The sequence below is a fragment of the Myotis nattereri genome (genome assembly GCF_964212035.1).
Source record: "Myotis nattereri genome assembly, chromosome: 8".
In the NCBI taxonomy this organism is placed as follows: domain Eukaryota; kingdom Metazoa; phylum Chordata; class Mammalia; order Chiroptera; family Vespertilionidae; genus Myotis; species Myotis nattereri.
The window spans coordinates 33,177,320-33,318,558 of record NC_138083.1 but is presented as its reverse complement, the minus strand read 5'-3'; the positions used below and the strand labels follow the sequence as shown (position 1 = coordinate 33,318,558).

The window sequence follows — 141,239 nt, the reverse complement described above, 5'->3', positions numbered from 1 at the left end:
CCAGGAATTATGCCTGGGCAGGGGACCCCCATCTCCCTCTGATCACTTGTTCCACCCCCCGCCCAAGCCTGACGCCTCTGACCAAGGCAGACTTCAGGCCTGGGCAAGGGGACCATCATATCCCCCCAATCCCCGGCTCCGCCCCCCACCCAGGCCTGATGCCTCAGCCAGAGGAGTTGGCCCTCATCACCCTCCGATCACCAATCACCGGATCGGCCCCTTGACCAGGCCTGAGGCCTCCGGCAGAGGTGTCAGGCCTGGGCAGGGGACCCCCAGCTCCCCGCGGTTGCAGGCTCCCCCCCTGCCCAGGCCTAACGCCTCTGGCCTAGGCATCCGGCCCAGGCAGCAGGGACCCACAGTGGCAGCGGGGGTGCCGCGATCGTGGGCTTCGCTTTAGGCCCAGGAAAGGGACCCCTAGCTCCTGGGACTGCCAGCTTCAACCGTGCCCAGCTCCCATCGCTGGCTCCACCCCAACTTCCTGCTATCACTGGCCAGGGCGGCAAAGGCGCCTGATTCTCTGATCATGGCTGGGGGGCAGGCTTTGCCCTGTCCCCCAGCTCTTAGCTCCCCCCTGGGTTTCCGATCACTGTCAGTGGCAGGGGGCTTCTTCCTGCTTTCCCTTTCGCCTTCCTGCATTGTGCCTACATATGCAAATTAGCCGCCATCTTGTTGGCAGTTAACTGCCAATCTTAGTTGGCAGTTAATTTGCATATAGCCCTGATTAGCCAATGAAAAAGGTATCGCTGTACGCCAATTACCATTTTTCTCTTTTATTAGTGTAGATGCTGAAAGGTATCCTTTAAGAAGAGGAAGAAGAAGAAAAAGGTAAAGATAAAAATTATGAACAACAAATACATATCTATCAAGTGAATCTAAAAATCAAGTGAATAAAAAATCTGATGAACAGAATAAACTGGTGAATATAATAGAATCAGGGGAATAGAAAGAGAGTGGACTGACAATTCTAGGGGGAAAAGGGTGTAGGGGTGCAGGAAGAGACTGGACAAAAATCGTACACCTATGGATGAGGACAGTTGGGGAGAGGGGAATAAGGGCAGAGGGTGGGGTGGGAACCAGGTGGAGGGGAGCTATGAGGGGAAAAAAGAGGAACAACTGTAATAATCTGAACAATAAAGATTTTAAAAAAATAACTAAAAAAAAAAAAAAACAGTTCCATTGATACATAAAATTTAGGTAAATAGTTTCTTCAAGGCACAATCCCAAAATTATTTGTAGTGCTATCAATGGTGAACCATCAAAGGATGAAACAGAACTCTTGGAAAAGATGTAATACCACACTTCACTTTTATCCCCTTCATCCACAGAGAAAGACAGAATTGAGAGGATACTAAAAAGGTGCTGTAATATTTATACTTACAAAGTTTTCCCATCCAGAATGTCTCTCCTAAAATTTCTTCCAGTAAATGACCTCCACTTTTATTAGAAATCAATAAATCAAGCACAAGGAGGGAAAAATAAGAACATAGAGAACTTCTAAACAATCAACAAACTTGAAGTAATCAATCCAGAGAAAGAACATTCTGCATGATTAGAAAAAATAAGCATTCTTTGAAAAACCTATGGAAGAGTCACAAAAATTAGCAAAGTTTCAGGTAGGAATCAAAATGTTTAAAAGTAAAATTAAACCCTCGCCTGTTTGGCTCAGTGGACAGAGCATCATCGGCCTGCGGACTGAAGGGTCCCAGGTTCGATTCTGGTCAAGGGCACATACCAGGGTTGGGAGCACATGGGAGGCAATCAATCGATGTCTCTCTCTCTCATTGATGTTTCTCTCTCTGTCTGCCCCTCTCCCTTCCACTCGCTCTAAAAATCAATGGAAAAATATCTGCGGGTGAGAATTAACAATAAATTAATTAATTAAGTACTTTTAAAAATTAAAAGCATAAATTCAATACTACACAGTCTTTACTCAGAGCAAAATAAGAGAAATTATTTTAAAAAGAAAAGCAAATGTCTTCTCCGTTGAAAGTATGAAAAGGAACTGCTGGACTCAAGGACACCAAGTCAAATGAAAGCCACACAAACACACCTTCTGCAACAGCACGGGTGAACCTGGAGATTACTATGCTTAGTGAAATAGGCCAGTCAGAGAAAGACAAATACCCTATGCCGTCACATGTATATGGAATCGAATGAACAAAATAAACCAACAAACTAGAAACAGAGGCATGAAACAGACTGACAGCTGTCAGAGAAGGGGGTGAAGGGATTAAGCAAAAAAAATTATATATCTCACAAACAGACACAGACAACAGTGTAGTGATAGCCAGAGGGAAAGGGGGTGGGGTAAGTGGAGTGGGCAAAGGGGGACAATTGGGGCTGGAAAGAGACTGTGCTTTGGGCGATGAGCACAAGATGCAGTGTGAAGGTGATGTTTTGTTGAGTTGTACGCTTGAAACCTGTATGGGTTTGTGAACCAATGTCACCCCAATCAATTCAATTTTTTTAAAAAGAAGAAAAAAAGGACACATCTATTGAACTATAAGATGGCTGGTTCTTTCCCCTTCTCAGCTTTAAATAGGCTGCCAGCCAGGCTTAGATTTCCTGGGCAGGAGATGAAAGAATTCCTTTCTGTGGTAGTCAGGGATGCCAAGGGTATTTGGGGAGGTGATAGAACTCTTCTGCATCCTGATTTCCGTGGTAGTTAAAACTCATCTAAGATTTTCATGTGTTTTAAATTTGTCATGTCTATTATTTACAAAACCTTATAGTGCCAATACTTTTTTTTAAATATGTTTTTATTGATTTCAGAGAGGAAGAGAGAGGGAGAAACATCAATGATGAGAGAGAATCATTGATCGGCTGCCTCCTGCATGCCCCCCCACTGGGGATTGAGCCCCAAACCCGGGTATGTGCCCTGACTGGGAATCGAACTGTGACCTCCTGGTTCAAAGGTAAATAAATGCTCAACCACTGAGCCATGCCGGCCGGGCAGTGCCAATACTTTTTAAAAGGTAAAAATTAAAATGAAATAAAACTGCAACATGAAGACTCAGAATTTTTTCTTTTAAATCCCTGTATATTGAAAATATTCAGCCGAAACCGGTTTGGCTCAGTGGATAGAGCGTCGGCCTGCGGACTCAAGGGTCCCGGGTTCGATTCTGGTCAAGGGCATGTACCTGGGTTGCAGGCACATCCCCAGTGGGAGGTGTGCAGGAGGCAGCTGATTGATGTTTCTCTTTCATTGATGTTTCTGACTATCTCTCTCCCTTCCTCTCTGTAAAAAATCAATAAAATACATATTTAAAAAAAAAGAAAATATTCAAACTTGAACAGAATTTATCTGTATTTGAAGTAATTCCATGTTAATAAACCTTTTTGACAAGAGTCAAAAAAAAAACTCATGCAACTGTCCACCCAAAATATAGTCCATTTTACTGTATTTTAGAAGTTAAAAAGTAAGATACAAACACAAAAATCTCATTATCACAGGAAAAATTTCTTCACTATATCAATAGAGAACTTTTAATTTATACAAACTTGGCTCTCATAAAATAAAATGTTAATATAAAATACTAAAATCTAAACTTTCAAGAACTATGACAAACTCCATCATATAACTTAAGTAAACAACTCTCCACGAGAAGAACAACTCTCTCCTTCCCTCTTCCTCTCCCATTCTCGTTTTTCCTGAAGCTGAACTGAAAGTGACTGTGAGGAGCAGGTACAGCTGGAAAAGATGAACGCACTGCTGTAAACACGCCCAGTCTCAATTACTATTTTAATAGGTATGTGCTTAGCTTGCTCCTGTTTCTTAACTAGTTGTTTTTCTTACAAAGAAGAAAAAGAAAAACAATTCTGGATCTTGTTCTTTCAAAGCTAATTTTCAAATGATTGTATTCTTGGCCAAGAAGGAAAGCAGGGAGGAGGGGGAGACGGGGGGAGAAATATGCTAACAGGCTGTACTATCAGCCCACTCCAACAGGAATTTTAACCAATAAAACCAAATGCTATTATGAAATTAAATTGTCCTTAATATTCTATCTTTAAGCATAATCGTATTCAGCGGGGAAAGTGAACTTGTGAGTTATCAAAACTGCAAACTGGCCGACAGTGATGAAATTGATAAAATAGCGTATGCACCATGGCATTATGCCCAGAAAAATGGCACAGTGGCTTCTGTCAAGACATTCTTTTCCAAGGCTGAAACCCTGGGGCTTTTTAAAATAAAATGTTTCTTTTCCTTTTTTGAAAATAAATCTGATGGCCCTAATTATTAAGCTAAGACGAATAAAACCACCACTCTTCTAGTATAACTTGTATGAGGATTGATTTTTAAATTTTAACAGTGATCTTATTTCCAACTTTAAAGGCGAATGATAAAATGCATAAAATAATCATACTGTAAATTTTAATATTTCTCAGTGCCTCAGTCTGCTCAGGCTAACAAAACGCCACGGACTGGGGGTGTAAACAACAGAAATATATTTGCTCACAGACCTGGGGGCTGGAGGTCCTGGGTCAAGGAGTCGGCAGGGTGGGTTTAAGGTGAGAGCTCGCTCCCTGGCTGGTGGGTCCTCAAATGGTGGAGCGCGCGGCTCATCGCCCCGAGGACGTGACCCCAGCTTGACCCGGACGCTGGACCCTGCAATCAGAGGCTCCTCACTCCCTGCCGGGTCCTCGGAATATATGTTCCTTGGGATTTACGTTCCGCCCACCGGTACCATAGCGGGAGCCATTTTCAAGGACACAGCCTTGGAAGAGTAATATGTTGCGCAGATCATCTGAAAACTGTGTGACTGAACCCGTTAAGGACTCTATTTTTTAAAAAAAATTTTATTGATTTCAGAGAGTAAGGGAGCGGGAGGGAGAGATAGAAACATCAATGATGAGAGAGAATCATTGATCGGCTACCTCCTGCACGCCCCACAGTGGGGATCAAGCCCCCAGCTCGGACATGTGCCCTGCCAGAATTGAACTGCAACCTCCTGGTTCATAGGTTGATGCTCAACCCCCAAGACACACCAGCTGGGCAAGGTCCCTATTTATTAAACGTCTATTTAATTTTTATTTATTTTATTAAACAGAATCTTAATCGGTTAAGATCCTGGTGGCTGGGTGAAGGGGCCTCATCTTGTGACCCCCCCAAGACAAGCATCGTTTGCAAGTTCCCTCGGTTATTAACCTGCCACCCACCGCCTGGCCGGTGAGGCTCGGTGATTGAGCATCGACCTATGAATCAGGAGGTTGCCGTTCAATTCTGGGTCAGGGCACATGCCGGGGCTGTGGGCTGGATCCTCAGTGTGGGACATGCAGGAGGCAGCCGGTCCATGACTCTCTCTCATCATTGATGTTTTTATTTCTCTCTCCCGCTCCCTTCCTGAAATCAATAAAAATATATTAAAAACGAAATAAACTGCCACCCACCAACCTAAAGAGGTCTGCGTCTTTCTTCCATCTCTCCTTGTCCTCCATGTTCAGGAGGCCAGTTTCAGATTTCACCCTGGGAACTCTTAAGTTTGTGAACCAACACATGTGAGTTTGGGGGAGACAGAAACATTCAGTTGCTAACACTCAGTTTGGGAATTTCAATACTTGAAATTACCAATTAGCAGAAATAAGAATATCTATTGGTACGCAGTTGTAATGGTTTTGAGAGAATGAATATAGACCTGCTTCAATTCTTTTATAATAATGCACTGATTACATAATGTAGCAAATTTTGAAAATACAGACATCACATACTTTATTTTTTTAATGAGCTTTTTAAACCAAAGCAAATCTGTCTATAAACATTTTAACTTCCTTTGCCTTTCTAGAAAGCATTAATCTTCCATTACTTTGAAGACATAGAAGTGTAATGTAAACATGTGTTTTGTGGTAGGAATAGTTCTAACGTTGCCCCATCCTCACCATTCCTGTCCCTGGTTAGTCAATCAAACACTAATCCAAGTACTGCTGTGAAGGGATTATGCAGATATATCATTAAAGTCTCAGGTCAATTGGCCTTAATATACAGGGATTATCCATATGGGTCTGCCCCCATCAGGGGAGCTCGTTAGAAGCAGGGTTTTCTCTGGTTGGTTAGAAGGAATCAGAGAGAGTTGAAGCATGACAAAGACCTGATGACCCCTTGCTGGCTTGAAGATGGAGGGGACCCAGCACCGAGAACGTGGGTGGCTTCTAAAAGCTAAGAGCAGTGCAGCAAGGAAACGGGGGCTTCAGTCCTACCCGAGGAACTGAATTCTGTCAACAACCTGAATGATCTTGGAAGCTGACTGTCCCAGAGCCCAACCCAGCTGACACCCTGATCTCAGACTTGTGACACCCTAAGCCAGGGGTGGGCAAACTTTTTGACTCGAGGGCCACAATGGGTTCTTAAACTGGACCGGAGGGCCGGAACTAAAGCATGGATGGAGTGTTTGTGTGAACTAATATAAATTCAAAGTAAACATCATTACATAAAAGGGTATGGTCTTTGTTTTATTCATTTCAAACGGGCCGGATCCGGCCCGCGGGCCGTAGTTTGCCCACGGCTGCCTAAGCATAGAACTCAGAGGAGCCCATCAGGACTTCTGACCCAAGAGCTGTGAGCTAATAAATATATGTGGTGTGTAAGTTGCTAGCTCTGTGGTCATTTGTTATGCAGCACTGGGAACCTAATACAGATTTCCAACTAAAATGTGTTTTGATTTTACAAATTAATGATTTACAAACTGGTTATACCCAGATTATATTATAAAAATTTGTGAACTAAAATTCTACTAAAATTTTCTGTGTGGATTTAACAGAATAACATTTTTCTAGTAATTCTTAACATTGGTATTCTTTGCATTGGCAAGTTATATTTTCTGATAATTTAAAAATGCCTTTTGAGACTTTAATATAATGGTAAGTACCCATGTATATCTAAAAATCTTAATAATATACTTAAGTTAGATTTAATGGTGTTTTTAATTAAGATTGTCTTTGTTTTAAATAATGTTACAATTTAAACATACTTTGATATGACAATATAGGTAATATTAAGATTATCTTAATATTATTAAGTGTAGTGTAGTAACTAAGGTTTAAGATTGTCATACCAGTTATAAGTGAGAGGAAGACTGAGAAAAATCAGAACAGGGAAAAAAGTAATTGATAAGCTTTAATATTTGGATAATTTTTAAAATTGTAACCAATAGTTTGGGTACTCTTTTTTTCCAAGGTAAAAATGGCAAACCTTTTTACATGGGACAACTAGAGCCACCTGCAGCTTCTGACCATATGAAATGTCGTCATCTCCATATCTGTTTCCCCAGTTACTAGCATGGTCTTGGCCACCGGGCAGCTGAACGTGAGACGACAGCTTCTGGGGCAGAAAAAACGCACTGCCCTTCTTTCCTACTGAGGATACAATGGCCTTTCTCCACAGGGCAAGTAATAGAACCGGGGTAGCTGGTCCCCAAAACTAATTCTTTCCCTCCTCAATACACCGCTACACTACATCTCATGGACTTACTTGCAGTTAAGGGGGTCATGTGACTGAGTTCTTTCTGGCCGACAGAATGTGGGTGGAAATGATTTGCCTCTTCTTGGTGACTTAGAAAATCCTCCGCAGAATATCCCGTTCTCCTTCACTGAACATCCTTCAGCGGGACAGTAATGCCCAGTGTGATCTTGGAAGACACATGTAGAAGACGCCAGGGCCTCCATCAGGAAGGGTCTCTGACTAATGTCACGGAGGAGCGAACCACACCTCACACTATGGATTGGAATGTATGTGAGAAGTAAACGATTAGGTAGAACAGCTGAGTTGGAACGTTTGTTTGTTATATGACCTACTACCAATAAATAGACAAGAAATAGAGACAATTATTTACAATCCTAACCTCTCCTTCATCGAAGAAGAGAATCAAAAACAGGCACTAAAATTTTCTAGACACAGAGAAAAAAAATTAGCCTGATAACCATCAGGGGCCACATCCACCCTTGTAGGTTACTACCGAGGTAGGTTGTGTGAGTCTAAATTTAAAAGTAAAAGAGCATTTGCCACAAAATTTTTAAAAATTGATTCATTATGAACTTATGTGTAAAAACTACAAAGACTTAAGTCAGGACCCCTACTCTGCTTTTTTCCCACAGCACTTATCAGTTCCCTTTTCTTAAAATCACTGTATTGAGGTATAATTGACATACAAAAAGCTGTAGGTATTTAATATATACAACTTGATGGGTTTGGCGATAAGTACACACCCGTGAAACCATCACCACAATCAAAGCCATAATTTTCTCCAACATAGCCCTAGCCGGTTTGGCTCAATGGAGAGAGCATCAGCCTGTGGACTGAAGGGTCCCAGGTTCAATTCTGGTCAAGGGCACATCCCTTGGTTGCAGGCTCCTCCCTGACCCGGGCCCTGGTGGGGGCTAGTGCAGGAGGCAACCAATCGATGTGTTTCTCTCACATCAATGTTTCTCTCTCTCTTCCACTTTCCCTAAAAATCCATGAAAAATATCCTCAGGTGAGGATTAACAACAACAACAAAAAGTTTCTCCAACATATTACCCTCTAATATAGCATATAATTCACTTACTTGTGACATTTACTGTTTATCCTCTACCTCCCCTTAATAATCCAACTTCCCCAGGACAGGGATCTTTGTTTTGTTCACAGATATACATTAAGAGCCTAGAACAGGGCCTTGCAAATAGTTAGGGATAGATGCTCACTAGGACATACCTGCTGTGTGAGATAATATGAGTAATAATTCAATATATGAGCAATAAATAAACATTATAGGTCACATTCTGAAGATGATACCAACCAAAATTATCCAGCAAAATAGCCTATATCCACTCAATTATGCCAGATAAAAAGTTAGGATCCACATCTATCCGACAGTGCTGATTGCAATACGCCAAAACAGCCGCACTGTGTCCCTGGATATTCCGTGAACATACCCCGCATGCGCTCCTGCTCGGGGCCTTTGCACGGTAACAATTCCTTCTTACTAAAGTGACCTTTCTTGCACGTCCACATGGTTCCCTTCCTCGCTTTGTTCGGGTCTTCCATCAAATGTCCCTAGGTGAGGCCTTCCCTGACTGCTTATATTTAAAATCGAATACCCTCATCCCAGGAATCCCCTCTTCTCTTTTCCACAGGTTCAATGCTATCTAACATGTTACAAATGTTACATGTCTATTTGGGGTTTTTTTTGTCCCCCCCTCCCCGACACACTATGTAAGCTTCCTTTGTGAATGGTCTCGTGTCTTTAATTCACTGCTGAAATCCCAGGGCCTGGAATAACGGGCATGTAGCGGTGCTCAATGAATATTTGTTGAATTAATACATAAATGATCAAATAAAAGAATGCTTAAACAATGTCGCTAAAACTTACAGGTAGAATAAGCTAGGACAGCTGGTCTCAAATATTTTTGGTCTCTGGACCCTTTAATCCTCTTAAAAATTATCGGGGACCTTAGAGAGCTTGTTTATGTAGGTTATATCCATCAATAATTACTACATTTGAAATTAAAACTAAGAAATTATAAATATTTATTTGATTTTAAATTTTTTTATTGATTTGAGAAAGAAAGGGAGAGAAGGAAACATTGATAGGTGCCTTCTGTACATGCCCCAAACAGGGGCCAAACCTGCAATCTGAGTATGTGCCCTGACTGAGACTCAAACCAGTGACCTTTCGGTGCGCTGGCCGATGCTCAACCAACTGAGCCACAGCAGCCAGGGCTACTCATTGATTTTCAAATAGCAGTAATAAACTCATTACATGCAAACATAAATATATTATGAAAAATAAGTATATTTTGAAAAAAACTGAATAAGGAAAGTGGCTATTTTAATTTCTGCAAATCTCATAGATTTAATGGAAGACATCAGTGTTCTATTTGTTTCTGTATTCATCTTGCTGCCATATGCTGTTATGGTTGAAATGTGTGTAGAGGGAGGAGTATTTTAATAGCCTTTTCAGATATTTGTAGATAGTCTTCTTTGATATTACACCAAAACTCAAACATGTGGTAGCTCCTTAAAGGTTAATTGTAACAAGGAATTTGAAACCATGTCAAAGGACTGTCTTGTACTCAGTTATATTAAAATGCATTGGCATATATTGTTCTTTAAATAAATCTATTACCCATCCATGACTTAGTCACTTCCTGCACTGATTCCTTAAAAAGTGTTGATTCAGAGTTATACCAATCTTCCAGAATTTGACGTTTCATTATACAAAAAGGGTCCCAGGTTCAATTCCAGTCAAGGGCACATGCCCAGGTTGCGGGCTCAATCCCCAGTAGGGGGCGTGAAGGAGGCAGCCAATCAATGATTTTCATCATTGATGTTTCTATCTCTCTCTCTCCCTCTCCCTTCCTTTCTGTGAAATCAATAAAAAGATATTTTTAAAAAACAAAGCTGAGAGCCAGCCTTAGAGAATGAGTCTGGAGTCGCACTGATGCACCGCAGTGGAGTACACCCTCCGCTCTCAGGAATGACTCAGGACCATGAGCACCATGTGCTCAGATTTATTTTTAATTTAGAATTGCTTTTACAGTAACCATTTTAAAAGAAAAAAACGTTTAGTCACTGTTATAGCAGTGTGCTCATTGGCTTGTTCAAAATGGCTCTGCCCATAACTACACAAATCTGCGTAAGTTTAATAGAGTTACCTAAACATGTTAACTGGTAACTGAATATGCCTGTACTAACAAAAATTCACCCCAGTCCCAAGGTGTCACCTATAACCAAACCACCTCTGAAGGTGAGAGCTTGTATCTTTTGACCTTCTTGCATTATCCCCCCTTATTTATCTCCCCTATGCAAATTTTCACTTGCCTAATGTAGGAGCTTTGCTTAAATTTCATGGGTATTAGGGTCAACTCATAGCTAATAACAATGATGAACTTTCACAGGAAATGGAAGCAACTGAATCCTGCTCAGGTGGGGGGTGGGGGCAGGAAGGGGAAGGAGATGGGACACTAGCTGCTGCTGTATTCTCAGGAGACAATTTGCAGGTTCAATCCAACCAGGAAAAAGCTGCACAAATGATGTGATGGGTAACGGGGACACAGCTCTGTGAAGAGGCTCTATTCAATAAATGGTTGGGAACTGGAAACCTACGTGAAAAAAATAAAACTAGACCACACCCTTCCACCATATACAAGAATAAACTCAAAATGAATTAAATTATTAAATGAAAGACTCGAAACCGTAAAACTGCTAGAAGAAAACACAGGCAGTAAAATCTCAGACAGTCAGACATTTCTCATAGCAATATTTTTTTTTCTTTTTTCTTTTTAATCCTCATGTGAGGATATTTTTCCATTGATTTTTCAGAGAGAGTGGAAGAGAGAGGGAAACACAGTGAGAAATATCGATGTGAGGGAAACACATCGATTGGTTGCCTCCGACACAGACCCTGACCAGAACCCGGGCTGGGGAGAAGCCTGCAACCAAGGTATGTGCCCCTGACTGGAATTGAACCCAGGGCCTTTCAGTCCACAGCCTGATGCTCTCTCCACTGAGCCAAACTGGCGAGGGCACAATATTTTTTCTGATATACCTCCTCAGGCAAGGGAATCAAACAAAAAAATAAACAAATGGGACGACATCAAACTAAAAGGTTTTTGCACAGCAAAAGAAACCATCAACAAAATGAAAAGACAGCCCAGCCAGCTGTGACTGAGCGTTGACCTATGAACCAGGAGGTTCCCAGTCAGGGCATATGCCCAGGTTGGGGTTCAATCCCCAGTAGAGGACATGCAGGAGGCAGCCAATCAATGATTCTCTCTCATCATTGATGTTTTTCTCTCTCTCCTTCTCCCTTCCTCTCTGAAATCAATAAAAATCTATTTTTTTAAGACATGGTCAAGCAAGACCTCCCTGAGAAAGGAAGCTCGCACTAAGAGGGCATGATGACTCGGCTGCACTAAGACTGGAGAACAGTCTTCAGAGCAGGGGACCAGCCACGGCAAAGGCTGAGCAGGAAAGGAGCTGGTTTGGCAGAGTAAGGAGGGCTCCTTGGACTAAGACAGTGGTCGGCAAACTCATTAGTCAACAGAGCCAAATATCAACAGTACAACGATTGAAATTTCTTTTGAGAGCCAAATTTTTTAAACTTAAACTATATAGGTAGGTACATTGTTATTAACTTAATTAGGGTACTCCTAAGGCTTAGGAAGAGCCACACTCAAGGGGCCAAAGAGCCGCATGTGGCTCACGAGCCACAGTTTGCCAACCACGGGACTAAGAAATAGGAACAGGAGGAGAATAGTGAGATGAGGTGGGAGGCTGGCCAGCTCAGGTGGACAGGGAGCAAGGAATAGCAATAGGAGCAAAACAACGGCCTCCCATTCACACACTAACGGCCAAAATTATCGTCTCCAATTGTGAACTCTACAATAAAATAGACCACTGGAGATTTAAAGGGGGGGGGAGTTGGGGGGCGGGCAGCCATTCCCCAGGAGGCAGGCCTTAAAGTTGTTGACAGGTTAATTTTATTAGCCCTTTACTGCCACCTTCTGGTTATACGCGGTATGCCTACACCAAAGTCGACACACTTAACATGGGCATACACCCGACACTGTGTGACTCCGCTGCCCAGGACCAGACCAAAGCCCTCCTAGTTCCTACTGGTGTCCTAAACTAGATATAGGTCAAGGAACCTCACAACGTACACAGAAATTGGCCTTAGAAGAAGAAACTTACATTTACTCGATTAGCTGGCCCTGATGCCAGAATGGTTTTTCAAACCTCCCCTACTAAAATTTAAAAATAATGCCTGGGTCATGCCTGCCCACACCTTTATTATGCTACATTTTCCCCCTATTGGGCATTCTACACCTTTGCAAAATGCTCTGAAGACACCTGTTCTTGCCAGTAAAGGCAACAGCACGCCGATTTCCCCCTCCTCCTCCACATCCCCATACACCCGTTCGCACTCCTGCCGCCCTCCAATGCTCCAATAAAGGGTGGTGGACAGACTAAGGACAGATAACCGGATGGGATCCTTTCATTATCTAGTGCCCCCCGCCCCCCCCCCGCATGACCCCAACTATGCTGATTTGGAATCCTGATAATCCAAATTTGCCTAAGGCAGAAACTTTGCCAAAATTCCACGGATACAAGAGCCAACTCATAGCTAATAATGATGAACTTTCACAGGAGGTGGAGGTAACTATACCCAGCCTAGCAGACAATATGGTGTGGACCAGGGGTGGGCAAACTTTTTGACTCGAGGGCCACAATGGGTTCTTAAACTGGACCGGAGGGCCGGAACAAAAGCATGGATGGAGTGTTTGTGTGAACTAATATAAATTCAAAGTAAACATCATTACATAAAAGGGTACGGTCTTTTTTTTTTTTAGTTTTATTCATTTCAAACGGGCCGGATCCGGCCCGCGGGCCGTAGTTTGCTCACGGCTGGTGTGGACAGTGAATCATGGGCAGAGTAACTTAAAATGGACACACATGGGAAATATCCTCAAATGTATGTGGGCTGGTCCCTCCCTACCAAGTGCTGTCATCCAGACCTACACTCCTGCTAACCCATGGGCAGCTCCCGCCCCCCTGCCCCCTTCCCGCACACCTACAATGGTGGGATTCAGCCACAATGGCCCTGACCACGAACTGTCACGGTATGGCCTTTTTGTCATGCTTAGCTTTATTGGGGCTTATTTGTCAATGAAGGCCCAGCAAATTCCCAAGTGTATTAAACTCACCCTGACACTGGTCCTAACAGGACTGGACATAAATTGGGACGGAACCTGGGCTTCCACTGAACCAGGAAGGGGGCAGCCTGGAGCCACAGAGCCAGGGAGATTCAGGCTGGGGGTCAGTCTGGCATTTCTCGAGAAGTTTTGAGCCCCAGGTGCAGCCAGCACAGCTGCCCTCATATTAAGACAAAGTCCATTCCCCCAGGCACTGGCAAAGAGCAAATGCAAATCCAGCTTTATTGGTAAAAGGAAGTGGTGGACTTGGCTGGAAATTCCCACCTGGCCCAAGTGGTAGCCCCAAACCAAAAGGACGGAGGGAGGAAAGGAGAGGCAGACGAGGAGGGTACCAATGGGAATATGGTCTTGGAAGGAGACGACTCAGGCTCCGGGTGTGGGGAGGAGAGCAGGGAGGGAAGGGTGGCCATGGCCCTGCCATCTAGAAGGGTAGCAGCTCTTCCACGGGGATGTTGAGGGTGACATCCATGTCTGGGGTGCACCTGGTAAGGAAGAGCAACGAGAGGTGTAAGAGGCCAAGTCGGGGTGCCAGGGTTGTAGGTGGGGAAGCCTGTCCTCAGGGGAGCCCTGCTCTCGAGAACACTGGTACTTATTTGGGGAGCCCCATCTGTAGCCTCGCAGCCCAGACACACAAACACTCAAAAATGAAAAAGGAATGGACAGGACTGGTGTTCCCCTACAGAGGTCTAAGGTCAAGAGGGAGCAGGAGCTCAGCTCTAAGATGCTGGGGCCCCTCAGGTGAGCTCTCTTTGAAGTCAGATGACTCCTTTGGAAACCTGGCTCTGTTCACCTGTGTCTCCTACTTGCCCTCTCAGACCCTCGGTCCTCCTGTCGGCGCCTATGTAACAAGCACTCACCATGTGACAGACACCAGGTGAGCCTCCGTTTCCTCGATCAAAGGGGGGTAATGCCCTAACCGGTTTGGGTCAGTGGTTAGAGCGTCGGCCTGCAGACTCAAGGGTCCCAGGTTCGATTCCGGTCAAGGGCATGTACCTTGGTTGCGGGCACATCCCCAGTAGGAGGTGTGCAGGAGGCAGCTGATCGATGTTTCTCTCTCATTGATGTTTCTAACTCTCTATCCCTCTCCCTTCCTCTCTGTAAAAAAATCAACAAAATATATCAAAATAAAATTAACTAGTCCATTCATTCATCTTTCACCAATATTTTTTTTTTTAAAGAAAAAAGGGGGAGGGGTAATAATTCCGACCTCAGTCACTGGTAGGAACAAATGAGACCAGGCTGGCATGCAATAAATGCTCGTAACGGACAGGCATTATTCTTCCCATACAGTAGCAAGAGGCAGGGAAGACGCCCAGGAAGTAGCAGAATGATCACATACTTGGGTCTCCGAAGCAGAACGTCTGCAAACGCGATCTCTCGGGGTTCCTGGGTCTGGACTCGGAGCCGTTCCACCTCGGCCCTTAAATTGGGTATTTCCTCCTCAAACTCGTTGACAAACTGAGAGAGGGACAGCAGGGGAAACTGAGAATCCACACAACCCCAACCAAAGGTAGGGAAGGGCAAAATGGGCGAGGAGTAGGGACTTCCGGGACCCCGGAGAGGGGCTTCTCTGGCAGGACAGGGCTGGCTCACAGATCAGTGACAATGCTTGATGGTCCTGAGAAAGTGAGGGGACCCTGGAGAACGCAGACAGGCTGCAGAGCAGAGGGCAGTGCTTGGTGATGAGGATTAATGAGGGCTGATGGGGATGGTGAAGGTAACTGATGAAGGGAATGAAAATTAACACAAAAGGGTGGTGATGGTGACGTTACGAGAGGTGGTCAATGACAAGAATTAAGGGGTGAAGATCGGGGGTGGCTGGTGACAGTAAAATGTGGTTGAGTAGGCAATGCTTGGTGATGTTGCTAATGGGTCATGCCCAGCGATGCTGGTTTCTGAGGCAAGGCCTAAGCTGCCACAAATCCCCCTCTCAGATGAGGAGCAAGTGACAATGATGGCACTGCAAGGAGGGAGGCCAACACCGGAGTCCAAGACTCCTGAGCACCAGGTCAGGACAAGCTTGTCTCCCACAGGTGCCGGGGACTTCCCACCCCTCTGCTCCCTCAGGGGGCGGGGGGGGGGGGGGCGTGGAACCATCACAGCCCGGGCCACTCACTTTTCTGTACTTGTCCGTGTACTTCACCATGCTCTGGCTTTCCCGGGTCTTCTGCAGAAGAACGCCCTGAATGGGATGCTGGATTTTCTGTGAATGAAGGAGAGTCTGGCCCCACATGCCTCTTCCTGGGAAGCAGTGCATGCAGGGGGCCTGGAGGCCGAGGATGGGAAGGCAAGCAGGGTTGGGTGCCGGCGCTGGCTACTCACCACCACCAGAGAGTCCAGCAGCGCTTTTCTCTTCATCTGAATCTGATCAGACAAAGACCCCAGGACCATTTTGCATATCTTATTGAAGTCATCCAACTCATCCTGGGGGGCAGCAGGAACATGTTGGCCACCGGCCCTGCCTCCCCCCGGGGCCAACAGGGCAAAGCCAGGGGCTCACCTACCTGCTGGTTGTCCTTCACCTGCTCCAGCTGGTGCAGCAGGTTGGCAATCTGGACCAACTTGACGGGATACTCATGGTCCATGTAAGTGCTCAGGAAGTTCACTTCCTCCTGGGTCTTCTTGATCTTGTCATTCAGCTGCTCCACCTGCTGCTTCAGGTCTGGAGAAGTCAGGGGGAGCAGGAGGCAGGATTCTCCCTCAAGGACCCCTCCCAGGGTCCCAGGAGGCAAAGCTCTCCTTAGCCAGTGGATTGGGTTCTGGGCTGATGCAAGCTCACACGAGGCTGGGAGGTGGTGACTCTCAGCTAAGGCCCCAGAGAGTCTTCCACCCACTGAAGAAGCAACACGGGGTGGGAAGGGGAAACTAAACTGGTGCACGATCCCGAGACTAGTCCCAGCTCTGTCGACAACTTGCTATGCGACCCTCCCCAAGACCTCCCTCCCTGGACTTCAGCCTCCTCGTTCTCACACCTGCAACACAAGCCCCGGGAGATGGGGCAACACTGGCTCCCGAGACGCAGCCACAGTCGGATTAAGACAGTCTACCCTGCCGTCCTCCTTGGCGGGGACCCCCACTAGCTGATGCTTTCTGACTCGCCACACCGTCCCTCTGCTCAGAAGGCTCCTAGTCTGCTCAGGGGAACGAAGCCACAGGCTCAGCAGGAGAGAGCGCGGGAGGCCTGGGACCTGGCCCGGGCCCCGACTCCCACAGCGAACTTGGCAGGAAACAGAGGCAGGCTTGGGCTGGAAATGGCCGCTAGCTGTATAACCTTCGGCAGGCTGCTTCAGTTCTCTTAGCCTCCGTTTCCTCATCTGTAAAATGGGAGACTATTCCCTCCCTCACAGATAGCTGCAGTGACTGAGTGCGCTCATAAAAATGAAGACACGTGGGACCTGGACCTGCTGAACACTCCATAGCAAGCTATCAGCTCCGGATGTTAACAATTCCATCTGCCTAAGCAGGGAGAAGATGGGCCTGCTGGTTCCAGAACAGTAGGTACAAGGTGAGGGCCCTGCAGCTGACCCCCCAGTGGGCCAGGGGAGGATCGAGGAGTTTGCCTCGTGGATTCTTACAGCTCATCTTGGATTCCTCCTTCTCCTTCCACTCCTGCAGCTCACGGGTCATCTGCTGCAGCTTCTTCTTGTTGGAGTACCCCAAGCTGTTGATGATGGTCTGTGGGAGTGGTGGGGTGAGCTCGCCTCCCCCCATCCCCAAGAGCATGGCCTCTCAGGGAATTCAGCACTGCCGCCGAGGAGTCCTCAAACCCAGTCCCACTCCCAGGCCCAGGAACCTTTCCATGGCTAGAATGCAGTCACCTACTACCCTCACCGCTCCCAACGTTGCCCTTTCCTACCACCCAATCAGCCAATGGCCCTACCACACACCCAGGCACACGGGCCCAAACCCAGGCAGCGGCCTCTACTCCCCTCTCTCACTCAACATGTCACCAAGTGGTCTGGCTGTTATACCCCAAACAGCACTCGCAGCCATGCCCTTCTCTCCATCCCTGCTGCCACTATCTTACTCAGGTTTTCTCCATCTCCTGTCTGAATATGACAACAGCTACCCCTAAATGGTCCTCCCCTTTGAGTGATGCTCCACACAGCAGTCAGAAGGACCTTTCTTTAAAAAGCAGTGACCTTGTCCCTCTCCTATTTAGAACTTTCCAACGGCTCCCCTTTGCCCTGTAAACAAGATCCAAACCCCTTACCTTGTCTGGCAAAGCCTCCTCCCCCTGGCCTGGGCCAACCTCCTCTCTCCCTGATCCCTTCCTCAGGTCTTACTGTCTGGCCACACTAAGCAACATGTGGCTCCTTGAGTTGGTTATGCTTCTCTCTCACCCCAGGCCTTTTACGCCCATTTTCTGTGCCTGGGACACTTTTCTGCTCTCTACAGTTAACACCTATGTCTGCATGTTTCAACCCAAGCACCACTTCCTCCAGGAAGCTTTCCCGATCCTCCCATGTCTGGGTTAGAGAGATCCTCTAAGCTCCGAGTCCCTCAGCCCCATCAGTACCCACAGAGAGCCTTCTAACTGCCTGGGGCCCCACTAGAATGAGAGCTTGAGATCACTGGGGCCCCACTAGAATGAGAGCTTGAGATTCCCCGAGTACTCAGGGGAATGTATTAATTAATGTAAAAAATTTATTAACTAATCCATGACACAGTAGAGGCACAATGACTTTAGGCCCGGAGAATATTCTACTAAGTTTCCTCGGGCCGAGTACCTGCGGATTCCTTGGTCTCTGTTATAGATTGAATTGTGTGTTCCCACCCCACCCCAAATTCGTGTAGTGAAGCCCTAACCCCTAATGTGACTGTATTTGGAGATACGGCCTTTAGGAAAGGCATTAAGGATAAATGAACAAAAGGGTGGGGGCTTAGTCCAATAGGACTAGTGTCCTTATAAGAAGAAGAAAGGACGCCAGAGAGCTCTCTCGCTCCATGTGAGCACAGAGAAAAGGCCATGTGAGAACCAGCAGGACAGCCATCCACACCCCCAGCAGAGACTTCACCAGACGTCAGCCCCACTGGCATCCTGATCCTACACTTCCAGCCTCTAGAACAGCGGTTCCCAGCCTGTGGGTCGCGACCCCTTTGGCGGTCGAACGACCCTTTCACAGGGGTCGCCTAAGACCATCCTGCATATCAGACATTTACATTACGATTCACAACAGTAGCAACATTACAGTTATGAAGTGGCAACGAAAATAATTTTGCGGTTGGGTCACAACATGAGGACCTGTATTTAAAGGGCCAGAAGGTTGAGAACCACTGGGCTAGAACTATGAGAAAACACATTTTGGCTGTTTAAGCCACCTGGTCTGTGGTATTTTGTTACAGCGGCCTGAGCAGACCAACCGAGTTCACAAGACTCAATTTTCTCTTCATCTCACAGGCTCAGGTGAGCTCATTCCCTCTTCACCCTGGGCAGAGGGCAGTCAGAGAGCAGGATCACTTCTCCATTAAACCATTTTTTCCGACTCTTCTTCATCCTGAATTCCTGGGTCTCCTGTGAACTTTCAGCCTCTCAGCACAGCTCACCCAGCCTCTCCTAAGGAGGCTGAGGACACTCCCTGGGCTCTCTGCAAAGTCACTCACTCCTAACGCATGGACCGGCAGTGCCACCACTGGGTGAGAGTGGTGTCACAGCTGGTGGAAGGAACACGGACCCTGCTAGCTGGGTGACCTTAAACTGACCTTGACCAAGTCACCTAGCCTGTTTCTGTTTCTTCGTATGTAAAATAAAGATAATAATCATTCCCAGCCACAGGGTTGTGGTAAGGCTGCTTGAGAATAGACAAAGCGCTTAGTATTGCACTGTGTAAGTATGTGCTGCTGGTGACGACAGCAGCTACCTTCTCTTGCACATCGACTGGGTGTGTACCAAGCACACCCCAATCACGCCTTGGAATGGGTGCTATTGAGCCATTGTACGCCACTCGGAGGCTAACTCAAAGTCTCTCAGCTAATAAGTACTGACGTTGGGATGAGCCCCCCAGTCCAGGTCTGATTCCGAAGCCCTGGTAGGTGGGGCCAAGTGTGTGAGAGATGTATCTTCCAGATGGAAGCAGCAGCTGTGCAATCGGCCAGGAGACCAGGAGAGGGCGCCAAAGCGCTCAGGAGGGCGGCATGGTGGGCGGGACCGAGGCGCAGAGGGCGGAGGCGGGGCTGCAGGGCCAAGGTGGAGCCTCACCCCAAAGATGTCCTGCTGCTGCAGCATCCCGCGTGTTTTCAGGGCTGAGCTGTCTTCCATGTCCTTGATGGTCGTGATCAGGTCTTGATTGAGCTTGGTGAGAAAGCCCTCCTGCTTGCAGAGCTCCTGGAGTGCGGCTCGCCGGCTCCTGAGCAACGCCTGTGCGCGGAGGGAGGAGGAGGTGAGGCGGTGCTGCGCAGGGCGCGGCGGCCTGCGCATCCCGGAGCCCAGGGACCAATTCCCTCCGGCCGCACGCTCGCCCCCTAGTGGCCTCGACTGGTAAATGCAACCCATGCTGGGAGGCGGCTCCCCATTGTCAGCGGGTCACAGCATCGCCAACTATTTCATCCATTCTGAAATGCCCATTTTCCCATAATTTTACTTCTCTAAAGTGGCGATGCATCTTACAGTTGATGCCTGTCTCAATCTAATTGATATTTTATTAGTGAATAAATAAAATAAAGGTGCGACTTATTATCAATAGCTGCCTAAAATCAATGAAATATAGTAGTAGTAATTATTATAATAGAAAATGCCCCAGGTAGGTAAAGAGGTGGCAGAGGTAATGGGCCATGTCTGGAGAAGCAGGGAGGCAGAGTGGATGATGATCGCTAACATTTTTCACCAGGCAGCTGAATTGAGTAATCTCTCATTTCATACAATGCCCCTGGGGAAACAGTGAGGGTCTAAGGCAGTGGTTCTCAACCTTCCTAATGCCGCGACCATTTAATACAGTTCCTCATGTTGTGGTGACCCCCAACCATAAAATTATTTTCCTTGCTACTTCATAACTGTAATTTTGCTACTGTTATGAATCGTAATGTAAATATCTGATATGCAGGATGTATTTTCAGGGGTCGCGAACCCTTACTAAGGGCTTAAGTCACCCCCAGCAAGTACAATAATCTACAATAATAACAGCAGTAACAATTGTTGAGGACCTGCTATGAGTTGCACAGTGTGCCTCATTTGGTACATGGCACGCGGTATCAGTTCATCCTCTAACAGCCCTGTGTTTACAACTCTATTTTATTGATAGGTGTAAGCTCAGACAGGTTAAGTGACTTGCCCAAAGTCACACAGCCAGGATGTGGGGTCACCAGAACTGGAAAGGCAGACTTCTGACTATGCTGTCTTTTCACTACACTAAGACAAGGAACTGAATGGGCTTAAAGCTGCAAGGCATGGCTGAACCTCAAAGTGATTAAGACGTGTATGTTAGGCCAGGACACACCTTGCTTCAAATCCCAGCTCTGGCCCTAGCCAGTGTTTCTCAGTGGTTAGAGTAACAGCCCACACACCGAGGGTCTTGGGTTCAATTCCTGCTCAAGGGCACATACTTGGATTGCAGATTCTATTCCAGGCCCCCCAGTCAGGGCTCCTGCAGGAGGCAACCAAGCAATGTGACTCTCACATCAATGTTTTTCTCTCTCCCTTCCCTTCCACTCTCTCTAAAAATCAATGGAAAATATCCTCAAGTGAGGATTAACAACAACAAAAATCCCACTCTGGCACTTACCACCTACGGGAAACTGGGAAAATTAGACTCCCAGAGCCCCCCTATACTGATTTCAAACATAGATAACTGCTACCCACTCAGAGAGCTGCTGTAAAAAAAAAAAGAAAAAATCAGCGAGATCATATTCACAATCAAGCCGCTTAGGAGCAAGTCTCACACACTCAGAGAGCACGCAGTGAACAGGAGCTGATGCTGTTCTCACTGGCTCTCCCCCTCCCCCTCTGGCATACCTATGTGCCCTCTTCTTCATTCCTTCTCTTTTTCCTTATTTTTCTGTCCTTTGCTAGAACCCCCCTCCCTTACCTATCCTCAGCTTTCATATTCCTCAGATAATAATAAAGTAATAGGGCAGCCCTAACCGGTTTGGCTCAGTGGATAGAGCATCAGCCTGTGGACTGAAAGGTCCCATGTTTGATTCCGGTCAAGGGCATGTACCTTAGTTGCAGGCACATCCCCAGTGGGGAGTGTGCAGGAGGCAGCTGATCGATGATGTTTCTCTCTCATCGATGTTTCTAACTCTCTATCCCTCTCCCCCTCCCTTACTCTCTGGGGAAAAAAATCAATGAAATATATATTTTTTTTTAAAAAAGAGTAATAGGCCCTGACCGGTTTGGCTCAGTGGATGGAGCATTGGCCTGCGGACTGAAGGGTCCCAGGTTCAATTCCGGTCAAGGTTAAGGGCATATCCTTAGTGGGGGGTGTGCAGGAGGCAGCTGATCGATGTTTCTCTCTCATCGATGTGTCTAACTCTCTATCCCTCTCCCTTCCTTTCAGTAAAAAAAATCAACAAAAATATTTTTTTAAATAAAATAAAAAAAAAGAGTAATAGGGCAAACCTATGTAGGTATTATGTGCCCAACACTGTGTTAAGCACGTTATACACACCATCTCGGTTGGCACTATTATGCGCCCCACTTTACAGAAGCAGAAACAGAGTGAGAGGGGCAGTAAGCTATCCAAGGGCACACACAGCAGAGCTGCTGTCCTTGAAGTCTGGCTCCTGACCACTGCACAATCTTTTTGTTGTTCTTACTCCTCATCCGAGGGGAGCTCTCCCATTGATTTCCAGAGTGGAAGGAAGGGATGGAGAGACAGAGAGAGAAAGAAGAGGGCACATTGATGTGAGAGAGACACATCGATTGGTTGCCTCCCGCACATGCCACGAGCAGGGCCGGGATGATCCTGCAACCTCACTATGTGCCTTTAACCGGGAACCAAACCCAGGCAGCGATGCTCTAACCACTGAGAACACCAGCCAGGACCCACCCCACTATCTTGCCTCCACATCTCCACACCAAAATACCCGAAGATGGCCCACAGGGACCAGAGCATCTTGTGAAAGATGCCGGTCTCCAAGTCTCAGGTCCACTAAGCCAGCATCACTGGGGTTGGCATCAGGAATCTTACTTTTAACACACCCCACTTCAGGCCGACGCTCTATCTACTGAGCCAAACCGGCTAGGGCTCCCAGTGATTTAGATACACTACAGACCTCTGCCCTAGAAATGGATTTTCTCTGACCACCAGGTCTAGAGAAACCCTTCTTCGCTTCCTTCCTGACCCTTACTCCAATCTGTAATTACTAATTATAGTTTATAATTATGTCTCCCCTTTTCCAATGTATTTTTGTCCTAGGACTTATCACCAATCAGCATAACAGATATTTTTCTTATTACCTTGTTTCCTGTGTCCCCCACTAAAATGTCACAGCCAGCCCTAGTGTTTGGCTCAGAGGATAGAGCGTCAGCCTGCGGTCTGAAGGGTTCCCGGGTTCGATTCCAGTCAAGGGCACATATCCGGGTTGAGGGCTCAATCCCCAGTGTGGAGTGTGCAGGAGGCAGCCGGTCAATGATTCTTTCTCATCACTGATGTTTCTCTCTCTCTCCCTTCCTCTCTGAAATCAATAAAAGTATATTTAAAAAAATAAAAATAATAAAAATAAATAACATAAAATGTGACAGCCAGCACATGGGACATTACCAAGAGCTCCAGAAGTATGGGTTGAATACACTGATGGGGACCTATTCCCTGGGCTTTTAACATTCATTTGTCACCCTGGCCAGTTGTTCAGTGGTTAGTGCCTTGGCCCACAGACTGAAGGGTTTGGGGTTCGATTCAGGTCAAGGGCACATGCCTCTGTTGCAGGCTCAATCCTCCACCCGGTCTGGGCAAGTACAAGAGGTAACTAATGGATGTGTCTCTCTCACGTTGATGTTTCCTCTCTCTGTGTCTCTACCTTTCCCTTCCACGCTCTCTAAAAATCAATGGAAAAGATATTCTCCGGTGAGGATTAACCACAACTAGAAAATAAGTAAAATCCACTTACTGTTTCTCCCCACTAAAGGTCAGGCCCCATAACAGCACTAATTCTTAGTGCCATGCTCATGGCTGGGTCCCCAGCACCAGCCATGGTGCCTAGCACACAGTAGGCACTCTCTCAAGCATTGTGGATTGAATATGTAATTGTCCTGAGGCTAAGAGGCAGAGTAGGATCCTACCCATCTCCAAGAACAAACCAATGGGTAGTCTGTGCTCCCTTCCTGTCTCCCCTTGTCTCCCCAAGCCCATTCTCCACAGCAGCAGCGCCCCAAGGACTCCTGTGAAAATCTGTCAGATCACTTCCCTGCTCTACTCATAAGCCTCCTGGGTCTTCCTGTCTTACTCAGAGTAAAAACACCAAGTGTAATCATGGACTACAGGGCCGTATACAAGCTTTCCCCCTTGTCCTCGCATCCCGACATCTTTCCCCCTCATCAACTGCTCCAGCCACACTGACCTCACACCAACCTCAGAGCCTGTGCACTGAGGTTCCTCTACTTGAAACCTTCCTCCCTCAGATATTACCACCTTAGCAGCCTTCCCTGACCACCCCATCTAAAACAGTCACAGTCACTCCCTCCTCTGTGCCTCTCTAGCCCTCTAACCTTATCTTTATGCCTCTTCATAGCAGTTAGCATCACCACACATCTATATAACAAAAGCCTAATATGCAAAGTGTCCCCTCGAGAGTTTGACCGACCAGGAGTTTGATCGCTCACTATGACTTGCGCTGACCACCAGAGGGCGGTGCATAACGAAGGGAGGCCATGGCCGGCAGCCAGCAACTGGGGAAGGGAGGCAACGGCTGGCAGCTACTAGGGACCCTACCCGTGCACAAATTTCATGCACTGGGCCTCTAGTATTATATATTTGTGTTGTTTACTGTCTGTCTCCCCCAGTAGAATGTGAGCTACCTAATGTCAGAGGCCACATCACGGGTGAATCCCCACACTTAGAACAGGGCTTGGCACATGGGTGTTCCATAAATATTTGTTGACTAAGTAAACAAATGAATGACTACAAGAGACAGTATCAGAAATTGGTAGCACAGGTTTTAGAGCCAAATTGTCCAAGTTCACGTTTTTTATCAAACAAAAATACATGAACACTTCTAAAGTCAGGAAAAAATAACATCGGAAATATGAGTTTCTCCTTTAAGAATGCTGGGCGGCCTCTAAATCATTTTGCAAAACTGAAGGTTAAAGGGGTAAAAAGGTCTCAAAGCAAATACATTTTCCCCTATTTCTTTGTACAGCAGTCATTGCTCGTTGAGCTATTAAACACTTTCCTGGAGAAGTTAAGAATTCTTCTACAGTATTCGATAGTACTTAACAGTATTTAGTATTTTACTTCTTGCTGTAGACATGAAAGACCCCTCCTTCTTTTAGTCATTTCAAATATTTTGGAACATTGTCCCAAACCATGTAAAACAATGGACGATGAGAAAATTAATTATCCAAAATTGTGTCAGCTGATGTAGAAAAATTAATTGTAAGCTTCTAAGCCTTGTTTCAAAATGCAGTGTATTCCATGAAAGGAATTTACTGGGAATGTTTAAATGAATAAAGCCACATTCCTAATGCCCGGAAATGAAAAGGGGCTCTGATGGTTTCCACAAGTGGCCGGCGCAGGTTTGCTACCGCCATCCCCATGCCCCTGCCCGGGGGCCCCAGCACCTTGGGAGGGTGCTCCAAATACCCTCATCAGCCGGAGCTTCATCTTCCCAGAGTCCACCTTCCCTCTGCACAGGTCTTGTGGATTCCCCAGCTGGCATGTCATCAACGTGGGAGACCTGGAATGCCCTAGGGCATGGCACAGGGCAGAGAGAGTTGGGGGTATAAGCAGGCCTGGGTCAGGTCCCAAGGAATGCACCATCCATAAGAGATGGTCCAAGCCCCAGCCCGAGCCACGGACAGCTTTACAATGTGTGACAGTGAGACAAAGGATGAAACTCATATCCCTCAGTAAAGCCCAGGCAACTTCCACATACCCAGTGACCGTGGGTACGAACCGAGGGGGGAGAGAGGAACAGGAACCAGCCATGTGCCCCCAATCTCTCCCACCAACCCGGCCAAAGGCAAGCTCAAACAGGGTAAGGGTCAAGAGCACGAACTAATGAGCCAGGCCGCCTGGGTTTGAACCCAGGCTCTGCCTTGGATCAGCTGTGTGACCTTGGGCATGAATCAGGATCTCTCTGTCCCTCAGTTGCCCCGTCTGCAAAACAGAAATCATCACCATGCCTACCTGATAGGGTTGTCATGGAAGTTAAATAAGAAGTTACTGCATTTTGAAGTGTTTGGAAGAGCACCTAACACGCACTGAGGACTGAACACACATCATTAGCTGTCACTGTGATAATGACCTGAGCACTGGGATCGGGACCACGCCATCAGCACAGAAGCTACACAGAACTCCAACTGGCTGTCTCTGAAATACCTATAAAAGCTGTGTGGTCCTGCCAGAAAAGGAAGATAGGAGAATAATTCTGACCAAAATAGGGCATGTGGAGGGCATGTCCTGAGAGTCGCTGGGTCCTCTCGGCAAGTCCTGCACGCAGGGCATGAGACAGGTCACCGGAACGCTGCAGCCCCTACCAGAGCCCCTGCCTCCGTGCAACACAGTTCACTTCAGAAAAATACTCCTCCTTTAATGAATCAATACTTCAGCCCTGGGAAAGTTTAATATTAAGTATTAAAGTAATGAAGTTAAAATAATTTTGTGTGAACATTAGGAATTATCTGTACAGTACCCCTGCCCCCCCGCCGCCATCCACGGTTTAACTTTCTGTAGTTTCAGTTACCCACAGTCAACAGGGGTCCAAAAATATATAATGGAAAATTCCAGAAATAAACAACTCATAAGTGTTACAGTGCCGACTGTTCTGAGAAGCGTGATGAAATCTCACGACGCCATCCAGACCATCCCTCCCAGGGCGTGAAGCGTCCTTCTGTCCAGCATCTCCACATGGTACATGCCCCCTGCCCGTTAGTCGCTTAGCAGCCATCTGGGCTACCAGGTCCACTGTGGGTGTCACTGTGAGTGTTCAAGTCATCCTCACCTTACTTAACAATGGCCCCAAAGCACTAGAAGTGATGCTGCCGATTGAGATGTGCCCAAGAGAAGCCATGCAGTGCTTCCTTTAGGTGAAAAGATGAAAATTCTCATCAAGGAAAGAAAGAAAAATCGTACGCTGAGGCTGCTAAGGTCTATAACAACGAATCTTCTACCCATGAAATTGTGAAGAAGAAAAAATAAATCTGTGCTAGTTTTGCTGTCGCACCTCAGACTGCACAAGGTACAGCCACTGTGCATGGTAACCGCTTAGTCAAGATGGAAAAGGCATTAAATTGGGGGTGGAAGGCATGACATCATCGTGGCTCAATGATCCTCCTCCTGACGTACCATCAGGTCAGTAGTAGCCAAAGGCTACCTCAAAAGGCCTACTTCACTCACCTCACTGCACCTCATCACGTAGCATTGTAGCATCTCAGATTATCACAGAAAGAAGGGTCAGTAATCTGAGAGAGACCACAGTCACATAACTTTTAACACAGTATATTGTTTGATTGTTCTCCTGTTTTCTTTTTTCACAGTGTAGTCATTCTCTGCGTTTTTCAGGAAAATCACCCAATCCAGTTTCCAGGTCCCTCAGGGGCTAATCCTTGGCGAAGTAAGGACCAGCTGAATGTATACACTTAGGATTAGGCATATGTACCTGATCTTAAGGCAAATCATGACCCAAAGGTCATAATTACAGGGAATGGTATTTTGGTCGCAATAAAACAAAGATCCTTCTAATCACAGGGCTGTCTATTCCCAGAATGGGCTGTGCACATGAGGGCAGGCACTGGTGGGTGGCAGGCTCCCATCCCTGCAGCAGTTCCCATGCAGGTCAGGTGTCCACCTGTCAGGGATGGGGTGGACAGGGGTCACCTTGGCCTCTGACTCTGCTTCCAACTCCTCCAGATTTTAGGGGTTCTTTTTTTTTGCATTTTCCTACAAACTTTTTGCTATGCATTTACATAGTAAATATAAGTAAATAAATATGGGGTTAAAAAACAATTAGGCTCACCCAGCCAGCATGGCTCAGTGGTTGGGCATCAACCTATGAACCAAGAGGTCATGGTTCAATTGCCGGTCAGGGCACCTGCCCGGGTTGTGGGCTCGATCCCCAGTGTGGGGCGTGCAAGAGGCAGCAGATCATGATTCTCTCTCATCATTGATGTTTCCATCTCTCTCTCCCTCTCCCTTCCTCTCTGAATAAAAATAAAATAAAAATCAATACAAATATATATTAAAAAACAATAATTAGGCTCTTTCCATTCAAGACCATATTGTGTTTTGTCCCTTATTATTACCTATCATGGGAATGGCCACGTGCGTAGCTGTGTTACAACACAGTCTAGCTTGCTACATACTCTGGCACTGGTAGTTGCTTGTCATGATAATACCCAGTCAGGCAGCTGCCTCTCACCACAGTAGCTGCTGGTCACTGACTTTTCTACTTTATTAGTAGTAATTATTGTTTTGTTTTAAATATATTTTTATTGATTTCAGAGAGGAAAGGAGAGGAAAAGATAGAAACATCAATGATAATGCCCTAGCTCATGTGGCTCAGTGAATAGAGCGTCAGCCCGCAGACTGAAGGGTCCCAGGTTCGATTCTGACCAAGGGCACATGCCTGGGTTGCAGGCTCAAACCCCGCCCCCCCAAGTAGGGGACATGCAGGAGGCAGCCAATCAATAATTCTCTCTCATCATTGATGTTTCTATCTCTCTCTCTCTCTCCCTTCCTCTCTGAAATCAATAAAAAATATATGTATATATAAAAAAACATAAGATTACCCATATTTAGAAGTTTATTTTATTAGATGTACAAAAATTGTTTAAATACCCAATGGTTCTTGTTAATCAGATAAGTGAACTATTTAGAAATGAAAATAAATATACTAAATTTTTTAATGGGGCTTAAAGGACATAGGGGAATTTAATTAACCAAGTTCCAAAATCCCTCTTATAAGTATTTAGAAAAATAATAAGATTTGTAAATTGAACTTAAGTGCTTAGAAAGATCTGTAGCTTTAATAATGGGTATTTCTTTTCATTCATGGTAGCAGCCCTGATTTATCTTTTCTTTTTAATTAAACTTTTTTTTAAATCCTCACCCAAGGATATTTTTCCATTGATTTTTAGAGAGAGTGGAAGAGAGAGGGAAAGAGAGAGAGAAATATCCAAGTGAGAGAAACACATTGATTGGTTGCCTCCTGCACACACCCTGACCAGGGCCCGGGCAGGGGAGAAACCTGCAACCGAGGTATGTGCCCTTGACCAGTATCGAACCTGGGACCCTTTGGTCCGCAGTCTGACGTTCTATCCACTGAGCATAACCAAGTAGGGCTTAATTAAACTTTTTATTTTGAGATAAGTTCAGGTTACATGCAGTTTTAAGAATACAGAGAAATCCTATGTACCCTTAACTCAGTTTCTCACAATGGTAGCATCTTGCAAAACTAAGTACAATGTCACAACCAGGATATTAACATTAAGAAGGGCAAGATTAAACAGAGGAAAAAAAAAAGAAGAAGAAGGGCAAGATAGCCCAGCCAGCGTGGCTCAGTGGTTGAGTGTCGACCTATGAACCAAGGGGTCACAGTTCAATTCCCAGTCAGGGCACATGCCCAGGTTGTGGACTCCATCCCCAGTGTGGGGTGCGTAGGAGGCCGCCAATCAATGATTCCCTCTCATCATTGATGTTTCTATCTCCCTCTTCCTTCCTCTCTGAAACCAATGAAAACTTTTTTTTTAAAGGGCAAGACAGTTCCCTAACCACAGGATCACTCATGCTGCCTTGTACAGCTACGCCCACTTCCCTTGCCTTACCATCCTCTCCCCACCTCTGTCCCTAACTGCTGGCAATCACTAATCATTTTTGCATTTCCATAATTTTGTCATTCCCAGAACATCATATAAATGCAATCATGGTATGTATCTGGGATTAGCTGCTTTTTTTTTTTCTCAGCAAAATTCTCTGGAGATTCAGCCAAATCATTGAATGTTATCAATAGTTCTTTCCTTTTCATTGCTGACTGATGTTCTATGGTATGGATGGATCACAGACTGTTTAACCATGCACCCATTGAAGGATATCTGGGTTGTTTCTAGTTTGGGAGTATTATAAATAAGGCTGCTATGAAACATTCATGCACCGTAAGTTTTCATTTCTGGAATAAATGTGCAAGAGTGGAATTGCATGTTTAGTTTCATTAGAAACTGCTATATTCTTTTCCAGATGGCTGTTCCATTTTACCGTCCCACTAGCAACGAATGCATGATAGAGTATCTCCCCTTTGCCAGCTTTTAGTGTTATCACCATTTTTCATTTTAGCCATTCTGATAGGTATGCAGTGACATCCCTTTGTAGTTTAATTTGCATATTCCTAATGGATAATGATATTGAGCAGCTTTTCATGTGTTTTATCATCTGTAAATCCTCTTCAGTAAAATGTCTCTTTATATCTTTTGCCCATTTTCTAACCGAATTGTTTTTCTGTTGACTTTGAGAATTCTTGATATAGTCTACATAGCAGTTCTTTGTCAGCTATGTGGTTTGCAAATATTTTCTCCAAGTCTAAAGCTTGTCTTTTCATCCTCTTAACAAAGTCTCTCACAGAACAAAAGGGTGTGTTTTTTATGAAGCCCGATTTATTAATTATTTCATTTTTCTTTTATAGATCAAGCTGTTTGTGTACAGTTTAAGGACTCTTTCCTTGGCTCAAAGATTTTTCTCCACTATGATTTTTTCTAAAAGATTTACACTTTTGCATTTAATTTTTATTTCTCCACATTTCGAGTTAATTTTTGTGTAAGTTGTGAGACTTAAATTGAGGTTCCTTTTTTGTCTATGGATGTCCAATTGCTCCAGCACCATTTGTGGAAAAGGCTTTCTTTCCTCCACTGAATAGCTTTTGCACCTTTGCCAAAAATCAGTTGGGTCCTGGCCAATGTGGCCCAATGGTTGGAGTGTCTCTCCACGCACTGAAAGGTCAAGGGTTCCTGGTCAAGGGCAGTACATGGGTTGCAGGTTCAATCCCTGATGCTGGTCAGGGCTCATGTGGGAACAACAATTGATGTGTCTCTCTCACATCAATGTTTTTCTCTCTCCCTTTCTCTCTCTCCCTCTCTATCTCTCCCACTTGCTCCCTCCCTTCCACTCTCTCTAAAAATCAATGGAAAAAATATCCTCGGGTGAGGATTAACAAAGCAAAAAAATCAGTTGGGCCTTAGTCGGTTTGGCTCACTGGATAGAGCATCGGCCTGGGGACTGAAGAGTCCCGGGTTCGAGTCCAGTCAAGGGCATGTACCTTGGTTACAGGCACATCCCCAGTGGAGGTGTGCAGGAAGCAGATGATCGATGCTTCTCTCTCATCGATGTTTCTCTCTATCCCTCTCCCTTCCTCTCTGTAAAAAATCAATAAAATATATATTTTTAAAAAAAAAATCAGTTGGGCATATTTGTGTGCCTCTATTTCTGGTTTCTCTATTCTGTTCCATTGACCAATGTGTCTCTCTGCCAATAATATGCTGTCTTTATTATTATAGCTATATAATTGGCCTTCAAATCATGTAAACTGATTCTTCCCATGCTATTCTTCTTTTTTCAAAATTGTCTTATCTATTCTAGGGCCTTGCTTTCCTATATAAATTTTAAAATAAACCTGTCTTTGTCTAACAAAACATTGCTAGAATTTTGATAGGAACTGTATTAAACATATACATCAATCTGGGGGAAATTTATATCTTTGCTATGTTGAGTCTTCCAATCCATGAACATGGTATGTCTCTATATTCACTTAGGTCTTTGATTTCTTTCACCAGCATTATGTAATTTTCAGCATACAGATCCTGTATGTTTTATTAATTTTATATCTAAATATCATTTTCTTTTCTTTTTTTACTTCAGACAGGGAGAGTTAGAAACATCAATGATGAGAGAGGATCATTGTTCAGCTGCCTTCTGCATGCCCCACACTAAGAATTGAGCTCGTGACCCCGGACATATGGCCTGACTGGGAATCAACATGTCACCTCCTGGCTCACAGGTCAATGCTCAACCACTGAGCTATGCCTATGCCAGCCAGGCCAATCATTTCTTTAAAGTGACTGTAAATGTATTGTTTTAAATTTGGTTTCCACATATTCATTGTTACGCCAGATGACTGTGTCCACTCACCACCCTAACAGCCCACCTTCTTCTTTCCAGTTCTCAGAGTCTTTCTGTTTGTGTGTTATACCCAACATGTTTTAGTTGTAAAAGGGAGGAACAGAAAGGAACAGGGCTACTCCATCTTGGTAAAGATGATCGATTTCTCTTGAATACACAAAACTGTCCTCAAGGACAGGACTTTGCTCAGAACGTATTACCAACCTAAGCTTCAGTTTCCTCATCTGTAAAATGGTGATAACATCATCTCCTGTCATTGTAAGGAGGGAACTAGATGATGATCTCCTTCTATCTCAAGTGTAAAATGTTGTGTAGTTACATGTTTGATACTGGAACCATGAGTTCTTTGTGACTAGAAACCCAATCTGTCTCCTTCACTATGAGTCAACAACACTCAGAGCGATGCCAGGCACATGGGGGCTCTGAAAAGCTGCTGCTGAATGAATATATGTATGAATGAATGAATGAATGAATGGGGCCTCTACTACAGAGCCTGGCACAAAATAAATCCTCAGAAAATGGTAGCTATTTTTAGCATTATTTATACAGTTGCATAGGACAGGAATCTTTGTGCCTATTTCCACAGGAAAGGAAACTGAGGTTGTGACAGGTTACTTAGATGGAACTGCCAGCAAGAAGGGAAACTGAAACACCAACTCAGGTCTGTATTTCTCCAGTGCTCACACTCTCTCCAGCTATCTGTAGGTTTAAGACTGTGGGTCCTGCCCTGGCCGGTTTGGCTCAGTGGATAGAGCGTCGGATTGCAGATCGAAGGGTCCCAGTTTTCGATTCTGATCAAGGGCTCGTACCTTCGTTGGAGGTTCCTCCCCAACCCCGGCCCTGGTCGGGGCACATGCAGGAGGCAACCAATCAATGTGTCTCTCTCACATCAATGTTTCTCTCTGTCTTTCCCTCTCCTTTCCACTCTCCCTAAAAATCAATGGAAAAATATCCTCGGATGAGGATGAACAAAAAAAAAAAAGAAAGAAAGAAAAAAAGACTGTGGGTCCTAAAGCCAAATTGTCAGATGTCACAGCCTGGCTATGCCCCTCCTCACTGAGTGGCCTTGGGAGTGGCACCTGTCTGTGCCTCACCTGTAGAGGAGGTGGCAATAACAGCACCCTCCTCACACGCTTGTTTGGAAGATTAAATGAAGTGATACCTGTAACGTGCTGAGAGCAGCATCTGGCACGTAATAAGTGCTTGGCATATGTTAACTACTCTTGCTCTTGTTGTGGTTGTGTCTGTTATGTATCTCACTGGCTTCTCAGTGAAAGAAAAGGGCAAGAGTTTCATTATAGATGCTGTCTGAATAGAGTCTAGGGCTCTAGACAAAAATCCTATCACCACCAGGCCTTAGCTCATCACTTTACATCAATGATTCTCAAAAGGGGTGTTTTAGGTACCTTGGCAGAGTTTTCACAAATACTGGGGGGCCCAACTGGCATCTGTGGGTGGGAGCCAGGGATGCTAGGCATCCCCCAGAACAGGACAGCCCCACAGAACACAGAATTCCCCTAGGTTCTACCTGACTTTCCAAAGTCCTCTCAGCTATCGATGTAGGTGAAAACGCTACTTATAATGGTCTGATCCCAGAACCTGTCTGTGGACCACATATAAACACAAAGAATATTTTGCATTCAAGCCGGTTTGGCTCAGTGGATAGAGTAGTAGCCTGCAGACTGAAGGGTCCCTGGTTCAATACCAGTATAGGGCACATACCTCAGTTGCAGGCTCGATCCCCAACCCTGATCTGGGCACATGCCAGAGGCAACCAATCAATGTGTCTCTTTCACATTGATATTTCTCTGTCTCGCCCCTTCCTTTCCACTTTCTCTAAAAATGAATGAAAAATATCCTTGGGTGAGGACTGACAGAGAGAGAGAGAGAGAGAGAGAGAGAGAGAGAGAGAGAGAATTTTGCAGAGGTTTACTCTAATGCTGAATTTTCCAAGGAAGCAGCTATAATCAAGAGAAAGATCATGCTTTGTTTTGTTTGGAATTTACCAAAAGATGGGTACCACTTTGTAAATCATGGCAGCAATGAAAAATCCCCCTGGTATTACCACATGTCAGTCTGCCTTTGCAACTGTTATATTCACCAGGACTCTACAGCAAGCATGTCAAACTCGCGGCCCACAGGCTACATGCAGCCCACAATGAATATTTTTGCAGTCCAGACAATATAACGGTATGTAAGAAACGTTTTAGTAAAAGTTTCGTTACTTAATTTTTACAATACCCTGTTATACGTAATTATTAATAATGAACTACAACATTCGCTAATGACTGATTACTATAATCGTGTTGCAGTCATTTCTCTTACACACCTTACATGCAGGCGCACCATTTCTCTCTACTAATACTAGCAGCGAATATTTGAACAGCTGATTGCCACGTCACTAGTCTTGGACTAACGTGTTTGGTGTGCACAACAGGAAATATTTTGCTTTCAGAGAACAATAGGTTTATTTGCATTACGCTTATTAATTTGTGCAGTTATTCAGTGTCTGCTAGGTTAATATTCAAGAAAAAATACTGCCCTAACCGGTCTGGCTCAGTGGATAGAGCGTCAGCCTGCGGACTCAAGGGTCCCAGGTTCGATTCCGGGCAAGGGCATGTACCTTGGTTGCAGGCACAACCCTAGTAGGGAGTGTGCAGGAGGCAGCTGATTGATGTTTCTAACTCTCTATCCCTCTCCCTTCCTCTCTGTAAAAAAATCAATAAAATATATTTTTAAAAAAAAGAAAAAATACTAATTTTTATTAAAATGTTCTATTATTTTATGTTAACAATGACTCATTTATTTCAGCCCTTTGTATTCAGCATGTCTCTATTGAAATAATCCTACGTTTCTATGAAAATTGAAGCTTCTGTTTTTTTGCAGCCCACATAAACTTAAACCTTGTTTATTTGGCCCGTGTTAGCCTTTGAGTTTGACATGCTTGCTCTACATCTATGAGGAAGCTTCTGATGACTTTATCATATCTTCTAGTGGAGTCCAACCTGAGCATTTACATATTGAAATACGTTATTAAACTATAAAAAATTTTACTTTTTCTTTACAGTTAGGGTATTATATTATTTCTTTGTTATATCTGTAGGTAGGTTATATTATCTATGAAGTTTATTTCAGGATAGGAATATTACAAAATATTTGTTATTAAAACGAGGGTTGGGTCTGGCAAGGTTGAGCAACAATGCTTTAAAGAGATCTCATTTAATTCTCACAACAATCCTATCAGGTGAGCACAGAGGAATAAATGATTTTCCCAAGAGAGTAAAAGGCAGAGCCAAGATCTGAAGCCGTATCTGCCTGGCAAGGCCTTGAACTCCCCAGGAAAGGCATGACAATGACGTAGCAGAGATGATCCTGAATTCACCAAACCCTATTTGCTTTTCCTCCTGGACACACAGCTGGGCTACATTTCCCATCTTCCTTTGTAGTTAGGAGTGGTCAGATGACTGAGTTGTGGCTATTGCCTGGAAATGATATTGTGTCACTTCAAATCTGGGCCCTGGGGGAAAAAAATAACTGCCCACAAATCATCCATATTCTTGCTTAGAATGTCAAGGCCTTACAAAATGTCATAGCCACAAGGCAAAGGAGCCCAGGTCCCTAAATAATCATGCAGAAAAGATTACCTCCTCCTGCCCAGATGCACAAATGTCCTTTGACATATATGAGATATACGCTTCTGAATTAATACTTGATATCTGGGGATTGTTGGTTAAAGCAGTGAGCCTCCCCTAAAATAAATGGAGTCACCAAGGGCCAAGGGCATTCGCTCTGCCTGATCCCCAACCCCCATCCCAGCCCAAAGCGCCTCTGCTCACCGGGCTGGTCACTCATCCAAGGCTTCATTTTGGTTTTCTTACGGCCACTGGTTTGCAGGACTGGAAGCGCAGCGGAGGGCTTGATTTTATGTTTGGACTGCTGCCCTGAAACATAATCCTACCAGACAAAAAAAAATCAGTCACACAGCCTTGTGGGTTCAAATTCCAGCTTCAGCCCTAACCGGTTTGGCTCAGTGGATACAGAGTCAGCCTGCAGACTTAAGGGTTAACAGGTTCCATTCTTGTCAAGGGTACATGCCCGGGTTGTGGGCTCCATCCCCAGTAGGGAGCATGCAGGAGGCAACCGATCAGTAATTCTCTCTCATCACTGATGTTTCTCTCTCTCTCTCCCTCTCCCTTCCTCTCTGAAATCAATAAAAATATATATCTTTTAAAAAATTCCAGCTTCCCCCCCTTAGAGATATCAGTGACCTTGAGCAAGTGACTTTACCTCTCTGAGCCTCAATTTTCTCATCTGTAAACTGGGTCTCATTATAAACCTCCCTCCATAGGTTGGTGTGAGAATTCTGAGAGAGATTTGTAAAGCATGTGGTATGTGCTCCATAATGTCAGCTATCACTCTTATCAGCCAGCCTGAATTTGCTAAGCACATCCAGGCTGTGAGGTGCCGAGAACTGTGAGAAACAGAAGGCATGAAAAGACCCAACGGGAACCAGAATGGAATCACAGATAAATAAGGGAGCACATAACGCACTTACACCCTTACGTTCTGATAAGGTGGTAAGAAAACTTAGGTTCGCCGAAACTGGTTTGGCTCAGTGGATGGAGCGTCGGCCTGCGGACTGAGGGGTCCCGGGTTCGATTCCGGTCAGGGGCATGTGCCTGGGTTGCGGGCACATCCCCGGTGGGGGATGTGCAGGAGGCGGCTGGTCGATGTTTCTCTCTCATCGATGTTTCTGACTCTCTGTCTCTCTCCCTTCCTCTCTGTGAAAAATCAATAAAATATATTTTAAAGAAAAAAAGAAAAAAAGAAAACTTAGGTTCAAAGGCATGCCTCGGTCCCAGAGCAAATGTGTGACACATCGGGCCAGGAACTCAGATCCCAGGACTCTACCACCTACGCCTGTGGCTTCCGCGGGAAGGGAGAGCAGGAGGACTGCCGGCTCGGGATCGGCGAACTCGCCCCTCCTCCCCCCGCCCCTCCCGCACTCACCGGAGTCTGGGACTTGGGGACTGCAGAGCGACTCCTAGAGTCGGTAGGTCTGAAAAGAGTTAGGGCGGGAAAGACCTTCCATCACTGCCAGCCCATGCGGGTGCAAGCAGCAAACATGAAACAGGCGTGGGGTCTCGAATCCAAAACCGCAGTTTCCTAGGGACGCAGCCAAGCCAGAACCCAGAGAGCGCCAGGGAGAGGCGGGGCTCGGGAGCTGTGGGCGAAGGGGGGGGGGGGCAAAAGACCGCGGAGGACCCCCCTCGCCGCCCCCCCCCCCCCCGCGTGGGCGGGAGGCCGATGCAGGCGCACTTCACCACCTCGCGGTACTCTTTCACCTACTTTGGAAAGACATGCGCCATTGGGGGAAATGGGAAATGGAAGAAGAGTCGGGGGAGTCCGCGGGGCACCGATCTCTTGGGGTTCCTACTTATTCGTCTTCTCCAACTTCCTAGACTCAGCGTGGATCGCGTGGCAACTCAGGCCACTCAGACTTCCCTTAGAGACCAGACGCTTCAGCTGGGTCTCCGTCTCCAAGGAAACGGACGCAGACTACGGAGTGCCCAGAGGGACCAATCTCGCAGGGCAAAATGTAGCTCTGGACACATTCTTTTCAACTTGGTTTCAAATATCCCTCAGCTGGCTTCGCCCAACAGCCTGGAGAATTATGTCATATTTTTACTCTCATCAAACCTCCATGACTTCCTTCCCCATCCTTACTTTTTTTTTTTTAAGGGAAGGGAAGGAAGAAAGGGAGGAAGGAACAAATCCTCACTCTTTTTTTTTTTTTAATATATTTTATTGACTTTTTACAGAGAGGAAGAGAGAGAGAGAGTTAGAAACATCAATGAGAGAGAAACATCGATCAGCTGCCTCCTGCACATCTCCTACTGGGGATGTGCCCGCAACCAACGTACATGCCCTTGACCAGAATCGAACCTGGGACCTTTCAGTCCGCAGGCCGACGCTCTACCCACTGAGCCAAACCGGTTTCGGCCAAATCCTCACTCTTGAATTTGCTTCCTATTTCACTAAGAAAATCTTGGGATCAGTAAACTCAAAAGCTCACATCACCTTATTTACCCACCTACCTGCCTCTCTCCTGTGACGATGTATAAACTGCCTCCTGAGACCAACTCCTACAATTATGCACTGAATCCTATTCTCTTACTTTCTCTATTTCCCCAGCAATTCACCCCGTTTTCTCCCATCACTCTTTTCTCTGTATTATTCTCATTGTCACACCAACATATATTAATTTCTTCTATTGAAAAAAAAAGTGAATATGCCCCGCCAGCATGGCCTAGTGGTTGAGTGTCAACGTATGGCAGGAGGTCATGGTTCAATTCCCAGCCAGGGCACATGCCCCGGTTTCGGGCTCAGTCCCCAGTGTGGGACATGCAGGAGGCAGCTGATCAATGATACTCTTACATCATTGATGTTTCCATCTCCCTCTCCCTTCCTCTCTGAAATCAATAAAAATATATTTTAAAAAAATTTTTTTAAGTGACCACTTCCATCCAGCTCCCCTCCCATTTCTGCATCACTTCACAGCAAAACTCCTACAGAGGTCTGCCTACTGTTTGCCATTCCTTTCTGCCTCTTCGGCCAGGCTTTCACTTTCCCCGTCTCCACGGAAACTCCCCTTGTCAATCAACACCACTAGTGACCTCCACTTTGCTAAACCTCCTCTTACCTGGCCTATGTGCAGCGCTTGGCACAGTGGGCCACTCCTTCCTTGACACGCTTTCTAAACTTGGCATCCAGGAAACCACCTCAGGGGTTCCTTCCTACCTCCTTTTCTTCTCTTGCTGGCCCCGCCCCTTCTCCCTTTATTACTGGATTGCCCCTGTAATACCTGCTTTTCCTGCATGTGCTCCCTTCCAGTCTTATGACTGCAGATGCCATATCTACCCAGATGCTTCCCAGCCTCACCTCTTCAGCCTCTTCCCTGAATTCCTGTCACATACAGCCAATTGTCTGCTCAATATCTCCATCTGGACACCTAATAGGCAACTAGCATGCATTCTTTCCCCAGAAACATTTTCACCCTTCTCAAAATGACAGCTCTTCCTGAAGTCATCCTTGACTCATCTTTCTTCCCACATCCAAGTCTGTCAGCAGTACCTTTAAAGTATATCTGGAATCAGGCCACTTACTACCGTCACCCACACACATACCCTGCTTTCCTCTCATGCCTGGCCTCCAGTATCAGCTCCCACTCTAGCCCCACTCCAGTTCTCTCTCCACACCCCAGATTTGCCATATACAACATAAACAAAAAATGCATTCCGGCCCTGGCCAGGTAGCTCGGTTGGTTAGAACACCATCCCAATAAGCCAGGGTTGTGAGTGTGTCTTCCTTGTTTGTTTGCTTGTTAATCTTCACCTGAGGGTATTTTTCCATTGATTTTTAGAGACAGTGGAAGGGAGGGGGAGAAACAGAGAGAGAAACATCCATGTGAGAGAAACACATCAACTGGGTGCCTCTCGCACGCACCCTGGCACCCTGACCAGGGCCAGGGATTGAGCCCACAACCCAGGTATGTGTCCTTGACAGGGATTGAACCCAGGACCCTTCAGTCTTTGGTCCATGAGGTGATGCTCTATTCACTGAGGCAAACCGGCTAGGGCCAAGGTTGTGAGTTTGATCCCTGGTTGGGGCACATATAAGAATCAACCAGCCGAAACCGGTTTGGCTCAGTGGATAGAGCTTCGGCCTGCGGACTGAAGGGTCCCAGGTTCGATTGCGGTCAAGGGCATGTACCTGGGTTGCAGGCATATCCCCAGTAGGGGATGTGCAGGAGGCAGCTGATCGATGTTTCTCTCTCATCGATGTTTCTAACTCTCTCTCTCTCTCTCTCCCTTCCTCTCTGTAAAAAAGCAATAAAATATATTAAAAAAAAAAAAAAAGAATCAACCAATGAATGCATGGATGAGTGGAACAACAAATCAATCTCTCTCACCTTCTCAAATCAATCCATAAAATATTTTAAAAATAAATAAAATAAAAGTGCATTCCAGTTTAAAAAATAATTTGGAGGGAGCAAATAATTTGAAATCACCTAACGTTGACTAGGGGAATGTTACTAAAGAATACTAGGCCACAGGGGATTGTCAAGGGCGCGGGGGGGGGGGGGGGACATATGTAATATTCTTTGTAATACTTTAATAAAAAATAAAAATAAATAAAAATAAATCCCCTTTCTCGGTGCTATCCAAAAAAAAAAAGAGAGAGAGAGAATACTAGGCCAGAGCTCCCCACTTTCTCCTCCTCTTAAAAATCATAGGAAGCCCTAGGCGGTTTGCCTCAATGGATAGAGCATCAGCCAGACTGAAAGGCCCCAGGTTCAATTCCGGTCAAGGACACATTCCCGGGTTGCAGGCTCAATCCCCAGTGGGGGGGCGTGCAGGAGACAGCCGATTGATTCTCTCTCATCATTGATGTTTCTATCTCCCTCTCCCTCTCCCTTCCTCTCTGAAATCAATAAAAATATATATTTTTTAAAAATCGTAGGAAAATGTTTTAAATTGCACTGCACACTATGGTAAACAGAAGAGACTGCTATGGTAAAAGCAATCAGCTGGGTACCCTGGCCATCCCGGCCCCTCTTGGCTACCCCTAGGGCTGAAGGAATCACTGTCAGGCACCCCCTTTTACAAAGCCCACTGTGCCACAAAACAGTTAAAAAGTAGGAGGCAGCAACATGTGGCAGACCTGGGTGGTTGCCTACCCAACAGCCATTTCTCCCCTCCATCTCAGCTTGATCTTACTCCCACAGGCACTGTCTTTAGAGGCAGCAGGCCCCAGCCCTAGTCCCAGCTCCCTCTCCAGAGTCATGATTGGTCTGAGCTAGCTTTGGTGGGTCCATTTCTCTTGCCAGTTTTAGGTTTAGTCATAGTTATCTGATAAAAGCTGGGTCAAAGGATAGGGTGAAAAGTCTATTTAGAGACTTTGGGAAAGATTTTCATCACACTTTAAAAAAATAGACATTACAGCCAGGCCGGTGGCTCGGTGGTTGAGCTTCAACCTATGTGTTTGGTCCGGCCTGGGTTGCAGTTGATCCCGATGGGGGGGGCGGGGGGGGGGGGAATAGGTGAGTCTCTCTCATCATTGATGATTCTGTCTCTCTCCCTCTCCCTTCCTCTCTGAAATAAATTATATATATCTATATATTTTTTATTTTATTTTTTTAAAATATATTTTATTGATTTTTCACAGAGAGGAAGGGAGAGGGATAGAGAGTTGGAAACATCGATGAGAGAGAAACATCGATCAGCTGCCTCCTGCACACTGCCTACTGGGGATGTGCCTACAAGCAAGGTACATGCCCTTAGCCGGAATCGAACCTGGGACCTTTCAGTCTGCAGGCCGACGCTTCATCCACTGAGCCAAACCTGTTAGGGCTATCTATATATTTTTTAAGAGAGACATTGCAGAAAAACATTTCCTCGTCTGCTACTAGATACTGTCATATCTCTGTGGCATTCCCAGAATTGTGGAACTGTGAGGGGAGTTAACTAAATGGTGGAATGGAAGAGGGGAAAGTGGAGGGGACCTGTTCCTTGATAGCATCGTTGAGGAATTAAATTAACCAATCCTGGAAAACCCACTGTGGAATGATCAATGATTCTTATCATTGATGCTTCTATCTCTCTTTCCTTTGCCCTTCCTCTGAAATTAATAAAAATATTTTTTCTAAAAATTTTTAAATATATTTTTTATTTCAGAGAGGAAGGAAGAGGGAGAGAGATAGAAACATAAATGATGAGAGAGAATCATTGATCTGCTGCCCCCTGCACACCCCCGACTGGGGATCGAGCCCCCAACCCAGTCATGTGCCCTTGTCCGGAGTCGAACCTGGGACCGTTCAGTCCGCAGGCCAAAGCTCTATCCACCAAGCCAAACCGGCTAGGGCTAAAAATGTATTTTTAAAAACTTTAAAAAAAATAAAAACCCACCGTGGATCAAGGTCTTTAACATACGTTATCTCCTTGCACTCCCACATGCCTCCTCTGACAGCAGATATAATATCTCTTTGTTGAGGAGGAGCAAATTGGAGCTACGAAAACTGAAGTCCCTGGCCCCGGGGACAAGGCTGAGATGTGAAGCTCTCAGATTGCAACGCGGGCCTCCCCGACCCCACATCCGCCTTTCCTTTCACTGAAGTGGGAAAGGTCACGGAAGCACCCTGAAATGTACAGATACGCAGAAGAAAGACAATCCTGACAAAAAGGTCATGTTAAACCCGTCCCTCCATCCCCCAAAGGTTATCAACATTTCCAAAACACCGGTTGAGATGGACGAGAGAGGAAGATCCTGCCCAGTGCTGACTTCAGCCCCGAATCTGTGTTAAGATTGTTTCCTGGAGAGTCAGATGCAACTAGTCCTTGGTCCACAACGTCAGACACAAGGCGGCTTAATAAATAAGTATGAGCCACCTGTTAATCATTAGGAGCCCCCATTACCTCTGCCGCTGGGCCGCATAAGGTCTGTCCCGGAAAACGGTAAAGGCAGCGTTTTGTTTCGGACGATCCCACGTGGCACGGCTTGCGCTGCGCTTGGAACCGGCCCGGGCGCTGCGCTCCGGCGCCCAGCGTATTATCCGTATCATGCATGTGCCGGAGGTATTTTTTTAAAGTGACGCCGTATAACTGACTTGAAAAATATTACTATGAAAAAATAAGGACGGGTGGACAGAGGGGTCGTGTGCTAGGGGTGCAGTGCAGTAAAATTTAATGCCAGACAGTTAAAACAGTCCAAAGGCAAAACGTTCGCAGTAAGAGGCAACTTTCTGTGTTTGAAATGTTCCTGACCCAGCGCGGAAAACCTGCGCGGGGCGGTCCGCTCCGCTGCGGGGGCGGGAGGCCGAGTTTCGCTCCGTCGGATGGAAAAGGATCCTCCGCCTGCCCCGCCTTCGGGGAGCGCGGCCGGAGTGACATCGCCGCCGCGGGCCGCTTGCGAAACCCCAAATCCTCGAGAGCGAAGCGGCGGCTGCCAAGCCCTCGGAGCCAGGGCCGCGCTCCAAGCTCCGGGCCGCGCGGTGCCCGGGGGCGGGGCGGGGCGGGGCGGGGCGGGCGCGCCGGGAGGAAGCGCGCGCGGCCGTTACCAGGGCCCCGGCCGGCCGGGCGCCTCATGTAAATATTTTTGGCGGGGCGGGGAGAGGCGGCATCAAATTTCAAAAAAAAAAAAAAAGCCTCCAAAACCCACCGCACGGCGCGCGATGGGCGCCCTTCGGCCGCGGGAGCGAGTGGAGGATGCTGGGAAAGAGGTAACATGGCCACCGGCGGCGGCCCCGAGGAGGAGCGGCACCGGGGGCGCCCGCAGCTGCTGGCCCCCGCGCGCCCCGCGGCCCGCGCCGAGGAGAAGGAGGGCGGCCGCGAGAAGCTGGGCTGGGCCCAGGTGGTGAAGAACCTGGCCGGGAAGAAGGGCGAGTTCCGCGAGTCGCGGCCGCCGCGGCGCGAGGACGGGAGCGGCGGCGGCGCGGGCGGCGCGCTGGGCGCCCCGGCGGGCCTGGCGGCGGCGGACCTCGTTGACTTCCCCCCGGCCAGTCGCGGGGACCCGAAGGGCCGCCGGAGAGAGCAGGCCGGTGAGGCGGCGGACCCTCGCCCGAAGAAAGGCGCCGCGGAGGCGGGCCGGAGGAAGAAGGCCGAGGGGGCGGCTATGGCGACCCCGTCCCGGCTCGGCGCGGCCGACGACCCGGCGGAGGAGTCCCCCGCGGAGGAGCCGGGGGCGGGGGCGGGGACGGGGGCGGCGGCGGCGGCGGGCTCCGCGGCCGGCCCGGGCAAGGGCCGCTTTCTCGTGCGCATCTGTTTCCAGGGCGACGAGAGCGCCTGCCCCACCCGGGACTTCGTGGTGGGCGCGCTCATCCTGCGCTCCATCGGCATGGAGCCCGGCGACATCTACGCCGTCATCCAGATCCCCGGCAGCCGCGAGTTCGACGTGAGCTTCCGCTCGGCCGAGAAGCTGGCCCTGTTCCTGCGCGTCTACGAGGAGAAGCGCGAGCGGGAGGACTGCTGGGACAACTTCGTGGTGCTGGGGCGCAGCCGGTCCAGCCTGAAGACGCTCTTCATCCTCTTCCGCAACGAGACGGTGGACGTGGAGGACATCGTGACCTGGCTCAAGCGCCACTGCGATGTGCTGGCCGTGCCCGTGAAGGTGACCGACAGGTTCGGGATCTGGACCGGGGAGTACAAGTGTGAGATCGAGCTGCGCCAGGGCGAGGGCGGCGTCCGGCACCTGCCGGGGGCCTTCTTTCTGGGGGCCGAGCGGGGCTACAGCTGGTACAAGGGGCAGCCCAAGACGTGCTTTAAATGTGGTTCCCGGACCCACCTGAGCGGCAGCTGCACGCAGGACAGGTGCTTCAGGTGCGGGGAGGAGGGGCACCTGAGCCCTTACTGCCGAAAGGGCATCGTGTGCAACCTCTGTGGCAAGCGGGGGCACGCCTTCGCCCAGTGTCCCAAAGCGGTTCACAATTCCGTGGCACCTCCGCTGCCCGGGGTGGCCGGGCACTGAGCACCCGCCTGCCTGCCTGCCTGCCTGCCTGCCAGGGTGAAGACAGAGCCAGTTTACCCCTCTTAAGTGCCAAAACCTTTTTTGAAACCATTTTCTATCGTGTTTGAAAGAGATCTTTTTAAACAAGAGATGTCTCTCTCTCTGCCTTCTTAAGCCGAGTGTACTCCATTTCAGCCTTTTCTGAATTGGTGACTCTCATCAGTCGTGACTACCGACAACTGTTAGTGCGCAGTTATGTCGCCAGTCCCTCTGTTGAATTTTGTTTTCGTTTTTTTGTAATTGGGGGACGGGGGGTGGTTTGTACTTGTTACTCCCTGTGTCTTGTCTTCTCCCTGAATTTTCACCCTGTGGGCTGCCTTGCTCATCTTGATGTCCTAGCACCAAGTACAGGGCCCAGCACGTGGTAGACACTGCGCTCCATCGGTGTTTGTTGACTTGAAAACGTTGTTGACTGTGACTTCGGTCAGGATGTCCAGCTTGTGCAGCTCTTTCCCTCCCCCTCCCCCCCCCTTATAATTTGCTGCTTCTAATCTGTGTGGTCTGAGAATTTGTGAAACCAGTGTTGTTAGAAGTGTATGTAATCTGAGTCCAATAAGCTCTGCGTGGTGGCCAAGGGCCTCTCTTATGGCATTAAAATACATGGACTTTGTGACAGCTCTTTCAGTGGCTTAGAAGAGCCACACAATTATGGAATCTAGAATTTCCCTGTTGGAAAGAACCTCGAAGTTGGTTTACACCAATCCCCTGGTTTTCCAACAGTGAGACAGGCCCAGAGAGGTTAAATGACTGGGTCATAATCATATAGCTGTCTGGTGCCCGAGCCAACCTAGAGTTCCCTGACCCCAAGGCCAGTGCTCATTCCACTACCTCTCACACTTCACAACATTTTCCTCAACACTTGAGGGCCCGGAAAGTCTGATCTCTCCAGAATAATGTGCCATCTGGGCCAGAAAGCAGAAAAAGATGTCGCAGGGGCTTCTGAATACTTGGGAGACAGAGAAGGGATAAAAGAACATAATCCAGGGTGCACTTGTTCCCTGGGGTATCACACCTGGATTACAGTGTGCCTGGTCCTTTGGGGGCCTTTCCCTTCCCCATTCATTGCCACCAGTGAGAAATGGGGGTGCTCCTGTGTAAGGAAACCTCGTAAAGGTTTACATTTGCACCTTAGTCTCAATAGTTAGACACCCCAGAGAAGCAGCGAATGGAGTTCATCTGCAAACTCCTGGCTCTCAGGAGAAAGGCTGTTTTAACCCAGAATTGTGAGTTGTTAACTTTAAAATGTACTTGTGAAATAGGCCATGGGAGAGAGCTCTGGGCCAACTGTTACCAAGGTAAAGGAGAATAGACAATACACTACTTTGGGTTTTTGTCTTCCCTTTGCATTCAGTTTTGCTATTTCCTTGTGGCTTGGAATGTAAAATCCATTGTTAAAAAGTTTTGTTCTGAATAAATATTTATCTTTTGTATTGCTAATTCTGCTGCACTATTTCCTTTCAAAGTATTAGATGCATGGGTACACAGACCCTAGTTCAACGTGCTTCCTCCTACACACCACTTGTTTACCCTGCACGTACAGTTCCAGCCCCTGCAGGCCAGCACCTAGCACCTACCCTGTGGAACCAGGCCCTTTGGAGTTGCTCCCTAAACCCAGTGTACTAATCACTCAACTCAAGTTTGCAGTCCCTAACTCGGCTCCAAAGAATCAGAATCTCCGGAGCGAGGGAAACGTTTTCAGCAAGCATCCCCAAGCAGTTCTGACGAGCGGGCAGTTTTGAGAAGCACAGTTCCGATTGGTACTAAAATGAGTGAGAGGGACTCTGTCCGCGAGAAATTACAAACTAGTGGGAGGACAGGGAAGATGTCAGTTTCGTCATCTTACAGTTGTAAGTGCCAGGAATTGGATGCAAAGTATTCATGGGCTTTTTAAAATGCCCTCTCGTCTAGCTGTAAGGGAGGAAGAGAGAGTCCACGGACTCTTGTGCAGAGAGCTGACTCGGACCTCCAAACTGATCTAATCCTGGAGATTCCCTCCCCTGACCCCAGCCCCAAACCTCTGAAGGGCTTTTCAGCTCTGAGATGTTATCCTAAGAAAGTTCCCAGTGAATTGCTTCTCTGAGTCAATGCTTTCAGGATATTTCCAGAGCTGATCTGGTGTAGTTGGGGCCTGGTTGGCTCTGGGGAACCCTTTTTTTCAGAGCCAGCTCAGCCCTTCTCCTTCCTGTCTCCCAAAGCAAACAGACCGTTCCCTCCTGGATTCCTCCCTCTTGTTCTCTCCCTCCCCCTCATCTCTCTCTTCTCTGCCTTGCATTCTCCTCCCTCCCAGCGCTTGGAGGCCAGTGGGCAGGAGAAAGCCTGCATTCATCACGCTCCCCTCCCCCTTCTTCCTGGCGGGCACTGTGCCAAGGAGCCTCTTAGGAAGGATCTTCCCTCTCCCCGCCCCTCCCTACAACTCTCCTGGAGGGAGCGGAGGAAGAAACTTTCCCTGCCCATCCCCCACAGAACCCGCTCCAGGGCCTCCTGCCTAGCGTTCTGGGGATTGAGCCAAGGGTTGGAGCGGAACAAACCTCCCCCAGCTTCCTCTCCCCATCTAGCAGCCCCCAAATTACAATTCCTCACTGTTCATGGGCTCCAGGGGAGTGTGCTGAGATCCTAGACTGAGGCTGGCGGACTAGCTGCCAGGCCCCGTGCAGGGCGCTGCTCTGCTTATACCCATGAACAAGACAGTGCGCTTGCAGAAGGAGATACAGATAAGTAACAAGCAATTTTAAAAATAATAAGTGCTTTTAAATACTCGGGGGGCGGGGGGGGAATACAATACGTACAGAATTGTGTGAAGTACAAGTTTCCTAGCAGAGATGATGTCTCCTCTAAAACCTGCAGGATGAATAAGAGCCAAGTAAAGAGGGAAGAGATCCAAGCACAGAAACAGCCTGTGCAGAGACCTGGAACACACAGCATGTTCAGTCTGGAAAGTCAGAGAAGATGTGGTTGGAAAAATGCCCAGAGAAGGTGGCACGTCCCTTGTCAGTGCTGTTTAAGAGGTTTGATTTTGTCGTAACGCCCTGTAGTCTGGCCTCCATTCATTCATCCATTCAACATGTTAGGTTAAGCACTAACTCTTTCTAGGCAATGGAATAAAACTAAATAGTCAAGTCCCCTGGGGCTCAAATTCCAGACTCACACAAATAGGTACCGTAATTACAAACTATGATAATGCAGTCAAAGAAACATGCAGGCATATCGTGTTTAACAAGGAAGACTGATCTGGACTTAGGGGTCAGGGATAGCAACCCAGAGGACATGCTTGAACTGAGATTGAAAGGACATATAAGGAGTTGAGAGATGGGGTGAGGGTAAAGGGATGACGGGTATTAGTCTCTAGGCAAAGGGGATAACAAGTATAATGACCCAATGCAGTGGTTCTCAACCTTCCTAATGCCGCGACCCTTTAATACAGTTCCTCATGTTGTGGGGACCCCCAACCATAAAATTATTTTCGTTGCTACTTCATAACTGTAATTTTGCTACTGTTATGAATCGTCATGTAAATATCTGATATGCAGGATGTATTTTCATTGTTACAAGTTGAACATAATTAAAGCATAGTGATTAATCACAAAGACAATATGTAATTATATATGTGTTTTCCGATGGTCTTAGGCGACCCCTGTGAAAGGGTCATTCGACCCCCAAAGGGGCCACGACCCACAGGTTGAGAACCGCTGCTGTAATGGGAGGAGCCCTGGCCAAATCCAGAAATCAAGTGGAGTCCAGGTTTAGAAACAAACCATTGTAGTTAGTGAAGAAAGTGATGGGCCCTCGCTGAGGATTAGGAGTGACTCCTAGAACACCATAGAAACGGACCTGCCGGGGGGAGCTACTACCTCCCTCATGGTCAGAAAGGAACCAGGAGCTCACCACTTGGAAAGGTGAGTTTGAGAACACACCGCTGAACCTGCCACCCAAGAGCAGGATGCTAGGACCAGAAACCCACTGCCAGGACAGCGACATGTCAAGTTCTTGAAGCCAGAGACCATAAGCTGGTGTTTCCACAAGCTTACAAGCAAAAATAGCCAAAACTGTGACTTCTGCCTTCCTTCCACCTCCAAATCTCATGCAAGTATATCTAATTGCTGGAGCCCTACCTGAAGAGAAGTCTGGAAATATGTAGCACAGGAAGGCATATAAACAGAGTGGGAATGGATGTTGTTTGCCAACCAACCTTATCCAGCCCAGCCGGTGTGGCTATAATACAGAGGCGGGGAGGGAGATGATGGTAGGAAATAAGGCTGGAGATCTCACACAGGGTCTGGTCAGCCATGTTTAGATTTTTTTTATTTCTTTAAGAAATGAGCCAGCTGAGCTGCATGAGTGAACTCAGGGAACAAGTTACAGAGGCAAAAGGAAAAAGAAGGGCCCTTGGAGCTTAGGAGAAAGAGAGAGGCAAAGAAGTGCCTGCCTGCGGGAAGGGGTTAGGGAAAGGAGAGAGAGAGAGAGACTCTAAAAATTTGAGTCTAGGAATGATGAGAAGCCATTGAAGGATTTTTAAGCGAGGAGGTGACATGATCAGGGCTGTGTTTTTTAAATACCATTCAGGAGACATTGTAGAGAATGGGTCAGAGGGGAGCCCAAGTAGAAAGATGTACAGTTTACCCAGATGAGAGATACGGGTAAATTGGACCTGGATGATGCAGATAGCAAAAAGCAATCAGGGTAAAGATATATTTAGACATTTAAGTCAACAAGGTAGACATGGGCTGGGAAAGGGTAAGTACCATAATTGACTCCCAGGTTTCCTGCTTCTGCAATTGGAAAGATGGTGGGGCCATTTCCTGAGATGTAGAACAAAGGAGAAAATACCAAGTTTGGGATGAAAGCCTTGAGTTTGTGTTGAGTTTGAGGTCTCCATAGAGGATGTCTAAGAGAAGGTGCGGATTAGGTGGTTCAATATGCACCGTCTTAAATTCTAAGAAAAGTACTGGGCTTGAGAAATAAACATACATGAGTCTTTTAACAATAGCTTTCACACTCTTTATCTACCCCCCACATTAATACGTACTTTTTACCTTGCAGCCATCGGAGACATGTATGCATGTGTGTGCTTATATATTAAAAAAAACAATATGTAAACAATATATATCAAGGGTGGGAACGTCTGGCCCATGGGCCATATAAGGCTCAAGAAATAATTTGGTCTGACCTTGCCAAGGTGAGTTAATTAAATGTTTGACCAAATATAGCCAGCTATTTTTAAGTTAATAATTTTGTATGGCCCACGAATTATGTTATAAATCCAAATGGCCCTCGGCAGAAAAAAAGCTCCCCCACCCTTGATATATATATAATACTAACCTGTGGGTAGTGCACCCTGATTTTTTTTTTTTTAAATCCTAACCCCAGGACATGCTTAGAGGAGGAGGAGCAGGGGAGAGAAATATTGATGTGAGAGAAAAACGTTGATCTTGGTTGCCTTACGTACACTTGCCCATTAGGGATCAATCCCGCAACCCAGGCATGTACCCTGACTGGGAATCAAACCAGCAACTTTTCAGTGCAAGAGGTAGGACGATACTTAACCAACTGAGCCAGTCTGGGTGGGTACCCTGATATTTTTTTTTATTCTATTGCTTCATTGTTTTTTAAATACTTATATGACCCATTAAATTTATTTTACAATCCCCTAATGAGTCATGAGAGAAAGCAGAGGGGAGAAGAATTATCGCAACGTGGATTGTGCCTTAAGCAACTCTGTGCGAGAGCTTCCCCTGATGGAAAAGGGCATCGTGACAAACTAATAAGGGACGGCCAGGAGGGGAGAAGGAAAACAAAAGTGTAAAGACTTGTAAACAGGGAGAAGAGTTACAAGTGGCAGGAATTAACTGTATTGAGTGCTGCAAGAGGTCAAGTAAAACTGACGGAGAAATGTCAAAGAATTGAAGAGTACCCATTGGATGGAGTAATGTAGAGGTTATTGGCGAGGGCCTTTTAATTATTTTTTTAAAATATATTTTATTGATTTTTTACAGAGAGGAAGGGAGAGGAATAGAGAGTTAGAAACATCGATGAGAGAGAAACATTGGTCAGCTGCATCTTGCACACCCCCTACTGGGGATGTGTCCGCAACCAAGGTACATGCCCTTAACCGGAATCAAACCCAGGACCCTTGAGTCTGGAGGCCAAGGCTCTATCTACTGAGCCAAACCAGTTAGGGCAGCGAGGGCCTTTTAGAGTAGAATGACGGGAGCAGGAGACAGACTAAGGAACAACTAATCTTCCTAATTTTAGTCAATTCAACTCCTTTTACAGGAGGCTCCTGGGCTCCTTTGGGACCTCATGCTCAGCCAGAGTGCCGACTACATCTCTTCATGTCAGTGCAGGCATGGCAGCCAGCGGAGTTCAGTATTGTGGAGTAAGGAGTGGCGGATGATGAGTCGTGGCCAGATCATACCAAGTTGAAAGTGGCTCCATGGGAGTGTACCAGGCTGTGCAAAGCCAATGAATCCATCCATACAGCATATTTGCTGGCTTGTCAGTGTAACTAAGAATATTTGGGGAGGACAGGTTTCATGAAAATACAGATATATTATAGAGAATGGAAATTTTGCAGCATTTTAAAATAAAACATGGAGTAACATCTTTGGAAAGCAATTTGGCACTATCTATCAAATTTTAAAATTCACGTAACCTTTTAATACAACAGTCATTTATAGCTAAACTTGGACATGGGAACAAAGATGAATGTACCAGGATGTTCATTGAAGAATTACTTTGGGTACCAAAGGCAGGAAGCAATCTGATTGTCTAGCAATAGGGAGCTATTAGATAGTCTATGACACTTCCAAATAGTGGAACACTATGCAGCTGTTAAAAGGAACAATTCTATTATGTATTAATATGAAATAGTCTCTAAGACACATCTTTTTAAAAATATTATTTTATTGATTTCAGAGAGAAGAGAGAGAGAGAAAGAAATAGAAACATCAATGATGAGAGAGAAGCATTGATTGACTGCCTCTTGCATGCCCCCTACTGGGGATCGGGCCTGCAACCCAGGCATGTGCCCTCACTGGGTATTGAACCATGACCTCCTGGTTCATAGGTCGACGCTCAACCACTGACCCATGCTGGTTGGGTGGGCTCTAAGACACATTGTAAAGTGAACAAAGCAAGATATGGTATATTATTATTTACATTTTAATTTTACCTTTCAGTTTTATTGAGGTATACTTGACAAAAATCATAAGATGTAAAGTGTTCAATGTTATTTATACATGTATTACAATTTTTAAATGATGGAATAAATATATATATCCTTATTTATGTACAAATAACTCTGTAAGGATATTAATGAAATTGGTAACTGTTGTAGCTTCTGAGAAGATCTACATATTTGGGGTTTGGGATCGAAGGAAAACTTATTTTCTATGGTATATCCCTGTGGTTTTTATTTTGCTTTTTGAATTTGTTTTTGTTTTAACTATTTCATATGTTATCGCTGGCCAAAAAAAAAAAAAAAAAAAGTAAAAAAATCAATGCAAAGCACAACACTACTTCAAAGAAATTCCTGTAGACTCTGCAAAGACAGGAATCCATTTCCTCTATGTTTAAAAATAAGAAACGTTAATAGGAAAGTTTAATACTCTAAGTACAGCAACCAACTCTGGGCTCCCTGCTTCCAAGCTTGGTCTCCTTCAATCCAAAAAAATAGTCCTCAAAATGAAATTTGATCACTAACTCCCCAGCTTGAAGACCTTCAAAGACCCTGTGTCCTCCCTGGGGCCCATCAGGCCTGCCTCCTCAGTCTCACCCCCTAACCCTGGCTGGGCTCCTGCTAGTCATTCCAGGAATTCACCCTCCCTGACATGTGGTTAACCCTTCCCTTCCCTGATGCTCAATTCTAATGCCACTTCCTAAATGCAGCCTTCCCTAATCTTCTAGACCAGACCCTCTCTCTTACATTCTCCTCTCCTTCCAACAGTTTAGGTTACTGTTAGGGTTAGGGTTTATTTATGCCATGGTTTGATTAATATCTGCCTCTGCCTCTCAATTTTGAGCTTCGAGAGAGAGGGCAAGAATCATCACTTTTTTGCTCTTGGCTGTAGCTCCAGCATTTAGGACTGTGCCTAGCACATAGTGGAAGCCTGATAAATATTTATGGCATGAATGATCTAGAAATTACTTAGCTGAGGTTACAGATCATGACATGTCTACTTTTCTTTTAAAAACAAACAAACACATTTTTAGCCCTGGCTGGTTTGGCTCAGTGGATGGAGCATCGGCCTGCAGACTGGAGGGTCCAGGGTTTGATTCCGGCCAGGGGCACATGCCTGTGTTGTGGGCTCGATCCCCACTGGAGGTTGTGCAGGAGGCAGCCAATCAATGATTCTCTCTCATCGTTGATGTTTCTATCTCTCTATCCCTCTCCCTTCCTCTCTAAAATCAATAAAAATATATTTTTTTAAAAAAACAAAGCATTTTTAGTTATTGATTTAAGAGAGAGAAGAAAGGGAGAGGGACATTTATTGTTGTTGTTCCACTTATTTTTGCATTCATTGTTTGATTCTTCTATGTGCCCTGACCAGGGATTGAACCCACAACCTTGGGATACCAGGAAGATGCTCTGAGCAACTGAGCTACCTGGGTAGGCTACTTGTCCTTTAATAATACCCTTAAACACAGTCATCACTGACTCTATACTGAAGAAGGATTTATCCATTCATTTAAAAAAGTTAATTCAGCCCTAACTGGTTTGGCTCAGTAGACAGAGCGTCAACCTGCGGACTCAAGGGTCCCAGGTTCAATTCCAGTCAAGGGCATGTATCTTGGTTGTGGGCACATCCCCAGTGGGGAGTGTGCAGGAGGCAGCTGATTGATGTTTCTAACTCTCTATCCCTCTCCCTTCCTCTCTGTAAAACATCAATAAAATATATTTTAAAAAAGTTAATTCACTCCTTCAGTCTTCTGGTCTTTGGTAGGGCTCCCTTCAGCCTGGGAGGTCAGGCCCACCCCCAGCCCCCTTTTTCTCTGAGGGAAAATCACTGAAATTTAGCCTGCACGTCCACTGGCACTAAGAGGCACAGAGGTGAGCACCAGGCTGCTGGATTCCGAATGCCTGGGTTCCACACTCCCTTACCCCTAGCAAGAGTAGCCCCTGCCCTGAGTCCCCGGTAACTCTCCCCGGGGCGCAGGGAGAGGATTTTGTGGGCACAAGACAGCTGCCTCCTGTGAGCCTCATTCCTGGGTCCATCTCGGCTGAGGGCCAGCTGCACCACCTGATGCACCACCTTGTAGACCTGAGGCTTAGGGCTCAAAGTAGCTGTTTGCAAGACAGCTTGGACATGACGTCCCTCACTGATGGGGTGGGGGGTAGCTGGACAAAGGTTGGATGCAGGATCCAGAGGGTAGCTCTCCTGGGCTTGTTAGGAGCAGAAATAGAATACTGGGGACTAGCTATAATTATGAGAAATATTAATCATGCTCTGTTAACCCTGATTGCTTTGTTCTGATTTTAAAAAAGCATATTCTGATCTGGCTGGGATCTGGGAGTTAACTTCAAAATGTGGTCCATTCTCATCCAAGAACTGCCTATTATCATGGAAAGATTAACAACCTTGTTACAGCCCTTTGCAGCCCCCTCTCCCAACCCACATTGCCTGTAATCTGTAATCATTACACCCATTCTATTCCGTTTGCCTACTTCCCCATGTAATCTTTGTCCTTCCACCTCATATAAACGGCTGATTTATGGGGGATGCAGAGCAGGTTTTCATGAATAAGCGGCTGCTCTCCCATACCGCTGGCATTACTGAAATAAACGCTCACCCATGATTCAACCCTGCTCTGCTTAATTGGCTCAGGCAGTGACAGGCAGCCCGGACCCATTTGTTGTCCGGTTTCAGGCCAACACACCCCGGCCCAGAGCTCCAAGGGTCCTGGAATTCTAATTTGAACCTGGCCTTCCAGGTTGTTATGAAGGGATATTCGTCAAGGAGCAGAACAGAACATATTTCATTTAACACATTGCTGTAGATTGATATATAACTTCTATTGGAGACATACAGGCTATGGGACCCAGCTGTATTCTTGTCCTGGGCTCCATACAGGCCCCTGTTCGGTTGTGTCATTTCTGAGCCACATAACCTCTCCAGGCCTGTTTTCTTACCAGAAAAATGAGTTTAATGGCAACTGCCTCAACAGGGCTGGTGAAAAATGAAACAATTTACGTAAAGGGTTTGGTAGAGGGCCAGACCCTCAGTAAACGATCATTGTTATTTTTTCCTTCTTGCTCCCTGGCTATCATCTCCCATGCTTTTCTGTACGACATGACATGACATCCAAACTGGTATCTTTTGTAGGATTTCCACACTGCTCCTCCCTCCTCACCTACACCAGTGATAACCTCCCTCCTCTCTCCACACAGGCGAGTCCTACCCCTTCGAACATTATGATAACAGCTACCCGGGAGGGCACGTTTACTGTGTCAGGCATCGTATTAAGAACTTGACATGGATGATCTCAATTCAGTTCTGACACCAACTCCATGAAGTAGGTACAGTTTATTTCTCCCCAAACACAAAGACACTGGGATCCGGGGCGCTGAAGCACCGACAGCCGGTAAGTGGCAGAGCTAGCGGGAATGCGAACTCGGGGGGTCTGACGATTGAGTCAGGTCTCCCCGATACCTGGCGTCGCGATCCTGTTTGCCGCCGCCGCCCTCCTCGCAGTGCACAGGCGCCCCCTCTCCTTCAATCCCTCACCCCAAGGCCGTCATCCTCCGTCCGCGCTGGGGGTCTGTCTATGGACTTTCCGCCCAAGGGGGCGGGCACTTCGTCTCACGCCACGTTGCCCGCACCCTGGACCCTCCCTCCCGCTCTCCTTTTCTTCCTTTTCGTCCTCCTCCCAGTGAGTATTAAATTACTCCCCTGTGCCAGGCTTCGTGTTCATTCGCATGAGAAACGTTACCAGCGCAGAGGGCAGTAAAGGGTGGAATTACATGTCATTTTTCTCTTTCTTCTTTACGCCTGCTTGGCTTTTTTTTTTTTTTTTTTTACCAGGGACCGTGCAGGCCAGGTTCCTCGAACCCAGTTCAAACGTTGCTGGGCTAGATGGGTTTGCAGAAGGCCCTGTCCCCTTAACTCCCAGCCCCCACGCATCCTGCACCGGCCCTCAAATCCAGGCGGCCCTGCCCCCTCCGGAAGGGGGAGTTGGGGGCGAACGCCGAAATCTGAGTGGCTCTTTCAAGACTCCGTTGCCGTAGAAACGGGCTGCACAGGCCTTGGCGGTCCATGACACCATCCTCCAGCGACGCAGCCAATGGCCTGCGAGCTCCATCCCGGGCTCCGCGCTCCATCCCGGGCTCCGCGCTCCACCCCGGGCACCCCGGCCCGCCGGCTGCCGGCAGCGCACCAATGGGCACGTTCCTTAGCTCAGAGCCCGCCCTCGGCCCACGGACATTACCAATGAGCTTCGATCCTGCTTTCCTAGCTTCAAAGTAGCAACAGACTCGATTTTTCAAAAAAAGGAATTCTCCAAATTAGAAGACACCAGCAGTAACGCCTCTGTCCGTTGTACCTTGAATAATCTTTGGCTGGTATTTTATTTAAGAAGAACAAAACTTCCAATTACACAATATATGTCATTCTCTATTAAAGCAATTTTAGGCAATGAAAAATTAGGCAATCCATATCTGTCCTATGGATTTCTTTCATTATAGGTATTTTCATTTAATTTAAAGTAAAGAACTAGTCATCTTGCCTTGTTTGTATTTCAAATACATGCAAATTAAAGCTGCTGAGTTGCTGATGCTGAGTTCATGAGACATTGACCTAAGTAACTGGTAGCTGACTTTTACTGGACAGTTTAACTCCTGGATTCAGAGCATATTAAAACTGTAGGATAAATGAATATTTCTCTTAATCCATTGAAGAAACTCCATTTTAAAGGTAGGCCGTGTAATGGCTTTGATGCTCTAAAGTATAGATATACTAAATGTCTTTTTTAAAAACCTTATGCCATTTTTTAAAAAAAAACTGTATTTTTAGAACAGTTTTAGATTTACAGAAACACTGAAAAGACAATACAAAGTTCCTAGATCTCCCACCCATTCCGTTTTCTCCATTCTTAACATTTTACATTAATTACAATCAGTAAATCAATATTGATGCATTGGTATTAACAAAAGTTCATCGTTTATTCAGATTTCTTTACTTAATGTTCTTTTTCTACCCCGGGATCCCATCCATCTGCCACACTGTGTGGATCTCATGTCTCCGTAGGCTCCTCCTGGCTGTGGCAGCCTCTCGGATAGCCACCTGAGTTATCCCTGTGGGTGTTGACCTGGATCACTTGGCTAAGGCAGTGTTTGTCAGGTTTCTCCTCTGCTCTTTTCTTTTACCCCTTTTCATGCTGTCCTCCTCGGAAGGAAGTGATGATGCTTAGCCCACACTTCAGATTGGTCTTTTCCTGTTTATTTATTCAGTTCTTTATTTATATCACTATGGACTCATAGGTATTTATTTCACACTTTACGTTATAACTCAGTACTAAATTTTGTTGCTCAAATTGTTCCAGCTTTGGCCCCAGCCAGTTTGGCTTAGTGGATAAAGCATTGGCCTGCGGACTGAAGGGTCCTGAGTTCGATTCCGGCCAAGGGCACATACCTGGGTTGCGGGCTCAATCCCTAGTAAGGAGCGTGCAGGAGGCAGCCAATCAATGATTCTCTCATCATTGATGTTTCTATCTCCCTCTCTCCTACTCCTTTCCTCTCTAAATCAATTTAAAAAAAGGAAAGAAAAAAATTGTTCCATCTTTGGCCTTGCGAGCTCCTTCACTTGGCTCCTGTGTCCTTTTGACATGCCCCCATCTTTATATGTTTTTTCTTTTGTTGTTGTTGTTCCTTAATATCCTCTTACTTTCTGGCACTATATGATGCCCCAGGCTCATCTTACACATTTCCTGCCCCAGTCCTAGAATCAGCCGTTTCTCAATGAATTCAGCCCTGATTCCTCCTACTGGAGAATGACATTAGAAACCAAGATCTGAGCCTGAGTGTGCTCATTGTTGGGGTGTTGTTTCTTTGAAACCTTCTCAACTAACAGAACAAAGAAATATATGTATATATACTAATCCATATTTATCACATATCTATACATATTTCTGTATGTAACCACCTGTATCTATATTAAGGTAAACACGAGTTCATATTTATATTTCCAACTCTCATCCATTACTACATGAATCATTCTAGCCTCTTTCTCTTGCTTATCAGTAAATTCTTACTCCAACAGTGAGGAACCTGGCTCCCCCGAACCACCATCTGTCAACTTAATTGTTCAGTTACGGTATACATATAGAGCAGTGTCAGCATTGCTAACCCATACCCCCGTGGGAAATTTTATCAACTAGAATGTAATACTTCTGGGCACTTTCTTATGCTTTTAGTTTTACACACTCCGCTCATTTCTAAGTTACGTAAGTCAGCAGCCTTTCCCCGGTCCCCTTTAGTGAGGTTGCTTCATACATTTGTAATACAGTTCATTGTTTTGTCACATGCTACGCTCTGTCTTGGGATTCTCCAGATGTCCTAAATGATTTTTTAAATTTTTTCATGCATTAAATTCTCCGGGTTTTAACAAATGCATAATGCCCTCTACCCACCATTACAGTATCATGCAGAAGAGTTTCACTGCTCTGTGCTTCACCCATTCAACCCTCTCCCCACCAAACTCCACCCACCACAGATCTTTTTACTGTCTCTATAATTTTGCCTTTTTTTGCTCTCTCTCTCTTTTTTTTTTAAGTAGAAGACACACACAGAGTATTTTTGTTGTTGCTCTTGTTATAGCTACCGCTCATTACACCTTTACCACGTCCCATGTCCTGACCTATTATGCTCTTTCAATTTTGCAGATGAGGAAACTGAGGCAAATGAAATAAACTCCCTAAAGACTTATAACACTGAACAAAGTCTGACTTAACATCCTGGTTGCATTGATTGTTTAAAGCCCTGCCTAGTATTTCCATTCTTGACTTCTGAGAATTATGAGAATCCGCTATAATTTAGTCAATAAGGTGAGGATGACTTCCCACTTTACCCAGGCAGTCTCAGTTTATTTCTGTTGTTCCAGCATAATTACTAACAGTGTCCGTTCCTATGATAAATTAGATAGTCAGCCCCAAAGAGAAAAGTCTAATGAACTTCAGAGTCAGATGGTGGGGGCTAAGGATTATACTCCAGGAGATGTAAACATGGACCAGTGGGGTGTGATTTCAGAATCACCAGATGGGACCCACCATCCAGATAAAATTCTCTCTCCCCTCTAGTCACCTTCCCCTTCCTTCTCCCAGTCTGATTACGCACCAGTTCCACCCGTCTGCAGATGCTGCTAAAATGACTCTGATGCTGTCTTCCTCTCACTGTGAATGTGCCCCCGTTCTGGTCTCTCCTCTCCGCCTCACGCTTCTCTGAGTCTCACACTGTACCTCATGGATTGGCAACCCAGCATTTGACGGGTTTTTGAGACTTTGAGACTTCACAAAGAAGTTAAAAATAATCCTCTTCCGCCCCTGCAAAAAGAACATGTTTTAAAGTTTGGGAATGGACAAAAGGATTGCCAACTTTTTATTTTGCCAGGTAAAGACCAGGAAAACCTCCATCTTCTATATTAATACTGTCTATTAGAAATATAATGCAAACCATAGGTGCAATTTTAAATTTCCCGGAAGCCATATTTAAAAAGGTAAAAAAGTAAGAAAACAAGTGAAATTAATTTTAACATATTTTATTCAACCCAATATGTCCAAATAGTATTATCTCAAAATATAATGAACAGAAAAAATATTAATGTGATACTTACATTTTATGCTGCCTTTAAAAGTGGTGAGAATTTTGTACAACACATTTCAATTTGCATTAGCCATATTTAAGTGCTCGAGAACCACATGTACAGTTCTATACCATTATTCGATAAAGAGCCCCACAGTACACACACACACACGTACACATAATCTCTGAATTTTTTTTAATATATTTTTTTATTGATTTTTTTTTACAGAGAGGAAGGGAGAGGGATTGAGAGTTAGAAACATTGATCAGCCGCCTCCTGCACACCCCCTACTGGGAATGTGCCCACAACCAAGGTACATGCCCTTGACTGGAATCAAACCTGGGACCCTTCAATCCGCAGGCCGACGCGCTATCCACTGAGCCAAACCGGTTAGGGCCATAATCTCTGAATTTTTAAAGATATTTAGATGAATCATGAATCAAAAATTGCTTATCTTGTTCTTATTGTTCTGGTTCTTTATTATGAATGTCCTTAAGGACCATGCCAGTTTGCAGACTGATGCCTGGAGCTAGACAGTTGGGGAGGTTGAATGGTACCTGAGTGGCTCCTTCCTCCCTTCATTGAACAGATATTCAGAGTCTATGCTGTGCCAAACTCTGCTGAGTATTGGGGATACAATGGTGAGAGTGGAAATCAGGTGGGTCCTCGGATTTCATGGAGCTTCAGCTCTGCCATGGCATACCAAGTGGGGCTGTGTCTGCAGAGCATTTAAAACAATAAAAAACTGACTGAGAGTCAATCTGCATTTATTTTGTTAATCCTCACCCAAAGATATTTTCCACTGACTTTTACAGAAAGTGGAGGGGTGGGGGGGGGAGAAAGAGGTCCATGTGTCCCTGATACATGAATTGGCTGCCTCCCACACTTGCCCCGTTGGGGGTTGGAGCGGGGGGTGTCGAACTTGCAACCCAGATAGATGCCCTTGACTAGGAATCAAACCCAAGACTCTTCAGTGCACTGGCCTATGCTCCAACCATGAGCATACTGGCCAGGGCTAATCTGCATTTTATTATCACCAAGTGCCCATAATTCTAAACCATGTCAGTGACAAAATTCCCCTCCCCGAAGATCAAGTTGTTGGCCTAACTTGAGTCTAAATAATATATTTATAAGCTTTAAATCAGGATATTTTAATTACTTATACACTACTATAAATTATATTCTACAAGGAAGTTAATTCAGAGCACTCCTTAACTCAGCTCCTACCACATGCCAAGTCAGACAGAACTACACGAATTGGTTTTGAGACTAAGTCTAGAACAGTCTGGAATTGTTAAAGCTCTTTTCCTGACCACTTGTGTCTCCAGACCCTTTGGTACAACATATGTCTGTGTTTAAACAATAGATTCCAAATAAACAATGAAAGCACAGTGATTATGAAGCTGAAGAACCAGAACTTGAGTTGCTTCAATTCTCTCATTTCATGCAACCACTTAAAGCTTTTGCACTTAAAATTTAAAACAGTAAAACATGCCCTAGCCAGTTTGGCTCAGTGGATAGAGCATTGGCTTGTGGATTCCGGGTTTGATTCGGGTCAAGGGCATATGCCTGGGTTGTGGGCTCGATCCCCAGTGGGGAGTGTACAGGAGACAGCCGATAACTGATTCTCATCATTGATGTGTCCATCTCTCTTTCCCTCTCCCTTCCTCTCTAAAATCAATAAAAAACATATTTAAAAAATAAAACAGTAAAACAGAACAAACTGCAAAGTGTGGTAACTGCAAATTTTATTATTTAGTAAAATTTTATTATTATTATTTTAAAAATATATTTTATTGATTTTTTACAGAGAGGAAGGGAGAGAGATAGTTAGAAACATCAATGAGAGAGAAACATCAATCAGCTTCCTCCTGCACACCTCCTACTGGGGATGTGACCGCAACCAAGGTACATGCTCTTGACCGGAATCGAACCTGGGACCTTTCAGTCCGCAGGCCGATGCTCTATCCACTGAGCCAAACCGGTTTCGGCTAAAATTTTATTATTTAGTAAAATTTTTAGATATAAGTAATATATTTAATATTGAAATTGAGTCTTATTTTTAAAGTATTTTCTTGCTTGTTTTAAAATGTCTTTTTAATTTTTTTTTTTAAGAGAGAGAGAAGAAAGGAGAGGGAGAGAAAGAAACATCAAAAACATCAATCAGCCGAAACCGGTTTGGCTCAGTGGATGGAGCGTCGGCCTGCGGACTGAGGGGTCCCGGGTTCGATTCCGGTCAAGGGCATATGCCTGGGTTGCGGGCACTTCCCCGGTGGGGGATGTGCGGGGGGCAGCTGATCGATGTTTCTCTCTCATCGATGTTTCTAACTCTCTATCTCTCTCCCTTCCTCTCTGTAAAAAATCAATAAAATATATTAAAAAAAAAAAAAAACATCAATCAATTTGCTGCTCCCTGCATGCCCTGCACTGGGGATTAGAGTCCACAAACCCGATCATGTGCCCTGGGTTCTCTTGGAGCCTGGGTTCAACCAACTGAGCCACACTGGCTGGGCTGTTTTCTTGTTTTTAAACTGTAATGTGATTAATGTAATGTCATTATTGCAACAAACTGCTATATAGATATGTTTTTATTTTTTCAAAGAAATATATTAATGGAACAGCATATTATTGATTCAACACTCTTTTCCTCTTTTGTATTATACTAGTTATTTTTACTGATGATTACATACAGAAAGTTCAATAAAAGAATATTTTCACTGTCTGCATTTCTTTTCTTGAGATTATTATTAGTGTTATTCATTGCATTTCATGACTATTATTGAAAATAATGTTACTTAGAGGAGGTGAGTGTTTGAAAATGATTTGTTCCGAGTGACAAATAAGCTAGGTAGGCCACTCATGCACTGAAGAAAAGGAACGGAATTAGGAGAGCTATGAGGAGGCAGGCAGAGGTGGAGATGCTGGAAAGGGTGGGAGAAGGGATTTTACAGCATCTGTGTGGGGACTCAGTGGCCTCACTGAATGGAAGCCGGCTCAAAACAGAGAAAGTGGGGGAGCAGAAGTCGACCAAGCTTATCCTGGTGGGCCAGGTAAGTCTGCTGTTTATCTTGAGAGTAATGGGGACACTATTGAAGGGTGTTAGGAAGGCAAGAGACATAATCAAATCTGTGACTACAAGTCCTATCACTCTGGCTGCAGGGAGGAGACCTGGTAGGTTTAGGGACGAGAAAAGGAGGCTGGGCAGGTGCCCAGATGAGAGATGATGGTGGCAAGAACCTCATCATCTATCTACTACAGTCTGGACTGAACAGCTCAGTGGTGAGCCCAGCCTTGAACTCCTGTGGCCTGTAAGGTTTAGACTCTGGGCACCCATTTGAAAGGACTTGGGGTAATCTGTGTGTAAGGACAACCACAGTTCAGTGGCAGACTGCAGTTTGGGGTTTTCTTTTCCAAAACTGTACTTCCTTCTCTGGGCTTCTATAGGAATCTGAGTGCACTCATCATAGAACACTGACTTTGATCCATTCAATAAATGGGTATTGAGCACCCACTGTGTGCCAGGGGATCTCCTAGGGATAAAGCAGTAATCAAAGACAAACATCTCTGCTTCTTGGAGCTGACATTCTGGTGTAGAGGAGAAGTCAAAAAACAAGAAAACAAGTAACATAACTGCAGATGTGGTAGATGTTATGAAGAAGAGAGGAAGGGTGGCGAAAGGGAAGAAAGCAACCAAAGCAAGGACCCTTGATAATACCAAACTTGGGACAGGATGTGGATGAATGGGGTTTCTTGTATGTTGTTGGTGGGAAAGTAAATTGGTACAACTTGGAAGTTTGGCATTACCTTGTAAAAGTTAGCAATCGTATGTCTTCAGATGTGCAACCAATACTTTCCATGATATACGTGGGAGAACTTCCTGCCCTTGAGCACCAGGATTGTTAACAGTAACACTCTTCATAAGAGCAAAAATCTGGCAATAATTCAAATGTCTGTGGACAGGAGAATGGATAGGAAAATTGTGTATATCCCACAGTAGGAAAATGAATGTACCCCACACAGGTGTGATAATGTAGATGAATTTTAGCACTATAATAATGAGAGTGAAAGTAAATACCAGAATATTGCATAGAGCATACTTTGGTAAAGCTAGAGAATATATTTGTAAGAAAAACATTTTTAAAAAGTAAGAAGAGAAAGGAGACCACATAGAGAGCGGTCAGGGCAGGCCTCTCTGGACAGTCCTATTTATTTTATTTTTTTTTTTTTAAATATATTTTATTGATTTTTTACAGAGAGGAAGGGAGAGGGCTAGAGAGTTAGAAACATTGATGAGAGAGAAACATCGATCAGCTGCCTCCTGCACACTCCCCACCGGGGATGTGCCCGCAACCAAGGCACATGCCCTTGACCGGAATCAAACCCGGGACCCTTGAGTCCGCAGGCCGACGCTCCATCCACTGAGCCAAACCGATCAGGGCTGGACAGTCCTATTTAAATTGAAGCTACAATGAGATGGTCCAGCCATGTGGGGATAGGAATGAAAATTTTTCTGGGCAGAGGAGACAGTGTGTACAAAGGCCATACAGTGGGCCCAAGCCTCCTGTCTTTGAGGAACATCCAGGAGGCCAGTACGCTTGTAAATAATAATAATAATAATAATAATAATAATAACAACAACAACAACAACAGCAGCAGCAGCAACAGGACCAGAGTAAGACATTTGAGCAGCGCTGTGCATTTAAAAGATGGCTGTATCCATCATGTAATTTAAAAATAAAATTAATATTAAATGGAAAAAGTGGAAAAGTGTTAGAAAAAAATTTAAAGCCTTTCTTTTCCCCATGACCACTCTGATACCTTTACTTGGGGTCAGGCAGGAATGTGTTTGTGTTTACATCCATTATCCCACTTAATTTGTAAAACAACCTTATGAGAAACTGCTTTTTCCCCATTTTAAGATAAGTAAAGGAGGTACGAAGATATGAATACAGTAATTCTGACTCCATCGAGCACTGAACCGGCCAGGCTGCTGTTGTGAATGTTCAAACTCGGGAATAGAATGACTTCATCGTCATCCAGTAAGTCGGCGAAGGAAGCATTTGGTAGAGAGCAGGCCCTGCTCCTTTGGAGTGTCCTGTGCCTTTAAGAGTCACCCCCTCCCGCCCGCGATGCTCCAATTTCCCTCCAGGGCACCCAGAGCATCACCCCGCCCCCCGCTTCGGCGTAGCAACCCCTCCTCCACGCCCCACACCCTCGGGCTGGGCTCTCAGCCCCAACCCGCCGAGTGGAGGGTGAGGTCTGCGGCCAGAGACAAGTTCCCTCCGCTCGGACGGGGCCCACCCACTGCGCCCCAGCAGAATGTCATTTTAGAGCCCCTAATTCCCATCCCTTCCAGCAACCGATTCCGAGGGGCTGGGCCTCAACGCCTTTTCTCCTCGCCCTGGTGCGGGTCGCGGTGAAGGTGACCTCCCCCGGGGTGAGCACACACCCCGCAGTGCCCGCGCGGGCTCACACGTGGTGAGCGGGGAGCGCGCAGCCCCTCCCCGCCACGCGCCTCGAGCGTGCGTCCCCGACACGCCCCTCGGCCTGGCGCCGCCCCTGTGCACGCGCTCGCCACTCCGGACCTCGGAGGTGCGTCGCGCCCTTATCCCGCAGCACAAGGGCTGCGGTGTGTGCTGCGACCCGGTGACAGGGCACCCACACATCCTCGAACCTCGCCCGAGGACTGTGAAAAGCGGAAAGCCCGCCTGCTCAGGGTTTGGCTGGTAGGCGAGGTGCCCGGGCCCTTGTGCGCTGAGCAGGAAAGAGCTGGCACCGCGAGCCTAGGTTTGCAGCCCTAGTCCACACATTCTCAGTGTTTCGTACATTGAGTGAGCGTAATATTCCTTCTTTCTCAGATCTACTGGCGCCTCGCGCAAGATAAGAAATATGAAAGGGCTCCTTGGGTCCAAAAGCATTCGTTGAGCCCGAGTGGCTGGACCCTGTCTGTACTGGCAGGGACTACATCTATGGCACGATGAGTCTGTCCCCTTAAGGAGCTTTTCTGAGCCTGGCTCCCCAACATTCTGTTCTGGGATGGTCCGAAGACACACCCCGAAAGAGGAGAGGGCGGAGGTCCCACCTGGCAGCAGGTGTCCTCGAATAAACTAAAATTTCAAAGGCATGGCGGGGCGGGTACCAGCTTTCGGAGCCAGAGGGGAAGCATGATCGGCGCCCCCCGCCCCCTCACCCGCTCCAGCCCCCAATCTAAGAAAAGAAACCGATCTCATCCGACACCCCCAATCCCAGACGCGAGACCGCCCCGCCCCGCCCCGCACTGGCAGCCAGCGATTGGGAGATGCAAATACCGGGTTCTCTGCCCAGCAACGGGTGACGCGCCGCCCGAGCGCGAGGCGTGGCCCGGCCGCAGCCCAAGCGGGCACCTCGGTGTTTACACGGGGCGGCCCCGCGCGCGCCGCAGCGGCCCGCAGACGGCGAGGGGGAGGGGCGGTGCGCGCGCCGGCGGGGCCGCGCGGGGAGAAAGACACTGGAAGGCGGCGGGGCGGGGAGCGGCGCGCGCGGGCCGCGGCTGAGCAGGAGGCTGCTAGGAGAGCCTGCGGGGGCCCGGGGGGTACCATTCCTCCGCCCCCGCAAAACAATGTGTAGCGTGCAGCGGGACGCAACTTGCGGGGGGCGGCGGGGGCGCGCCGAACCCGCCTGAGACTGAGCCGCTGACCTCCCCCCGCCGTCCGTTGGGCCGGAGCGCCCAGCTCCTCGCTCCTCAGCTCGCGGGGGCCGGGCCGAGTTGTGGGGCGGGGCCGCCCCTCCGTCGCTGCTGCCTCCTCCCCCACCTCAGCCGCGGAGGATGCGGACGGCCCCCGGCGGCGTCTAGCGGCCCCGGGCCCAGGCGCGATGGTGCAGCAGCGGGGTACGCGGGCCAAGCGGGACGGCGGGCCGCCGCCCCCGGGGCCCGGGCCGGCCGAAGAGGGGGCGCGTGAGCCCGGCTGGTGCAAGACCCCGAGCGGGCACATTAAGAGACCGATGAACGCGTTCATGGTGTGGTCACAACACGAGCGGCGGAAGATCATGCACCAGTGGCCCGACATGCACAACGCCGAGATCTCCAAGCGCCTGGGCCGCCGCTGGCAGCTGCTGCAGGACTCGGAGAAGATCCCGTTCGTGCGGGAGGCGGAGCGGCTGCGCCTCAAGCACATGGCGGATTACCCGGACTACAAGTACCGGCCGCGCAAAAAGAGCAAGGGGGCGCCAGCCAAGGCGCGGCCCCGCCCCCCCGGCGGCGGTGGCGGCGGCGGCAGCCGGCTCAAGTCCGGGCCGCAGCTGCCTGGCCGCGGGAGCCGCCGAGCGGCGGGAGGGCCTTTGGGGGGCGGCGCGGCGGCGCCCGAGGACGACGAAGAGGACGACGACGAGGAGCTGCTGGAAGTGCGCCTGGTGGAGACCCCCGGGCGGGAGCTGTGGAAGATGGTCCCGGCGGGGCGGGCTGCCCGGGGACCAGCGGAGCGCGCCCAGGGGCCGTCGGGCGAGGGGGCGGCTGTCACCACCGCCTCCCCGAATCCGTCGGAGGACGAGGAGCCGGAGGAAGAGGAGGAGGAGGCCACGGCGGCGGCGGCGGAGGATGGCGAGGAAGAGACGGTGGCCTCGGGAGAGGAGACGCTGGGCTTTCTGTCCAAACTGCCCCCGTGCCCAGCCGGCCTGGACTGCAGCGCCCTCGACCGCGACCCGGACCTGCAGCCTCCCTCGGGCACGTCGCACTTCGAGTTCCCGGACTACTGCACCCCCGAGGTCACCGAGATGATCGCGGGGGACTGGCGCCCGTCTAGCATCGCCGACCTGGTTTTCACCTACTGAGCCCACCGTCAGCGGGGCGCGCAAGCCCCCAAACCAGCTGTTTACATACAGGAATCAGGTATTGGGGCCCCTCGGAGGCCGAGGCTGGCACCCCAACTCCCACGCAGCCTCCCCCCTCCTAGACGTGCCCATCCCCCTCGAATCCAGACATGCCCCTCCCCCGCAGACACACCCCAGGAGAGCCCAACCCCCACCCTCCCCCTGACACCCAAGCCCCTCCCCGTCCTGCCCCCTCCTGCACAGCCACCAGCAGCCAGCCCCCCTCCGACACACCTCCCGTCCTTGCCTGCAAACCTGTGCCCCTCCCCCACTATGCACTTGCCCTTCCTCGAGGCCGGAGGACACGCCCCTGCCCTTGCTCTGGGATCCCTCCGCCTTCGCCCAGCCCGCCTCCTCCCTCGTCGGAGGGGGCGCTGGGGCCCGGCGGCCCCGCGCGCTTCTCCCAGGCCCCTCCCCTCCCACGGCGGGGGGAGGGGCGCGCTCCTGGTGCTCCGGGAGCGCTGGGCCCGCCCCCTTCTCGCGCATGCTTAGTGCTTCTTGGAGGAGGGGGCTGGTCCCTCTGTCCAGCGCTGGGGAGGAGCGGGGTGGGTGTGGAGCCATCCTGAGAAATATTCTGATTCGGGAGCTGCGGCTCCCTTTCAACCCGACGGGGCGTCACTGCCTTAATAGGGAGGAGCACTCAGGAGGGGAGGAAGGGCCTAGCCCTAGCTGGTCCGAAGGTGTTGGTTTGGAACTTGGAACTGCCCCAAGGGGCATAACCCCCTTTTGCTTACGGGGTCGCCCAGACCCACATGCAAGCCCCCCACCCCCTCCACACACACACACCGACTGCGTGAATGCCTCTATAGCCGTTTCCAGAAACCTCTTTCATTCTCCCACCTGGGAATTGGGGGTAGGGTCTTTTCCTGGAAATGCACCAGGAGACAAAAGGGGCCACCTACCAAGAAAACTCAGAACCACGACACAGGCCAGGCTGTGTGGGGACAGGGTCCCTGCTGCTCCCCTCCTCCCCCGGAAGTGCCCTGTCACTCCAGGGCAGTCCCAGCTGGGCTGCTCCTCAAGCCCACAGCCCCATTCAGTCACCCTAGCTCCTCGGTGCCCGCAGCGATCCTGTTCAGTGGGAGAAACCGAGGCACGAAGCTACTAGGGGTTGAGACAGGCATGATAGCAGACGGAGTGGCAAGAAGAGCCTCGTGTTAAAGCAGCTGACTTGAGAGAGTCCATCGACTGGACCAGTGAGACTGAAGGGCGGGCAGAGCAGTGCAGGTGTGCCCTGTGCGCCTCAGTTTCTCCATGAAAAATAGGGATAGAGCTGCTGCAGGAGGAAGTTGTGTCCAGGTTCGGGTGCCTTCGGGACCCTGCCCCTGATGTTACCCCCATACTCCAATTCTTGGCTCAAGCCCCGCCCCTCCGGCCTCCCCCGACCCCCCTTGCCCTCACTACCTGTATCTCACCGGCGTGTGTTCACCCTCCCAGGTGCGCGCACACACTCATTCACACACACAAATCTCAGGAACAAACGGTCCCAGAGTCCTCCGGGACCCCTGCCCAGGGTCTCTGCTGGTCTCTGCCCCACGCGTTCCCGTCGCTGACAAAGCCACCAGCTGCCTCCTTTACGCTTGGTGCTCCGGCTCTGGGCCTTTTCTCGCGCTCTCTCTCTCTTTCTCTTTCTCTCTTTTTTTAAGTAAAACAACAACAAAAAGACAATGAAAAAACCCAGAAAACGTCATGTGAGTGAAGAGATGTCATTGTCTGTGGTCTTGGAGAACTAGTCTAGTAGCTGAAGGGAGGGATCCCTCCCACCTGGGGCACTGGCACCCACAGCAGGATTGATGCCAGTCTGATGCCAGGACTGAATAAAGTGTATTTGCCCCTACCTCGCCCTGTGGTTCTACATGTCTGTGCCTTTCCTCAACCCTTCCCAAACAATCTGCCAGATTTAAGTCTTTTGTTAGCGCCATTCAGGAAGAGCTGGGGGGTTCCAGGGCAAGGCACCTGGCCCATGCAGCCTCTGTCTCCCTCTATCTCAGGATGCCCTGGGCTTCGTTAAGGATGGCAAACTCATTCCTGCAGGGGCCAGGCAGGTAACATAAATGAATGGGAGTCTGGGTGGACATTGGCTTCATGACCCACTGCGGGGAGAGGGGGTTGCTCACCTGTCAGTTGTGACCCTGTGGGACTGCAGCCCACAGTGGCCAGGTGGCTAGATTTTTCAAGAGAAAGTGGAAAGAGTCTATTTCTATGATCATCTCAATTTCAAAATGAAAGCCAACTCAGATATTTTTAAATCCTTGTGGAGCAAATGAAATGTGTGAGACACACCTGGTCCAAGGGGGGGCAATTTGACCCTGATCTTAATGAGGATTAAGAAGCAGTGCTGGGCTCAAAGCCTAGCTCCATTACCTGTGTGACCTTGAGCAAGTTCACTTGACCCTGACTCTTCTTTCCATATGTGTAATATGGGGATGATAGGAGAACCTGCTTCATAGGGTGAAATGGAGTTCGAAGTGAGTCGCATTTAACACGGTGCTCCAGAAACTGTATTACTCCCTTGTCCAGAGGAGGAAACAGGGTCAGAGTGGCGAAGAGCAACCAAGATCAGAGACGGGGCTCCAAATCTTGGGTCTGTCTCTGTATTACTTCAGGGCGCTACCTCTCCCCATGTGAAACTGCACATGGCTCAGAGCCTAGAGTGGTGGTGTTGGTCCCAGTGCTGGCACATAATCGGCCCAAAGCATAAATTTATTAAATGAGTAAAGAAAAGCAGCAAGCACCAATGATTCCTACCCTTGAGATTCTCACCATGTGTTTTGGAAACTGAGACCAAGGCTTTCAAAATTCTTTTGTCCCCGGACACCCCTGCACCCCTCCACCAGATCCTGTGAATTCCTAAGGTTGGACAAAGCCTGTTTCCCCAGTAAGAACCAAGGCTGTGTGCAGACCTCATTTAGAGAGGGTATGCGAGGCTGGGATACCCTTAGGTGATTTAAAGGGGGACTAGGGCACAGTTTGGGAGGGCTGGGTGTGTACAGGAAGGTGGTCTGGGGCAGTGCAGAAATGACAGCGACAGTTTCTCGGCTTCCCTAGTTGGAAACGATACCCCGCCCCCCAAGTGCTATAAGAAAGAGCTAAGGACTGTGGAAGACAGATGCGTGTTCCCCATAACCCCTTTCAAGGAAGGACTTCCCCAGCTGCGGGAAGTCTGGTCAGTGGAGAGCCTCTCCGCCAGCTCTTTGAGGGTCCGCTCCAGTTGCAGAGCGCCATTCACCCAGGGCTGCTGTGTGGTGTCTGAGTGAGATCAGGAGTGACTGCCTGGCCTTCTCGGTTCAGGGTGGGACAGACTCCGGCAGACAGTACTGTGCTGCCCCTCCCCCCCACACTCCCCCAAGGCCCCTCCAGGGTGGGGGAGGCTTTGCCAGGCCTGCAGGGCCATTTGACTTCCTATACCCAATCCTGCTTCCTCCCTTTTCTTTTCACAGGTGCTTATCCCTAATAAATATTTTGCACCCCAAACTCAGGCTCTGTGTCTGTTTCTGGAGAACCCAGTCTGCAATGGAGGATGCGAGGGGCTGGACAAAGGGCCTTGGGTAGCTAACTCAGCAACCCTGGCCTGGCACCTCTGATCCCGCCACCCCCTGCGATTGGTGTCAGGAGGAGTCTATTCACCCACCCACACGGCCCCAACCTTAGGGTCGTACCCTTTCCAGTAGGCATCCCATAGACATTCCAGCGTCAGCCACAAGGCACTCCGGAGCCCTCTGCTGATGTCACTCTCACGTGAAGTGCCTCCTGGTCGAAGCTGCGGAAGGGCGGTCCTCAGTCTGTGTTTGCCCTTCCGAGTCCTCAGGGAGGAGGCGGGGGTGGGGTGGGGGCGGGGAGGGTAAATGCCTGGCTGTTTCCCGTGCCAGAGCGTCAGCCTTGGCCCAGGCTCTTTCCCTCTGCGGGCCTTGGTTTCCGCATATGTAAAGTGGAGGAGATGGGTTAGGAATCGAGGAGAGACCATTTATTATTTGGTTCCTTCCATTTCAGAAGGAAATGGATTCTGACCTGAGAAAGGTGGGGAGATCTGCTTGTGTGGACTCTGGGGACACCTAGTGGCTGAACCGAGTAGGACGCGGTTGGGGCTGGGGCTGGGGGTGTGTCCTTCTCCAAGCTCACTGCATTCGTGCAGTCATTGACTCCACAGTCAGGTCCCTTGCCTGGGTTCTTTGAGCCATCTTGGTTCCAAGGCGTAAAGACACGTACACGCTGATCTGTTGGTTCTCTATTGCTACATAACGAACTGCCGAAATTGAGCAGCTTAAAACCACGTGTTTATTGTTTCACAGGAGGCCAGGTATGCCCCAGCTCGGCCCTCTGCTCAGGATCTCACCAGGCTGCAGTGAAGGTGTTGGCTGCGCTGCATTCCTTTCCGGAGCTCAGCATTCCCTCCAAATTCACGTGGTGGTGGGCAGAATCCAGGTCCTTGTGTTTAAGAATCGGGTCCCTGTCTTCTTCCTGGCTGTCACCTGGGGCCACGCTTGATTCCCGAGAGCTGGTGCTCTGTTCCTTTCTTCACAGGCCTTCTCCCAGCACGGCAGCTTATTCGTCAAGGTCAGCAGGAGAACCTTTCTCCGCTTCCAGCCACTGGACTCAGGAAGGCTCTATTTTTAAGGACGTGCTTGATCCAATCACACTACCGAGGAAAATCGCCCTTTTGATTAATTAAAAATCAACCGATCTGGGACCTGAGGCACATCGGCAAAATCCCTTCACCTTTGCCGTTTTAACCTAATCACACGACTGACAGTCATGATGCGCACTAGTCCGGCCCACACTGGGGAAGAGCTTACGTCAGGCATGCCCAGCAGGGGGCGGGCATCTTGGGGGCCATCTTAGAATTGTGCTTATCTCAACTGTGGGTTCTCAGGGGTGTCTCCATCCCAACATTTCCAGACTTGTCTGTCTAGCTGCCTTCTTGTTATCTCCACTGGGGTAGCTAATCGGTCCGCCAACTTGGCCTGTCCGAAAGTAAGTTTTTGTTTCCACAAAGCTCCCAACCTGCTGCCTAGTCCACCACATCTCCACATGTCACTAAAAGGCCAAAAACCTCTCCGTCCCTGGCTCCTCTTTTTCTCACGGCTTCAGATCCCTTGGCTCTACCTTCAGAATGTGTCCTGTGTCCTATCACTTTTCACCTCTTTCATGGCCCCCCTCCTGGTCCTGGCTGCTATCGGCTCTGGGTCCTGTACTGACCTCCTCACTGGACTCTGCTTTCTCTTTGCCCTGTTCACACTCTTATTGTCCACACAGCAGCTAAAGGGATCTGGTTAAACTGTCAATCAGACCATGTCCTCCCTCTGCTCAGAACTCTCTGATGGTCTCCATCTCGTTCAGGCCCAAAGCCAGTCCCCAGCATGTCCTCTAAAGCCCTATGTGATCTGGCTGTGGCTCACCCTGGTGCTTGTTTCCAACTGCCTTTTCCTTTTCTCACCATGCCCTGGCCATACTGACTCCCTTGCTGTTCCTCAAAACGGCCAAGCGCACACCCGCCTCAGGCCCTTTGTACACGCTGTTCACTCTGCTTGAAATGCTCTTCTCCAGAATACTTACATGACGTACTCCCTCACTTTCTTCATGCCTCAGCTCCAATGTCATTACCTCAAAAAGGTCTTCCCCAACCATTTATACAACGTATCACCACCACCCCTTATAATATCTCCTTTGCTTTAGTTTTCTTAATAGCATTTATCACATATAGTTTTTATTTTGTATCTTTCCACTTATTTTTTAAATTAAATTTATTGGGGTGACATTGGTCAACATGAACATATAGGTTCCCGGTGTCTGTCTTTTCGATTAGTATGTAAATTTCATGAGGAAGGAATGACTTCTGCATTGGACTCTGTGCCTTAGGCCATTCAATCTCTCATTCACTCACCCATTCATTCAACAGGCATTTGTTAAGGGCTTGCTTATGCCAAACTCTGGACATACAAAGATGAAAAAGACAGATCTGAGGAGGAGAAAGATACATAAACATGGGGATGGAAACGCATTGATGAGATGGACAGCAGGGCTGGGGGACCACAGAGGAGGCACTTGGCCCAGACATGGAACAGAGTGTGGTCAGGTCACCTCCTCCAGGATATATTTTTTAAATTTTTAAAATATATATATATTATATATATAGATTTTCCTCAATGATATTTAAACTGTGAGACCTCAGTAAGTTGTGGTTTTAGAAAATGGCTACAGGTTCATTGACATTCCTTCCATGGATGTCCTTCCCCTTGAATCTGGGCTGGCCTTTGTGATCCACTTGTAACCAATAGGATACGGTGGGGTGATGCTGTACGTTTCCAAGGTTAGGTCACACCCAACTACCATGCAAGAAGCCCAGTGGCCCTAAGACAGCGGTTCTCAACCTGTGGGTCGCGACCCCTTTGGCGGTCAATCGACCCTTTCACAGGGGTCGCCTAAGACCATCCTGCATATCAAATATTTACATTATGATTCATAACAGTAGCAACATTACAGTTATGAAGTAGCAACGAAAATAATTTTATGGTTGGGTCACAACATGAGGACCTGTATTTAAAGGGCCAGAAGGTTGAGAACCACTGCTCCAGGTGTTTCCAGCCCCCGGCCATTCAAGTCACTCCCAGCTGTTGTAGTCTTCCCAGCTGAGACTCAGCCATCATGGAGCAGAGAAAAGCCACCCCCTCTTGCCCTGTTTCAATTCCTGACCCACAGTGCTCATGAGCAAATGAATGGTGGTTATTTTCACACTACTGAGTTTGGGGGCAGCAATGATAACTAGAACAGTAAGATGAGGTGATTCAGATGAAGGATAAAAGCTTTCCAGACACCAGTAAGGGCAAGTGGGAAGACTCATCCAGAGGGGCTGACATGGGAAGAAGTTGGCTGTGGCTGGGCCGGTGGTAGGGAGAGAGGAGATAGATTGGCAAGAACATGAAGGCCCTTGAAGGCATTTGGACTTGCTCCAGAGTCTCCCCACGGAAACCCAAGGGGTCTTTTGAAAACACAAATCTGACCATCACGGAAAACCTTTCGGTGGCTCCCCAGGGTAAAGGCTGAAGTTCTTGACCCGGCGTTCAAGGCCTTTTGCAGTGTTTTGTAGACTCTTCTTCAGCTACCATCTCTGCTCCAAAACTCTGCCTCAGCCCTGCCAGGCCACTCTCCATGGCAAGGGCCTCCCATACCGTTTGTCTTTGCCCTTGTTGAGAAGTCGGAGCAACTTTGGGCCAATCACATTGCCTTTTGGAGCCTCAGGGTCCGCGTCTGCACAGTTAGGTGGCTGGACTAGCGGTCTTTAAGAGCATACCCAGCCTGGCATTGTAGGAGCCCATAAAAGTGTGGGAGGAAGGTGTTTATCGCCAAACCTGCCTGTCTAGCTTCTTCCAGGTTGCCTAGCAATAAATTCCAACCCTCTCCCCAATCCTCGGAGGTTTCTTAGCAACTTAATTTTTCACTCTCGGTTGTTTTCGGGATTTCCTGTTAACTAAATGAATGTCAAGTTCTGCTTCTTCTAGCCAAAAAAATACCTTACACTAAGGATCTCTTTAGAAACCTGGATACCAACCCAGAATGGGAAGAAGTCTGGGGTTGAGGCCATTGAAGGGTTGACTGTGTGACTTAAGTTACCTGCCCTCTCTGCTTCTAATGCAGATTCTGAATACCTGTCAGGTGTTCCTTAGGGCGTTCCCCCTTCTCTTGTGTGTATTTTATCCAACTGCTAAATGTATTCACTCTTTCAACAAATCTTTACTGAGTGCCTGCTCTGTGCCAGGCACTGTCTTAAGGACTGGGAATTCTTCAGTGAGCAAAACAGACATAGTCCTTGCCTTTCTGAAGCTTTACACGCTAGTGGATAAAAACACACAATATATCAACATTTAAATGTATATAATAATGTCACGTGGTGAAGGGGATACAGTGTGAGGAGGGGCCGCTGTTTCAGATGAGGTAGTTGCATCAGTCAGGCGAGGCTCGAGAAGCTGAGGAAGAAGGGCAGGAAAATCGCGGCTTCTCCCTTCTTCCTGTCAGCCTCCTATCCTGCCTCTTCCTCTTGGCTGAGCTCAGCTGGATGCCCGCTGACAAGGGTGGCTGGGAAATGCAGCCGGAGGAAAGAGCAAGGAATGGCTGGAAGGCAACCGGACCCAGAGCTGCCTGGGGAGGCCCACAGCATTTCCCGTCCACTTCCTGCCTATAAACTTTTGAGAACCTTAGGGTGATCTCCTTTTTCTCCTCCTCCTTTTAATATTTCGATGCTTAAAAATTGTGGTAAATACACATAACATGACATTTAGCACCTTAACCATTTTTAGGTGCAGAGATCAGTGGCAAGTAGTCCATAGTTGTGCAACCATCACCACTATCCATCTTCAGAACTCTTTTTATCTTGCAAAACTGAAACTCTGTGCCCATTAAAAAACTCTTCCTTTCCCCTTCCCCCCAGCCCCTGGCAAAAACCATTCTATTTTCTGACTTTATAATTTAACTATTCTAGGTACCTCATATAAGCAGAATTTATATTGTCTTTTTGTGACTATCTCACTTCACTTAACATAATGTCCTCAAGGTGCATCCATGTTATGGCGTGTCAGAATTTCCTTTCTTTTCAAGGCTAAATAATATTCCATTGTATGTATATAGTAGAGGCCCGGTGCACGACATTCGTGCACTGGGGGGGAGGAGGGGTCTCTCAGCCTGGCCTGTGCCCTCTCCCAGTCCAGGACCCCTCAGGGGATGTCCAAATGCCGTGGAAGGCGGGAGAGGCTCCTGCCACCACCACTGTGCTCGCCAGCCATAAGCCGGGCTTCTGGCTGAGCAGCACTCCCCCTGTGGGAGTGCACTGACCACCAGGGGGCAGCTCCTGCATTGAGCGTCTGCCCTCTGGTGGTCAATGCACATCATAGCGACTGGTTTTTCCATTTGGTTGATTTGCATATTAGGGTTTTTTTAAAATATATATTTTTATTGATTTCAGAGAGGAAGGGAGAGGGAGAGAGAGATAGAAAGATCAATGATGAGAGATAATCATGGATCGGCTGCCTCCTGCACACCCCCTACTGGGGATCGAGCCTGCAACCTGGGCATGCGCCCTTGGCCGGAATCGAATCCGGGACCCTTCAGTCCGCAGGCCAACGCTCAATCCACTGAGCCAAACCAGCCAGGGCTAGGGTTTTGTTATATAGGATCACATCTTGTTTATCCATAGAATGGAAATTTGGGTTGCTTCACATTAAGAATTGTGAGTAATGCTGCTATAAGCATGGGGTACAAATATCTCTTCAAGATACCCTGATTTTAGTTCTTTTAAATGTGTGCTCAGAAGTGGAATTGTTAGATCATATGTTAATTTCATTTGTCAAGGAACTGCCATCGTGTTTTCCACAGCAGCTACACCATTTACAGTCTCACTAACATTACACAAGGGTTCCAATTTCTCCACGTCCTCACCAACGCTTGTCATTTTCTGGTTTTGCTTTTTATTTGTTGTTTTTTGTTAATCCTGACCCGAGGATATTTTTCCATTGATTTTCAGGGAGAGTGGAAGAGAAAGGGAAAGACAGAGAAAAACATGGATGTGAGAGAAACACATCGATTGGTTGCCTCTTTATGAGCCCTGACCAGGGCCCAGGCCAGGGAGGAGCCTGCAACCAAGGGACCTACCCCTGACCGGAATCGAACCCGGGACCCTTTGTTCTGCAGGCTGATGCTCTATCCACTGAATCAAATTGGCCAGGGCTGGCTTTGCATTTTTATTTTTTTTATAGTAGCCATGCTAATGGATGTAAGTGCTAGGATTGTTTTGAGATTCAAACAACCATGAGCTTTTTATCCTACGCTTGTGATTTCTTTGGCAGAAGCATTCCCTCAAAAATTTAGCCTGGGCCAGTGTGGCTCAGTGTTCAGAGCAGCCGTGGGCAAACTACGGCCCGCGGGCCTGGCCCGTTTGAAATGAATAAAACTAAAAAAAACAAGACCGTACCCTTTTACGTAATGATGTTTACTTTGAATTTATATTAGTTCACATAAACACTCCATCCATGCTTTTGTTCCGGCCCTCCAGTCCAGTTTAAGAACCCATTGTGGCCCTCGAGTCAAAAAGTTTGCCCACCCCTGGTTTAGAGTGTCGGCCTGAGGACCGAAGGGTCACAGGTTCCATTCCTGGTCAAGGGCACGTACGTACTTGGGTTGCAGGTTCGAGCCCCAGTCGAGGCACAGGTGGGAGGCACCAATCAATGTGGCTCTCTCACATCAATGTTTTTCTCTCTCTCCCGCCCTCCCTTCCTTTTACTCTCTCTAAATAATAATAATAATAATTTAGTCATCTCACCCATTTGACTCTAGCCAGTTCCATGTACTAAAACCACACCCACAATGTTTCAATACATAGTGCTTAGGTTTGCTTTATTATTTTTTACAAAATATTTTTATTAATAAAAAATATACTAGAAAAAATATATATATACTAGTATATTTATTGATTTACGAGAGAAAGGGAGAGGGAAAGAGAAACATCAATGATGAGACAGAATCATTGATCAGCTGCCCTCTACATGCCCCTCACTGAGGATTGAGCCCACAACCCAGGCATGTGCCCTAACTGGCAATCTAACTGTGACCTCCTGGTTGGTTCACAGGTAAACATTCAACCACTGAGTCACACCAGCTAGGCAGGTATTGCATGTTTTAAACATTCTTGCACACCAGTTGAAAATCACTGCTTTAATCTTATCTTTGCCTTGGAACATTTTAATGAATGAATAGATTTTACTGTGCCCAGCACCTTTTAAAAGCTCATTTCTTTTTATTTGGGCTCAAGAGGCATTAGACTTTTCCACTTCTGCAAGGACAACTTCTTATGAGGCCCTGAAAGATCTCATGTGGCCTCTCAAGGCCTATCATTTTGAGCTCCAGGATCTCTCTCTCTCTCTCTCTCTCTCTCTCTCTCTCTCTCTCTCTCTCTCTCACACACACACACACACACACTCACATACACACACAGAGCTAAATGAGCAAGTAATACATGTGAAGCACTTAGACAAGCCTTTGCACATAATGAGCGTCATACAGGAGGGGGCAAAAGCAGGTTTATAGTTGTGAGTACACAAATCGCAGGGTTTATTCTTGTATTATTATTAATTAATTATATTATTTTTAATATGAACAACTGTAAATCTACTTTTGCCCCATCGTATATATTTGATATTCTTATTAGTCTGTGTTCAGAAAATATTTATTGAGCTGCCTACTCAATGCCAAGCACTGTGTGAGGCTCAGGATACAATAGTGAAGGAAGAAGATGTGCAGAACCCATTCATCCCTGCGCCCACAGCATAGAGAGAGACAGAATGGGCGCTCAAGATGTGGAGACAGCCCTAATCGGTTTGGCTCAGTGGATAGAGCGTTAGCCTGCGGACTGAAGGGTTCCAGGTTTGATTCCGATCAAGGGCATGTACCTTGGTTGTGGGCACATGCTGGGGGCCGGCCCCAGCGGTCCAGGGGTTCCCAAAGGTGTGGACGGAGTCGGAGAAGAATGTTTTTACACGGAAGACAGCGTTCAGAACTCTCTAGCTCTCTTTAGTCTCCGTGGATCTTCCCTGTGCCTGGTTGAGGCCACAGAAAACGATCCCAAGGCAAACTGAGCCTTTATTTTATAGTGAGAGGTAAACAAGGTAGTGGTTACCAAAGTTACACTGTTCTTGTGAATTTCACTTGTTTTTGTTCTTATTGCACTTCCCTCAGCCCATTAGCTTCCCAGATAAGAGCTAGAGAACCTCATAAGGTCAAGCCTAATTATGCTAAGAGGACTGTGCCCTCTAAGCTGGGAATTGTTTGTGACTTTGCCCACAGGTCAGTCCGAGGCTTAACCCTCTATCAGCTCCCCACAGGCACATCCCCAGTAGGGAGTGTGCAGGAGGCAGCTGATCAATGTTTCTCTCTCATCCATGTTTCTAACTCTCTATCCCTCTCCCTTCCTCTCTGTAAAAAATCAATAAAATATATTTTAAAAAAATAAAAATACATGGAGACATTTGTGCAGTGGTGCCTGATGGAGCTCGGAGCAGTGTGGTGACCTTCCCAAGGCCACACAGCAAACGTGGGACAAAACCAAGGCTGTAGCCACTTAACAAGGAATGAAATAAACACGCCTTTGCTTGGCAAAGGCTGGCTCTCCAGGGAATGGGCTATAGGCACACACCGCCCAGGGCAGAACCAGGGGTAGGTTCGGAGAGAACGAAGGGGGCTGCCTCATTGGCTCCTTCCCTTCTAACACCTCCCCAACCCCAGCTCCCTTCTCAGGATGGGGGGCGGGGGGGGCTGATCCCCGGCCAGGAGCAGGGGCTCAAAGAGGGGAAAAGATAAGGGCCCTGATATAAGAGGAAGGTAATTCCTTTAGGGACCCAGTGAGAGAGGTGAGGCTCAATGATGGGTGGGGGCGGTGAGGGGGGGGGGGAGAGAGAGAGAGAGAGAGACTCCGGTAGACGAGCGTCTGTCTACTGGGTGAGTGAGGCTCCCAGAGGGATGAGCCCGGGAGCGGGACTGAGGATGCAGTAAGAGATGGAGGCTCGGTGAGGGCGAGGGGTGAGCCAGGAGGAGGGATTGGAGAGTCGGGAGAGGAGTCTGGGGGACTGAGTGAGGGGTGTGGTCCAGGATGGGGTGGGGTCTCCGCGAGGGGCCTGGAGTCTCAGAGAAGGAAACCCTGGAGGGGGACAGAGGCTGGTGATCCTGCAGGGTCCGCAACCTGCAGAGCCGGCCCTTGCGGGGGGGGGGGGCTCCCACCCCAGCATCACCCCCACCTCCGACTGCGGCGCAGGCGCGACCAACCGGCTTTCGCTTCGCTCGCGCTCCGACTCCGCTCGGTGGACACAGCAGGCAGAGGTGAGCTCAGCCCTGCTCCGCGCGGCCCGACCCCACCCCGCCCTCCCCGGGGTCCCGGGGAGCCCCCCCCCAACTGCCCGCACCCCCAGCTCGGGTCGGGCCGTGCCCGCGTCGGGCAGGACGGCAGCGCCAGCCCTGGTGCCTCGGGCTTCGGGAGGTGATGTCTCAGGGAAGCAGCCCCGCAGGGGTCGCTCCAGCTCCAGCCCCGGAGACACCCCTCCACTAAAATCCCATCGCCCCCCGCAGGACTCAGTTTACCTCTGGGGGAAGGAGGTGGTGAATCGCAGCCCGGGAATGGGTGGGCGGGCCAGAAACACTGGTGCAGTGGGGGCGGGGGGGGGGGCGGCCTGATTCCCCTGGCCTCGCCCCCGAGCAGGGCGCCCTCTGTCCAGGCCTCAGCCGTGCGGACCCTGGAGTGGGCGGGCCTGGGGCTCTGGGGAGCTCCGAGTGAGGCCCCGCAAAGAAGAGCGACTCCATCCATCTTCCGGCCCTCGCACACGTCACCTTCCCGCGCGCCTTCCCCCCGCCCCCCAGCGCCCACCCCGCCGCAGTCTCCCCCCTGCACCCTGGAGCCCCCTCCTCTTCCCGCGCCCTTACCAGCGAGCTCCTGCCCCCTGCCGCCGAGGGGCACCTCCCCAGAGGTTCCTATGGCAACCCTCGTCCCGGGCGCACGCGGTGTCCTCCGCATCCTTTCCCTCCCACCTCCAGACCCCCAGCCCGCCAGCCCCCCTCCCAGCAGCCCAAGCATAGGATGGAGGGGGGCGAGGGGGCGGGGCAGGCCGACGGGAAGGCGGCGTCAAGGTCACCTTCCTCTCCAAGGCCAGCGGGATTCAGGGATTCAGTATACTTGGGGAGGAGGACAGTGAGCTGCAGGGGAGGAGCTAACGCAGGCCGAGCAGCCGCGCATCCTCGCCCTGCGCTCGGCTAGGTCTTCAGTGAATGGTCGCTGCGCTAACGCGTGCTGTCCCGCGGAGCCCGTGCGTTGTCCCGCCCGCGCGACTGCGCTGCTCAGCCCGGGGCGGGTCCCGCGGTGGCCACGCCCCCGAGCGCCGCCCGCCCCCCTCCCCGCCCCACCCTGCAGATCTCTTTCTCAGCCTGTAGTCTCTGCCTTTTCCCATTCTCTGTCATTGTTTTTCTTTATTTTTTTCTCTTTTTCGCCTGACTTGTGGGTAAGGACTGTGAAGAGCTGCAATCTATAGACAGGCTTTAACCACAGCAGGCCTGTGACTTGTAGGGATCCGTGGGGACTCCCAGGGTCACCCCCAACACACACTGTGGCTGTCTGCACTTGTGTCTCTGTCCGTTTGTGTGTGTCTGCATGTTTTTGTGTGTTTCTCTGTGCTGTGTGTGTTTATCTGCATGTGTCTCTGTGTGGTATAATATGGGGCCTGTCTGGTATGTCTTTGTGGTGTTTGTGTGTCTGCGTTGGTGTGTCTCCGTGGTGTGTGTGTATGTGCAGGGGTTGGAGGGCCCATCTGACTGGGAATTCGCCTCACCCTTCAGTGTAAGAGCACTGCTTTATTTTGCCTGAAGCTGCTCCGGGGGGCTGAGGGCCGACCTTGGAGGGGGGCGGGCAGGAGCCCAGGCTCCCCAGCTCTGCCGGCACCTGCGGCTTCAGTTCTAGCTGTGCCTGTGTGTGGATAAGTGCCTTTCCCTCGGAAACCTCACTGTCTCCATTTGTGAGAAGAGGGTTCTTAGGGTTCTCTGGAAAGCGAACAGCTGTTGAACCTACGAGCCCCTACTCCCCAGGGCCCCTGGCTTTCACCTCCTGTGGAGTCAAGATTCCTTGGGACTTGGAGGTTGTTGCCTTCTGAGGGGCAGCCCTGGGGAAGGGTCTTTTAGGGCCTTACTGTTTGTGGAGCTCTGACTGCAGCCAGGACAGCTATCCCCAAGGGTACCCTAAAAAGGGGGAGATTTTGAGAGAAGATGGGGATGAGGACCTCTCACTCCAGATATGGGGCTCAAAAAGTTCAGGATAAAAAAAAATAATGAAGAAATTACAGTAATAATGATACCACAGCTACCAGAAGACACAATAACTGTACAAAGCAGGTGTAATCCTTAGCCCTATTTTCCAGGTGAGGAAACGAAGGCTTAGAAAAGTGAAAGCATTTGTCTAAGGTCACACAGCCAGGAAGTGGTGGATCAGGGGTTCCAGTCCAGACAGCGAGGCTCCAGAACCCACAGCCCCCGCCACGAGTGGCCTCCAGAGCAAACACGCACCTTTATTGACACCTCCAATTGCCAGGCACTGGGCTGAGCCCTTCAGTGCACTGGCTCACTCACTGTATACGAGGGGAACCCCGGCCAGGATTCCAGGAGGCCAGGCTGTGCTCTGAGTGTGGCGTGTCTTAAATGGGAGAAGTGGATGGGACACAAAGATTCAGGAGCCCGGGAGGGTCGCCACAGGCAGCTCTCACGGACCCTTCCCTCTGTCTGCTGAACCTTGCCCATCCCACAGGACTCCGTGATGCCGAACTGTGACCGTCCCTGTGGCTGTGGCCCAGGCCCCAATGTGGAAGACGGCAAGTGGTACGGGGTCCGCTCCTACCTGCACCTCTTCTATGAGGACTGTGCAGGTACCGCCCTCAGTGATGACCCCGAGGGGCCTCCTATTCTGTGTCCCCGTCGACCTTGGCCCTCACTGTGCTGGAAGGTAAGGCCGGAGGAAGAGCAGCTCCGGTGATTTCCCGTGGCTTCAGGGGAAAGATGCACTCAGTGGACAGAAAGAAAAGGGGTGGCGTAGCAGTTAAAAGGCTTGCGTGTTCAAGCAATAGAAAACCCAGCACGGATGAGTTTAAACTATAAAGGGAAAATATTGCTTATTTTCTAGAAGAAGTCAGAGGTTGTGTGCCTTCAGGCTAAGTTCGATCCAGCAGTTCAAACCATCACACTGAGGGACTGAAGATTTCTCTCAGTCTTCAGGCTTCCCATGGTACCCCCATCCTGGCAACCTGTTAGCGTCAGGTTCTGCCCACATGTTCCCCCAACAGCTGCTACTTTGCTGCCCCTCAATCTTCTACTCCACACCATCCAAGGGAAACCAGAATCCCCTCTAGTATTTCCTCCAGAAAAGAAACAAGGCTTTTTATTTCTAGTAGTCCTGGCAAGTATTGCATTGGCTCAGACTGGGTCACTTGCCCACGCCTGAACTAATTATTGTAGCCAGGGGCATCATTTATCCTGACTGGCAGGGATGGGGGTCCGTCCCACTGAAATATTACTGTGCTTCCCAGTGGTTTAGTGGGTACTGTTTCCAGGGCAGGGGAAGATGTGAGAGAAACAGTTGATACTCATACCAGCCAGGTAGAGTGGTCAGTTAGGGCGCCCTGTGTGGGTAAAGGTCTGGAGGTGGCAGCGAGCAGGGTCCTGACAGTGGGCATAGCTCTTTGATAAGCTCTATAGGAAGACTGAGGCAGAGAGTCCCTCCCCTCTGCTTCCACAAGGCTTTACTCTAGTGGAGAGGTGAGGTGCCAACCTGTGCAGAGGGAATCACAACCTCAGGCCAGGTGTGCAGAGGATGCCGGGAGAAGAAATGCTCTCAGCACCTGTGGTGATCAGGGAAGATTTCCAGGAAAGTCAGTACCTTTTCACATTTTTTAAAGCATCTTCTAATTGCCAGGCAGTGTGCTAGGCTCTTGGGGACACAGAACTGAAGAAGACGTGGTTCCTGTCCTCAAGGAGCTCCTGACTGTGGTTCATTTAGTTATTCTGCAAATATTCACTCAGCTGCGACGCTATACTAGTACTGTGCTAGGCGTGGAAGACACCTAGTGAGCCAGAATGGACACAGTCCCTGCTCTCATGCTCTCAGTTTGATGGGGCAGGCCGACATCACTTACATAGCAACCAAAGTACGTATCCTAGTGTGCACCAAGGTGATACACTGGAGAATGAATGGGCAGAGCATTTGCAGAGTGCAGAGCAGGTGACTTGACCCAGTGCAGAGGTGCCCTGGAAGGCTTCCCTGAGGAGGTGAGGTTTGAGATGATACCTGAGGGATGTGTAGGAGTTAACCAGACAGAGAGATAGAGATAGAGGGTCGATGGTACTGGGGATAAGACCCACATAATGATGGAGGGGCACTCAGGTTGGCAAGGGAAGCCCACTGCTACGTGGGAGCTGGGAAGGAAATTAATCAAGAGGTCTCAAGATTCCAAGTAGAACATGACAGTGTTATATCCTAGCAGGTGTGCTCCGTGATTCCCATCTCTTAAGGGCTTACCGTGAAATCCAGTTGGGATCCAAGGTGCACTAGGGATCCCTTGGCCTACGGTCCCCGACCGGCCCTGACTGCCTCCCAATCTGTCTGCCTCTCTCCAGATCAGCCTCTCCTCGGGGACCCTGCTTCTGCTGCTGGGTGTGGCAGCCCTGACCACTGGCTATGCCGTGCCCCCCAAGCTGGAGGGCATTGGAGAGGGCGAGTTCCTGGTGTTGGATCAGCGGGCAGCTGACTACAACCAGGCTCTGGGCACCTGCCGCCTGGCAGGCACGGCACTCTGCGCGGCCGCCGGGGTCCTGCTGGCCATCTGCCTGTTCTGGGCCATGACCGGCTGGCTGAGCCAGGACACCAAGGCAGAGCCTGTGTATACTGAAGTGGACAGCCATGTGGAGGTCTTTGGGGATGAGTCAGAGCAGCAGCTCTCCCCCATCTACTGTGATGCCAGTGGCCACTCTTGGTTCTCGCCGCCCACCAGCGCCTTTGGGCAATCCTCCGTGCAGACCATCCAGCCGAAGTGGAGCTCTTGAGCTGCCCGCAGAGCTGGAGGAGGCACCAGACCCAGAGACCGGACCCCTCCTCCTCTTCACCACACCCCCTCGTCTCCCTAACGTCTCCCTTTCAGCAGGGGCCCTTCTGTCTACGCCTCCAAAAGGGTGAGCTCCAGGTCAGGAAGCCTGGAGCTCACATTCTCATGCCCATTCCCAGGGGTAGGGCCCAACTCATCCAAGATGCCAACCGTCCCCAAGTCCACTCAGAACTCCCCGCCACCCCTCCTTCCCCAGGCTCTTCAGGGGCAGAAAGCATCTCCCTCAACCTGTCCCTACGCTTTTCTCTCTGTGGCCAAGCCCCTTACCTGTGCAGACCACCAGTTTCTGCCTCTGAAGTAAAAGGGGTTTGGGCCAGATTCTCGAGTCCCAAGACTCTCCTATTCTCCCCTGATGTAAGCATTACCCTCTATAGGCAAAGGTGGGTGTCATTCTCATCCATTGACCCCACCCTCTCTCAGCTGCACAGGATGCCTCAGGATGAGTCAAAGATGCTCATTGGACTTCCTGTCCAGGGTGGCGCAGAAATAGTGGCTCCCTACAGTCTGTTTTCTTCATGCGTTTTGGCATCAGAGCCTTCCTCCCTATCCACCCATCCTGAGCTATTACTAGCTCCAGTGTACAGATGAGGTGCTGAGGGAGGCTGGCCGTCTACAGGCTCCACGTTTCCTGACTCCTCCTGGGCCAGCTCCTGTTCTATAGCTGTAGCAGGGCCCTGCGTCTTTCTGGCTTTCCTGGGACCCCCCCAGGGGCTGGGGACAGGCTCGGCCCAGGGAGACTAGCTGGAAGCCTGGTGTCCCAGGTGGCTAAGAAAAATACTGTGAACATGCGTTCAAATGGCCTCTAAGGGCCAGGGGGCAGGAGAACTAGGCTGTCTTTGTTCCTCAAGTCCCCCACCCAGCTTTGCTGGTTTGGCTCAGTGTTTAGAGCGTCGGCCTGCGGACTGCAGGGTCCTGCGTTCGATTCCAGCCAAGGGCACATGCCCAGGTTGTAGGCTCCATCCCCAGTAGGGGGCGTGCAGGAGGCAGCTGATCAATGATTCTCTCTCATCATTGATGTTTCTCACTCTCTCCCTTCCTCTCCAAAATCAGTAAAAATATATTTAAAAAAAAAAGAGAGAGAGAGAGAGAGATAGACATTAAATAATAAAAAAAAGTCCCTTTCACAGAAACCATCACCCACAGGTGATGCATCGTCTCCGTTCTCTGCCACCAGGGGGAGCTCCAAGACAGCTGGAAAGAGACCTCCGTGGAACCCGCCCCTACCCTCTGAGCTCCCTGTCACCACCAGCCTTGAGGCCACCAGCCTTGGGGGGTGGGTATCCCCAGTCCTCCCCCACCAAGCAGGCCCTGCTGCTCTTGTGCCCCAGATCGTCTCCCCATTCTGCACCTCTTCCACCCCACCTTCCTCTTCAATAAACAGCTGGGGTGGATACTGATTTTGCGTCTTTTCTTCCTGACCACTGGGGCGTGGGGAGGGAGGAAAGAGACTGCCATGTGTGCTGGGCACTGAAGTCCATTATTTCTCATTTGTTTCTCACGAGGAAGGAGGTTATTATCTCCATTTTACAGGTGAGGTAACTCATGGTCAGAGAGGTGAAGCCACTTGCCTAGGCTTCCTGAGGGAGACTTTAAATGCTTGCTGGATGGGAAGGAAATTTCTCAGCCATCTTGACAACCTACTGCCCCATCCCTGAGAGGGCAGGAGGGCAAGGACAGTGCAGGGATGGAATCTCTTCCAGCCATTTGAACAGCTGACCCATGGGTTAGCTATACTCGCCAGCGCCCAGGCCCTGCTTTCGGTGCTTAATAAACCCCGTGTGCTGTCCACACCTTAGAGCAGCGGTTCTCGACCTGTGGGTCGCGACCCCTTTGGCGGTCGAACGACCCTTTCACAGGGGTCGCCTAAGACCATCCTGCATATCAGATATTTACATTACGATTCATAGCAGTAGCAACATTACAGTTATGAAGTAGCAACAAAAATAATTTTATGGCTGGGTCACAGCATGAGGACCTGTATTGAAAGGGCCAGAAGGTTGAGAACCACGGCCTTAGAGAATGGCAGCTCCAGCCTCCCAGTAGCTCCAGCCAAAACCTTGGCGTCATCTTGGACTCCTCCCTTTCCTCACGGCCTGAATCCAACCATCAGTAAGTCCTGTCAACTCAACTTTGGACATAAATCCTGTGCCCAACCTCACAGCTAGCTCCCTCGCCTCAGCCACCATCACTTCTCATCGGGGTTACCTACCAGCTTCTCCTTGGTCCCCTCACTTCCTGCTTCTCCATCCCCCAAGTCTAACCTTTTCAGAGCAGCCAGGTAAATCCTGTTATCACACAACTTAGGTCCTGTCCCTCCTCTGCCCAGTACCCACCCATGGCTCCCACCTCACTCAGAGTAAAAGCCAAAATTTTCCAGACCTCTAGCTTCCAGAACTGTGAGAGGATAATTTTTTGTTGTTTTAAGCCACACAGTATGGGGTCCTTGGTACAGCCTGTAAGCTGTTAGGAAGCAGGCTGTAAGCTGGGGCAGCCTGAGGCAGTGTGGCAATATCAACCTGGGAAACACCCATGCCCTTTGACCCCTCCCTCTTGGGCGGGTCTATCTATGGGTTCAATTCCATATGTTGGACACGGCAGCATTGTTTGTCACAGAAAACATTTGGAAACAACCTAGATGTTCATTGACAGGCGACTAAGTAATAAATCCCGGTACAGTTCCACACTGGAGCACTATGTAAAAGAATGAAAAAGCGCCTTATGTACTGAGCTACACTGCTCTCTGAGTGATACTGTTAGGTGAAAGGGTGCCAGGTGCAGCATCTTTTAGAATTCTTCTAAACCATTTGTGTAAAAAGAAGATGTACGGACCTTGCTGGTGCATGTGTGAAATCTCTATTGCCTTTGGTTGTCCCTGGGGAGGGGACAGGGATGGGAGGGAGACTTGCACCCATTTAAAATGTTGAACCATGGGAGTATATTTCATTCTAAAATATATTTCTTTAAAATTTTAAAAATAATATATTGGATTGAATGCATTTAATAAATGGGGAGAAGGGATTTATCTTTCTTACAGAAGAATTTCAGTTAATAGACACAGAAGGATTGAGAGAAATAAGAAATTGCGTGCCACAGTAAGAATTGTTGCACGAAAGATAAGGAAAGGCAAGGCGACAAGGCTGAAGGGCATCTAGGAATTGTCTGTAGTGTCTTAGTAACTCTTCTATAAATCTAAAATTATTTCCCCCAGAAAGTTAAAAATAATACAGTTGTTCTGGCCAAGATGGAGTAATAGGAATCAGGCTTATTCTCCCACTTGAAAGAACCAAAGAATGGGCCAGGAAATAAATGAACGAGAATAAATTTTCCTCATTTCTACAGTTGTCCCAGTCAACTTCCCTGAGTTTCCAGGCCGTGGAACAGATTTCAATACTTTCTTAATAAATGATGAAACAAGTAGACAGAGAATCAGTAAGGTTAGGGAAGATTTGAACAACACTATCACCCAACTTGACCTAATTGACATATATAAGGCGCCCCACCCAACAAGGGCAGAATACACAAGACCTTGGGCCTTGGTGGCCCCGGAGACCCAGGGGCACATGGGGGGACTAAATAGACACAGAGCTTCTCGCTGCCTCGGGGCACCCTCTGGTGTCCTTCAAACCGGTGGCAGCTCAGCAGTTTGACACCTTCTTCGGCCTCAGAGGGAAGCTCTTTTCCCTCTGTCCCGCATCCCCTCCCTCCTCTGAGGTGGGGAGGGCGGCACCTTCCGCTCCATTTTTATGCCAGAGCCTGGGCGCCCGCCCCACACTCCCCAGAGGCTGCCCCTTGCTCCTGCGAAGCCTTGCATTCCCTCCCTCCTCCCTCCTGACCAGCCTCAGAGGAGCTCCTCCACCGCACCCCCAACTGGACCAAAGAAGGAATGATATGGAGCGTTGCCTGGCCTCTGGGGACGCTGTGCCTGGGCAGGGAGCTGAGGTGCCCCAAGGTGAGAAAGAGAAACGTGGGGATATTCATATGGGGCAGGTGTTAGTGAGATGGAGAGAGAGAGAGAGAGAGAGAGAGAGAGAGAGAGAGAGAGAGAGAGAGAGAGGGAGAGAGAGGGAGAGAGAGAGAGAGAGAACGCTAAGAAGGAGATGCAACATTCACACCCTAAACTCTTCATCTCAGATCTTATGCAGAGATCAGGCGGAGAGTGAGGCGGTCTGCCAGGTTCAAGCCACTGTGTGAGCCTGGGCAATTTTTAACCTCTCTGAGCCTCCGTTTCTTTTCCTCTAAAATAGGGCCAAAAAAGATGCCAATCTCTTGGAACTGTTTGAAGATCCAACGAGCTTAGCACAGTGCCTGGCACATAGAAGAGCCCTATAAATGCCAGCCATTGTTATGAAGGAGAAGTCTGAGGGTCAGGACTAGCAGGCAATGCACAGGTGATAATTGGGGATGACTCAGACATGGCCCTGGCCTCCCGGGACTCCCAGTCTAGTGGAAAGGACAGTCCAGCAGAGAGGCAATGGAGAGCTAACAGGGTGAGAGCACCCTATTAGAAGGCAAATCATCTACCACAGAGGACAGACGCAGAGGTATAGCACTTGTCAGTACTTCACACAACTCATTCTGTTAGTCATCAGACCACCATAAGGTGATTAACATTATCTCCAAGGCACAGAATAGGAAATTGAGCACAGAATGTTTAAGCATCTTGTCAAAGGTTATGCAGGTGAGATTTGAACTCAAACAATCCGGGTTCAGAATGCCCCAAACCCCTGGCATCCATCGATACAGAGGTGACACCATCCTCACAGATTCTACCAACTAACCAACTTGATAAGGGATGGGGGTCATACTCATTACCCCTCACACAGGTTCACAGAGACACAGGCAAGCATGTGCATGTCTACCTAGATAAACACCAAATCCTGCCCATGACAAGAGCTCAGGAAATCCTCCGGAAAACCACTCGACTAGTGTGCATTTTTGGCAAAAAATGATCAGCCCAAATGACCTCATAGACACGTGCATCCATATGCAAATTGGCGGGCCTTATACAAGCCTTTGGATAAGCATGTTACATGCATAGGTGTGCACCCATATACATTCACATGCACACCAACAGGCGTGTACGTTATGATAATATATGTCTGTAAACATACTGGTAACTGAGTGCTTGGACTTACCCTGCTATTGGTTATCTTTTTCAGCAGCTACATCTATTGAGCATCTACTATGTGCAAATAAGTAAAGATAAGGCTCAGAGAAGTGAAGTGGCTTTCCAAAGCTCACACAGCTGGTAAATGGCTGGGCTTCAAACCCTGGCCCAGCGACATGTGGCAGTGCAGCCTGGCTCCATTGCTGTGCAGTTGTGTTCCTGAATGAACAGATGTGCCACAGTTGGATTCCCACATTGACACCGACATTCCCTGTAACCTTGGACATATCACATCCTCTCCCCGGCCACATCCTCACATATCTGTGCGCAGGTGTGCTCCGTGGGTGTGTGGTGATGCAACCAGGGACTCTGGCCTCCCTCCAAGTCAGCCTGGGTTAGTGTCACCGAGGGCTGCGAACTTCCTGTCCCAGCCCTGCCAAACCCCAGAGCAGATGACTCAAAGCCAAGCCCTGGGCACCAGGCCATCAGGAGCCTGGTGATGGAAGAACTCATAGGATTTCATAAGTATCTGGCCCAGGACATGTGGGCAGAGCAGGAAGGAGGAGGGAGGGAAACAGGATGTCCACTGGGGTGTGCACTTGGCAGGAGCCAGGAACCAGGTTTGGCAGGGCAAGAGCTGCCGAGACTTGGCATCTGATGGGGCACTCAGCCGAGGCATGCTGGGGAGAGGTGGAGAGGGAGGGAGCAGGATGGATCGTAGCATCGCCTGGTGCTGATCCTGGAGGCCCTCAGTGAGCGAGAGAATGAGTGGAGGAAGGGTGATAGAGTAATGATGGATAGAGGGGGCATGGGTTTGTCTTCTCCACAAATCGGGAGTGCCTGCTCTCAGCTCGCCCTGGGCTGGGCTCTGTGGCAGCTCGGTGAGCAGGGTGGACACAGCCCTGCCTTTGCAAAACTGAGAGTTCAAGTGATGCCATCAGGCTAGGTGCAATGTGACTCAGCCAGTGAGCAATCATCAGCATGTCTGGAGGAACAAGTGTGTGCAAGAGGTGTGTGTGTGTGTGTGTGTGTGTGTATGTGTGTGTGTGTGCATATGTGCCCGAACAGCCTGGTGTCTGCCAACGTGTGTCCCCCCATGAGCACACTCACAACCTCCTGCTTCCCTGTCCCAGGCCTCTACCGCCCCAGTCCTGCCCTATGTCAAAGCTGCTTTTTCCACCACAGGACAAAGGCCTCCTTGGCCCAGAACTTGGACCTCAGCAGAGGTACAGAGAGGCCCAGGGGCTTTGCCCCCAGTGGAACAACCTCCCTGCAGACACAGCCCTGGAACCCTCCGCATGGACTTCTCCACGCGAGCCCCAGACCTGAGAGGAAAGGTGCAGCCCATGGCCACCTCCCTTGTGCCCAGGTGTGTGGGGCCCAGGTACGTGCTGCGCATGCCAAGCAGCCAAAGTGCCCTAGGGAGGTCCAGACAGATGTGCAAATGACACCGTGGCCACTGAGTCCTCCCTCTGGGCACAGGTACCCTACGTGCTTTGGAGACGCACTGACCAGCTGGGTGGCCGTAGGCATCTCAGCCTCTCTGAGCCCCAATCTCTAATCTACAAAATGAGAGATAATAGCCACTTCAGTCTTGTTGTGAGAATAACTCAAAGCATCGCGATCTCCAGGCATCATGATTGTTTTCCCAGGGGCCTGTCTTCCCGGCTACCTGGTCTATTCCTCAGCAACCCACTGGGCTTCACGACCCTATTTCTCCCACCGCACTTCTCCGCACAGCACTCACATAAGCACTTGCTGTAAGAACTGCTGAGCGAAGTTGTTCCTCTTCAACAGTGATAGCCACTAGCCCTTATGTAATAATAATCAGCAGCAATTTTGAGCTTTATTACATGTCAAGCATTGTGCCGAGCACTTTTCTTTCTTTCATTCAACAATTAATTGAACACTTGGAGGTGCCAGGCTCTTTGCTAGACACAGGGGTACAGCAGGCTTGTATACAGCAGGGCTCTTCCTTCCTAGCAAGGGCAAGAGGGACAGACAATAGCCATTCAGTACATAAATGAGATCATTTCAAACTTTGAAGAGTGCTGTGAATAAAACAAGACAGTTATGGATTCGAGGCAGGCTGCAGGGGCCTGGGTGGGAGCATGACCCTTCAGGGAGGGTCTCTCGGAGGAGGTGCATTTGACCTGAGACCTGAAAGAAGAGGAGGGGGAGCCTGGGAAGATGGAGGGAAAATTCCAGGCAAATGGAACAGCAAGGGCCATGGCGCAGGGGCAGGAAGGATTTGTTTTGTTCAAGCTCTAGAAAGAAGGGAGTGTGGCTGGAAGGAGGGGTGAGGGACTGTGGAAGGCGATGACTCAGCGAGGTTGGCAGGAGTCAGCTCCTTGATTATCTTTCCAACTTTTTTTTTTCAATCCTCACCCGAGGATAGGGTTTTTTCCATTGCTTCTTAGAGAGAGTGGGAGAGAGGGAGGGAGGGAGGAGAGAGAGAAACATCAGTGTGAGAGAGGCAACATTGATTGGTTGCTTCCCAAACACAAGGCCGTAGAGACCCCACTGGGGCTGGGGATGAGCCTGCAACCCAGGTACTTCATATGGGTCCTTGACCGGGAATCAAACCTGAGACCTTTCGGTGTGTGGGCTGACGCTCTGACCACTTGGCAACACTGGCCAGGGCTATCATTCCAACTTTATTGGCAAGAGAACTGATGCTCATTGAGGGTGAGTGACTGGCCCAATGCCACACCACTGATTAGAGGCTAAGCAGGGGTTCAAGTCCAGCTTGCAATGCCAGAACCAGGTGTGTGTTTTTTCTTTACTCGAGGCTGCCACAGAGACACACACCTGTGCAATACACACCAGTATATGCACATCAGCTCTGCACACACACACTCTGCACACTGCCCCATGATGAGGGGGTGTGGGCTTGACCGTCACTGAGTGCCAGACTAGCAGAGACAACGTAAGATTCTAACGTTTTCCCTGGTGTCTTAAGAGGCCACGTAGGAGGGCTGGATGTCCCCTCAGCTCAGCCTTCCAGAAGCTCTGGGCCAAGGGAACCTGAAATGGCAGGAAGGGGGAGATGGCTTCCTGAGGAGGGGTGGGGTAGGGGGGTAGGGGGGTGGGGGAGTGAGGGACTGGGGGGTGGGATCTGGAGTGGCCCATGGGGCTGCAGACTTCAGGGGAGATGACAGCCCAGAGGCACATCTGGGAGGAGAGGGCAAGCCAAGGACAGAGGCGCTGAGCACAGCCCCTGCCAGGCAACCACCTGGCCTCCTCTTCCCTCTGCTGAGTCACCTCCCAAGACGGGCCGCTCGCTGCCCACCACAGCGGCCTGGGGCCACTGACCTTGAGAAGTTCCTCTTCCTGCTCTGCCTTAGCAGCTGTAAAACGGGAGGAGATTCATGTCAGAACAAGGGAAACAATAAAAGCCGCGTGAAGACACTTTTGTTTTTCCCAATCGGGTCGGTGAAGCTCAAACACTCCACAGCACAGGCTCCGGCCGAGGGTGGCGCTCACGCTCTGCCGGCAGGAGGTGGTTTGGCTCCGTCTGGATCGGGGAGTCATTCAGCAACTTCCATCGAAAGTGAAAATGCACAGACTTTTGACTTAGTAATTCTGCTTCTAGGAAATCAGCCCAGAAATTCTAGTCTACTCCCTGTGTCTGAACACTGCAGCGTTGTTCCATTGTTTGTGATAGCAAAAGACTGTTCATTGACAAGGGATGGTTTCAATAAACCAGTACATCCCTACAACGGAATACTACAAAGCTACAAAAAGTCAGGAAGGTCTTTCTGAACCGAAGGTCTTTCTTTCTGAAGCAGGAAGGTCTTGTCTTCCCTAAGACAAACTGTGAAATAGAGAGAGAAAAGCTATCTGGAGGACTGTGTATGCTCTTATCTGTGTACACAGGGAAAGTAAACAGTTACAGCTTAATGTCCTGAGGACAACACAAGATAATCGGTTACCCCCAGAAAGAGAACTCGGGGGCTAGAGACAGGAATGGGAGGAGACCTTTCTAGTTCTATACCTTGTACCTTTGGAATTTTGAGCCAAAATATAAATAAGTAAAAATATTTTAGAACTTGTCCTCTGGAAAGTACCATATGTCCACACATTCCCTGTCCCCAGCTAAATTCTGCCCCCTGGGACAGAACGTCCTGGAAGAGGAAAACCTGCCTGCCCTTCTCTGGTTAGCGCCAGCTGGGACTCTGTAGGAGTTCAGGACAGACCTCTTAGCTTACCGATGAGGAGTGGATGGCCAGGGAGATGCATGGTGAATGGTGGGCGGACAGACAGATGGCGGATGAATGGATTCATGAATGAATGGCTGACGGGTGGATCTTAAGGCTACAGCCTTCCTTTGATCCCACAGCCCTGCCCACAGCTACCACCCATTTATTTTGCTCCCCTTTGCAGCAAAGCCTTTGCAAAATTGTCTGTACTCACTGCCTTTAATTCTTCTTCTCTCTTAAATTCATTCCAGTCACCCTTCTACCTGCCCCCCCTCCAATGGAAACTGTTCTTGTTAAGGTCACCCTGTTTCTAAATCCAATGCTCAACTTGCAGTCTTCATCTTCCAAATTGATTAACACCTTTGACCATTCCCTGCCCCCTAATGCACCTTCTCTCTTCACTTGGCATCCAGGCCTTCCTACTCTCCTGGCTGTTCTCCTACCTCAACTTTGTGTCTCCCAACCCTTCCTGCTAGAGTGGTCCCGGACTCAGTTCCTGGTTCTCTCCAGTTCATATCTTCAGCCCAGACCTCTCCCCTGAACTCCAGCACATACATCAACTGCCTACCCAATGTCTCCCTTAGCATGTCTAAGAGACACTTCAAACTCAAAACTCCCAAAGCTGAACCTCTGGTCTTCCCCCAAACACCTTGCTCATCTCATTTGATGGTAGCTGCACGCTTGCCGTTGTTCAGGCCAAGACACCTTGGAGGTGTCCTCGACTCCTCCCATTCCCTCACACTCCATAGCTGAAGCATCAGCAATCAATCCTGTTACGTCCACCGTTTAGCTACACCCGAATTCCAACCACACCTGCACCGCTGCGCCCTGCTCTAAGCCACTGGATTTTTCTAGAAAGTATTGCAACCTCAGCTCCCTTCTTCCCAGAGTCCTTTCAAAGGCCTCCTAAGCTCCAGATGGTCTGAACCCGCCCTGACCCCCCTGCCCTCATCTACTACCACCTCCCCTGACTTGCTCCACTCCAGCCACACTGACCTCCTTGGCCAGCACACCAGTCAATCTTCCCCTTGGCCTCTGCATACGCCATTGCCCCTGCCTGACGTTCTGCCCTCCAGGGAGCCCCGTGGTATCCACTGGAACTCACTAGAGCCACTGCCTGCTTCCACCCTCCGCGCCGGATCCTCTTTACCCACTCTTCTCTTTTTGCTTAGCACCCTCCAACATGCCCTATCATTTAAGTATTTATTATGTTTTTTCTTGCATATTTTCTATTTACTGGGGGTGAGGGGTAAGGCCTATTTTTGTTTGTTATTTTCACTGCAGTATCTCCAACCTTTAGAACAGTGCCTGGCAAGTAGTAGGTGCCCATTAAATATTTGTTGAACGGATGAGTGAAATATAAATGGGTTGACTGATGCTGAAAAGATATATAGGTAGCTCCAGAATGGAGAGATAGTCGGAGAAAGTTGAATGGATAGATGGTGGGAAATGGGTTATGGGTGAATGATAAATGGATGGATGAGGGATGAATAAATAGGTGGAGGGATTGAATCCATTCAGCTAATATTTACTGAGCACTTACCATGCCCAAGACTATACAAGGCACTGGAGATATACTAATGAGCCAAACCAGCAGGTGCCTACCCTAAGGGAGTTTACAATTTAGTGGGGGATATATATATATATATATATATATATATATATAGTAATTACATATTATTAATATATAAAAATTACATGTCATTAAATACATATATAATTCCTAATTACCATATATGCTATGAAGGAAAAGGACAATACCCTTTGAGAGACAATCATATGGATGAGTGACGGAAAATGTGCAATAAATGGGTAGATGGGGGTGGATAGAATTTGGGCTGGATTGCTTTGCCTTAATGGTCTTACCGGCCACATGCAGGCCTCCCCGGCCACGCCCAGATCAGTTTGCAGATGGGGCTCTTCCCAAACCCCGCCTGCAGTTTGGACCTCAGAGAGTCTGGCCTCCCTCCGTGTCCTGACTCAGCACGGCCCTGACTCCACACCCAGCTCCCTGCTGAGTCACAGTGTGGGGTTGGCCAGAGGACAGCTCCATGGGGCCTCCAGTTCCACCCAGTCCCTGAGCTACCCTCAGCCTGGGAGTGGGTAAAGGGCCTGAAGGGAGACCAGCAGGTGCCAAGCTCTGGATGCCTGTGCCTGAGCACAGCTCTCCTGATTCTCCAGAGAGTGTCTGACCAGGCCTGAGGCTGGAGTTGGGGTTTATCTGGGGACTGGGGTCCAGGTTCATGAATTAGAGCAGCAATTTTCAATCCTTTTCATCTCATGGTACATAGAAACTAATTACTGAAATTCCGCTGCACACCAAAATATATATTTTTTTGCCAAGCTGATAAAAAAAAATGGTATAATTTTGTTTCATTCACACCAGACAGCTATTGTTGTGTTGGCTATTGTAATTTTTTATTTGACAATCTAAAGCAGGGGTCCTCAAACTACGGCCCGTGGGCCACATGCAAATACAAATATTGTATTTGTTCCCGTTTTTTTTTTTTTTACTTCAAAATAAGATATGTGCAGTGTGCATAGGAATTTGTTCATAGTTTTTTTTTTAAACTATAGTCCAGCCCTCCAACGGTCTGAGGGACAGTGAACTGGCCCCATGTTTAAAAAGTTTGAGGACTGCCGAAACCAGTTTGGCTCAGTGGATAGAGCGTCAGCCTGCAGACTGAAGGGTCCCAGGTTCTATTCCGGTCGGGGGCATGTACCTGGGTTGCGGGCACATCCCCAGTAGGAGATGTGCGGGAGGCAGCTGATCGATGTTTCTCTCTCATCGATGTTTCTAACTCTCTATCTCTCTCCCTTCCTCTCTGTAAAAAATCAATAAAATATATTAAAAAATAAAAAAAATAAAAAGTTTGAGGACCCCTGATCTAAAGGAAAAGAGGGCAGTGCCCCTGACTAAATAAATAGTCAGGTATTGCATGTTTTAAACATTCTTGAAATGCAGCACACCAGTTGAAAATCACTGAATTAGAGCTAAGTGTCTGCAGGATTATAACTCAGGAGCTGGAACTGGACTTACGTCAGGGGTCAGCCTGGGAAAAGGAGTGTGCCTCTGTGACCAAGTCAGCACCCAGTTTGGGCACAGGGTCAGGCTTTAGCCATGGCTAGGGGCCGTGCTCAGGGCTCAGTGACCAGGCTATGTCCAAGGTTTCAAGTCAGCACCCAGTTTGGGCACAGGGTCAGGCTTTAGCCACGGCTAGGGGCCGTGCTCAGGGCTCAGTGACCAGGCTATGTCCAAGGTTTCAAGTCAGCACCCAGTTTGGGCACAGGGTCAGGCTTTAGCCATGGCTAGGGGCCGTGCTCAGGACTCAGTGGCCAGGCTATGTCCAAGGTTTCAAGTCAGAGACCAGTTGGAGTCCAAAGTGGGGAAATAGGCTCAGTCAGTGTCCAGGGCACCGGCCTAGTGTGCTCTTTCCCCGGGGCGGACTGAGCCGGTGCCTTGGCTCTGGATTCCTGGGGCAGCACCTTGCAGCCTAAAGTTCCATCCCCCAAGCAGATGAGCAGCACCTGCCCCAGACCCTCCCCTCCATCCCCTGCCCTCCCCGGCCACTCCCTGAGGACCAGGCCTGGGTTGGTGCTCCCTACAAGGCCTAACAGTCCTCACTCTGGCACCTCAGGGGACGAGGGTGGGGGTAAGAGCTATGGGGCGCCTTGCGCAAGGTTTCTGATGCAACTGGCTGCTGGCTGAACACCTCACCTCGACACCCCCTCCTAGTCCCTACCCGACCGGCAGTCTTTTCTCAGAAAGGGAAGGGCTGGGCTTTGGCCTGGATTGAATATCCAGGACCTCCAGGAGGCAGGCCCGCAAGCAGGAAGGGATCGGATGACAGCAATTCATCAGCAAAGCGAGTATTGGGAGGGGCTGGATCAGCGGCTCCCTCCTCCTGCCTGCTGGGAGGTAACAAGAGCAGCAGGACCCCTAGAAGTGTGGAGAGCCTCACCCCTGACACGCAGAGCAGTAATGGTGTGGCTGAGGCCAGGCAGGGCCTAGTGGCTGCCCAAGGTCACCCCCCTGTCAGGACAAGGTCAGACCAGAAACCAACTTTCCTCCCTTGTGCCGTTTCTAGCTCCTCCCACCACAGGTTAGGGAGAGGACCTCTCACCCTTGAGGAGGGCATGGGACCGCCCAGGAACTTTCAGTGGATCTCATGGAGGCTCCTGAAATAACAGACTGACATGGGCTTTGGGACTACGGGGACCTGGTTCAGATTCTCATGGCTTTCTGTGTGATCTCGGCCGGTTACTTCTCCCTTGACAACTGTTTTTTTCACTTGTAAAAAGGCATCAATTCATCCTTGGTTCCTAGGGTTGTGGTCAGGATTACATGAGAGAGCAGATGAAGGCCACCGCCCAGGCCCGCCTCAGGGGCGATGCTCAGGAAATGTGTCCCTACTTCTCCTGTCACCCTCAGCTTTCAAGGGGGGTGGGTTTGGGCAGCTGGGGGAGAGGTGGCAGCCTGGGCTCCGTGGAAATGAGATAAGTCATTTATCATCAAGTACCTGGAACTTTTCTAAGCACGTTGCCTGCATTAACTCATTTAACTTCCATTTAATCCAATAGCAGTTACCAATAACAATGAGCAGTTCAATAACCCTATCAGGAGGATGCCCTTATTGACTCCGTGTTAAAGATGTAGGCTCTGGGTCTCAGAGTAGCGGAGTGACTTGCTCAGTGTCATACACCTAGTTCAGGTCTGGGAGGTGGCATAACGCAGTGGCCAACGACCCGCCAGGCTTTGAGCCAGACCAACTGGCTTCTAATCCCACGGCCCCCCTCCCACCTTAGAGCAGTGATGTCACCTCTCTGAGCCCCAATTTCCTCATCTTCCTCCAGGGATGAAACAGCAATTTGGTGGGGAGGTTGGAGGATGCAGTGAGACGATGTAAGGGACGCACCCACACGGGGCCATGCTCGATGCGCCGGCAGAGGAATTACACTCTTTGCAAAGAAAGGCCAGGCTTCCAGGGCAGACAGAGCAAGGTCACTCGGCAAGGCTGTGGCTACCACTGGGTTGACGCTGCCCGGGCCCTGGCCTGCCCGTCTTTCCCGGGGCCCAGCCAGAGCTTGATTCAGATGATGAAGGATTTCTACAAAGCCCCTGGGAGACCCCAGAGAAGGGGTGGTGCCCAGTCTCTTATTAAGGGCTCCCCAAGCGGAGGCTAAAGCTGCAACTCTTGAATCACCCCCCATCTTTCCCAAGTCCATTGGCCCAAATCCATATATTAGTTCTATACTGTTTTGCTTTCGATCAACTCATTTTCTAAAAATTTATTTAAAGGGGAAAGTTACTGACCTCAAATGGAAAACCACTATCATTTACCATAAAGGTGAAGTAATCATAACAGTTAAATACCAGGAAAGCAAAGCAAAATTTTAAAATTCTAGTTAAATCCCATTTCTTGCTGACAGCTCTGGAGTTCTGCTTTCGCTTCCTTAGCCAGTGAAGTGTTAAAGACACAGAAGCTATTAAAGGAGATTTTCTCCCCCAGGAACTGGAGGAACCGGGAGAAAATCAAAAGGAAATATACGTATCACGATAGGATTCGATGTTATGTAATAGCATCTGGAGCCCCTAAAACCATTGCTGTGCATATCATATGTTGGAAAACACTGACCTAATCCAACTCTCTCGTCCTGTTTTACAGACAAGAAAACTAGGGCCCCCAAAGTAGAGATGATTTGCCCCCGATCTCACAGGGTCAGTGGCTTCAGCCAACCCTAAAATCTAACCGGAACTCTTTCCACGCGTTAGAGGGGAGAATTTATAAAGATGAAAGTTTAAGGACACCAGGCGTGGGATTTCAGGTGTGCAGCAGTCACTAGCGACACCTGAGTGGAGTGGGAGGGAGCAGCGTGGCTCCTATCATAGCACCCCTCGGACCCCCAGCACCTTCTCTTGGAGCACAGCCTCCAGCTTCCTGTGCTCAGCACCGAGGGTCCGCGTCTGGGCTCATTCTGACGAACTACACCCAATGGAAACGCAGCCCGCTTGGCTCAGACACCTGGCGGGAGGATGTTCTGGGCCTGGAGAGAAGCGAATCTATGAAAGCAGAACTCTCTCTGCCGAACTCTCTCTCCAGGAAAGTGCATATTTTTTTGCATTTAATTGTGTGTGTGTGTGTGTGTGTGTGTGTGTGAAGGTTTTGGTCACCATTTATTTTCTCACTTTTTAATATATTTTTATTTATTTCATAGAAGAAGGGAGAGGGAGAGAGAGATAGAAACACCAATGATGAGAGAGAATCATTGATCGGCTGCCTCCTGCATGTCTCCATTCTGAGGATCGAGCCCACAGCCATGGTGTATGCCCTGACCGGGAATCGAACAGTGATCTCCTGGTTCATAGGTCGATGCTCAACCACGGAGCCACGTTGGCCCAACTAACGGTTACCAATTCCATGCTGATTTGTGTCCAAACTAATACGAGATACCAATTTTGAAGACATTAGTATGAAAAATTAGATTACCTTATTAACATTTTATTATCTGTTGAACGGATAATATGCTATATATTGGATTAAATAGAATATATTATTAAAATTAATTTCACCCGTTTCTTTTTATTCTTCTTTAATGCGTAACTAGAAAATTTGAAGCTACACATATGGTTCATGTTATGTTCTATTGGAAAGTGCCGATCCAGAGAATTGGGATTGGACACCCTCAACTGTGACATTGGCCTCAAACTTGGGAGCCAAGCCCAGGATGCTTCAGAGAAGATACACCTACAAGTGTGGTGGAGGCTGCTGGTTTGCAAAGATTATGAAATGCCCCTACCAGTGTGGGCTCTGGGGCCAGCAGCCCCAGCTTCAAATCCAAGCCCACCTCTACAATGGGCTGGGTGGTCTTGGGCAAATTCCTGACCTTGAATCGAGATGACAGCACCCACCTCACAGTTCTGTCATTGCCTCAGGACCTTTGCGCTTACCTTTTCCTGTCTCCCCCTCACATCTTTGCACTCGTCATCCCTTTTCTTCCTTAAGATACTCCTTTAAGCACCACCTTCCTGATGATTCCTACTGAAAGGACCTCCCCCTGGTCATACGTGATAGAGAACAAATCTACCCAATTTTATTCCAGAAAAGACATGACACATAATCTATTTTAAATCATCTTAGTTTGTTGATTGTATGGTCTGTCTCTCCCCTAGTTTATAGAATCTGTGAGGACAGAGGTAGGTCAGTCTTGTCACCAATAAGTCCTCTGCATTCAGAACATGACACAGCAGGAAACAAAGCTAGGAATGTGTGAATAAATCCAGCAGAGTGCTGGCTTCATAGATGCGCTCAGAAGGCAAACACACTCCCTTTCTTTCGTTGCCCCTTGAAGCTCTGGGTCCTTCCAACCTGAGTCTGAGTGTCCTGGTGTAGAAAATGAATTCATTTATCCCTCTCAGGCAGCGGAGTCTCCAGGGTTAAATGAAATCCCAGACTCCCCTGCTGTGCCCTGAGAGCTCTGAGACACAGGTGAGCTGGTCCCGGGGGTTCTGGAACCAGGGAAACAAAGGCGACTCCCTTCGCCTCACTTTCAGCCTCTGCCTGAGGAGTTATTTTTGACACTGTTTTATTCCACATCAAGACCCAAACAGGATTTCCCCGGAAAGGTGCTGGGTGCCCGATGCCGGGGGTGCACAGCAATGCTTCCCCTGGGCCTGCCAGGCCTGGGGTGCAAGTCCTCTTACAGCTGCCTTCTCCTCTCTGAGCCTCCACTGTGTCCACTCTTTCTATGAAGCATCTGTCTTTCTATTGAGCACCTACAATGTACCATCCACTCTTCTAAGCATTTCACATGTATTAATTTAATTCAAGCAACAATCCTGCAAAGTGAGTGCTGTGCTATTTATAAGCCCATTTCAAAGAATAGGAAATTGAAACACACACACACACACACACACACACACACACACGGGGAGGGGGAGGGGGGGAGAGAGAGAGAGAGAGAGAGAGAGAGAGAGAGAGAGAGAGAGAGAGAGAGAGAAACATGGATTGGCTGCCTCCTGCACGCCCCCTACTGGCGATAGAGCGTGCAACCAAGGCCTGTGCCCTGATTGGGAATCTAACCGGTAATCTTAAAATGCACGGGCCACGCCCAGCCAACCAGTGGAGCCACAGCTCCCAAGGCTGCAGCAGGGTTTTAAAGCGCTTTCCGGACGCAGCACAGTGGGTCTGGGCAGAGGTGAGGTGCACTCTTAGGCAGGCTGGTTTTCGGGTGCTTGCTCTTAACCACTGGGCTGCACTGCTCTTAGCAAATGAATGCTGCGAAGCCCACCCAACAGCAGGCCTCCCCAGGGCACTACACTGGCCCTTCTGAGCCCGAATCAGCTCCTGTAAGTCTGGTTTTTGCAAGTTCTTGGGCTGCTTTTCCACAGCTGAGCCTCGAGCTGCACCTTAGTACAAGTGGGAATACTCGAGCTTCCTGCTGCCACGGGTTCTCCAAAGGTTTAAGAATGCAACGGTGGCGCCAAAACCGGTTTTGCTCAGTGGATAGAGCGTCGGCCTGCAGGCTGAAAGGTCCCAGGTTCGATTCCGGTCAAGGGCATGTGCCTGGGTTGCGGGCACATCCCCAGTAGGAGATGTGCAGGAGGCAGCTGATCGATGTTTCTCTCTCATCGATGTTTCTAACTCTCTATCTCTCTCCCTTCCTCTCTGTAAAAAATCAATAAAATATATTTAAAAAAAAAAGAAAAAAGAATGCAACGGTGGGAACGTGCCTGCTACACGGGAAGCGCCCGCGACGCTATCACGGTTTGCTCGTTTTCTCCTCAGCACCATCCTGAGAAGGAAAGACATTTTCTCCCATTTCACAGAGGGGGAAACTGAGGCTCAGAAAAGCAGAATGCGTTTTCCCAGATGATAGGGAGAATCCGTGGCTGGTGTCTACACTCAAACTTGGGGCGCGGGGCGGGAAGGGAAAGGGCCGGCGGCGAGACACCCCTAGAGGGCCCGAGAGGCGAGGTGCCCTGGCGGGTGAGGGTGTGGCCGGGGCGGGGCGCGCTCGGGCACGACCCCGAGGGGCGGAGCGCCGGGGATGGTGCAATACCCGGCCGGAGCGCATCAGGCGGCGGCTGATTAGCTCAGGTTTGCATCACCCGGGCCAGAGCCGGAGCCTGGGCGCCCCGTGTCCCCGAGAAACTTGCGTCGGAAGCGGCGGCGGCTCCGCACCCGTGAGGCCGTGGGGGGTCGAGGCCAGAGCTCCCACGGACCCCGAGCTCGGCCGCAGCGGGGCTCAGAGGCTCTGAGCGCGGGCTCCTGTGCTGCACGAGGACAAGGTACCGGCGCAGGGCCAGGGGCGGGTAGGTTGGAGGGGCCACCGGTTGGAGGGCGGCCCGGGAGCCTCCGGGCCGCCGCATGTTACACACACGCGCGCACGAGCACCCCCACGCGCGCACCCCCACGCGCGCGAACCCCTACACGGGCGCGCGCGAACACACACACACACACACACACACACACACACACCGTTTAACAAACCCGCCGTCGGAGGTGGGGGTCGACCTGGGCCGTGCGTTCCCGCCGGGTCTCCGGTAACGCGGCCCCGCCGGGCTTGGGGTCGCCCGGGTGTCAACTGTGTCCCGGGGCGGAGGGGGCCGGGCACTGAGCTGTCGGGGTGGCGCCCCGAGAGGTGTGGGCTGTGTGTGTTGGGTGATGTGGGGCGTGAGAGTCGTGTGGTTTGGTGCGGGCGGTCGTGTGTAAAGGACTGTGGGGGGCCTGGGGGGACCGGAGGACTGTGTGCAGGGTCTGTCACTGTGGGGGTGTCTGTGGGGTCTGCGTGGGGATGTGTCTCGGGGCTCTGTGTCTCCATGGACGGTGCGAGCTGCGAGGATGGCCGAGCACCTGGTGGCAGGTGCTGGCTGTGCGGGGGACACGGCTGGGCAGGGCTGGGCGCCTCGAGGGCAGGGGACCCGTGGAGGGCCCGTGAGAGCGCGGATGCCGCGCGCGGACCGGGACCCGGGTGGGTGCGGGGCGGCCGCCACAGGTCTCCGGTGCGGCTCCGGGTTCGCACGCTGCATGTGCTCGCGTGTGCTTTGCTCCTGCAGAAGGTGTGCATTGTACCTACAGGCTGGGACGGGGAGGCGAGGTGCGCCCCTTCCCCCAACCCAGGGGCCCAGCCTCCTCCCTTGGCCTCATCCCTTCCAGGTCTCCGCGCGGCCTCTCGGTTGCCGATGAACCTTCTGTCCCGGGACACCCGAGCCTCCGCTTCCGCTCCCAAGGGAGGAGCCTGGCTGCCGGCTGGGCGAGGCCAGGGCCTGCCTCCAGCCAGACCTGGGGGTGGGAGGGCCGGGGCGGGGATGTCGGACTGTGTGTGGCTTGTTGGTATCCGTCGTGCGGACGTGAATGCGATCGGTGGGAGAGCTCTGTGTGAGTGTACGTGTGCGCTTGCCCGTGGAGGGAGACTGTGTCACCTAAGCCTGTGTGTGCCCCTCTCTGCTGTGGATGTGTGTCTGGGCTGGCTGGCTCGGACAAAGTGTGTTTTTGAGGGGCACGGCCACACCTGTCTGCCCTGATGTTTAAGTGTGTGTTTGGTGTGACCTGCCCTTTTCCCCCACCCGGGCTGTCAGGGATTAGGTGCTGCCCCACCCTACAGTGGAGGTCCCTCAGTGTTGCCTGCCAATTCCCTTGTTCGTCTATAGACTCAGATACCACCCCACCGGGCTCTGAGGCATGGATAGGGCCCAATAAGCCTGGGGTGCTGATACAGCCCCTGGAGAACACTCCCCGTGTCTCTGAGTCCCAGGCACAAGCATCTACACAGCCAGGGATCACCTTGCTTGACTCAGAAAAACCTGTGAAGTAAGGAGTGTCGTCCTAGCCTCATCCCTAGGGAGATTTCTGAGGCCCCCAAGGTAGTACTTAAGCCATCTTCATCTATGAATAATAGTAATAATAATAATAATAATAATAATACTACAGTAGTGACTACTTCCTGATACCTATCGTGTAACAGGGCCATACTACCCTATTTGTGTTTTAATTTCTTCCCACAAAAATCCCATGAGCCTTGCAGTCTGTGAGGCAACTGAGGTGCAGGAAGGTTGAAGACCTTGCCCAGGGCTACCCAGCCGGGAAGGGTCCGGGAATATTTGATGAGTGCCACCCCCAGCTGCATTCTTACCAAGACAGGATTACGGCCTTTTACTCAAGGTGGGGGCTCCCTCCCTCCCTCCCTCCCTCCCTCCCTCCCTCCCAAGGCGGCCCATGCACCAGCGAGTAGCATGATTGGAGGGTGGGTGTCAGTCTGAGAATTGACTCTGAGTGATGTTTCCCCATGAATCATGCCTCAAACTGTTGGGAAGGTCTTTAATCAGGCCGAAGTCTCTCTTCCTCTCACACCTTATACCTGGGCCTCCTTGTCCCACATCTGGACTCTGAATGGGTGGGGAGATGGGTTCTAGAGAGAACCTATCTGCCTGACATGCCATTGCCTGTTCCTCCACCCCCCCGCACACAGCAACACAGCTGCAAGGCTGGTGACTTCCTCTACCTTCGAATGAATGAACTCGGGGCCTGTGAGAGACCTTTCCGCCCTGTCTCACTTCTCACCTCATGATGAAACTGAGCTGACAGCGGGTGAGCTCTGTGTGTGGACGCTGTGATTCTGGTAGCCCTCGGGCCATCAGGCAGTCATAAAGTTCACAATTGAAAAAAAGAAATCCACTCATCAGTTTTGAAATACTCAAGCAATAAATGAACGTAGAATGTTTATTTTAAAATATTGAAATAAAAAATTCACTTGCCTCCTGACCAAATCCCTTCCTCTTCTAGAAGTTTCCCAGGAGGCCAGGAGCTGCTGTGCAGCCAGTTAAACCTGGGTCCTTCCAGACTTTTCCCTGTGCATTTCCACCGCTATCACTGTGTCAACATGGAGAGACATCGTAGTATATGCTGCTAGGTTTTTACATAAATGAGGTCATCTTAGGTGTATTGTTCAGCAGCTCGCTTTGTTCACGTGACAGTATATCCATTCCAGAGTATTCAGTCATATGTACCTACCTCATCCATTCATCATTCTTCCTCCCTCCTTCCCCATGCCTCCCACCCCTTTCTCCCTCTCATGGGTGCCAGCTGCCTACCCTATAATACTCAATAGATACCATGCAAAGTCTCTCTTTCTTCCTCTCATTAACTACCAAATCCATCTTTCCACTTTACTTTTGTGTTTCACTTAATAAATCACTTAGGAGACCTTTTCAATTAGCAATAAAGAGTTGCCTCAATCATTTAAATGGGTACAATTGTTCCATGTATCAATGACATATAACTTATGTAATCAGGACCCTAATGATTGTCTCTATTACATGGGCTACAGGAATAGCCTTGTACTTGTCTCATTACCTTAGTATGGAGAGTTTCCTGGCCCCTTTTCCGAACGGTATAGTATTTCACTGTGGCTGTGTCACGATGTTTTAACCAGCCCCCTACTACTGGACATTTGGGGGTGTTTCCTGTCTTTTGCTCTTAGACACAAGGCTCTGATTAATTTACATATTTAATTTGGGGGTATTTTTAAAAATATATTTTTATTGATTTCAGAGAGGAAGAGAGAGGGTGAGAGAGATACAAACATCAAAAATGAGAGAGAATCATTGATTGGCTGCCTCCTGCACACCCCACACTGGGGACTGAGCCCACAACCCAGGCATGTGCCCTTGACTGGAGTTCAAACCTGGGACTCTTCAGTCTGCAGGCCGGTGCTCTATCCACTGAGCCAAACCAGCTAAGGCTAATTTTGGGGTATTTTAATTGGAGGATAAATCCCAGAAGTGAGGCACCCAGTCAAGGGTGCACACTGCCAAGTCACCCTCTGTGTGAGTTGTGCCAGTGTGCCCTCCCATCAGGGGGAGAGAGGAGCCCCAGGCAGCCTCACTTTGGTGCCTTTCTCTCCTTCTTTCTAGATGCGAGCCACTCCTCTGGCAGCTCCTACGGGTAGTCCCTCCGGGAAGAAGAAGTTGAAGTTGGATGATGACCTAGACACGGAGTGTCCCGCCCAGAAGCAAGCTCGAAGTGGACCTCAGCCCAGGCTGCCCCCCTGCCCTCTGCCCCTGAGCCCACCCCCTGCTCCAGTCCGTGCCCCTGCTGTGACCACTGCCTCCCGGCTTGGGCCCTATGTCCTCCTGGAACCGGAGGAGGGTGGCCGGGCCTACCGGGCCCTGCACTGCCCCACAGGCACCGAATACACCTGCCAGGTAAGTGCCCCTAGGGGCCCTCCTCCAGCATCACAGGGGCCTGGAAAGAGCCTTGGCTGCAGAGGACTGTCAGGCCTGAGGGATTCATGTATGCATTTCGTCCTGTGTTTATTGGGAGCAGCCAGTGAGCCCCCCAACTCTCTGTCAAGCCCCAGGTTGGACTGTGACCAGAGAAGTAAACCAGATGGTCCCAGCCCTGGGGAATTCATAGCTTAGGTCCCCATAATGGATACAGGTGGCAGGGGTGGAGCTTACGGACCATGACAGCAGAGGGGAAAAGCCTCTAATGTATTCAAGGGTGTGGGGAGCCGGCATGGCCATGGCATACTCAGCCCCAGGGCGCCTTATGTGCCATGCCAGCTCAGCCTGGTTCAGTGACCCTGAGTGGGGGTGGTGAAAGGCTTAGAAAAGACAGACCAGAGAATGAAAGCTGGGTCTTGGTGGAACACTGCCCCTCTGATGGAGAGAGACAGTGACCACGCCCACAAGCCGTGTCTTTATTTTATAGCAGATGCCACGAGGCAGAGTAAGGGCGTGACCAAGTTGTTTACAACATTCTTGTGGGTTTCACTCCCACTCCACTACGTGCACCTGAACTCTATCACTCAGGCACGTGGGGCCACGTGTCCGGATCACAGGTTCAGGCTTACAGCTACAGTTGTTGGCTAATTGTGCTGGGAGGGCTCTGCCCTCCACTCTGGGACTTGCACGTGGCCATGAGAGGACTGTGCCCCCTCAGTAGTCCAAGGCTTGAACCTGTCCAAAACACTCTGGCCGCGCCCCACACAAAGGGGTGTCAGAAAAGACCGAGGAGTTAGCTAGGGAGAAGCGGGAAAAGGGAGGTCCGGGCAGGGAAACAGCTCTGCAGAGAGGCCTAGAGGAGGGAGAGCATGGCGCTTCAGGGAGTTAACAGGACTTCACCATGGCCGAGTGGAGAGGGTGTGCAGCCAGGGGCAGGAGATAGGCTGGCAGCCACTGGGCATGACCGCACTAGAAAGGACCTCCTGTGGGAAGCCATGGAAGACATTTGCACAAGAGAAGGATGAGATAGAGTAGGCATCAGAGCTCCTGGGATCCTGGAGGCCATGGGACCTAACCTATGGCCATTTTACAGATACAGACTGAGGTCAAGAGAGGAGAAGGGTCATGCACGAACCCACATAACATTGGGCCTGGCTTCCTAGGGCAAGGTCCAGGGTTCTAGGCCGAAATCAGGAACCAGGCAGGACCAAGGCCCCACGAGGGTCAGGCCCACACAAGACATTGGCAGGTCACAGCCCAAAGAGAGATGAGGAAGTCTAAAATGGGTGTTTACTGTGCACCAGGGGCTGTGTTGATTGCTTAGTGTGCGTAATTTCTTCTAATCTTCACACAGTCTATGAGGTAGGTACTGTTATTGGGCCCATTTATAGATAAAGGACACCGGGGCTCAAAAGGATGCGGTTACTTGCCACATCCCAGAGCCAGGAGGTGTCAGAGCTGAGATTGGGCCCCGGCAGGCTGAGCCCAGAGTCCATGCTGGGACAAGTGGTTCGGACACAAGCGGAGCAGATTTGCTCCCGGTGGACAGGGGTATGGAAGATAGGGGAGACCCAGGCACATAAGGGAGGGATAGAGGGGGCCTGGGTCCCCTTGGGAATGAACAAGAAGCAAAAGGACCTAAGCCTCCAACTGGGAGCAGCAGCAGCACCTGGCTCCAGCTCCTGCTGATGGGGGTGCAGTGGACAGGGGGACAGATCTGGACAAGTGGTCCATCATCAGTTTTATCAGGGCTCTGAGCTGCCTGGTGCCACTCCCCGGTGCTCTGCCCCAGATACTCTAAGGGGCCCCTGAACTCTGGGTCCCCTTCCTGCAGCATCAGGGTTCTTTCCTGTTCCCACTGGGGAGGAAGCCCATGCTGAGGGGAGTGACTAAAGCGAGCTGGAACCAGAGCCGCGCGCTTTCATACGGCCCCAATTATTTAGAAACATCTAGGGGAGTCTGCAGGGATTGCTTGTCCCCACACCAGCAGGAACTGTGAGGACTGACCTGTCATTGACGGTATCCTGTCAATCCCACATGTCTAGGGTCCTTTGGTCAGGGTGTAGATTGTAGAAAGACCAACAACCTGCCTTTGTAGATTGTGGCCTAATTCATTAATTGAACAAACCAGTGAGCACCTGCGAGCACCATGCTGTAGTTCAAAAACAGACCAAGTTCTGCTGAGGTTTCATCCAGCAGAGGTTCTAGTGTGGGGCTTGGACAGTGAAGAAGGAAATGCGAGTAATGTATGTCAGGTGACCCTAGGTGCTATGGGGCTGGCAGAGGGGAACCGGGAGGGTAGCAGGTGCAGGTGATTTTAGGTAGGGACGTCTGGGAAGACCTCTTCGAGGAGGTGACATCTGAGTAGTGACTTGTGTGCGTTGGGGGAGCTGGCCCCGGGGTAGCCGGCCCCATGAGCAGCTTTAGGGAAGAGCATCTGGCGGCGGAAAGGCAAGTGCAAATGCACAGAGGCAGGGATGTGCTCCCCCCAACTTTTAAAAAAAGTCTCTGTGGGTTATTTCCTCCATGCCCCTCAACTTTATTTTTTAAGGCATATGCTTGCATTGTATTCCTGGCGGATTAAATATGTGTGTACTTCACTTTTACTTTCTGTGTGGCTTAGTTAAAATAACAGGCAAAGGGATTAAAGCCAGGCGAACCAAAGGGAGTGCACCAGCTTGGCCGCTGACCGGCTGTGTAACTTCCAACAAGTCACCTTCTTCTCTGAACGTCGGAGGCTTCCATCTCATGTCCTTACAGCCAACAAGCTGAGCTGCTCTCACCGAATGCTTCCCTCCCCTCCCCTGCCTCCCCACCCACCCGATTCCAGCCGCCCTGACCTTTGGTTGTGTTCCTAGAGCTGATCTAGCTCATTTTTGCCTCAGGGCCTTTGCACTGTCTGGACTCCCCTCCCCTCGCCCCCCGCCGCCCCCCCTCCCCCCACAAATCTGGAAAACATATCCCATGGGCATTTCTGAATCATTCAGGTCACTTCCTCAGAGTCCATTTAGGACCACACTTTTTTTTTTTTTAATATATTTTATTGATTTTTTACAGAGAGGAAGGGAGAGAGATAGAAAGTTAGAAACATCGATGAGAGAGAAACATTGATCAGCTGCCTCCTGCACATCTCCCACTGGGGATGTGCCCGCAACCCAGGCACATGCCCTTGACCGGAATCGAACCCGGGACCTCTCAGTCCGCAGGCCGATGCTCTATCCACTGAGCCAAACCGGTTTCGGCCCACACTTTCTAATAGAGGTGCCCCCTTCTAAGTTATTCTGTATCCCAGCACCTTTCTTTTTTTTCTTTCTTTTTTTTTTTTTATCAGCACAGAAGTCTTTTTTATTTTTTCCCACTTATCATGCCATGATTTCATAGGGAATGGGTTCCAGCAGCTCAGGCTCCTTCCATTGGTTCTCACAAATTGTTCTTCTCTGGGTGGAGCAGGCTGACGCTTCAGGTGAACCCAGGTACCTTTCTCTTTGGCTTCCTTCTTTTTCTGATCATTTCCCTTCACATGTTTCAGGAAGCTATCTCGGCTCTTAGAGTGCTTAATATGCTCAATACGTACATTAATTCTCTTGGCAAGAATCTTGCCCTAGCCCTAACCGGTTTGGCTCAGTGGAGGGAGCGTCGGCCTGCGGACTGAAGGGTCGCAGGTTCGATTCCGGTCAAGGGCATGTACCTTGGTTGTGGGCACATCCCCAGTAGGGGGTGTGCAGGAGGCAGCTGATCGATGTTTCTCTCTCATGGATGTTTCTAACTCTCTATCCCTTCCCCTTCCTCTCTGTAAAAAATCAATGAAAATATATTAAAAAAAAAATAAGAAAGAACCTTGCCCTTAACTTGCTTGTTCACAACAATGCCCATTGCATGCTGGGGGACCCTGTAGACTCTTCCAGTTTTGCCATGGTGACATTTTTGGGGTGTTCCTTCTTGAACAGTGCCCATTCCCTTGATGTCCACAGTATCACCTTTCTTACAGATTCGCATGTGGCCAAAGGAACAACCCCATGTTTCCTAAAAGGCCTAGAGAACATATAGTGGGTGCCTCTCCTCTTTCCCTCTGTGTCAGTCATTTTGGCGAGTTACTGGAAGATGGCGGTTCCGCTCCCAGCACCTTTCTTGGTTCCTTTGCAACACTTATCAGAATTGCGTTGATTGCTTAGTGTGCATAAATATGTCGCTCTGGGGCCTATTTACTGCATCCTGTATTGGATGGGCACCAGGAGGGCAGGGACCATGGCTGTGAGTCAAGTTAGATGCCCAGTGGCTGGCACAGGTAGGAATGCAAGAAAGGGTGGGCGGTGTGAATTCTAGAGAATGGAAGCTCTGAGGACGATGATAATGGGCATAAAGCTACTACTCCATCATCTGCTCTTTTGGATTTCCCTGCTTTCTGGCTTATTTTTGTTTGGGTTACCTATTCTTTTGCTTTTCTTGTTAAAAAAATATTTTTTATTGATTTCGGAGAGGAAGGGAGAAGGAGAGAGAAACATCAATGATGAGAGAGAATCATTGATCGACTGCCTCCTGCATGTCTCCTGCATGGGGATTAAACCTGCAACCTGGGCATGTGCCATCGCCAGGAATCGAACCATGACTTCCTGGTTCATAGGCTGACGCTCAACCACTGAGCAACACTGGCGGGGCTCTGTTATTTTTTCAGTTCGCTTAGGTTTGAGAACATATAAGGTGGCAGTTAAGAACGCTTGGCTGTGTGGCCTCTTGGCTTTCTCAGGGTTGAGTGTCTTGCTGCAGGAGCGCTGGCACCCTGCCTGGCACCCAGTAGTATGTAAGGGACAGGTGACTGTTTCCAAGGTCAGCCTGGGCTCCACGCGGTACCCCCTGTGCTCATGCCATGCTCCGCCCACAGGTGTACCCAGTCTGCGAGAGCCTGAAGGTGCTAGAGCCCTACTCGCGGCTGCCTGCCCACAAGCACGTGGCGCGGCCCGCGGAGGTCCTGGCCGGCCCACGCCACCTTTACGCCCTCTTCCCGCGGCCCCGTGGGGACATGCACAGCCTGGTGCGCCGCCGCCGCCGCCTGCCCGAGCCCGAGGCCGCCAGGCTCTTTTGCCAGATGGCCGCCGCCGTGGCGCACTGTCACCAGCACGGGCTGGTCCTGCGAGACCTCAAGCTGCGACGCTTCGTCTTCACCGACGGTGAGAGGTGAGTGTGGCAGCGGAGGAGCCGCCAGGAGGTGGGCCCTAACGGGGAGCCAAGCGCAGGAAGGCCAAGTAGCCGACACAGCCTGTGCAGAAGCCTGGACAGCACCACTGCCCGGTCCGGGGGAGAAGGGGACCCAGTCCTGTGGGAAGCCCCTTGGGGTGGAGCGCTGCCTTTGCGGTTAATCCTCATATTTTCCCATCAATTTTTAGAGACAGTGGAGGGGAGAGACGGAGAGAGAGGAACATCGATGTGAGAGAAACACGTCAACTGGCTGCCTCCCGCACGCGCCCCAACCAGGGCCCTTGACCAGAACTGAACCCTGGACTCCTCAGTCTGTGGGCCGATGCTCTACCCACTGCGTCCAACCGGCCAGGGCAGCGCCGCCTTTGTGATAGTGGCGACAGTGATGAAGAGCATCGCTGCTCTGCCTGACGTGGCCTGGATCCTGGTAGATAGGAGGTGGCCACTGTGACTGTCCCCGTACGGCAGGCGAGGAAACCGAGACCCAGCGAGGTCAGTAGCCCAAGACCGACAGCTGAATAAATACCAAGCTGGGATCTGAACCCGGATGTGACTCCAGAGCCAGGGCCCTAGCTCCCTCTGAGCATGAGAGGTGGGAGGCCTGGCTGGGTGGCCCAGTGTCTCCCGACCTCCGTTTCCCGAGTGGTAGGGGAAAGGCTGGATTGTCAAGATGTCGCCAGGATTTCAGGGTCACACCCAGCTCAGGGCCACAGCCAAAATGCACCCTGAGCTTCCCGCACAGGAGCCTTTTCCTCTAAAACTGACAATCAGGGATTTTTGGAGGGGGGCCAGAAAGGGACCTGGCACCCTGACCCCACCCCAGATCCTGGGAGTATGCAGGGTGTGAGCTCACCCAGCCACAGGTGCACATGCACACCCATTAGAACATAGATTTCATTTCAAGATATTTTTGGGAGGAGGGTGACCCCAGTGGATTTTTTAAAAACTTCATTTTCAAATACTTTTAGACTTTCAGAAAAGTTGCAAAAACAGTTCAAAGAGGTCCCATGTTTTCTTCACCATTTCCTCTGAAGTTAAAATATCTTACCTGACCATAGTATAACTACCAAAGCCAAAACATTAACCTTGGCTTCGTACTACTAACTAAACCACAGGTTTCCCCCGTGTCCCCCTATGCCCTTGTGTCCGGGATTCCATTCCGGCCCCACCCTGCCTTCGCCAGTCAGGCCTCCTCCGTGCCCTCCAGGCTGACGGATCCTCCGGCTTTTCTGTTCTTTCTTGACCTGGATACTTTTGAAGAGAACCAGTCAGTCATTGTGTAGCACACCCCTCCATTAGAGTTCAGCTGGCGTTTTTCTCGCGGTTAAGTTGAGGTGCTACATCTTTTTTTTTTTTTTTTTTAAATATATTTTATTGATTTTTTACAGAGAGGAAGGGAGAGAGATAGAGTTAGAAACATCGATGAGAGAGAAACATCGATCAGCCGCCTCCTGCACATCTCCTACTGGGGATGTGCCCGCAACCCAGGTACATGCCCTTGACCGGAATCGAACCTGGGACCTTTCAGTCCGCAGGCCGACGCTCTATCCACTGAGCCAAACCGGTTTCGGCGGTGCTACATCTTTGGCATGAATACCACAGAAGCCCTGGCGGGGTGGTTCAGTTGGCTGGAGCGTCGTCCCATACACCAAAAGGTTACGAGTTCGATTTTTGGTCAGGGCACAAAAACCTAGGTTTCGGGTTTGATCCCTGATCGATGTTTCTCTCTCTCCCTTCCTCTCCCCCACCCCCGTCCCCCTTCCTTCTTTTCTCTGTAAAATCAATAAGCATATCCTCAGGTGAGGATAAAAAAAGTGATAGGTCCTTCTCAGTGCATGATATCAGGAAGTGCATGATGGTGATATTAACATCGATCATTGGTTAGGGTGGTGTCTGCCAAGTTCCCATTTTACCCTTTGTAATTAACAAACGCCTTGAGTAATACCTCGTCATTAATAAGTACCTCAAGGTGCTTTGAAATTATGTGTTTCTCCTCAGAGTTTCACCCACTACTTTTAGCAGCCATCTACCTTCCCTGTAGCGAGTGTAGCAGTTACACTGTGATGTTTGTCTAAGGGTGATTTTCTAGTTCCTCCTACAGTTTATACTAAAAATGTATATCCTTGTTCGGCTGCCTCCTGCACGCCCCCTACTGGGGATCGAGCCCAAAACCCATTTTAATATTTTAAAATGCCTTTAATAAGAAGTGGAATGTAAAATTTTTAAGCTAATGCACAACTTCAAATCAATTTGAGCTTAGGGGTGGGTACAACACCCCCAGATCTCCCAGAGGTGAGAAAGTGCTTCTTTCTTTTTTCAAGGAAATAGCTAGAGAAACACTGTTGGTAGGAGAAGGGCAGGGAGTCAGACAAACCTGAGCTCAAATCCTGATTCTACTTAAGGAAAAAAAAAAAAAGGAAAAAAATTTATATATATATATATATATATATATATATATATATATATATTTGATTTCAGAGAGGAAGGGAGAGGGAAAGAGATAGAAACATCAATGATGAGAATGATTGATCGGTTACCTCCTGCACGCCTCCTACTGGGGATCGAGCCCAAAACTTGGGCATGTGTTCTTGACCGGAATCAAACCTGAGACCGTTGAGTCGGGTGGGGTGGGGGCGTGGGGGTTCCAGCAGGGGCTGACCCGCTGCCCTCTCCCTGCCACAGGACCAAGCTGGTGCTGGAGAACCTGGAGGACGCCTGCGTGCTGACGGGGCCGGACGACTCCCTGTGGGACAAGCACGCGTGCCCAGCCTATGTGGGACCCGAGATCCTCAGCTCGCGGGCATCCTACTCGGGCAAGGCGGCGGACGTCTGGAGCCTGGGCGTGGCGCTCTTCACCATGCTGGCCGGCCACTACCCCTTCCAGGACTCGGAGCCTGCCCTGCTTTTTGGCAAGATCCGCAGGGGGACCTACGCCCTGCCCCGGGGCCTCTCCGCCCCGGCCCGCTGCCTGGTCCGCTGCCTGCTCCGCCGGGAGCCAGCTGAGCGTCTCACAGCCTCGGGGATCCTGCTGCACCCCTGGCTGCGAGAGAACCTGACCCCCTCAGTCCCATCCCGAGCCCACCTCTGGGAGGCTGACCAGGTGGTCCCCGAAGGGCCAGGGCTGGAGGAAGTTGAGGCAGAGGAGGGAGAAAGGGAAGTAGGCCTATATGGCTAGGACTACCCTACCTGACTCTCAGCTGTGAACTGTGGATTGAGTTGGGGGCGTCCCCAAGCTCTCTCCTGCCTCTTTGACCCGAGATAAACCCTAAGTGCCTTGTAGGAGGGAGAAAAGAGGAGGCATGTTGAAGGGTGCTGCAGGCACGCCTGTGTGGTTCACACACCTGTTGGGAGCTCACCGTATGCCTTGTCCCAGGTGCTGAGAACACAGCTGTGAACAGAGACAGAACTCCTGCTCACAGGGCTGTCAGTCCTGTGCCATCCCCACAGGCCAGTGTCTGCACTGGGCTGGGTACAACCAGTGCAGGTGGCGGCGTCCACTCGTGCTGGCACCCCCCCCTGCTGTTCCGGACAGTCCCTTTCACAACCCACCCAGCTGCCTTCGTACGTTGCACCTCTGAGAAAGGGTAGCGTCCTGTGCCAAAGCCTTCAGGCCTCTCCCCTGCACCTGAGGCCCAGAGCCCAGGCCCTGCTGCAAATTCCGCCCCAGCAGCTGCGTCCTCTTGGTCAGAGGATCCTCTGTCCAGGCCTGAGCCAAGGGTCTGGGCTGGAAGATCAAGAGTCCAAACTGTGAGGTGGGTCCTCATCCAGCTCAAGGAGCGGTTGGGAATGAGGGTCCAGGCCTGTCCGCCTCAGCAGCCGTGACCTGAGCCGCTGACTGGAGTTGGGGGACAGGATTAGGTGGGGTCTGCCCCTGGCCTCCTGGAAAGTCCTAAGTCCAGTTCTGGGGACACTTGGGGTCCAGAGCCCCACATCAGCACTATAGGTTTTGGATGCTTCGAGTATATATTTTTACCTTGTGCCTAATAAAGGAGTTCTGGAATACTTTTATTTCTCCCAGGCGTTTCTTCTGGTCTCTCGTCCGTTTTCCCAAACCAGCCCCACGGCGAGTCCTCTGCACTCCCTCCCTTTCTTCGGGAGCAGTGGTTCTCAGCCTTGGCTGCACATTAGAATCACCTGGGGATCTTTTTAAAATCCTAGTTTCTGGGCCTCATCCTCCGGAAATTCTGTTTCTTTGTTACTAATGTTGTGGCCCCACCCCATAACAAAGAAACAGAATTTCCGGAGGATGAGGCCCAGAAATCAGGATTTTAAAAAGATTCCCAGGTGATTCTAATGTGCAGCCAAGGTTGAGAACCACTGTTCTGGAGGCTATGGATCTCACCTGGGGTCAATTTTGGCTGCAAGTACCTGAAACCCTGAGTCAAAGTAGCTTAAAGCAGAAGGAAACGTATTTCACACAAAGCAAGACGTCAACAGGAGGGTGGTTTCAGGGCTGGCCGATGCAGGAACGGCTCCCAGTCTCTTTCTGCCTCTTTGCTCTGTTGTCCCTGCTGTCACATTAGGGACATCTATGCCCCGAGGAGGAAGGAGGGTGGCGCTGTCTGTCCTACTTGAGAACTCAGTGCCTGGAGTCGAGCTGAGCGGTGTCTCTGGGCCTCAGTCTGTTCCCTTCCTTGAGGCTGGGCCTGGAGTCTCCTCTGGCACTTGTCAGAGCAGGCCTTCCTGGCCCTGCTTCACCAAAGCCCACACAACAGGGTTTCTCAGATGTGGTTGGGGTGCCCCCTGGGGTGCTTGCTTAAAAATGCAGATACTTGCTGGGCTGGTGTGGCTCAATGGTTGAGAGTCGACCTATTACAAACTAGGAGGTCAAGGTTCAGTTCCCGGTCAGGGCACATGGCCAGGTTTGGGGCTCAATCATCCCCAGTGCGGGGTGAGCAGGAGACAGTTGATCAATGATTCTCTCTCGTCATTGATGTTTCTATCTCTCTCTCCCTTCCTCTCTGAAATAAATAAAAATACATTTTTAAAAATAAAAAGAAATGCAGGTCCTTGGACTCTCCCCAGACCTAGTGAGTCAGAGGTGGGATGGGGTGTGTGTGTGTGTGTGCGCGCGCGCGCCTCCTAGCAGCCTCTCAATGATGGCTGTGCATTCCAGTTGGAGAACCTCTGTAGTGGGAGAAATCCTGATTCCTTAGGGACTCAGAGCTCATTTCCGCTCCTTCTGTGTGCTTGACTACCCCTCAGGTGTAAAATGGGTATAAATTCTACCTGCCTGTGAGGCTAGGATGGGGTCACAGGTGTGGGAGGGCTTTATTAGAGGTCAAATTCTGAGCCACCAGCTTTATGGGGAAAGACCTATAGCCTTCGTCCTCTCATCATTCTCTCCCCTTCCCTGCCTTTGTGGTTGTTCATAACACTCTGCACCACCTGGCAGAACATTCTAGATGTTAGTTTGTGTTAGTTTCATACTGTGTTTTGTTTGCAGTTGTGTCCCCAGCTCCTAGAGTAGTGCCTGACACCCAGCTGCTGAATGACTGAATGAAAGTGGTTACTGTGTAGATCAGCCGTGGGCAAACTACGGCCCACGTGCCGGATCCGGCCCGTTTGAAATGAATAAAACTATTGAAATAAAAGACTGTACCCTTTTATGTAATGATGTTTACTTTGAATTTATATTAGTTCACACAAACACTCCATCCATGCTTTTGTTCCGGCCCTCCGGTCCAGTTTAAGAACCCATTGTGGCCCTTGAGTCAAAAAGTTTGCCCACCCCTGGTGTAGATCCTACATGCCGAGGGCAAAGCCAGGACACTTCTTAGGAATGGTTAATGTTTACTGTGAGCACATACCACATGCCAGGCATGGTTTTACGTGCTTTACATACATTATCTCATTTGCCATGTGATAGCCAGCCTTGTCCTTGGTCCCTGAGGCCTGGTATCCATGCCCTTGTGTAGTCCCCTCCCACCCTGAGCTGGGCTGACCAGTGTCACTAATAGGAGACTGTGAAATGATGAAGTATGACTTTCTATGTTAGGCTATAAAATAGACTGTGGTTTCTGCCTTGATGTCTAGATCATCTGCTCTGGGGAAGGCCAGCTGCCATGTGACTAGGACACTCAAGTCACCCCATGGAGAGGTACATGTGGTAAGGGACGTAGGCATCCTGCACTGACCAGCACCAGCCAGACATATGAGTGGGCTTTCTTGAAAGTTCATCCTCCAGCCCCAATCAAGCTTTTGGATGACTGAGGCCTCAGCTAAAATCTTAACTGCAACCTCATGAGAGACCTTTAGTCAAATGACATAAGAAACGACTCCCAAATTCTTAATCCATAGAAACTGTTGTTTTAAGCTGCTAAGTTTGGGGACAATTTGTTGCATATCAACAACCAATAACTGATACAGATCCTCACAGCAACCCTATGAGGGAGGGACCATCATGATCATCATTGTACAAAGGGAAAAACAGGCCCAGAGAGGGGGGGTGTCTTGTCCAGAGTCACATAGATAGTGAACTGTGGGACTGAACCCAGGTTTGAATGACTGGAGTTTACCCACTGGGATGAAGGGTGTCTGCCCTTGAAGGGCCAAGGCTAAGACCAGAACAACCGAAAGAATATATCTACCCTAATACAGATTTGTGCAGGTGACCTCAGGGCTGCAGGGAACATGACACTCATACACCAGCTGGGTCAGCAGGAGAAACAAGGCAACAGGAGTGCAAACGAGCAGAAACAGACTCTCAGAGTTCCGGTAGCATATTATTGTGCACAAGTTATAAAACTAAAATGTTTACTAACAGGGCTTCAATAAATAACAAACTTGATACTATGACCAGGGATTATATTAAGTGACATAACAGATTTGAAAACCTAACAGATCTTCTAAAATAAAAGACACAATAACCAAAATTAAAAATCCAAAAGATGGGTTAAACAGCAGATTAGATGTGGCTAAAAAGGACATTACTGAGATAGAAATCAGACATCAATCACAGATTCAAGAGACTCCATATGTTTTCACACATAGATACATCATAGTGAAAATGCAAAACGAGCAAAGATAAAATCTTAAAAGAATCAGAAAGGAAAACCAGATTATTTTCAAAAAAATAGCCATACAACATGGATGAACGTCAAAAAAAACATTATGCTACGTGAAAGAAGGGCAGTCACAAAGGACCATGTATGGTAAGATTTAATTAATATAAAATGTCCAGAATAGGAAAATCTATAGAGACCAAAAGTAGATTTGTGCTGTGGGCTGGAGGGTGGCAGATGGGGAGTGTCTGCAATTGGGTACCGGGTTTTTTATATTTTTTAAGGGGTGATAAAAATGTTCTAAAATTGGATTGTGGTGATGGTTGCACAACTTTTAAATGTACTTAAAACCATTAAATTGTACACTTTATTTATTATTATTTTTTTAAAAATATATTTTATTGATTTTTTACAGAGAAGAAGGGAGAGGGATAGAGAGTCAGAAACATCGATGAGGGAGATCGATCAGCTGCCTCCTGTACGCCCCACAGTGGGGACGTGCCCGCAACCAAGGCACATGCCCCTGACCGGAATCGAACCCGGGACCCTTCCGTCCGCAGGCCGACGCTCTATCCACTGAGCCAAACCGGTTCGGCTAAATTGTACACTTTAGATAGGTGGATCTTATGGTATATAAATTAAATCGCAGAAAAAAAAATAAATTACATCGCAATAAAACTGTTAAAAAAAACTCACAGCAGTCAGACTGACAGGTGATGATGTCTCAATAGCAACCACGGAAGCTGGAAGACAGCGGGGTGCTATCTCCAAGGTGCTGGAATGCCAGCTGGAATCCTATACCCAGTGAAAACGTCGCTCAAGAATGAGGTCAAGCCTTAGCTGGCTTGTTCAGTGGTTAGAGCGCTGGCCCGCAGACTGAAGGGTCAAGGCCACATAACTCGGTTGCAGGTTTGATCCCCTGCCCCGGTTGGGGCATGTGCAGGATGCAACCAGTCGAGGTGTCTCTCTCACATTGATGTTTCTCTCTCTTTGTCTGCCCCCCTTTCCACACTCTCTAAAAATCAATGGAAAAATATATCCTCAGGTGAGAATTAACAACAACAATGACGACATGAGTTCTAAATAAATATTTTCAAACAAAACCCAAGAAACGTGGTCACCAGAAGACTCTCCTTAACAGTGGTTCTTAAACTTGGCTTCTCATTAGGAACGCCAGACAGCGACATTGGTAAAAACTCCTGACACCTGGGCCTACCCCCAGGGTTTCTGAAGCAATTGACCTGAGATGTGGTGGGGTTTTAGGATTTTTAAAAAAATATATTTTATTGATTTTTTACAGAGAGGAAGGGAGAGGGATAGAGAGTTAGAAACATCGATCAGCTGCCTCCTGCACACCTCCTACTGGGGATGTGCCTGCAACCAAGGTACATGCCCTTGACCGGAATCAAACCTGGGACCTTTCAGTCTGCAGGCCGACACTCTATCCACTGCGCCAAACCGGTTAGGGCGGGGTTTTAGGATTTTTTTAAAGCTCCTCCAGGTGATTCAAAAGTATAGTCTAGTTGAGAACCTCGGTTTTAAAGAATACATTTCAGGCAAAAGGAAAGTGATCACAGATGAAAGTGATTCAATCTATACAAAAGCCTAAGCAACCAGAATGACTGGTCACTATGACACACACTGACCACCAGGGGGCAGATGCTCAGTGCAGGAGCTGCCCCCTGGTGGTCAGGGTGCTCCCACAGCCAACCTCCTGCAGCCCCTCCCCCTGGCCAGCCAACCTCCCAGGGCCCCTACCCCCGCCACCCTGCCAGCTGGCCCCATGGCCTCAATCGCCCTCCCTGATCGCTGGCCTGGCGGAGGGACTCCACCTGTCCACGAAAATTCATGCATCAGGCCTCTAGTTAATATATGATCCTTAAGCACCAGGAACTCAGCAGTGAGCAAAGCAGTCAAAAGTCCCTGCCCTCTAGAAGAGGGGAACAGACAAAATAAACAAGATAAATAAAATATGCTGTTACCTAGTGATACATGCTTTAGGGGGCGGGAAGGGGGAGGAATGAAGCCAGGAAAGAGGCTATGAAATGCTACATGTAGGTGTGTATATGAATTTCAGGTAGAGTGGACAGGGAAGATTTTCGGGTAAAGACCAAAATGAAGGGAGAGACTAAGCCATGAAGATAGTTGGGTTATGGGAAGCGCAAAGGCCCTGAGGTGGGTGTGTAGTCTGCCTTGTCCCGGAACCTAGAAGGCCAGTGGGGCTGGAATGCAGTGAGCCAGGTGGGAGAAGTCAAAGGAGAGGACGCACTTCACAGGCTTTTACTAAGCTTTTACTTTTAGTGAGATGGGAACTATTGGGACTGCTTTGAGGAGTGGCATAGTTGGATTTACATGCTAATAGTACCCTCTGACAGCTGGGTGGAAGATGGAGTAGGGGCCAAGAGGAGAAGCAAGGAGCCCCATGGAGAGGCTGTTGAGAAACACCAGAGGAGAAATGGAGGAACAGCGGGACGGGCGAGACGAAGTGAGAGGTGACAGATCCTGGATCTCTTCCGGGGGTGGAGCCCACAGGTAACCTGATGATCTACGTCAGTGGTTCTCAACCTTGGCTGCACATTAGAATCACCTGGGAATCTTTTTAAAATCCTGATTTCTGGGCCTCATCCTCTGGAAATTCTGTTTCTTTGTTATGGGGTGGGACCACAACATTAGTAACAAAGAAACAGAATTTCCGGAGGGTGAGGCCCAGAAATCAGGATTTTAAAAAGATTCCCAGGTGATTCTAATGTGCAGCCAAGGTTGAGAACCACTGATCTACGGGATGAAGGTGGAAGGAAAATGAAGGGACAGGCTGTCTAGCAGATGCAAAGGGTGTCCAGCTGGTGGTGAGCAAATGCAAACTTCATGAGCGGCCCAACAAAAGGCGGAGGGTTGGTCGCGGAGAGGTGGCAGAGCCTGGCTGGCTAAGGGTGGGTTCCTGAGCCCGCCAGGCCCGCATTCAAATCCGACTGTGGCCTTGGGCAGGTCTTAAACCAGCGGTTCTCAACCTGTGGGTCTCGATCCCTCTGGCGGCCTATCGACCCTTTCACAGGGGTCGCCTAAGACCACCCTGCATATCAGATATTTACATGACGATTCATCACAGTAGCAACATTACAGTTATGAAGTAGCAACGAAGATAATTTTATGGTTGGTTCACAACATGAGGAACTGTTTAAAGGGCCAGAAGTTTGAGAACCGGTGTAGCGGAGCCTCCATTTCCTCTTCTGCCAACAAGGCGAAGGATCACGTCTGCCCACCACCAGCTCGGCTGAGCTGAGCCCAATCCCCGCCCCTCCCCCACCCCTCCCCGCGGCCCCGCCCCAGGCCCCGCCCCTCCTCCACCCCTCCCCGCGGCCCCGCCCCTCCCCCCTCGGCGCTGCGGCCGGCCCGGGTGGGAGCGTGACGGGCGGGGAGCCGGAGTCCCGTCGGGGGTGCGGGCGGCCCGCCCCCGGCCTGCCTAGGGTGGGCCGGCGCGGGGCAGGTGTCCCGGATCTGGCGACACTCTCCCGCCCCACTTCCGGGGCCGCCACTTTCACTTTCTCTTCCGCCGAAACTGCTCTCCTCCTCCCGACCGGAGGGCAGGGAGTTTGGCTGGAATCCCGGGCGCCGGGGGGCGCTCGCCGCGGGGAGAAGGGGGGCCCTGCCGGGGCTTCCCGCGTCCCGCCTGCGCGCGTCGCCCCGCGCACCAGGCGTGTCTGGTTTTTCCTGTCGCCCTTTGCGGCTGGGCCGGAGCTTCCTGCCCGTTCGCCTCCCGCGCGCGCTCCCGGCTGGCCCCGACCCCAGGCCCCGTCCCCGGTGCGCGGGAGGGTGATGCCACCCGCCGGCCGCCGGGGACCGCGAGGCGCAGAGAGGGCTCGGGCCACGCCGGAGGCCGCGGGCCGGGCCGCGCTGGTCTTGGTCGCGCGCCCTCGCCCCGGTGACCGGGACTAGCCTTTCCCGGAGCGGCGGCCCCGCCAGGGGGATGGGAGCAACCAGGCCAGATGGACGAGAAGACCAAGAAAGGTGGGCACCGCCCGGAGGCGAGGCGCCGGGAGACTCCCGTGGGCGGGTGCTGCCAGGAAAGGCCCGGGAGCGAGGACTGCCCACTGCCCTTCATCTCCTCCCCGGCCCGGCCACTTCCGCGGGTGCCTGGTCATTCATTGACGCGAGGCCCCGTGGGCCGGCCCTGAGCCGGGATGGCAGCGCCTGGAGGACCCAGGGAACCTCCTAGGCTGGGGGGGTGGGGCACCCCGCTGACCTCAGTACCAAGGGCCTGGGCTCGCCCTTGCCCCCTGTCCCACCCGGCTCGGAACCCTCCTGTGCGCCCCCGCGTTCTTGGAACAGAGCCTGGGCCCTGGATGGCCCAGGAGGCCCTGCTGCTTCCCTGGCTGACCTCGCCGTCTTCCTCCGCCACTCTCTTGGTCCTTCTGCTGGAGCGCCCCCCCCCACCCCACCACCACCACTTTTCAGATCTAATCCAACCTTTTCTTGCTGAGACCTTTGCCCTTACCTTTCTCTCTACCTGGGACACTTCCCCAACTGGGTCTTGAAATATCCAGTTCCTCTTTCAGGTCTCAGCTTCAGTGTCACCTCCTCCCAGAGGCGTTCTCTAACCTCCTTACCCTGTTTATTTCCTTGCCAGCGTGGATCACAATCTGATTCCCGCCCTCCCCCCCCCCCCCCTATTAAACTTGCCTAATTACCAGGGTGAAATGTACTTGAAGAGAGGGACTGTGTTTAGCTAATTCACTGGCTGAATCCCAGTTTCTGGGACAGTGGCTGGTACACAGTAGGAGCCCAATAAGGGCTTGTCAGATGAATGAATGGAAATATGGGAGACCTGGGAGTATGAAGGACAAATGGAACCAAATGAGCAGGGAGGGGGACTGGGGAGTATCAGATAAGACTTCCCAGAGAAAGGTATTTATTTATTTATTTATTTATTTATGAGAAAGGTTTTTTTTTTTTTTAAATTTTTTTTTATTGATTTCAGAGAGAGGAAGGGAGAGGGAGAAACATCAATGATGAAAGAGAATCATTTATTGGCTGCCTCCTGCACGTCCCCTCCTGGGGATCGATGCATGTTCCCTGACCGGGAATCGAACCCTGACCTCCTGGTTCATAGGTCGACACTCAACCACTGAGCCATTCTGGCCAGGCAAGAAGGGGATTTTTAAGCTGGGTGCTGAAGGATATGTAGGAGTTCACCAGGATGACAGAGGAAGCAGCATGTAAAAGGATCACCTGCTTTGTGATCCCTCATCCTCAGATCCTGTAAAACAAACCCTGTGCTAACTTGCTTCCACTGTGTTGACTTTTAGCCGAGGAGATGGCCCTGAGACTCAGCCGAGCAGTGGCAGGTGGGGATGAACAGGTGGCTATGGAGTGTGCCACCTGGCTGGCAGAGCAACGGGTACCCCTGAGGGTGCAGCTGAAGCCTGAGATCTCCCCAACACAGGACATCAGGTGAGGAGTGCATGGCTGGCCAGGGACATAGGGCTTGCTGCACCCTCGTGGGCCATAATGTATTCTTGCCAAGAGAACAGTTATTGTTTTCCCTCTTCCACAGAATGTATTTTATACCTATTATACCAAACAGCATTTTATTTTTATTTTTTAAATATATTTTTATTGATTTCAGAGATGGAGAGAGAGATAGAAACATCAGTGATGAGAGAGAATCATTGATTGGCTGCCTCCTGCACGCCTCCTACTGGGGATCGAGCCCACAACCCGGGCATGTGCCCTGACCAGGAATTGAACTGTGAGCTCCTGGTTCATAAGTTGATGCTCAACCGCTAAGCCATGCTGGCCAGGCTATTCTTATTTCTTATATTTCAAAAACTTTTTGTATGGGAAAGTGGATGCTAAACTTTTGAAGTCTTTACATGTCTAAAAATTTCTATATTTTGCCCTCACATCATTGATAGTTGGCTGGATATTGAAAATCATTATCCTGAGGAATTTTGAGAGTATTTTCTGGAGTATTTTAAAGCAAATCTCAGATATTATTTCATTCCTGAATAATTTGATATCTTTTAAAAAGTAAGGACTTAAAAATAACCTCAAAACCATTTTCACAAATTACTAATTCCTTTAAATCCCCTAATACTCTGTTTGTATTCAAATTTCCCTAATTATCTCATTACTGTTTTTTATACTTGGTTTGTTCCAATCAGGAACAAAATGAGAGCTACACATAGCATTTCTTAATATTGTCCAAGCCTGTTTTTATTCTCTATTTTTATGCCATTAATTTTTTTAAAGAAAATTGGTCTTTGACTTTTAGAAATTTCCTACATTCTAGATTTATTAATTGCCTCCTCAGGGTGTCATTTAATACCTCCCGTTTTTCTTGTGAACTTGTTGTTGGATCTAAAGGCTAGGTTAATCTGGAGTCACTTTGTAAATTTTCAGGAATTCTTCCTCATTTTATGATTGCTTCTGGCTGTTCTTGCTTTATGGATGCAGTGTTCTCCCAAATCTCAGACGATATGAAGTAGACTTTACTGTTATTGTTTTGTACCCTAATTTATCCGGTTCTTCTGGCCTCATTTCTGGTTTTTCATCTTAGTCCCCTCCCCCCTTTTTTTTTGTTTTGTTGTTAATATTCTTCCATTGATTTTTAGAGAGAGTAGAAGGAAGGGGGAGCGAGAGAGAGAGAAACATTGATGTGATAGAGACACATCAATTGGTTGCTTCCTGCATCCCCCCACTCCCCACCAGGGCAGGGGACCGAGGTGCGTGCCCTCGACTGGAATCAAACCCAGGACCCTTCAGTCCTCAGGCCAATGCTCTCTCTGCTGAGCCAAACGGGCTACGGCTTAGCTTTCCCTTTTTATGCTTTTGGTCTTCCAAAGACGTTTTAGGATCCTTGAAAAGGATGTGTTTAAAACCGTTTCTTTGGAATTAGACTGTTTGGATTGAAATCCTGCCTCTAACAGTTATAAATTGCTTATTTGGCAAAGTCACGGTAACCTGTCTGGGCTCGTTTTTTGTTTTGTTTTTTTATACATTTGTGTTTTTTAAAAAATATATTTTTATTGATTTCAGAGAGGAAGGAAAAGGGAGAGAGAGAGAGAGAAACATCAATGATGAGAGAGAATCATTGATCGGCTGCCTCCTGCAAGCCCCCCACTGGGGATCGAGCCCACAACCTGGGCATGTGTCCCTGGCCAGAATCGAACCTGGGACCTTTCAGTTCGCAGGCCGACGCTCTATCCACTGAGCTAAACCAGCTAGAGCTGGGCTCGTGTTTGTATCTGTAAATTAGGGATAACAACAGTACCTGCTGATGGGTATGTTGAGAGGATTAAGTGAGTTAATGCAGGTCAAGCGCTTTGCAGAGTCTGGGCATATGGTAAATAACTGGGTGGCCTCGTTAGGGAGCAAGGGAGAGAATGATGGAAGAGGTTGGAGAGGTAGTGAGGGGGCAGTCACAGAGGCCCTTGTGTGCACGGTGAGTGGGTTTATTCCAGGAGCACTGTGCAGCCATGGCAGGGGCTGAGCAGTGGGCTCTGACAAAGGAAGCACAGGGGTGCGAGATTCCCGGAGAGGCCCCTGACACAGACGGGGGACGGTGTGGGAGGGGGCCTGTGTGTGTGTGTGTGTGCATGTCATGCACAGGTGTACAAGCATGTCCATGCGGATAGCTGGCGGCTGAGGTGGGACCTGAGCCCGAGCCCGTGTTACTCCCCAGTTCTCCTCTGCAGGCTGTGGGTGAGCGTGGAGGACGCTCAGATGCACACTGTCACCATCTGGCTCACGGTGCGACCTGACCTGACCGTGGCTTCCCTCAAGGACATGGTGAGTGAGGAGGCCGCGGGAGGCGTCAGGGCGGAGGCTTCCCGTTGGCTGACTCTCCCTGGTCCCCGCCCCCCACTCCCCTAGGTGTTCCTGGACTATGGCTTCCCGCCAGCGCTGCAGCAGTGGGTGATTGGGCAGCGGTTGGCCCGGGACCAGGAGACGCTGCACTCGCACGGCGTGCGGCGGGACGGTGACCGGGCCTACCTCTACCTGCTGTCGGCCTGCAACACCTCCCTCAACCCCCAGGAGCTGCAGCGGCAGCGCCAGTTGCGGGTGCTGGAAGGTGAGGCTCCGCTCCTGAGCGACAGGGCCCTCGCCGAGGCCCCGGGGCTGGAGGGAGCAGAGCGCCCGGGCTTTCGGGCCGGCCACCTGGAGGATCCTCCCGTGGTGGGGGAGAGAGGGCAAAGGACACCCCGGGAGGGAGTCGTTTCGGGATCCATTGTGGGGACAGCGGCCCCGGGGAGAGGGGCTGGGTCCAGCCCTGGCTCTGGCGTTTATCAGCTGGGTGGTCTTGGCAAGACCTTTCCTGTCTTTGCTCATTACTTTTCTAACTCTGTAAATCTACACTAATAAAAGAGAAAAATGGTAATTGGCGTACGGCGATACCTTTTTCATTGGCTAATCAGGGCTATATGCAAATTAACTGCCAACTAAGATTGGCAGTTAACTGCCAACAAGATGGCGGCTAATTTGCATATGTAGGCACAATGCAGGGAGGCGAAAGGGAAAGCAGGAAGAAGCCCCCTGCCACTGACAGTGATCGGAAACCCAGGGGGGAGCTAAGAGCTGGGGGGCAGGGCAAAGGCGGCCCTGGGGCCGCCTTTGCCCTGCCCCCCAGCCATGATCAGAGAATCAGGCGCCTTTGCCGCCCTGGCCAGTGATAGCAGGAAGTAGGGGTGAGCCAGCGATGGGAGCTGGGCACGGTCGAAGCTGGCAGTCCCAGGAGCTAGGGGTCCCTTGCCTGGGCCTAAAGCGAAGCCCACAGTCGCAGCGCCCCTGCTGCCACTGCAGGTCCCCGCTGCCCGGGCCGGACGCCTAGGCCAGAGGCGTTAGGCCTGGGCAGGGGCGGAGCCTGCAACCGCGGGGAGCTGGGGGTCCCCTGCCCAGGAGGCCTCAGGCCTGGTCAAGGGGCCGATCCGGTGATTGGTGATTGGAGGGTGATGAGGGTCAGCTCCTCTGGCTGAGGCATCAGGCCTGGGTGGGGGGCGGAGCCGGGGATTGGGGGGATATGATGGTCCCCTTGCCCAGGCCTGAAGCCTGGGTCAGAGGCGTCAGGCTTGGGCGGGGGGTGGAGCAAGCGATCAGAGGGAGATGGGAGTCCCCTGCCCAGGCATGATTCCTGGGCCAGAGGCCTCAGGCCTGGGCGGGGGCCAGAGCCAGTGATCGGGGGGAGATGGGGGTCCCCTGTCCAAGCCTGACACCTCTGGCGGAGGCGTCAGGCCTGGGCAAGGGGCCGATCAGGCGATCGGAGGGTGATGGGGGTCAACGCCTGAGGGCTCCCAGTATGTGAGAGGGGACAGGCTGGGCTGAGGGACACTCTCCCTGCCCCAACCCCCCCCCCCCACACCCAGTGCATGAATTTCGTGCACCGGGCCCCTAGTTAGATAATAATTGCTAGTGTTTAAATTTTTTACTTCATATTTTATTTTATTTATTTTTTAAATATATATTTTATTGATTTTTTACAGAGAGGAAGGGAGAGGGATAGAGAGTTAGAAACATCCATGAGAGAGAAGCATCGATCAGCTGCCTCCTGCACATTCCCTACTGGGGATGTGCCTGCAACCAAGGTACATGCCCTTGGCCGGAATCGAACCTGGGACCCTTGAGTCTGCAGGCCGACGCTCTATCCACTGAGCCACACTGGTCAGGGCTTTTACTTCATATTTTAATTATTTATTTAGTTTTTTTGTTTTTTTGTTGTTGGTTTTTGTTAATCCTCACCCAAGGATATTTTTCCATTGAATTTTAGGGAGAGTGGGAGAGGGAAAGACGGAAACATCCATCTGAGAGAAACACATCAATTGGTTGCCTCCTGCAGGAGCACTGACTAGGGCCTCAGCTGGGGAGGAGCCTGCAACCGAGGTACATGCCCTTGACCGGAATCCGACCCTGGACCCTTTGGTCCTCAGGCTGATGCTCTATCCACTGAGCCAAACTGGCTAGGGCTGCTTTATACTTTTGAATATGTCGGACCTACAGAAAAGTTACAAAATTGTATAAATAATTGTATAACAAATTCCCATATTCTGCTTTATCATCTTTCTATAACATTATTTATAAAAATTATTGGTATGGGTATAAGTAATTTTTTTCTGAACTGTTTTGAGGGTAAGTTGCAGACATGATAGCCCTCTCACATAAATACTTCTGTGTGTGTTGCCTTAAAAAAAAAAAAAAAAGACTCATTTTCTTGTATTACCACATACAGCTATCAAATTTAGAAAGTTAGCATTGATACGGCACTTCCATGTACTAGCTAGAGGCCCGATGCACGAAAATTCATGCAGAAGTAGGTCTTCCGTCCCCTGGCTGCCGGCACCAGCTTCCCTTTGGCACCTGAGACCCGGGCTTCCCTCCTCCGGCCCCGGCTTTGTCAGGCAGGACGTCTGGAATGACGTCCGGAAGACGTCCGGTCTAATTAGCATATTGCCCTTTTATTAGTATAGATGTCCCTTATAACAAAGGCCCTGGCATTCGGCTGTCCTCTCCGTCCCTTCAGCCCTAGGTCTGCTCAGTCTTCCCTTGACCCTCCTGATATTGATGTGTTAAGAGTCCAGTTTTGTTTTTTCGTCAAGTGTCTCATGAAGGGATCGGAGTCAGTATTTTGGCAGGTCCAGCTCAGGAGTGCTGTTGGTCCTCAAGGTGCCTCACTGCAGGAGCACAAGAGGCTGGTTGTGAGGCAGGATTTTTAAGCCCCCAGGACACAGGGGCACTCGTGGGTGGAGGAGGGGCTCTGACCCTGTGGGCACCAGGACTCTCAGCCAGGCCTGGGTCCACCTGGTAGGACCAAGCTGGAGGCTCCTCCAGGGAGGAGGGAGAGGAGGAGGGAGCCGGGTGCAGGGTGTGGGTCCTGGCTGGCTGCGGGGGTGGGTGAAGTCGGCTGCCTGGATCCACCAACTTCTCACCCTCTTTCCCAGATCTGGGCTTCAAGGACCTCACGCTGCAGCCCCGGGGCCCACAGGAGCCGGCACTTCCGAAGCCTGGGGCCCCCCAGGAGCCAGGTCAGGGGCCTGACCCCATTCCTGAGCCCCCACCGGTAAGCTGCCCCCTGGTCCCTGACTCACCCTGCCTGGCCCCTCAACGTGCTGAGCTCGGTGCCCCTCTGTCCCCAGGTGGGCTGGCAGTGCCCTGGCTGTACCTTCATCAATAAGCCCACACGGCCGGGCTGTGAGATGTGCTGCCGGGCGAGGCCCGAGACCTACCAGGTCCCCGCCACGTACCAGCCGGACGCAGAGGAGCGAGCGCGCCTGGCCAGCGAGGAGGAGGCGCTGCGCCAGTACCAGCAGGTGGGCAGGGGTGTCCCCAGGCAGACACTTGCGGACGGGACCGGGAGGCGGAGGCCAGGAAGGGAGGCCCTCCACACCCTGCTCCTCCCTCTCCTGGACTGACCCCTGCACTTGACTGACCCTCCCTCTCCTGGGCCCCAGCCAGGCTCTCATGTCCTGCCCCCTGTGGGTTGTGGTCCCGCCCCTCTTGTAGTCCCGTCCTGTCAGTGCTGATCACACAGATACCTGACCCTGATGTCCCCATTCTGATCGGATGCCCCATCCTCCACCTCGCTCCTTTGGACCCAGAGCTGCCCTTACCCACCCAGCCATGACCGCCCCCCTGGTCCATCTATAACCCTGGCTGGATTCCTCCTCTCTCCCGCCTTGCTCTGCTCCATAACATCACTTCCCCTTCCCATACCCCTGACTACTCTGTGACCTTACCTTGCCCCACCTCCAACCCTTGGCCCTGCCTGCTCAGCTTGGCAGAAATGTGAGCCCTGGTACCTCTGATTGCCTCCTCAGACCCTGGCCTTTCCTTGCCACCATGGCTCCCTGGCTTGGCTTGACTCCTGATTGCAGCCCCAACTTGCCCCTGCCTGGGCTTCCTCCTGCCCCTGGTACTCTGCCTGGCCCCGCTCCGAGCTTCACTCTTCCCAGCAGCTCTCACTCATGCCCACTGCCCAGCCACTGCCACCCCTACCTGGGAATCCTGACTCTCCCAGCCTTGTCCCCTCTCTGGGATCTGACCAGGACCCTTGTCCTGCCCCCTTCCTGGTCTGACCCGTCCCCGAGACCCTGACCTGCCCACGGCCCTGCCCCTGTGCCCAGCGCAAGCAGCAGCAGCAGGAGGGGAACTACCTGCAGCACGTCCAGCTGGACCAGAGGAGCCTGGTGCTGAACACGGAGCTGGCCGAGTGCCCCGTGTGCTACTCGGTGCTGGCGCCCGGCGAGGCCGTGGTGCTGCGGGAGTGTCTGCACGCCTTTTGCAGGTTCGGGCCCCCCCCCTCCCCCGCAAAGCAGCATGGGTCCCGGCCACCAGTTAGCCAGGCAGAAAGGGGGTGGGTCCTGTGCTCTCACATCTCCTTGGACACCCACAAAATCCTGTCGGGCATTGTCTCCCCATTCGCAGGGGGAAATGTGAGGTACAGAGAGGCCAGCAACTTGCTCAGTGCCATACAGCTCAGGCATTCTGGCTCCAGAGCCCGTGCCCCTCACTACTCCTACCCAGGCCCATGCAGGGCATTGAGGCCCTAGCCCTGGCCACCTGAGCCAGCCTTGCCCTGCACCTGGCTGTGGGCAGGCTCCTCCTCTCCCGGCCCCTCCATCCTGACATTTGGTGAGCAGCCCCCGGGTGCCAGGGACTGTGCTAGGCCCAGGAGGGAGCAAAAAGTTCAGTACTGCCTTCTGGGGTGTCATTCCAGTGGGGAGGCCGATTAGTCACATAATCACGGGTTAACTGTAACTGTGACATGCCAAGCACCAGCGGATTATGATAACAGGGCCCTGCTCCAGCAGGGGGCCAGGGAGCCCTGGAGGTGGCACTGGCGTGGGCATATGCCTGGCCTCCACAGGGAAAGGGGTCAGTGTGGCTGGAGCAGACGGATGGAGAGAGCTGTTAGGGAGGGGAAGTCATGGGGTGCTGAGGAGCACAGTTAAGAGTGGATTTGTTCTGAGCCTGAGCAGAACGGGATGGGAGCCACTGGGGAGGCGGGTGGGGGACACAGGGAGCCCAGGAGGCTCCCGCTGTCTTCCAGGTGAGTGGGACGGAGACCTGGACCAGAGCAGTGGGGTGGGCAGGCGTTGAGGCCATCGTGACGGGTTGGTGGGACGGAAGGGAGACATTGAGGAGAAACCCACCTGGGGACAGGCTCACCCTGCGAGGGTGGGGTCCCGGTGGGTGGGGTGCAGATGACCCTCACCTCCACTCCCTCCCTCTCCCAGGGAGTGTCTGCAGGGCACCATCCGCAACAGCCAGGAGGCAGAGGTCGCCTGCCCCTTCATTGACAACACCTACTCGTGCTCGGGCAAGCTGCTGGAGAGGGAGATCCGGGCGGTGAGCCTGGGGGCGGGGAGGGGCACACTCGTCCCGGGGAGCTGGGCCCCGAGCTGGCAGGTGGGAACTGGCTCAGGGTGCTGGTCTCGGGCAGCAGACATTTATCAAGAGCCTTCCCTTCTCTGTGTGGGATGCTGCGGGCCCAAGTGGTGAACAGGACAGGAACGGGGGGAGGTAGCTGGTCAAGAAACCCCCTTGTGACGGAAGGACGGCCAAGCAGGCCGCGGGCCTGGGTGACCTCCAGGCAGACACTCGGCCTCTGTTCTCATCGCAGTGCGGGGCCAAGTTAGCGTCACTTCCTGGGTCAGGGTTGTGAAGGCTTTGTGTAAAGAATCCGGAGTAGCGCTTGACACATGGTAAGTCCTTATCAGTTGCCTTGTGCTGTGTAACAGGTCATTCAGACTTAGTGGCTTAGAACAGCCACCGTTTATTTAGCCCATGAATCTGCCACTTAGTAATTTCGGTTCGGCTTATCTGGACGAGTCTTCTGGCCCAGGTTGGGCCTGGCTGACCTCATCTGGGCTTAGCTGGTGGTCACTGTCCTGCACTGGCTTACGATGGTCTTACCTGCGATGGCTGGGATGGCTGGGCCTCTTTCCACTTTGGTCTCCCATCTGCCAGCAGGCTGGCCAGGCTCTCGCGTGGTAGGGTCTCAGAGTTCCAGAGCAGCCAGCGGGGGGCCCCAGCACAGGAGTGCTTTTCAGGTCTGCTCCTTTCACACTTGCTGCTCTTCCACTGGCTAAAGCAAGTCACAGGCTCAAGCCCAGATTCTGTGCAGGAGGGAACCACCCATGAGCCTGGAGTCAGGGAGACATGAGCAAATTGGGGCCATTCCTCCAGCATCTATCACAGTGCTGCCTGTGTGCAATCTGTCACAGAGCTGTCTGTGTGTGCATGTGTGTGTGTGCAATCTGTCACAGAGCTGTCTGTGTGTGCACCTGTGTGTGTGCAGTCTAGCACAGAGCTGTCTGTGTGTGCAGTCTAGCACAGTGCTCTGTGTGTGCACGTGTGTGCGTGCAGTCTAGCACAGAGCTGTCTGTGTGTGCACCTGTGTGTGTGCAGTCTAGCACAGAGCTGTCTGTGTGTGCACCTGTGTGTGTGTGCAGTCTAGCACAGTGCTGTGTGTGCACCTGTGTGTGTGCAGTCTAGCACAGAGCTGTCTGTGTGTGCACCTGTGTGTGTGCAGTCTAGCACAGTGCTGTCTGTGTGTGCACCTGTGTGTGTGCAGTCTAGCACAGTGCTGTCTGTGTGTGCACCTGTGTGTGTGCAGTCTAGCACGGAGCTATCTGTGTGTGCACCTGTGTGTGTGCAGTCTAGCACGGAGCTGTCTGTGTGTGCACCTGTGTGTGTGCGCAGTCTGGCACAGTGCTGTCTGTGTGTGCACCTGTGTGTGCGCAGTCTAGCACAGTGCTATCTGTGTGTGCACCTGTGTGTGTGCAGTCTAGCACAGTGCTCTGTGTGTGCACCTGTGTGTGTGCAGTCTAGCACAGAGCTGTCTGTGTGTGCACCTGTGTGTGTGCAGTCTAGCACAGTGCTGTGTGTGCACCTGTGTGTGTGCAGTCTAGCACAGAGCTGTCTGTGTGTGCACCTGTGTGTGTGCAGTCTAGCACAGAGCTGTCTGTGTGTGCACCTGTGTGTGTGCAGTCTAGCACAGTGCTGTGTGTGCCTGTGTGTGTGCAGTCTAGCACAGAGCTGTCTGTGTGTGCACCTGTGTGTGTGCAGTCTAGCACAGTGCTGTGTGTGCACGTGTGTGTGTGCAGTCTAGCACAGAGCTGTCTGTGTGTGCACCTGTGTGTGTGCAGTCTAGCACAGTGCTGTCTGTGTGTGCACCTGTGTGTGCGCAGTCTAGCACAGAGCTGTCTGTGTGTGCACCTGTGTGTGTGCAGTCTAGCACAGTGCTGTCTGTGTGTGCACGTGTGTGCGTGCAGTCTAGCACAGTGCTGTCTGTGTGTGCACCTGTGTGTGTGCAGTCTAGCACAGTGCTCTGTGTGTGCACCTGTGTGTGTGCAGTCTAGCACAGAGCTGTCTGTGTGTGCACCTGTGTGTGTGCAGTCTAGCACAGAGCTGTCTGTGTGTGCACCTGTGTGTGTGCAGTCTAGCATAGAGCTGTCTGTGTGTGCACCTGTGTGTGTGCAGTCTAGCACAGAGCTGTCTGTGTGTGCACCTGTGTGTGTGCAGTCTAGCACAGAGCTGTCTGTGTGTGCACCTGTGTGTGTGCAGTCTAGCACAGTGCTGTCTGTGTGTGCACGTGTGTGCGTGCGCGCTATTGCTGTTAATGCTATTATCAAGTTCTCTCCCTGACTGCTGTTGATCTCTCCCTCCTCTGGGCCTCCATTTCCCCATCTGTAAAGTGGACTGTTGGGCTTGATTTAAGGTTTTTAAACTGCTGGGCAGTGGCCTTCCCAGAACTGGGCATCTTCGGATACCCAGGCAAAAACGTGAGGCATGGTGGCTGAGGTCCAAATGGGGGACCCCACAGGCACATACACCAGACCCTGTTTCTCCCCGTCACTCCTGCCTCTCCTGTGACCCTGCTTCTGAGAACCCTCTGGCTTCACCAAGCATTTCGTGGAGCCCAAGGAGTTCTGCCTCAAGGGAAAGAGGGCAGACAGAAGGGTAGAACTTGAGAACTCCCACACTTACCCCAAGAGCAGCCCCATTTGCATCTCCTTCCTCCGTGGGGTATCTGGGAAGGGTACCTCCAGAAGGTTGCTGAGGCCTCCTCTCCGGGGCCTGGAGAGTCAGTCCATGTGACCTGGTAGCCATAGTCGTTGCCACGCCCCACCATCCCAGCAGATCCCGGATTGCATTTTTCTCCTGTTAACTTTGGTGTCTCTGGGCAGACATGATATTTTTCCTTTTTTAAATCAACATCATTAAGGTATACTTTGCACACAATAAAATGCAGTTATTGTAAGTGAACTGTTGGGTGAATTTTGACAAATGTCTCATGTAACCACCACCCCAATCAAGATATAGAACGTAGGCATGATTTTTATTGATTTCAGAGAGGAAGGGAGAGGGAGAGAGAGAGAAACATCAATGATGAGAGAGAATCATTGATTGGCTGCCTCCTGCATGCCCCCTACTGGGAATCGAGCTTGCAGCCTGGGCATGTGCCCTGACCAGGAATTGAACCGTGAGCTCCTGGTTCATAGGTCAATCCTAACCACTGAGCCATGCTGGCCAGGCATGATTTTTACTAGTATAACCAGCATAGATACAATAGCCTTTGCTATTTTTTTATTTTATTTATTTTTTGGTTAATCCTCATTTGAGGATATTTTTTCCATTGATCTTTATTTTTTTATTGTTTGAAGTATTACAGAGAGTAGTACATATGTCTTCCATTGATTTTTAGAGAGAGTAGAAGGGAGGGGGAGAGAGAGAGAAACATTGATGTGAAAGAGACTTATCAACTGGTTGCCTCCTGCCCCTGCCCCTGCCCCGACCAGGGATTTAGGCTGTAACTGAGGTACATGCCCTTGACAGGAATCGAACCCGGGACCCTTCAGTCTGTGGGCCAACGCTCTGACCACTGAGCAAAACTGGCTAGGGCAGCCTTTGCTATTGTGCTACAAAATCTTTCTAAAGGTTATCTCTATGGCATAGATCCTGTTTATACCTCTTAATAATTCCAACGTCTCCGTTCGTAAGCAATGCTTCAACAAACATTTTGCATGGTGTCTCTTTCTTCTTAATATTATTTTCTTAAGATAAACGTGTAGAAGCAGAGTGAGTTCCGAAGGATCAGAGAATTCTGGGTGGTTGAAATGTTCCTGCCACATAGCTTTCTCAGAGTGAAATGCACCAGAGTGCTGGTTTCACCACGTATTCCCCAGCATTGCTTGTTACTATTTCTGTCCATATTTTTCTTTTTTTCTTATTGTGGTAAAATGTATATAAACTTACTATCTGAACCACTTTTAAATGCACAGTTCTGTGGCATTAAGTATATTCCCACTGTTGTGCAGCCATCACCACCATCCCTCTACAGAAGGTTGATCCACTTTTTGATGGAGTTTTAAATACTGACGGGAAGAAACGGGCCTGGGGCTGGGTGGGACTGTATGGATTGGGGGCTTCCAGGGGCATATTTGGTGGCAGGGAGGGCCGCATCGCAGGTGTTCTGAGTCCCGGAGACTGAGGCTCTGGTCTTGGCAGCTGCTGACCCCCGAGGACTACCAGCGGTTTCTGGACCTGGGCGTCTCCATCGCCGAGAACCGCAGCGCCTTCAGCTACCACTGCAAGACCCCGGACTGCAAGGGCTGGTGCTTCTTTGAGGACGACGTCAATGAGTTCACCTGCCCCGTGTGTTTCCGCGTCAACTGCCTGCTCTGCAAGGTGGGCTGAGGGGCCACAGCTCGGGGAGAGGTGGTTTAGGGTCTGTGCCCATCAGGGCTTAGAATAAATGGGTAAATATCATCATGCATGCCGACCTCGGCCTCACCTCCCTGGCTTCAGTGTCTCCGTAAAGTGCGTGTGTGGTTTATAACGTGAGGCCTGGTCGGTGACAACACCTAGAGGCATTACGTACCGTGTGGGTGCCTGCTGTCCCCCACCTCTCCCAGATTCCCAGCGGGAGCCTCCTTATCTCGAGCCCCCCACTCCCTGCAGGCCATCCATGAGCAGATGAACTGCAGGGAGTACCAGGACGACCTGGCCCTGCGGGCTCAGAACGACGTAGCCGCCCGGCAGACGACGGAGATGCTGAGGGTGAGGCTGGGAGGGGCTGAGGGCCTGGGGATTTGAGTTTTGGGAGCTAGAAGGGCTGTGGTGTATGGGCCCTGGAGGCTCTGGCCCCCCTCTGGCCTCACTCCCATCCAGAGCTGGGGCTTGGGATAGGTGCTCAGCAGCGGGACAAGTGTCTGGGTGGAGGGAGGAGACGGCAGAGACAGGGAGCCTGGGAGAGAGATCCACTCCAGCGGAGTCGGGTTTTCCTCTGTTGTCGGGAGGGAGCGAGGCCGGGCCGCTGCCCGCCTGGCCCCAACGTCAGCCCCTGCTCTGCCCCAGTCCATGCTGCAGCAGGGCGAGGCCATGCACTGCCCGCAGTGCCAGATCGTGGTGCAGAAGAAGGATGGCTGTGACTGGATCCGCTGCACTGTCTGCCACACCGAGATCTGCTGGGTCACTAAGGGCCCGCGCTGGGGCCCCGGGGTGAGTCCTTAGGGAGCAGAGGCTCAGGAGAGGTGGGGAGGGGGCCCTCTCCCAGGAGTGGGGGTTGGAAAACTACAGCCCCATCCAGTCCCCCGCCTGTATTTGTGCAGCCTGTGAAGTAAGAACATTTTTTACCTTTTAAATGGTTAAAAAATATCAAAAGAATATTTTGTGACGTGAAAATCACATGAATCTGATTTTTTTGATCCATAAGTGAAGTTTCAGGGGAGCACAGCCCTGCTTATTCTTTCACGTAGTCTGCGGTGGCTTTTATGCTCCGAAGGCAGACTGCGTGGCCTGCAAGGCCGGAAATAACCATCTGGCTCTTCAGAGAAAAGAGTCGCAGCCGTTGGCCTCGAGGACAGTGACCAGGGGCTCAGTGTGGAGTCCGCGGGGGCGTGGGTCCGCGGCTCTGGCACATGCGGCCGTGTGGGTTAGGCTGTTACTGCCTTCTCTGAGCCTGTTTCTTCATCTGGAAAATGGAGGTGATAGCTGGGACTGTCTCACTTAGGCTTATTGTCAGAATCAAATGAAAAAGGGTAGGAAACGGGCGTAGTGGATGCCTGTCATGTGAGCACTTCATATGTGGTAGCTCTCAAATTCGGGGTGTGTTGCTGGGATTGGGGATCGTTGTCACAGAGGCTTTGAGACGGTGGAGGCGGAGGAGCAGCCCTTCTTGGTGCTTCCCATGTGCTCACCTTCCAGAATGTGCAGACACACCAGCTCCTTCCCTGCTCTGGGTCTCGGGGAGGCAGTGAGGCCATGGAACTGGGGGCCCAGAAAGGCCCTCGTGATGGCCTCCATCAGGCTGCTGAGGCCAAGGGCTGGTTTAGAAGCAGGGCCTGGAGTGGACTGGGTTTTGGTTGATGGAATATCATGGGGCCACTGTCTGCCCTGCCCTGACCTCTCCCCCTCATTCTGTAGGGCCCTGGAGACACCAGCGGGGGCTGCCGTTGCCGGGTGAACGGGGTTCCTTGCCACCCCAGCTGTCAGAACTGTCACTGAGCTGAAGATGGCCCAGTCCCCACGCCGACCCAGCCCCACCCCACAGTTGCTGTGGGACCGGGCAGGTGCTTTGGCTCAGAATTCTGGCCGGGGAGATGCCTTTACGCTTGGCCGAGGAGGACCCAGCGGAGCCGAGGCCTCGGAGCTGCCTGGCGGCCTTGTTTGTTGTGGGTGTTGCAGGGCCCCACCTGGGCTGGCTGTTGTCCTTAGCGCCTCTGCCCCAGTGCCTTTGCCTTTCCCTGGGGCTTGCTGGCCAGACCTTTCATCTCTTCTTTGTGGCTCCCACCTCTGCCTGGCGCAGCCTTACACAGCCCTGGCCATAGGCCTTGCTGGGGAGAGCCTCTGAGAGCCCGTGTGAGTCCATACATCCCCACCCGCCCCCACCACCTCGTCTCCTCAGCACCGTGCACTCACAGCCTGCCACTTCTGTCGGCTCTCCGGGCTGACTTTTCTCTGGCTTTGCTGTTGGAGGCCTGGGCCTTTTAGAACTGCTGCTAATCCTGTTCAGAGCCAGGAGGGAGACCTAGCAGTTTCTAAAGCACAGCTCCTCTGGCCCAGCTTCCACGTCTCCCTCTCTGTAAGCTCATTAAAATGGTTTTCCAGGAAGGGATGAGTGTGATGTCTGAAGGAGTGAGAGGGACATGGGCCGGGACTCTGAGAAAGCAGGATCCCAGGCGCTCCAGGAACTGCAGCAGGAAGTGTATGAGCCGCCTGGCATCCCTGTGCCCAGCCTGAGCGGGTAGGATGCTCTTGAGTTTGCAGTGTGTCGAGAGGCTACAAAGCAGGTTCTGCAGATCGGTGTGGGCTTGGGGGGCAGGAAGGGGCTGAGCAGCAGGTACAGGCTGGCAGGAAAGGCTTGCTGTTCCCTCTGCCGCTCAGTGGGCATCCAAGGTCGGGGAACAACATTTCAGGATCAGGTAAAACTGCTGCAATTCAGGATCAGGTAAAACTGTCCATCCTAATTTTAGCATCTCAGGTAAAATGTCACAGCATTGGTCCAGTCACATTTACCAGTCTCCTTTCTGTGTTGGTCAGGGATTAATAAAAAATGTTCTGGGTGTTCATTCTGTAAGTGTTACTGCGTTCTCGGACCCACTCCCTTCCCGTGAGACCTGGTATTTGATGATCAACATGTCTGAGCTGTGCCATGGGTCATCAAAGAGGCAGAGCGTGTGTCTGCTGTTCAGGGCCTAGACTCCAGGCTCCAGAAGTTGGGGCATGTGGTTTCGGGGCAGTGAGCTTATTCTAACCACTGGAAATGCAATGCCACCCTGTCCTTGGAGGCCAGGACTGGAGTTGACCACAGGCACTGTGAGCAGAGCTATCAGAGGACATGAATGCCTTCCTGCTTTGCCAGCGCTGGCTCACAGCAGCTGTGGTAGCTCAAGGGCACGCTCGGGCAGCCTCCCACTCTGAGGGAGACACAGGCACAGCCACTGACCCGGAGGGCACAGCAGTTGAGGCCTGGACCACAGGAGTAAGGTGGGGCCCAGATCAGGGCAGAGTACCTTCTTACCACCTCCTTCCTCCCTCCTCTCCTGCCAGGTCCGTCTTGGCATCCCTTAGGCAGGGATGGAACCTTTTTTCTGCCAAGGGCCATTTGGATACAACACCCTTCATGGGCCATACAAAACTAGCAACTTAAAAAGCAGCCTGCTAGCACCGCCGGTGTGGCTCAGTGGTTGAGCATTGACCTATGAACTAGGAGGACACTGATTTCTGGACAGGGCATATGCCTGGGTGGCAGGCTCAATCCCCAGTGGTGGTGGGGGGGGGGGGGAGGGGGGCATGCAGAAGGCAGCCGATTGGTAACTCAATGATATTTCTATCTCTTCCTCTTCCTTCCTCTCTGAAATCAATAAAAATAAGTTTTTGAAAAATTAGCCTGCTATATTTGGTCAAACATTTAATTAACTCACCCTTAATGCCTTGGCAGGGCCAGACCAAATGATTTTGAGGGCTGGACGTTCCCCCACCTCTGCCTTAGGGGCTGGGGCACAAGAGAAAAGCAGACCATTCTCTTGGTTCAGAGGATACAACTGCTAACAGGTCTTTTCAATGCCCTGCCTTTCCTCCCCCGTGAATATTAAGAGGTGTTGCAGTCCTTACCTGTGGCTGCTTCAAAACAAGGACAAGACAGGCACAGGGGGCTTTGTTGGCTCCGTCTCTCCCTCGGCCCACTCCATCCACGCCAGCACGGACAGGGAATGAGT

The 141,239-nt window shown here is 50.0% G+C and overlaps 6 protein-coding genes and 1 pseudogene across 9 annotated transcripts; 5 read left to right on the top strand and 2 right to left on the bottom strand.

Moving 5' to 3' along the window:
* Nucleotides 1-13,327: 13,327 nt before the first annotated feature.
* LOC308523160 (uncharacterized protein C20orf96) lies at nt 13,328-37,479 on the bottom strand. 2 transcript variants are annotated; one of them, XM_081096863.1, is made up of 11 exons: nt 37,290-37,479; nt 36,951-36,999; nt 35,777-35,894; nt 25,419-25,522; nt 19,883-20,041; nt 17,259-17,358; nt 16,188-16,345; nt 16,006-16,107; nt 15,800-15,886; nt 15,023-15,141; nt 13,328-14,165 (listed from the first exon to the last, which is right to left on the bottom strand). In XM_081096863.1, exons 1-11 carry the CDS (start codon nt 37,307-37,309, stop codon nt 14,105-14,107), a joined length of 1,077 nt encoding a protein of 358 aa, XP_080952989.1. In that variant the 5' UTR covers nt 37,310-37,479; the 3' UTR covers nt 13,328-14,104. The 2 variants fall into 2 exon arrangements, with proteins under 2 accessions (XP_080952989.1, XP_080952988.1); XM_081096862.1 differs by having other exon boundaries at nt 16,188-16,393; nt 37,290-37,437.
* A 5,744-nt stretch (nt 37,480-43,223) lies between these two features.
* Nucleotides 43,224-44,462, top strand: ZCCHC3 (zinc finger CCHC-type containing 3; the record flags this gene model as incomplete). The annotated part of the gene is made up of 1 exon (XM_081097707.1): nt 43,224-44,462. One exon carries the CDS (start codon nt 43,224-43,226, stop codon nt 44,460-44,462), a length of 1,239 nt encoding a protein of 412 aa, XP_080953833.1.
* Nucleotides 44,463-66,142: 21,680 nt separating this feature from the next.
* SOX12 (SRY-box transcription factor 12) lies at nt 66,143-70,600 on the top strand (the record flags this gene model as incomplete). The annotated part of the gene is made up of 1 exon (XM_081098017.1): nt 66,143-70,600. The coding sequence occupies one exon, from the start codon at nt 66,143-66,145 to the stop codon at nt 67,094-67,096; it is 954 nt and encodes a 317-aa protein (XP_080954143.1). The 3' UTR covers nt 67,097-70,600.
* An 8,883-nt stretch (nt 70,601-79,483) lies between these two features.
* On the top strand, nt 79,484-86,195 carry NRSN2 (neurensin 2). The gene is made up of 3 exons (XM_081096982.1): nt 79,484-79,990; nt 82,452-82,646; nt 84,314-86,195. The coding sequence occupies exons 2-3, from the start codon at nt 82,461-82,463 to the stop codon at nt 84,737-84,739; spliced, it is 612 nt and encodes a 203-aa protein (XP_080953108.1). The 5' UTR covers nt 79,484-79,990; nt 82,452-82,460; the 3' UTR covers nt 84,740-86,195.
* A 16,934-nt stretch (nt 86,196-103,129) lies between these two features.
* TRIB3 (tribbles pseudokinase 3) lies at nt 103,130-116,527 on the top strand. Its single transcript, XM_081097132.1, has 4 exons — nt 103,130-103,396; nt 107,021-107,311; nt 112,212-112,504; nt 115,208-116,527. Exons 2-4 carry the CDS (start codon nt 107,021-107,023, stop codon nt 115,698-115,700), a joined length of 1,077 nt encoding a protein of 358 aa, XP_080953258.1. The 5' UTR covers nt 103,130-103,396; the 3' UTR covers nt 115,701-116,527.
* LOC308523322 (large ribosomal subunit protein eL21-like) lies at nt 110,695-111,414 on the bottom strand (annotated as a pseudogene). Its single transcript has 2 exons — nt 111,170-111,414; nt 110,695-110,927 (listed from the first exon to the last, which is right to left on the bottom strand). The product of its transcript is annotated as a large ribosomal subunit protein eL21-like (transcript).
* A 6,617-nt stretch (nt 116,528-123,144) lies between the features above and the next one.
* On the top strand, nt 123,145-140,901 carry RBCK1 (RANBP2-type and C3HC4-type zinc finger containing 1). 2 transcript variants are annotated; one of them, XM_081096853.1, is made up of 12 exons: nt 123,145-123,534; nt 124,833-124,977; nt 127,224-127,317; nt 127,402-127,600; nt 130,458-130,576; nt 130,653-130,826; nt 131,640-131,800; nt 132,753-132,864; nt 137,029-137,208; nt 137,482-137,580; nt 137,878-138,021; nt 138,946-140,901. In XM_081096853.1, the coding sequence occupies exons 1-12, from the start codon at nt 123,513-123,515 to the stop codon at nt 139,024-139,026; spliced, it is 1,530 nt and encodes a 509-aa protein (XP_080952979.1). In that variant the 5' UTR covers nt 123,145-123,512; the 3' UTR covers nt 139,027-140,901. The 2 variants fall into 2 exon arrangements, with proteins under 2 accessions (XP_080952979.1, XP_080952980.1); XM_081096854.1 differs by having other exon boundaries at nt 123,355-123,534; nt 127,211-127,317.
* Nucleotides 140,902-141,239: the final 338 nt, after the last annotated feature.

Coding starts and splice junctions, on each gene's coding strand:
- LOC308523160 (XM_081096862.1), bottom strand. CDS start 37,309: ATGGCGCATGTCTTTCCAAA. Junction 16,394..17,258: donor GGAGGAATCCAAGATGAGCT/GTAAGAATCCAC, acceptor GGACCCTGGGAG/GGGTCCTTGAGGGAGAATCC. Junction 14,166..15,022: donor GTTCTGCTTCGGAGACCCAA/GTATGTGATCAT, acceptor CTTCCTTACCAG/GTGCACCCCAGACATGGATG.
- NRSN2 (XM_081096982.1), top strand. CDS start 82,461: ATGCCGAACTGTGACCGTCCCTGTGGCTGTGGCCCAGGCCCCAATGTG. Junction 82,647..84,313: donor GGCCCTCACTGTGCTGGAAG/GTAAGGCCGGAG, acceptor GCCTCTCTCCAG/ATCAGCCTCTCCTCGGGGAC.
- TRIB3 (XM_081097132.1), top strand. CDS start 107,021: ATGCGAGCCACTCCTCTGGCAGCTCCTACGGGTAGTCCCTCCGGGAAG. Junction 107,312..112,211: donor GCACCGAATACACCTGCCAG/GTAAGTGCCCCT, acceptor CTCCGCCCACAG/GTGTACCCAGTCTGCGAGAG. Junction 112,505..115,207: donor GTCTTCACCGACGGTGAGAG/GTGAGTGTGGCA, acceptor TCCCTGCCACAG/GACCAAGCTGGTGCTGGAGA.
- RBCK1 (XM_081096853.1), top strand. CDS start 123,513: ATGGACGAGAAGACCAAGAAAG. Junction 124,978..127,223: donor TCCCCAACACAGGACATCAG/GTGAGGAGTGCA, acceptor TCTCCTCTGCAG/GCTGTGGGTGAGCGTGGAGG. Junction 131,801..132,752: donor TGTCTGCACGCCTTTTGCAG/GTTCGGGCCCCC, acceptor TCCCTCTCCCAG/GGAGTGTCTGCAGGGCACCA.